The 144179-nt window shown below is 33.1% G+C and overlaps 9 protein-coding genes and 4 pseudogenes across 10 annotated transcripts; all 13 read right to left on the bottom strand.

Moving 5' to 3' along the window:
• Positions 1 to 4101: 4101 nt before the first annotated feature.
• LOC139707077 (olfactory receptor 10AG1-like) lies at positions 4102 to 5046 on the bottom strand. Its single transcript, XM_071617068.1, has one exon. It carries the CDS (start codon positions 5041 to 5043, stop codon positions 4102 to 4104), a length of 942 nt encoding a protein of 313 aa, XP_071473169.1. The 5' UTR covers positions 5044 to 5046.
• Positions 5047 to 12847: 7801 nt separating this feature from the next.
• Positions 12848 to 13792, bottom strand: LOC114079326 (olfactory receptor 10AG1-like). Its single transcript, XM_027920564.2, has one exon. It carries the CDS (start codon positions 13790 to 13792, stop codon positions 12848 to 12850), a length of 945 nt encoding a protein of 314 aa, XP_027776365.2.
• Positions 13793 to 28315: 14523 nt separating this feature from the next.
• Positions 28316 to 29275, bottom strand: LOC139707076 (olfactory receptor 10AG1-like; annotated as a pseudogene).
• A 7936-nt stretch (positions 29276 to 37211) lies between these two features.
• On the bottom strand, positions 37212 to 38162 carry LOC114083842 (olfactory receptor 10AG1-like; annotated as a pseudogene).
• Positions 38163 to 46588: 8426 nt separating this feature from the next.
• LOC139707075 (olfactory receptor 10AG1-like) lies at positions 46589 to 47548 on the bottom strand. Its single transcript, XM_071617067.1, has one exon. It carries the CDS (start codon positions 47528 to 47530, stop codon positions 46589 to 46591), a length of 942 nt encoding a protein of 313 aa, XP_071473168.1. The 5' UTR covers positions 47531 to 47548.
• An 8000-nt stretch (positions 47549 to 55548) lies between these two features.
• LOC114083841 (olfactory receptor 10AG1-like) lies at positions 55549 to 56404 on the bottom strand (annotated as a pseudogene).
• Positions 56405 to 62422: 6018 nt separating this feature from the next.
• On the bottom strand, positions 62423 to 63367 carry LOC139707074 (olfactory receptor 10AG1-like). The gene has a single exon (XM_071617066.1). The coding sequence runs from the start codon at positions 63362 to 63364 to the stop codon at positions 62423 to 62425; it is 942 nt and encodes a 313-aa protein (XP_071473167.1). The 5' UTR covers positions 63365 to 63367.
• A 7768-nt stretch (positions 63368 to 71135) lies between these two features.
• LOC114080999 (olfactory receptor 10AG1-like) lies at positions 71136 to 72044 on the bottom strand. Its single transcript, XM_027922561.2, has one exon. It carries the CDS (start codon positions 72042 to 72044, stop codon positions 71136 to 71138), a length of 909 nt encoding a protein of 302 aa, XP_027778362.2.
• A 7270-nt stretch (positions 72045 to 79314) lies between these two features.
• LOC114078938 (olfactory receptor 10AG1-like) lies at positions 79315 to 80288 on the bottom strand (annotated as a pseudogene).
• A 6469-nt stretch (positions 80289 to 86757) lies between these two features.
• Positions 86758 to 87717, bottom strand: LOC114078939 (olfactory receptor 10AG1-like). Its single transcript, XM_027919986.2, has one exon. It carries the CDS (start codon positions 87715 to 87717, stop codon positions 86758 to 86760), a length of 960 nt encoding a protein of 319 aa, XP_027775787.2.
• A 13853-nt stretch (positions 87718 to 101570) lies between these two features.
• Positions 101571 to 102533, bottom strand: LOC114078940 (olfactory receptor 10AG1-like). The gene has a single exon (XM_027919987.2). The coding sequence runs from the start codon at positions 102528 to 102530 to the stop codon at positions 101571 to 101573; it is 960 nt and encodes a 319-aa protein (XP_027775788.2). The 5' UTR covers positions 102531 to 102533.
• An 11890-nt stretch (positions 102534 to 114423) lies between these two features.
• On the bottom strand, positions 114424 to 121308 carry LOC114078937 (olfactory receptor 10AG1-like). Of its 2 annotated transcripts, XM_071617065.1 has the most exons (2): positions 121285 to 121308; positions 114424 to 115374 (listed from the first exon to the last, which is right to left on the bottom strand). In XM_071617065.1, the coding sequence occupies exons 1-2, from the start codon at positions 121306 to 121308 to the stop codon at positions 114424 to 114426; spliced, it is 975 nt and encodes a 324-aa protein (XP_071473166.1). The 2 variants fall into 2 exon arrangements, with proteins under 2 accessions (XP_071473166.1, XP_027775785.2); XM_027919984.2 differs by lacking the exon at positions 121285 to 121308 and having other exon boundaries at positions 114424 to 115401.
• Positions 121309 to 131644: 10336 nt separating this feature from the next.
• LOC114079505 (olfactory receptor 10AG1-like) lies at positions 131645 to 132601 on the bottom strand. Its single transcript, XM_027920730.2, has one exon. It carries the CDS (start codon positions 132599 to 132601, stop codon positions 131645 to 131647), a length of 957 nt encoding a protein of 318 aa, XP_027776531.2.
• Positions 132602 to 144179: the final 11578 nt, after the last annotated feature.

The raw sequence follows: 144179 nt of genomic DNA, 5'->3' as shown, positions 1-144179 counted from the left end.
TTAACAATGTTAACACAGAACAAAATATTTAATATTGGTAAAGTATGATTTATAAAGATTTTTCTTTCAGGTTTGTGGTTTGGCTAACATTTATTGATAAATGCCTATACATGGTCACACATATTTTTTTCATACATGTTCTTCCAATAACTATGTATTTTAAACATTCTATAGCTAAGTAAATAATAAGTCAAGAATTTCTTAAAACAAGAAATTTAGTTTTAGGGTTTTCTGCATAGAAGTCCATTTTTTTTAGTGAAAAGTCTTTTCATCCTCAAAAAACTATGTACAACTATGTTGCACTAATAAAATGTTTATGAAAATTAAGCCAAACTAAATAAGAATAGTAAAAATTCACTACTACGACTACTACTACTACTACTACTACTACTACTACTACTACTATTAATGATAATAATAATAATAACCAGATTTTATAATAATAATAACAACAACAACAACAATGTAAACTAATTCCACAAAATTAGTTCAGGCAAGAGAATAAACAAAAGGCAACAACACCCCCTCCTAAATGCTACTAGAATCTGAAGTTGCTGAAGAATATTAGATCAGTTGTTCAGTTTTCACCAGAGTTTATGAGATATGCAATGAAAGAAGAAAGTATGACCTATATACAGAATCATAGTCAATAACATTGAAAAAAATCACAGTTTGCTGCTAGGAGACCTGCACTATGAGAAATATTAAGTAAAGTCTTTGAGTTGAAAGGAAGTGATACCATATATCAAATCACAATTAAAAAAATAAAAAAACAAAGAGAGCCATTATGAAGCAAATTATACCAGTAATTATAAGGCAAAGTGTTTGCATAATTTTTTTTGTTTCCCCTTTAAATAATTTTAAATAATCATTTAAAATTGTGATATTGTATATATTACAACTGATTTTTAAAGATTAAAATCACTATTAAAGATAATATAAACATTTTATAGGAAAAAATTATCTTAAGACAAATAAACTTCTAAAATGACATCATAGCCCAAATTATGTGCATTAATATGAAATAAAATATCTACATAGACTTCTAATGAGTAATTAAATCGATAATTAATAAATCTATACACAAAAAGTCAATATGAGAGGGTTTCACTATTTTTCTTCTTTCAGTTTTTTGTGTCATAAATTTTAATGCTCTTATTACTGCATTATATTCATATGTAATAGTTGAGTTTATTTTGACATATTCATAGTAGTATGGATTTAAATCCCATCCGTTGCAGTTCCTAGTGCCTCTTCATTCCCTCCCCTCCCCCTTTCTGTATTAGGCTTCCTCTAATCTATTGTTCTTCATTCTATATATTTTTAATATACATAAATGTGGAAACTTAGAAAGATAATCAAAACAAAAAAATAATAAACTGTTTTTATGAAGCTCAATAACATATGCCTGTATTTTAAATGATTGATAAAAATAGAAAAATCATAAATAATAGATATGAGGATCAAAAGGAAATTTTACATTAAAACTCATAGACATTATTGAAGTACTAATAAAAATACTCCTAATGACTTTAAAACTATGAATATGGCAAGTAGATGAAAATCATTCCTAAAATCCATAAAATGCTATTCTTCCTCAAGATTAAATGGATAATGTGCATAGTCCACCTAACTAGCAGGGAAGTTGAATTTTTATTTAAAAGGCCTGAGTATCAAATGGAAATGATGTATATAGGAGTTCAACAGGTCCAGATGACACAAGTAATTTACATGAGAAAAAGGTCCAGATTCTTAGGGTCGTTTCTCTTGCTACATTATTTACTCTCCAATTCTACATTAATGACCTCATGAAAGCTGATTTGCAAAATAAATTATGGGTCTGGTTTACTTGGTTCTGTGTGGCATCCAGAAATCACGCTAAAGCTGACCTCAGCAACCGTGTAGCCACTTTCTGGAATATCTTTGAGGGTGATTGGTGAGAGGATGTATTCCCAGGGAGAAGAACTCTGAGCAGAACTTCTGATTGTTCATTTAGCTTGAAAGAAGAAATGGCCAGATGTGTAATTGTGTACCCATCCGTGGGCTTAAGGTAATAGTTTGAGAGAACAGTGAGGGATTTTTAAGTAGTAAAATTGAAAAATGATAATTAAGAGTTCTTTAGAAAAGATACATAAATAGACTTTTCTTAATGATCAAAAAAAGTGAAGATATTTGTGAACCATGTGAATGTTTATCAAAGGTTGACCTCAATTGAGGAAGTTTTGGATATTCAAATGGGTAGAAAAATCCCTTCTGTGGTTACCACCCAGGCTCTGTCCCCAGTTACTGTTAGCATTGTCCACTGGCTCTTGTGCCAAGAGATCATGCAGACGTAGGGTAAGGATATGAATGGACACAGACACATGAACTTCAAATCATTATCCTCAATCTGATTAGAGTCACTGAGGAATATCTAATTCTTGATACGACAACATTTCTTCCACTGACCCTCCAATTCTCTAATGGCAGGCTGATTACATTGGACCTATTCCATCACAAAAAGAGAAGCACTGTGTTCTTACTAAGAGCTTGCTTCTTCCAAAACTCACTTCTTTCAAACAATATTTTTTTTTTCTGTATTTCACAGGAGGGACACTGAGAATAAAAAGTCTCCTCAATTTCTACCTCATCTAATTCTAAATGCAATAGCTTCTGGTTTGTCCAATTTCTGTCTTGAAATTATTTTCCTGGAAAAATTCTTAGTATATTTTTCTTTCTTTTAGCATTCTTTTATTACCAATCATTTATGTTAGGTTTTAATAGCTTCTGATAGAGGCTTTATGTGAAATTATGGGTGATTTATTCATGCCTTTCTTTGATCTCAGCTTGGACATATCATTTGATTTATTAACACATATTCTGAATATCTTCTGCTAGTCAGAAAGTAGTACCACATTTTGTCTGCCCTTGGTGATACCTATCTCCATGTAAGTGTGATAAGAACAGGTATTACTTACTTAAAGACAAATTCCTTTAATAGCAGGTGCAAACCTTACAACATACTTGTTTAATCATAAATCTGTTAACAGGACAAATTTCTCAGAAATATGTTACTTTTGTGTATAGTAATAATAATAAGTTTACTTATGTGAATATGAATGAGAAAATAGCACATGAAACTTTTTACATGTTTCTTATCCTCAGTGTATACAATTTACAATTCACTTTTATTTATTACATAAATAACACCAATTAATGGCAAAAGCTCTAAATATCAGTGAAATAAAAGAGATATAAGACAAAAATTTATTCTGAGATAGCTACCATTAACTTTAATTAGGTTTTAATTCATCATTTTCAGTGACTATTGTGCAAAAGTATGTGTGAAGTATCTGTGATTTTATATTAAATACATGCTTTATAAAATATGAAATCCTCTTCCTTAATTCTACTGTATCTTTTATCTCCCCAAGAAAATTTTAACTTGAAAAACAATAACTTTTCAATATTCAATAAAATAATACTTGTCAGTTATTCACAATATTCTTCCTTTTCCCAGTTCTCCATATCATTTGTGTGATTTTAGTAAGATTTATTATAACATATCATGATTACTACATAGGAATATTAACTTTAAAAGTACATAAGCCAGGTATAATATTCACCAACATCATTTATGAAACTAATTTTTTTTTTTCTAGAACAAGTGGTTTCACGGAATGGTCATTGTTGGTCAAAACATATGTGGGTATGTGTGTTTGTCACTTTGTGTATTTTTCATTTAATGTCCACTTTGTACCTGTTTTAAATATAGTTGTCACAAATCTATGGATGTGAATGACATGATTTTCAAAAAGTGATAGGATGGAGTCTGTAATATTATTAGTACAATTATAATTAAAGCTATCAGTAGTACATTAGAAAACATGTTTCCCACACATACAAAAATTAAAAAATATCAATGAAATATGATTTGGAATTTTGTGACACATGTCACCTATATAGCTTCTCTCAACATCACAAATAATGTTTAATTTAAAAAGCGTTTCCATTGAAGAGATACTTAAGACACAGAGCTAAAGATGGATACCACTGAAGATTTTATTACAGATACAGACAAAAATAAGTCTTAAAAATATAACTTACATTGAATCAAGTAAACTATTTACCTAATAATCTTCTCAATGCCATTATAACATCCTTATTCCTTAGGCTGTATATCATGGGGTTGAACATGGGAGTCACAACAGTATAGAAAAGAGAAAGCACTTTGTCAGTTTCTGCTGAATGACTAGCCTCAGGTCTTAAATATGTAATAATGCCTGATCCAAAGAATAACACCACCACTGTAAGATGAGATGAGCAGGTGGAGAAGGCTTTGGCTCTGCTTGTGGCTGATGGTAGTTTAAGGACTGTGGAGATGATTTTGATATAGGAGATGAGTATTAACAGAAACAGGGCCGAGACAAACAACAGAGCAGCCACATAGACCATCAGCTCAATTGTGAAGGTTTCCCCACAGGCCAGCTTAAGTATTGGGGGGATGTCACAGAAGAAGTGGTTGATTACATTGGAAGCGCAATATGGCAGGGAGAAAATCTGGTAAGTCTGCCCTACCAGAAAAGGAATTCCACTGATCCAGGAGGCAGCCACCAGCAGGATACAGACCTTGTGGTTCATGACCAGAGGATACTGCAGAGGGTTACAAATGGCCACATAGCGGTCATAGGCCATCACTGCCAGAAAGAAACATTCTGCGGCCCCCAGTACAAGAATGAAGCACATTTGTGTAGCACAGGCAACCAAAGAGATGCTCCTTCTCTGGGTCCCGAGATTCACGAGCATTCTGGGGAGAGTAACTGAAACATAACAGATCTCCAAAAAGGAAAAATTGCCAAGGAAAAAATACATGGGAGTCTGGAGAGCAGGCTCTACTTTTGTTATTACCAAAATAGTTCCATTGCCCAGCAGGATGATCATGTAGATGACAAAGAACAGTCCAAACAGAAACCACTGGAGCTGGGGCCCCTCAGCAAACCCCAAAAGGACAAATTCCTTCCATGCAGTTAGGTTTCCTTCTGGGGGTTTTCCCTGGTGTTTCATCTGTGGAAAGCAAAAACGGAACGTGTGCTTGTCATAGACCTTCAGCAATAGGTGCCTGCTCTCTAAAAGAATCTGGTCATCCACATCAATGCTCAAGACCACTGTGATTGTTTGCACTGTAAGAATATGACTCCTTACACATTCCACCTTTTATTGCATTAGATACTATGCATGATCACAGCACACATTACCCTGAGATTGCTTGAGAATCACTGCAGATGTTTCCTGTTAAAGCCCAGCATAATCCATACTATGCACAGGCAGCTGTACAATTGGCAACATTAAAGATGAATCTATAGGTCTGCCCTGGTATCTTAGGTTTAATTAAGTAAATTTAATTAGGTTAAATTAATTACATTTTTAGAAATCCTCTTCTTGCATGTCTCCATGAATTTTCTCAATCATTGTCAACAGGACTGTATCATAGATTATCTTCTCCCACACTATTAAAAATAAATTTTATTTATTTTTTTAGTACTGCTAGGCTCAAGCCCATGTTAATTGTGCTACACTCCCAGCCCTCACTTTAAAAACATTTTTTAAAATTTGTTCTAATTAGTAATACTTGACAGTAATATGCATTTTGACACATCATACATAAATGGCATATGACTTCCCCTTCTCCCTGTTGTACATGATATATAATTACACCAGTAATGGAATAATACATGAACATAGGGTAATGATGTCTGACTCATTCTACTATACTTCCTACACTCATACCCCCTCCCCTTCCTTTCTCTCCCCTCTAAAACATATCAATGGAGTACCATGTATGTTTTCATACATGTGTACATTGTGTAATGTTTAAATCATGTTACATATTTATTTCCCAAAGCATTATTTCCTTATTGTAAAAAAATTTCATGATCATTCATTCATACTTTTTAAAATATAGAGTACATTTTTAGGTGGATATTTCACCTCTCCATCTCCTCCCATCACTTGATTTTAACATAAATGTCTTTAACAGAATTCATAATTACATGGATTTCAAAAAATAGAGAATATTTTATTGACAAAAGTAAAATGTATCCTGCAGTAGGATAGTAAATGGGAACACTTGGAGGATTTTATTTAGTATTGCAGCATAGATCTAGATAGAATCAATTAAGAATGTACTGAAGTAAACCAAGGTGGTCAGTGAGGTATGCAACAGGGTGTATATGTGTGGCACAAGTGAAAAAAAATATACTGTCCACTTATGTAAACTCCATTTTCAAGATGCCATGCCAGTCTTTGCTGTTCCATGAAGAAAAATAAAATAAAGCAAACACAAACCCCCAAAGAAACCAAAAAAACTCTACAAACTTTTCTATTTTCATGGGGTTTTTTTTTTAGAAATTAACATATTGAGGCTCAATAAGAATAGACATTTTTTTTCCTTTTCTCATTGAAAAATTTTTTTTATTGAAATTGGGTTTGAATCCTAACTTGACTATTTATTTTCTGTGATATAAGAAAAATCTATTTAACATCTCTAAGTTACCTTATTTGTGACAAGTAAATGATATACTATTGGCAAAATATCAATGATCCCTTTTGAAGAATTGTCATCTAGTAATGGTTCTATACATATAATTGTGTAGACTATAGTTATTGTTTATTAGGCTAATATGTCACTAGCCCCCCAGTTGATAACACATTGCTTAGAAATTTTTATTGCATAATGTTATCTGCTTACATTTTATGTACTTTATCCCATTCTTATTTATTTTTCTTTTGTGTCAGAATGATGGAAATTTGAAGTTGACTCTTTGATAAAATATTTAAGAAGGGCTCACTCATTCTCAGGGTGCATTTAGTTAGTGTACAATTCTGAAAGTGAAGCCTAGTTTAGATATTGCACCCAAGGTTTCTGGCTCTTTACTAATCCCAGCCTTGCTTATCATCCCTCCAAACCTGGTGCTTTGGACTTGGTCCCCCCCACACAGTAGGGACAGAATCCTACTAAGAAGAACTGGAATTGAATTACAGATCCTTTTCCTGCTTGCTGTGAGATTCTTACAAATCACTATATTCCCTGTGACACAGGATTAAAAAAAATACAAACAAACAAACAAAAGCCAAACAAACAACAAAAAAAGCAGGCTAAGAATTGTACCCAGATATATGTAAGACAGCTGTAAGAGGTTATGGCATTTATGCAAATCTATATAAATGCTACTTATTAATATTCTCTCAAGTTTATTAATTGTTTCAGGCAATGGGAAAATATTATATAAATCATTTTTTCTTTATATGATATGTTTATTGTAAGAATAGAGAGAGATCTTATAGCAATCTTATAAAGTTATGAAATTCCCAGAGTCTCAAGATGAAATATCCAGTAGTCCTCTGTCACATTTTGTTTATATTCTCATCTTTATTCTGTGGTTCTGGTATACAAAATACAAATCACTCCTCAGCCCAGTGTGTTGAAATTTGGCCTAATCTTTTAAAAATGTTGTCCACCTTGTATAGTGCTCAGTAATTTTTCAGAAATTATTCAAAGTAAGAGATACTATTAAAATTATCCCTCTGAAGAGAAAAAAGGACAATGATTTAAACTTTATGTATTTTTATGGTGAATGGCAATATTTAAAAAATAATTATACTATTAAAATAATTTTAGTGATAAATAAAATATAATTGAATGTAATACAAAATGAACATTTTTATGAAATAATTAGTACATAAATTAAATATTATTGTACTCAAAGGGAGCAAGGTAGAAAGAGAAGAAATGTCCTCAATATCTTCAAATAAGATTTTATTTCTTTTTTTGGCAAATATTTATGTTTTCCTTAACCAAAAGTAAAAAATCTTAATGTTTTAATTTTTCTATTTTAAATTCAGGTCCTTATTTTCTCAAAAAATCCAAAAGATTAAATTATTATGTAATAATGTTTAAGTTCACCCAACTATTACATGCTACCTAAGCTTTTCTCTCTGTGTGTATTTTTTGTACATTAACAACTTAAACCTTAAACTAAAATTAAAGAAAAATTTGATCCTATAAGATTTTATATCATAAATAATTATTTTAAAAATTACATATCTACAGTACTATATATTGTATTCCTCAATGATTCTAAGTTTTTTTCATAGATTCTTTTACTTTAAATCATCTATTAAAGTGTAACCTAGACTGAATACACATATATGAGCCTTATTTTTTACAAGGTGTTAGCTTGAAAGTAAATTTTCCAATGATTTTATCTATGCTTAAAAACACAACAATCAGCACAGTTTTCTTACTTCACATAAACTTTATATGAAGTAAGAAAACTTATAATTATTATTTCATTGCAAGTTAAATTTAATAGAATAAGAACTATATATTGATTGCTATCATAAAACATATATCTTCTCAGTATATTTTAAATATCAATTTTTAGTTTGTCTTATGAATTAAATTTTGCTATCAGGATAAAAGAGTTCATATTTACCTTTCTTGAATGGGTTGTTTTTTCCCTCACTGTAAAGCTTAACTCTTTTGATATTTAAATTGCTTAAAATGAGACCCCTTATGTCATTATAGATATTCCTTCTGCTTTTAAGATAATTGTTCTTTACAAAGTGCGGTTTAAATGTCAGCTGTTTTGTCTACTCCAAGGACTTCTTTCACCTACACATTTAAATTTCTAATTAAGAGCAGCTCTCAGGCTTCTGCTTATTTGCTTTATTTAATTTTGCCCAGATAACTCTCACTGTAGCCAGAATGCATTCTCTTTAGGCTCCCTATGGAATAGAGTGCACAGTACATTTCTTTCTTAATATGAATTGGGCACTGAGCAATACCATAGATTAACACATATCCATTTTTTAAAAATTATCTTCTGAAGAGGTATTTGCATGTGTGCATTTGTGTGTGTAGTGCTGGGAATTGAAACCAGACCTCACACATGCATATATGTTAGAGTCTGCAGCCCTGAACTTTATCACAGCCACTCAGGTTTATCTTCTATCATATAAACAGAAATAAACAGTGCATTAGTAACTTCTTGTTTGAGTTTTAAAAATTGCATGTGCCATATTGTGCTGACTTTAGCTTTTGATTACATAAGTAACATTATGATTCATTTTATATTGGAATGTTACGCAGAAATGAAAGGGAATTAATTACCTGCATATCAACTATATCAGCAAGTGTCACCAACATAGAGTGGAAGAAGAACAAAAAACAAAGAAATATGAAATAGTGTAAAAACTAATAACTACAATATACACCCAAAATACATAATTGACTGAGAGTTTGTGATGAATTGTCAAAGAATATATGATGCTAGTATTTTTTTTTATTTATTTACCTACTTCTGGGTAAAGAGAATATATAAGAAACTCCCAAATAGCAAAACCTACAAATAGCCCAATTAAAAATGGACAGTATACCTGAATAGATATTTATCAAAAGAAGAAAAGTGGTCAAAAAGTATATGACATAATACTCAACCTCACTAACCAGAAAGGCAAACTAAAACATCACCTCACCTCAGTAGAAATGACTGTGATCAACAAGACAAAAGATAGCAATTGGTGCAGATGTAGAGACAAGGGAACACTTGCACACTGTTGGTGAGATTCTAAATTAGGGAAGACTTATGAAAAAGTGTATGGAACTTCCTCAAAACATTAAAAATAGAACCTTTTGTCATTCTGTGCTATATCAATAGAGAGAAACTGGTTAAGAAAACTGTCTGAAAACAGATAAGATTGGTAGCCAAGCAGTTTTGATTTAAAAGGGATACTTTTTTTCTTTTGTCTTCACTGGTTTTGGCTCTGTAATTTCTAGTTTAAATATAAGCCTAGGAGAACTAGACATCCAGCAGAAATGAAGAAGTAAGTGCAATTGTAGTAACCATTTTTTTTTCTTCCCTTACAGTATGGTTTCATAGTTTATGTTTTCCTTGGGGAGCCCCACCTCTTATTTTCCCTCAAGTTTTAAGCATTACTTTAAGTAAGGTGCCAGTTGTCCATGTCTTTACATTTGCCATTCCCTCTGTAGGGAACCAAAGGCTAATTTTAGAAATAAAGTTCATAAATTGTAACAACTCTGCTCTTCTAATAGAACTACCTCTTCTTTTAAGCATACTTTTAAGGATAGACACATAAAGATCCCCTTATTTGGACCTTGTATTTCCTTTTTATTTTTTACACTGGATGTTAATGGTGCTACAAGAGCTGCCAAACTTGCAGTTTCAGTGAGGGGCAAAGGGGGAGAGGAAAAAACAAAGACTCACACATGTGAAAAATTTTGATGATAAAGCCGGGGTTTGGGGGAACACTTCTCTGATGGAGAAGGAGGTCTAAAGAGTTATGCCAGTAATCTTTTTTTTATATATGTCTCCTCATCAGGTTAAAGGTCATGTCATGCAAGGTTTATTCTTTGTACTCAGAATGTTATAGGGCTGGAAACATTTACATTTTTTGTTTATTTTAGGATTACAATAATTTTAATTAAAAAATCTTTCTTTTAAACTTAACTATAAATTAACATGAGTGGTTTTCATAACAATGGAATGTGAGAGGCAGAGTCTTAACTTAGGTGAGTTGGCCTCTTGACAAATCTTAGGTAAGGTGTATTATTTTCTCAGTTACAATCTATAGTTTGCAAGGAGCTTTATGTAGATCTCCAATAAAAAGTCCATTTTTTAATATTACTGTTAAGCAGGAACCTTCAGAAGTAAGAGTTGGTGAAAACATTGTGGTTGTCTAACAAGGAAGTTTCTCTACTCCCAAAACTATGTGTCTGAGATCAAAGTTGAAGCTCATAAGACTCTTCTGCAGAGACTCCTCTTGCAGGACATGGCCATAGCAGCTAGGCATCCTGCACCTTTGCAAAGGGATATACCAGGGCACTAGGTATGCCACATGCATGAGGTCATCAGAGACTCCAATGTGAGGCACTGCTGTCCCATTCTCTGTCACCAATCTCGACAGGAAATAAACCACAGTATTTAAAGGAATGTGCATTTATGTGTTTATTGCTGTACTATTCACAACGGCCAAGAAATACAAACCATCTAAGTGTTCATCAACTTATGGATTAGTAATCAAAATATGATCCATATACACAATGGACTATGAGTCAGCTACTAAAAGAGTAGAATGCTGTCATTTGTGACAGTGTGGTTATATTTGTAGATCATTATATTAAGTGAGATAAGCCAAGAGCATACCAAATACCACATGATCTCACTCACATGTCGAATCTTAAAAAAAGTTCATCTCACAAACATTAAGAGTACATTTCTGGTTAGCAGAACTCAGGGAGAGCAGGAAGTTGTGAGATAAAGGCAAAGTTTTATCAATGTGTTCTCAGTTACACTTACATTTGAGAAAGAATTCTGGTGTGTTGTTGCACATTGGGGTGACTAGAGACACCGATACTATACTCCATATTTAGAAAAAAGTGATTTTTAAATTATTCCCAGAAAGAAATCCTGAAAGCTTTTGAAAATAGATACATTCATCATAATGTAAAAGTACATAATTTATGTATGTATCAAAATCCTACATGGTACCCAATTAATATGTAAACTTTTGTGCTTACATATTATTTAAATTAACTAAAAGATGCATGGTTTTCAGGAGGCTTGGAGGCTATCCTGGGGAATCCATTCATGCTCAATTATGTTATTATGAATACTGTTCTTTGAGGTCACGAACTGTGGTCCCTGCTATCTCAATGAATGTCAGTTAAATGCCATTGGTGACTTCTCAAAGTCACTACTTGGGCATATAGTCTACTACTGGAAAGGCAGCAATTTTCCTTACTCTTTTGTCATTGCCTCTCTGACACATTCTTCTTTCTTCTCTCTGTTTTGTAGGGCTCATGTCATCAGTTGTGTTACCTGGATAATTTCCTAGTCTTACAGCTGGTAATCTGGTATACCTGTGCAAAGTTTTATTTGTCATAAAATCATTGAATTCACATATTCCATGAATTAGGACCAGGTGATATCTGGGGGACCATTAGTCTGTCACAATATTCCAGTGAAATTGAATGACTACTATAAATGTTTTATTTGATCAGATCTTTAAATGTTAAAATAATTAACTGATGCATCATAAAGCATGCATTCAGTCAGTCATAGGTTATAGAGGAATAAATTCTAAAGAGTTCATATTAATCAAAGGCTTTAGATGTTTAAGTGAGTAAATAACTCACCAGATAGTCATGTTGTATTTTATGTACTAGTATAGAAAGTGTTAATGAAGATAATTGAATGCTCATAAAATTTTATTTTGGTATTGCCTCTGAATGGATTGTATACTGACACACAGTGAGTTAAAGTGTTATCAGAGCTGAGCAATGCTGTAAAATCTCTAGAGTTTGCCAGGAGTTTGAGGTAGGGAACAGAAGTATGCAAGTACACTGTCACTCATTTGATCACTCACTCAATAAATATTTAATATTCAACCACAATTGTCAACTCCAGGTGTTAAGTATCAAACGGGAAAACTAACAACTACAGCTGTGAATACATAAGAATTTTTTCAGGCAAAAATTGGGCCAGTTTATTTCTGTCACAAGTCATAGTACTGGATTCTGATAATAGATTTTTCAAGGGATATATGATGTACATTGCAATTTCATTGATGAGAAAATACTTTTCCTTAGATATGTAATATTGAAAATAAATTGATTTGCCTAAGATACATCCAGGTTGAGTAAATTTCAGGCTAGTGTTCTGAAGTAAAACAAATAGATGCTAAGATGGAAGTGATTGGCATGTCAAAGGGGAAATGTAAGATCTGAAATATTTCTCTGATAACTTTTGGATCAGCAATGCAAACATTCATACACAAATATGTGATACTATGTTTTAAGCATGAATCTTTTCAGAGCAGCAATCACATCCCTATTCCTAAGGCTGTATATCATGGGATTAAACATAGGGGTCACTATGGTGTATAAAAGAGAGAGTACTTTGTCAGTTCCTGCAGAATGGTTGGATTTGGGTCTAAGGTAGGTAATGGAAGCTGATCCAAAAAATAAAACCACAACCAGCAGGTGGGAGGAGCAAGTGGAGAATGCCTTAGCCCTTCCTTGGGCTGTTGGCAACCTCAGAATTGTGAGTCCAATTTTGCTATACGAGGCAAGTATCAACATAAAAGGGACTACAACAAACAACATAGCTACTATGTATACAGACACCTCATGCACAGAAGTGTCCCCACAGGCTAGCTTGAGAATGGGGGGTATGTCACAGAAGAAGTGGTTGATTTGGTTGGAATGACAGAAATGCAGAGAGAATATCTGCCATGTTTGTCCTATCTGGACTGGCATTCCCCCAAACCAGGAGCCAGCTGCCAGTTGATGGCACTTCTTTGGGTTCATGACTAGAGGATAGTGCAGAGGGTTACAGATGGCCACATAACGGTCGTAAGACATCACAGCCAGGAGGAAACATTCTGTTGCTCCAAACATAAGGAAAAAATACATTTGTGTGGCACAGCTCAGTAGAGAGATGCTCCTATCCTGAGTCCAAAGGCTGACCAGAATCCTCGGGAGAGTGACTGAAACATAACAGATTTCCAGTGAAGAAAAATGTCCCAGGAAAAAGTACATGGGTTTGTGCAGTGCAGGGTCCAGCCTGGTTATTATGATTATGAGGAAGTTCCCAATGAGGACAACCATGTAAATGATGGAAAAAAACCCAGATAGGAAACCTTGGATGTTTGGAAATTCAGAAAATCCCAGCAAGACAAACCGTACCACTGTGGAGACATTCTCTTCTACTACTATCTCTTCATGCTTCATCTATGGGGAAGAGTCAATCAAAAGTAGAAAATTAACTACATTTTCCTTTTGTTTTCTTATGTGTACACTGAAGATGGCCTGATTTCAAATTTCCCAGTTACCTTTAAGATAAAGACCTATGTCTTCTATTTGGTCTGAAATTGTCATAAATATTTTTTTAAAAATTATTCCTAAGTATATCTACATGAAAGTTGTATTTTTTTTTTTTTCTGTTGAAGGTTATTACAGATTCTTTCTGTTTCTGTGATGAGGCGTGTCACTTTAATTTTCATCTGAATACTCAAAAAATCTGAGTCTAGGTTCAAGTGGAGCAAAAATTCTACTCTTCTAGTTTATATTTTTCTGCTCTCCCAACATTCTTTAGTGTACAATGATCAATTCAAAATTATCTTAAATTTATGAGAATATGTTCTTTAAGACATTTCTAATAAATTTAGGGAAGAGTGTATTTAATCTTTGAAATTGATTTTTGTATATTTCCTAAGATCATTTTAGCTTTGATATTCTGTAAAATCCATTAAAAAATAATGATTAATTGTCCATGAAATATAATGCAATACTATTTAATCTTTAAAATTGTATATTCATTTAACTGTAAGTTTATGAAATCAGAAATCATAGATTTTGTTCAGATTTTCTAGTACAATTGACATTCAGAAGGATACTGAGGATCTCAAGAAGGATGAGGGACACTTAACATGATTTTCCTATAGAAGGAAGCTCAATAGTCAAGAAGCAATTTCATTTACATCTGCAGTCAGGAAACAGGTCTTAGCTACATTAAGCACCTTTTTATTCTGAATGCAGATCTATGCATAAAAAAGACATCTAGCATATCTCTTCTCCTGGACATTTTCCTAGATCACTCACATCCTTAGGAATGACTGCTATTCTACTGAGTTCATTTGCTCCATTCAGTCTATTCCCTTGCTTTATGTGTGGTTTCATATATGAGTGTCTTTGTATGCTATTATTTATTTACATTATGAATGAATTCCTTTTATTTCTAGACCTATGAAATATATCATATTTGATATTATAAACACTATTTTATATGTGGTACAGTATAGTTTTCCAAACATTTTTCATTGGCTGAATTTTTGGATAAATTAAAATGAGTCAAATAATTGAAGTAATGCCTAAGACTTAAGTACATGTTCCTAAATTTCTGAGTTTCTATGCATGCCTTGTGTATATGTGTATGTGTGTGTGTGTGTGTTTGTATTTTTCGTGGTTATGTGTGAATTATTATATCTCATTAACTCTTTCAGAAGAAGTCTATCATCTCATTATTTGCTAAGTTATTTCAATATGAGTAATAAATAATTTAAATGCAAAGAGACTATATGCAATAATGATGAATACCTCTAATCTTATTATAAGATTTTTAAGTTTGCACAGTTGTCAGGATTTGAGCTTCTAACACAGTTGCAAATGGGGAAAGATCAACAGTTCATGCTGAACTTGGGCATCCTGTGGACTTCGTAATTGAACATGGCAAAGTTACATAAGAATTTCTTGCTACATCTACAATATTCTACAAAATATTGAAATCCTAAAGGTACTTCAAAATTCTTCAATAATTATAAAATTACTCTAAATGAAAATTTGATATTCCAATATAAAAATGTGTAACTGAGACTCAAAGTGGCTTTACTGCGATAATAAGGATGTGAAACTCTTACACAAAGTATTTTATTTTTCAACATAAAAAATTTTAAGCAGTTATTCTTGTATTTAATTAGCCTGAGAACTCAATAAATTGACACGTATAAAAACCATTGATTGAATCAACAAGTTATTGGGTACTATGATATATTTGAGCCCACATTTGATTATCTAACCTTAACTTTTAGAAATTGCCACCTTCTTCTATCTTTTTGCTATACTAGTTCTCGATTTTTTTATTCTTTTTGCACATTGTAATCTCCTTTTGCTCTCATTTCCCTCTGTTCAAGAAGGAGGGTACTTTTATAAAGCAAATTACAACCAAGTTTTCAAAATTTAATAAGGAAAAAAAAGCACTCTGAACACAACTTGTGCTCTATTTATACCTACTGAAATGTAAACTTTCTTTTCCATTTCTTTTCTTTTCTTTTTCCTAGGTGAGAGAGACTTAAATTTCCATTAATAAAATGAACCAACAATTTTATGAGTATTTAATGTAATTGTCTGTGTCTAACTATATATAAAGGAAAGAATATTATAATCCCTGCTACTCAGAGGGCTGAAGCAGGAGGAGGAAAATTTTGAGATCAGACTGGGAAAATTAGCAACACTTTTCTCAAAATAAAAAGGAGTAAAGCCCTGGGTATGAAGGTAAGTGGTTGGGTACCCCTGGATTCTGAAAATAAAAATATACAAAAATGTTAATATTTCTCTAGCAGTTTTAGATACATTTATCATGGATTTGACCCTTAAAACAGGAAACTTTTTTAGTAGTAGAATGCAGAGCCATTTTAATACTCTGTATTGAATATTTTGCTCACCTTTATATATAATTTGGTTTGAAACAGATAAGAAGTCCAGGTCTTGTTGATGTAAAATAGTTTAAAACGTGCTTATCACATAATTATTTAGCAAATATTAGCACAAAAGAATATGATGAAAATACTTTGAGGCTGCCTCTTTTTATTGCAAAGAATTTTTCATTTTGCTTTCAGTTCACCTAAAAATGGCAAAAATCACAACAATACAAATGTTATCTGAAAGAGCATCTTGGAATTGAAAAAGTAAGCAACAACAAATGGTTCCTTTAAAATTTTAAATATTTCTAATTGCTCATGTTCTTAAAAGTAGACATGAAAATACATGCTATATTTGTCAAAGTACTCCATGCTTATCTATTTTAGGATTGGGTTAGACATAATACTTACCTTTAATGATGGCAAAAGACCAAAATAATAAACAAGTGTGTCCTTTTTATATTTTAGAAATTTACCTGCATTTGTATCAAAGGGTAAGCAGTGTCTATATATATTCTATCCCAGGAAAAAAAAAAAAAAAAAAAAAAAAAAACAGTGCTCCTGAGGTAGGAAATAGTGCCTGCTTTGGGGATAAGTCTTTTCCCATGTAACTTCCTAATTGAGGAAAACATTTCATGATATTCAAGGAGTTTAATATAACACACTACAACATGCTTGGTTATACCACCCCTTATATTCTCAGTTACTCTTCCTTTTTGTGCTTATTAATAAATATAAACATTAAAAAATCTACAGTTAATAACTGCTAGTTATGATTCAAACAAAAATATTTTATCAAAACTGCAAATGGTCAGTGCCTTCAATTAGAAATAATTTTATGTGCCAGTAAATGTTTTCAAGAGGGCTGGGGCTATAGCTCTGTTGGTAGAGAGAGCGCTTGCCTCCCAAGCATAAAACTACCAGAAAAAAAAAAGTTTTTTAAGAGGTTCAAGATTCTTCAGACATTCCTGTCATCGTCAACACAAGTATGCCTCCTGTAAATCTGCATTGGACAGTTAGACCTCATCATCCCCCACACAAAGGAAAAAGGAGAAGGGGAATTAAGACTAGTATTCACTTTATCTTTTCAGGTGCGCTAACTGGAAAAGTCATGCAGACTTTCCAGAAGTAATTCCCAGTGTAAAATTTAGTGACAGGAGTACAACAACCTGGAAAAGAGGCTGTAAAATGTAACTTCTAGTGAGATTGCCAGGTAGCCAAGTATGATTTACTATTTTATCATTAGTTGCCCTCAATTGCCAAAATCTAGAATTTTAAGACGTTATTGCTGGATTATTGATTCAAGGAGCTCCTCAAATTGAGTGTTAATTAATAAGATAAGTATCTATAACTTGCCCAATCATCCACACAAGCACACTTAGACACACTCACAGGTTCAAGGGAGACAATATAAGATGAAGTCACAGGAACTTGGAATATATGCATATAAACATAAAGAATAATGAATACATAAATGGAAAATATACTTTAGAACATATGTCTTCCTCATTTCCAGATGTTGAAAGCTATAACTATTAAAGGGTTATATATGTACCTACCTATTTTTGAGTGATAATATTTGTGATTAATTTAAATTTAACATTAAAATTTACATGCAGATCCACCTCCACTAACGATCTGCTTGGGAGTCCGGGCCCAAGGTAGGTTCGAGTCTGCCACCCCCCTCCACCTGGGAGCCCAGGCCTAAAACACTTCCATCTTGGAACACTGCAGCCATTGCCATAGCCTTCCCCATGCAGTAGCCTCTACCTTGCCACAACAGACAGGGCCTAGAAGCAGCTATATCTTGGAGCAGACATACCAAAGCCAATGTAAGGCTCACCCTTTCAGCCCCATCTCAGAGAGAATGCATTCATCTTGAGGCAACTGCACTGCTATCTCGAGTTACCCGCACTATTACCACTATCACCTTTAGTTGTGGTAGCAGACATTGTGGGACACCAGCAGAGTCTGGAATCCCAATATCAAGATGAGATGCATATAATCTGTGTGGATACTACAACATTATAGGGTAGAAACTGTAATATCTCAGATCCATAATGCAAGAAAGACACATAGACAACATGAAAAAAACAAGGTAGGAAATTGCCCTTAACAAACCAAAATACTACAAGAACAGAAGCAATGGAGAATGCATTTGATGAAATGTCAGAAAAGGAGTCCAGAATGTTTACAAAATTATCAGTGAACTAAAGAATGACCTATATGATCAAATACAGGCAAAAACTGATCACTCCAACAAAGAGATAAAAGAGCAAATGCAGGTAACAAAAGATTACTTCAAGTAAAAGATAGAAATTCTTTAAAAAAAGTCAGAAATCCTTGAAGTAAAGAAAAAATAAACCAAATAAAAAACTAATTAGAAAGCATAACCAACAGACTAGATCACTTGGAAGAAAGAAGGTCAGATAATGAAGACAATGTATACAATCTGGAAGATATTGACCATACAGTGAAGAAAGTTAGAAACTATAAAAAGAATATTCAAGAATTATGGTCTAGCATCAAAAGACCAAATCTAAGAGTTATTGGGATAGAAGAAGGCACAGAGTTTCAAACCAAAGGAATATACAATCTTTTCAATGAGATAGTATCAGTAAATTTCCCAAACATGAAATGAATTGGAAAATCAAATAAAAAAGCTTATAGGACACCAAATGTACAAAATTACAATCGCTCTACACAAAGGCACATTATAATGAAAGGATGGAACTTAATGACTGCAAGAGAGATGAATCAGATTACATATAGGGGAAGACCAATTTTTATCTCAGCAGATATTTCAACCCAGACACTCAAAGCAAGGAGATCATGGAACAACATACACCAAGCTCTGAAAGAAAATGGATGCCAAACAAAAATTTTATATCCAGCCAAGTTAAGCATTATATTTGATGATGAAATAAAAACATTTCATGATAAACAAAAGTTAAAAAAAAAATTACAACTAGAAAGCCTGCACTACAAAACATCCTTGGTAAAATATTCCATGAAGAGGAAATTAAAAACAATGGTGAAAATCAGCAGAGAGAGGTATTACACTAAAGGAAAAACTAAACAGAGGAGAAACAAAGTCAATTGAAATACCAAAAATAAACAAAAATGGCTAGGGATACAAATCATGTCTCAATAATAACTCTGAATGTTAATGGCTTAAAATCACCAATCAAAAGACATAGACTAGCAGATTGAATTTAAAAAGGACTCAAAAATATGCTGCCTCCAAGAGATTCATCTCATAGGAAAAGACATCCACAGACTAAAGGTAAAAGGTTCAGAAAAATCAGACCACTCACATGGACTACAGAGACAATCAGGGGTTTCCATCTTCATTTCAAATAAAGTAGACATCAAGCTAAAGTTACTCAAAATGGATAAAGAAGAACACTTTAAATTTTTCAAGGCAACCATACACTAACAAGACATAAAAACTATAAATATATACGCTCCAAACAATGGAGCATCTACTTTCATCAAACAAACTCTTCTCAAGTTCAAGAGTCAAACAGACCACAACAAAATAATTCTGGGTGACTTTCACACACCTCTTTCACCACTGGATAGATATTCCAAACAAAAGCTGAACAAAGAAACTATAGAACTCAAAAATACAATCAATGACTTTGACTTAACTGACATATATAGAATATTTCAACCTTTAATGAATGAATATACTTTCTTATCAGCAGCACATGAATCCTTCTCTAAAATAGACTATATATTATGCCAGAAAGCAATTCTTAGCAAATATAAAAAAAGTAGAGATACTACCCTTCATTCTATCAAATCATAATGGAATGAAGTTAGAAATCAATGATAAAATAAGAAATAAAAGCTACTCTAACATCTGGAGACTAAGTAATATGCTACTGGTTGAACAATGTGTTGTAAAAGACATCAAGGAGGAGGTTTAAGAAATTTTAGAGGTAAATGAGAACACTGCTACAACATATCAAAATCTCTGGGACACTATGAAGGCATTGCATGAATTTCCTTCCTTAAAAGAAGAAAAAGTCAACAAATAAATGACTTAACATTACATCTCAAAGCCTTAAAAAAACAAAACAAATCAACACCAAAACAGCAGCAGAAAAAGAAAAATAACTGAAATCAGGGCTGAAATCAATGAAGTTATAACAAAAGAAAGAATTGAAAAAATGACAAAACAAAATATTGGTTCTTTAAAAAATAAATAAAACAAACCCTTAGTCATGTTAATGAAGAGAAAAAGAGAGAAAACTCAAATTACTAAAATATGTGATGAAAAATTTATTATCACATCAGACACTACAGAAATACAGAAGATAATTAGAAATTATTTTGAAAACCTGTACTCCAATAAAACAGAAAATATTGAAGGCATCGACAAATTTCTAGAGTCATATAATTTGTCCAAATTGAATCAGGATGATACAGACAATTTAAGTAGATCAATTCCAAGTGATGAAATAGAAGACACCATCAGAAGCCTATTAACAAAGAGATTCCCAGAATGGGATGGATACACAGCTGAATTCTACATGATCTATAAATAACTAATACCAATACTGCTCAAATTGTTTTGTGAAATAGAAAAAGAGGAAACACTTCCAAAGTAATTCTATGAGGCCTGTATTTCCCTGATTCCCAAACCAAGCAATGACACATCAAAGGAATTAAACTTGAGATCATTATCTCTAATGTACATATGTTCAAAAATTCTCAATAACATTCTGGTAAATGGAATACAGAAATATATAAAAAAGATAGTGCAGCAAGATCAAGTGGGGTTTATGCCAGAAATGAAAGGTTGGTTCAACTTATGGAAATCAATAAATGTAATTCATCACATCAATAGACTTAAAGATAAGAATCATCTCAAAAATAAAGAAAAAACTTTCAACAAAATACAGCACCTCTTCAAAAAACTAGAATAACTCAGGATAACAGGAACATATCCCAACACTGTGAAAGCTATCTATACTAAACTATAGGCCTACATCATTTTAAATGGAGAAAAATTAAAAACATTAACTCTAAAAATTGAAACAAGGCAGGGATGCCCTCTTTCACCACTTCTATTTAACATAGTTCTTGAAACACTAGCCAGAGCAACTAAAAGAAGACAGAAATTAAAGGGTTATGGATAAGAAAAGAAGAACTCAAATTCGCCCTATTGGCTGGTGATATCATTCTACATCCAGAAGACCCAAAATTTTCACCAGAAACCTTCTAGAACTAACAAATTAGTTCATCAAAGTATCCGGATATAAAATCAACACACATATATCAAAGGCATATCTGTATATCAGTGACAGATCCTCTGAAAGGTAAACAAGGAAAACTACCCCATTTATGATAGCTTAAAAAAATAAAATACTTGGAATCAACAATGAAAAAGGTGAAAGACCTCTGTAATATCAACTATAGAATGCTAAAGAAATAAAAGAAGTCCTTAGAAATGGAAAGTTCTCCCTTGTTCTTAGATAGGCAGAATTAATATTGTTAAAATGATCATACTACCAAAAGCACAAAACAGATTTAATGCAATTCCAATCAAAACCCCCATGACATTCCTCATAGAATTAGAAAAAGCAGTCATGAAATTCATCTGAAAAAAATAAGAGACCCAGAATTGTAAAGCAATCTTAAACAGGAAGAGTGAAGTAAGTGGCATCAGTATACCAGACTTTAAGCTACACTACAGAGCAATAGTAACAAAAAACAGCATGGTATTGGCACCAAAATATACTTGTAGATCAGTGGTATAGATTACAGGACACAGAGACAAACCTACATAGCTACAGTTACATTAGATAAAGTAGCCAAAAGCATACATCAGAGAAAAGATAACCTCTTCAACAAATGGTGCTGGGAAAACTGGAAATCCATATGCAACAAAATGAAATTAATCCCCTATCTCTCACCATGCAAAAACTCAATTCAAAGTGGATCAAGAACTTTCGAATTAAACCAGAGACACTATGACTCTTAGAAGAAAAAGTAGGCCAAATCTCCATCATGTGGAATTAGGCCCTGACTTCTTTAATAAGACTCCTATAGTGCAAGAGTTAAAATAAAGAATCAATAAATGGGATGGATTCAAACTAAAAAGCTTCTTCTCAGCAAAAGAAACAATCAGTGAGGTGCATTTAAAGCTGACATTTTGGGAGCAAATTTTTATTACACACACCAGATTGAACACTAATCTCTTGGATATAAAAAGAATTCAAACATCTTAACACTAAAATAAATAAAATAACCCAATTAATAAATGGGTCAAGGAACTGAACAGACACTTCTCAGAAGGTGGTATACAATCAATCAATAAATATATGAAAAAATGTTCAACATATCTAGCAATTAGATAAATGCAAATCAAAACTTCTCTAAGATTTTATCTCACTCCAGTCAGAATTAAGAATACAAACAACGAAAACTGTTGCCGAGTATGTGGGGAAAAAGGCACATTCATACACTGCTGGTGGGATTGCAAAAGTGTTGCAGTCAATATGGAAAACAGTATGGAGATTCCTTGGAAAACTGGGAATGAAGCCACCATTTGACCCAGCTATCCCACTCCTTGGTCTATACCCAAAGGACTTAAAAACAGCATACTACAGGGACACAGCCACATCAATGTTTATAGCAGCCCAATTCACAATAGCTAAACTGTGGAAGCATCCAAGATGCCCTTCAGTAGATAAATGGATAAAGAAAATGTGGTATATATACAAAATGGAATATTATTCAGCATTAAGATAGAAAAAAAAATCATGGCACTTGTAGATAAATGGATGGAATTGGAGAATATAATGCTAAGTGAATTTAGCCAGTCCCACAAAAGCAAATGCCAAATGTTTTCTCTGATATAAGGATGTTGATTCATAATGAGTTAGGGGTGGGAGCATGTAAGGATTAGTGGAAGTCTAGATAGAGCAAAGGAGAGGGAGGTGAAGGGAAGGAGCATGGGGGGTAGAAAAGACAGTAGAATGAGATGGACATCATTACTCTAAGTACATGTATGAAGACACAAATGGTGTGACTCTCTTTGTGTACAACCAGACATATGCAAAATTGCACTCTATATGTATGATATAAATTGTAATGAATTCTGCTGTCATATATAACAAATCAGAATTTTTAAAATGCATTATTAATTTTTGTCTTAAATTTCACTTGACTCTTGTACATTGTTTAATTAGGCCATGTCTTTCTCACACTGTTCAGTTACACAGATATTCATGTATTTTATGTATATTTCCTTTGAGAGATGTGTGCTTTGCCAATATTTTCCTGAGTCTGTAGCCTATATTTTTATTTTCGTGACAATGTTGACACTGAACAAAATATTTAATATCAATGAAGTATGATTTATAAAGGTTTTCCTTTAAGGTTTGTGCTTTTGGAAACATTGATATATGCCTATACAGGGTCATGCATACTTTCTGAAACATTTTCTTCCAACCACTATGAATTTTTAACATTCTATATAGCTAAGTAAATAATAAGGAGTCAATAATTTCTTAAGACAAGAATTTTAGTTTTAGGGTTTTCTGCATAGAAGTTCAATTTTTTTTCAAGAAAATTCTTTGCATCCTTCTCAAACAACTAAGTTTCAATAATAAAATGCTTATGAAAATTAAACCAAACTAAATAAGAATAGTAAAAATTCACTGTGTTTTGTATGAGACAGTTTCCATTGCCACTTTCAATTACATGGAACGGAAGATCTACCTGGACACTGTATGCCAGACAGGTTAGTAGCTCTCAAATCTTTTCAGAGGGAGGTTCCTGTGATTTCAAGCAGCATATTGGAAAGAAATTTCCAGAATTATTACAAATGCTATCAACTTAAGTAGCAAGTCATTGTCGGGGTTGGGCCAAAATTATAGCTCTGCTGGGGTGTGCATAGACTTCAGTACAGATTAGCCAACAATTTAACAGGAGTTTCTGGAGAATGAGAAAATAAAATGGGTACTATTGAAATCCTAATTATCGTAGTGATTTGAATGACTGGGTGCAAGTGCAAGGCCACATATACACTCATGGCTGTCCCAAGAGGGACCCCAGTGAATGTGACCATGTAAATGCAGGGAGTATAATCCATCAAAAACTTGCAAAGTTTCTGAAATTTTAATACATTTTCCAAGTTTCCAAGCCAGCCACAAGTTCATTTATAAATAAATGTTGTTGGAAGTCTTCTTGGCAGGGCTATTAAAATATACAATAAATATCATTGGCTGGTCACTAAGCTATACTGACCAATGAGAAATACTTAGGAATTAAGGCACTGGAATAATAACAACAACAACAATAACAACCAGATTTTATCAATAGTTTCACAACATAAGTTGCTTTCACAAAATTAGCCCAGGCAAGAGACTAAACAAACAAACAAATAACAACAACACCCCTTTCTAAATGGTACTAAAGTCTGGAGTTGCTGAAATATGTTAAATCAATTTTTCAGTGTTAGCCAGACTTTATAAGATATGTAATGAAACAAGAAAGTATGACTTGTACAAAGAAACAAAATCAATAACATTGAAAATAGAAGGTTGCTGCTAGGAGTCCTGTGCTATGAGGAATATGAAATAAAGTTTTTGAGTTGACAGGAAGTGATATCATAGATCAAGTCAAAATTATAAAAAAAAAAAGTGAGAGCCTTTGTGAAGCTAATTATACCAGTGATTATAAAGCATGACATTTGCATATTTTTATTTCCCCTTAAAATACTTTAAGTAGTTTTTAAAACAACAATCTAAACCTATGATTTTTTATATATTAGAACTGATTTTAAAAGTATTAAAATTACTGTAAAAGATAATATGAACAATTTTATAGAAAACAATTAGCCAGACAAATCAACTTCTAGAATGACATCACATCCAAAATGATGGGCAATAATATGAAATCAAATATTTACATAAACTTCTAATGGGCAATTGAATTAAAAATCAATAAATCTCTACACAAAAAAGACAAATACAAGAGGGCTTCACTAATGATTGTATTTTTCTTCTCACATTCACTTTTGTATTTCACCAATTTTAATGCTTTTATTACTGAATTATAGTAATACATAATATTTGGTTTATTTTGATATACTCATACCAGCATCAATTTAATTCCATCCATTTGAGTTCCTAGTGCCTCCTCTTTCCCTCACCTCCTCCTCTATGTATTAGGCTTCCTTTAATCTATTGTTCTTTATTCTACATATTTTTTAACATACATACATGTGGAAACTTAGAAAAAGAAAGATAATCAAAACAAAAAAAATATATAAGTATGGTTTTTATGACGTACAGTAATATATATGAATGTATATTATGATTGATAAAGTTAAAACGAGACAAATCACAAATGTAGATATGAGGATCAGAAGGAAATTTTACATCGAAACTCATAGACATTATTGAAGTACTAATAAAAATATTCCTAATAACTTTCAAACTAAAAATATGCCAATTAGATAAAAATAATTCCTTAAAATCCACAAAATGTCATCCTTTCTCAAGATGAAATAGATAATTTGTATAGTATACCTAACTAGCAGAAAAATTGAACATTATTTTTTTAATCTAAAAGGCTGGTCAGTAAGTATCATATGGAAGTGGTGTATAATGACTTCAACAGGTCCAGTTGACACAAGTAATTACTTGAGAAAAAAGTCCAAATTCTCAGGGTCCTTTCTCCTTCTACATTTTTTTCTCCCTAATTCTATATTAATGACCTCATGAAAGCTGACTTAACAAAATAAAAAACAGGCCTAGTTTACCTGTTTCTGTGTGACATTCTGAAGCCATCCCAAAACTGACCTATGCAACAGTGTAGCCACTTCCTGGGACATCTCTGAAGGATACTGGTGCAGAGATATGTCCCCAGGGGTAAGAACTCTGAGCAGAATTTCTGGTTGTTCATTTAGTTCTGAAGGAAAATGGCCAGATGTCTTATTGGGTACCTATCCATTGGTTAAAGTTAATGGTTTGAGGGATCAATGAGGAATTTGGAAGAAGTAAAATTTAAAAATTTTATCATTAAGAGGTCTTCAGAAAAGATACATAAATAGACTTCTCCAAATGACCCAAAAAAGTAAAGATATTTGTGATCAATGTGAATGTTTATCAAAGGTTGACCTCAGCTGAGGAAGTTTTGCGTAATCAAATGGGTAAGGAAACCTATTCTGTGGTTTCTTCTCAGCCTCTTTCCCCAGTTATCACTAGCGTTATCTAATGGGCTGCTGTGCCAAGAAACCACTCAGACATAGGCAGAGGCTATGCATGGACACAGCAGCCTGCACTTCCAGTTAACATCATCAATCTGATTAGAGTCACTGATGAATATCTAATCTGTCAGGAGAAGTGATTAATTTGAAATTCCTGGTATGCCATCATTTTCTGGGATGCCCTCCAACTCTCTAGGGGCAGACTAATTACACTGGACCTGTTCCATCACAAAAAGAGAAGCACTGTGTTCTTACTAAGATAAAGAGTGTTTCTTCCAAAACTATCTTCTATCAAACAATATTTTTTTTTCTATATTTCACAGGAGGGAGAGTGAGGGAAAAAAAAGGACTCCATTTCTATCTCAAATCATTTTAAATGCAATAGCTTGTGATTTTCCAATTTCTGCCTGTAAATTATTTTCCTGGAATTAGACTTACTATATTTTTCTTTCTTTTGCCATTTTTTCTATTACCCATATTTATGTTTGATTTAATAACTTCTGATTGAGGCTTTATGTAAAATTATTGGTGATTTATTCATGCTTTTCTTTGATCTCAGCTAGGGTAGATTTTTGGGGCATGTCATTTGACTTGTTAACACATATTCTGATATCTTCTACTAGTCAGCAAGTAGTACCACATTTTGTCTCTACTTTGTATTAGGTATCTCCATGTAAATGTGATAAAGACAGACATTATTCACTAAAGACAAGTGTTCTTCAGAGAAGTTACAAACATTACAAAATTCTTATTTAATCATAAATCTGGTGACAGATCAGATTTCTCAGAAATGTTATCTTTGTATATAATAATAATAATGTTTAACTATATCAATAGAAATGAGATAATAGCACAAGAAACTGTTTAGATTTTTCTTATTCACAATGCATATAATTTACCACTTGCTTTTATTTTTTTTACATAAATAACCAAGGCAATAAACTCAATGTAATGCATTCCATTGTCATTTATTTTAAAAAATCAAGTAAAAAATAAAAAAATTATTCTGAGATAGCTACATTGAATATCAATTACATTTTAATTCATCATTTTCAGTGATTACAGTGTAAAACTATGTATGATATATTTGTGAGTGAATTCAAATACATGATTTTAGAAAATATATCCTCTTCCCTAATTCTACTATACCTTTTATCTCCCCAAGAAAATTTTTACTTTGAAAAATAACTTGTTGATATTCAATAAAAGACTTGTCAGTTATTCACAAAATTTTTTTTTCCAGTTCTCCATTTTACTTGTGTACATTTTAATAATATTTATTATACTATGATAAAATAACCATATAAGAATATTAACTTTTAAGGGTAAATAAGCCAGGCATAATATTCCCCAACAACATTTATGAAACTACACATTTTTTTTCTCTAAAGTTTTCTCTGAATAGTCATTATTTAGGTCAAAATACATGTGTATGTGTGTGTGTCAGTGCTTGTGTTCTTCAGTTAATGTCCATTTTCTACTTTTTTTTTTAAATGGCCTGTCACAAATCTATGGATGTCAATGGCATAATAAGTGATACAACAGAGACTATAATATTACAAATTCAATTAAAATCATTGCTGTCAATAGTGTGCAGCTAGTAAGTGTTGCACACACACAAATATAAATATCAATAAAATGATTTGGAATTTTGTGGCACATATATCACGTATAGAACTTAAAACAGAAGCAACTGTCAACATCAGAAATAAAATTTAATTTGAAAATAGTTATTCAAGAGAAACATAAGTCGCAGAGCTAAAGAAACATACCACTGGATACAGGAAAACAAAATAAATCATACAAATACAAATTGCATTGATTCAATTATTTTCCTAATAGTTTTCTCAATGCCATTATAACATCCTTGTTCCTTAGGCTATATATCATGGGGTTGAACATGGGAGTCACAACAGTATAGAAAAGAGAAAGCACTTTGTCAGTTTTTGCTGAATGACTAGCCTCAGGTCTTAAATATGTAATAATAGCTGATCCAAAGAATAACACCACCACTGTAAGATGAGATGAGCAGGTGGAGAAGGCTTTGGCTCTGCTTGTGGCTGATGGCAATTTAAGGACTGTGGAGATGATTTTGATATAGGAGATGAGTATTAACAGAAACGGGGCCGAGACAAACAGCAGAGCAGCCACATAGACCATCAGCTCATTTGTGAAGGTTTCCCCACAGGCCAGCTTAAGTATTGGGGGGATGTCACAGAAGAAGTGGTTGATTACATTGGAAGCGCAAAATGATAGAGAGAAAACCTGGAAGGTCTGACCTACCTGCACAGGAATTCCACTGATCCAGGAGGCAACCACCAGCTGGATACAGACCTTGTGGTTCATGACCAGAGGATACTGCAGAGGGTTACAAATGGCCACATAGCGGTCATAGGCCATCACTGCCAGAAGGAAGCATTCTGTGGCCCCCAGTACAAGAATGAAGCACATTTGTGTAGCACAGGCAACCAAAGAGATGGTCCTTTTCTGGGTCCCGAGATTCACGAGCATTCTGGGGAGAGTAACTGAAACATAGCAGATCTCCAAAAAGGAAAAATTGCCAAGGAAAAAATACATGGGGGTCTGGAGAGCAGGTTCCACTTTTGTTATTACCAAAATAGTTCCATTGCCCAGCAGGATGATCATGTAGATGACCAAGAACAGTCCAAACAGAAACCACTGGAGCTGGGGCACCTAAGCAAACCCCAAAAGGACAAATTCCATCCATGCAGTTAGGTTTCCTTCTGGGGGTTTTCCCTGGTGTTTCATCTGTGGAAAGCAAAATCTGATTATGTGCTTCTCAGAGACCTTCAGGGACGGGTATGGGCTATCTAAGTGAATCTGGTCATCCACATCAATGCTCAAGACCACTGCAATTGTTTGCACAGTAAGAATATGACATTCCTTACACATTCCACCTTTGTATACATTAGATCCTATGCATGGTCACTCACACATTGCCCTAAGATTCTTCAGAATAATGCCATAGTATCTCCTGTCAAAGTCCAGCATAATCCAAATTATTCACAGGCACCTGTACATTGGCCAACTCCTGAAGATAAATCCACAGCTCTGCCATGGAATGTCAGGTTTAATTAATTACATTTAATGAGGTTTAATTAATTTAACTATTTGAAAATCCTATTCTTGGGGATCTCTGAACTTTCTGAAGCATTTTGAATAACACTATTTCATAGTTTATCTTCTCCCACACTTTTGAAAATTTCATTTATTTATTTTTTTAGTGGTGTTTGGGCTCAATCCCAGGTTAATTGTGCTAAGCCACCAACCCTCATTTTAGAAACATTTTTATTCCTTCTAATTACTTATACATGACAGTAGTATGCATTTTGACATCATCCATAAATGGCATAACCCATTTTTCTGGTTGTACATGATGTAGAGTTACACTGGTTGTGTAATCAGTCATATATGCACATGGGATAATAACATGTGATTCATTCTACTTTCTTCCTACCCTTATAGCCCGTCCCATCCCTGTCACTCCCCTCAAAAGCATTAAAATGGTACATATCAATGGGACACCACATTATGTTTTGACACTTGAATACATTGCATAATATTTAAATCATGGTACATATTTATTTCCCCAAACATTATTTCCTGCTGGTGAAATTTTCATTATCTTTTCTTCTAGCTTTTTGAAATAGAGAGTACATTTTTTGTGGCTATTTCAACTCTTCATATCTTCCCATCACTTAATTTTAACATAAATGCCTTTATTACATAATTCATAATTATAGAAAGTTGGAAAATGGAGAATATTTTGTTGACAAATGGAAAAATGTATCCATCCATAGGATATGAAGTGGGACATATTAGAGGATTTTCCTTAGTATGGGAACATGGATCCAGACAGAATTAATTAAGAATGTACTGAGGGAAACGAAGGTGGCCTGTGAGGTATGTGACAGTGTGTATGTATGTGGTGGAAGTGAAAAAAAATATTCTGCCACTAGGTTAAACTCCATGTGCAGTGTGCCCCACCACAGTCTTTGCTGTTCCATAAACAAAGACAAAACAAACAATAAGCCCTAAAGAATTGAAAAACTCTACAAACTTTTCTATTTTATATGTTTTTAGAAACTAACATTGAGATAAATAACAATAGACAATTTCTTCATTTTCCCATAAGTTTGATTGTTGAATTATTGTTTTTTATTGAACTTGGGTTTGAATCCTAACTCTACTATTTATTGTCTCTGATATAAGAAAAAGACATTTAACATTTCTAAGGTACCTTATTTGTCAGAATTTACTGAGACAATACTGGCAAAATATCAGTGATCCATTTTAAAGTGATTGTCATCTAGTTATGTTTCTATACATATAATTATGTCGATTATAGAAATTGGGCTTTAGGCTAACAGGTCATTAGCCCCCAGGTTAATAATACATTGCTCAAAAAATTTTATTTCATAGAGTTATCTGCTTACTTTTTAGGCAGTTTATTCCATTCTTACTCTTCATTTGGGTCACAATGATGGAAAGTTGAACTTGACTCTTTGAAAAAATATTTAAGAGGTACTCATTCATTCTCAGGGGACATTTAGTACATGTACAATTTTAAAGGTGAATGCAATTTTAGATATTATATCCAAAGTATCTTCTGGTTCTTGCTCTTCATTAATCTCAGCCTTGCCTATCATTTCTCCAAACCTGTGGCTTTGGACCTTGCCCCCCAAACACAGAATAAGGGTAGTCATGGAAGTGAGATAGAGTCCTACAAAGATGGTAAGAATTGAACTACAGCTCCTCTTCTTGCTGGCTGAGATTCACACAAATTGCTCTATTCCTGCTGCCATAGGATTAAAAAAAAAAAAAAAAAAAAACGTAACACAGGCCAATAATTTTACCCAGTTTTAGGATTACTGATCTCTATTTATGTAAAACTGCTTTAAGAGTGCATGGCATCTATGCAAGTCTATATAAATGGTACTTATTTATATTGTTTTAAATTTATTTAATGTTTCAGTAACATAAAAATATACTCTAAATAGTTTATTCTTTGTATGATCTTTTTAATGTGAGACTAGAGAAAGATCTTAATGTAATCTTATAATGTTATTAAATTCCCAAAATCTTAAGATAAATATCCAGAGTTCTCTGTCATATTTTTGTTTATATTCTCATATATATCTGTGGTTCTACTATCCAAAATACAAATAATTCCTCAGCCCAGTGTGTTGAAATTTGACCTGATCTCACTGTATGACTTTTATTTTATTATCAATAAATGATCTGGGAGGTAAAGACTCGACTATTTACTACTGCAGATCAGTACAGATCATAAAATAATGGTTGTTCACCATGTATATGGCTTAATATTTTATTCAAAAATGATTCAAAGTAAGACACACTATTAAAAGTATCCCTCATAAGAAGAAAAAAAAAGAACAAGATTCCAAACTTTATGTATTTTTATGGTGAATGGCAATATTTAAAAACTAATTTTACTATTCCAATAACTTTCAGTGATAAATAAAATATAATTTTATGTTATACAAATTCAATATTTTTGTGAAATAATTAGTATATAAAAGAGATAAATACTATTTTATTCAGAGGTAGCAAGGTACAAAGCACAAATTTCCTCAATATGCTCAAATAAGATTTGATTACCTTTCTTTTATGCAGTTGTTTATGTTTTTATTAACCAAAGTTAAAAAAATGCTCTTATTTTTCTATTTTAAATTCAAGATCCTGTTTCCTCCAAAACAACCAAAAGATTAAAGTAATATGTAATAATATTCAAGTTCATCCAACTATTACAAGCTACCTAAGCTTCTCCCTGGGTATATACTTCCTGTAAATTAACAATTTAAAACTTAAAGAAAAAAATTGATCCTATAAGTGTTTTATTTCTCACAATTTTATTTAAAAAATATTATCTTACATTTCTATAGTACCATTCCATGTATTCTTTGATGATTATAAGTTTATTTCATGGATTGTTTTACTTTCAGTCATCTATTAAAATATAATCTAGGGCTGGGTTTGTGGATAAGTGGTAGACTGCTTGGCTAGCATTTGTGAGGCAGTGGATTTACCACATATAAATAAATAAAATAAAGGTCTATCGATAATTAAAAGAAAAAATTTAAAACATATATTTTAAATATTTGCCATTTTTAAATCTAGCCTGAATAGGTACATATGAAAATAATTTGTAACAATGTGTTAGCTTAAAAGGAAATTTTCCTATAATACTTTCTTTTCTTAAAATACAACAGTTTGTACAGTTTTCTGCCTTCTCATAACTTCATATCATTATTTTATAATTATCATTTCATTGCAACTTATATTTAATAGAATAAGAGTTATATATGAGCTGCTTTAATGAAACGTCCAGTTTCCCACTATGTTCTGACTATCAATTTTGGGTTTGTATTATTAATTAAATTTCACCAGGATAAAAAGTTCATATTTACCTTTCTTGATTGGGTTGATTTTTTTTCCTTACTGTAAGGCTTAAAGATTTTGATATTTCAATTGCTTAATGTGAGACCACTTATATCATCATAGATGTTCCATCTGTTTTTAAGATATTTGTTCTTTGAAAAGTGCTTTTTAAATATCAACAGTTCTGTCTACCCCAGGAACTTCTTCCACCTACACATTTAAATTTCTAATTAAGAGCAGCTCTTAGGCATTTGCTTATTTGCTTTATTGCATTTTGCCCAGATAACTTTCACTGTAGCCAGAAGACAGTCTTTTCAGGCTCCCTATGGAAAAGAGTGCACAGTACATTTTCTTTCTTAATATGAATTGGGTACTGAGCAATAACATCTGTAACCATCATAGATTGACACATATCCACATATTATTTTTGTAACGAAGAGCTATTTGCATGTGTGCATATGTTTCCCTGTGTGTGTAGAGCTGGGAATTGAAATCAGACCTCACACATGCATTCATCTTAGGGTTCGGAATCCTGGACTTTATCACAGCCACTCAGGTTACCCTTCAATCATATAAACAAAAAAATAGGTATTACATTAATCGATTTTTACTTTCAGTTTCAAAAATTGCATGTGCCATATTGTGCTGCCTTTAGTTTTAAATTAAATAAATGACATTAAGATATGTTTTATATCAGAATGTTACATAGAAATGAGAGTGAATGAATTACCTGCATATCAGTCACATCAGGAAATGTCATCAATATAATGTACAGTAGCAGAACAAAAACAAGCAAAGAAACATGAAACAGTATCAAAACTACATGATACAATATATATAAAAAATACAAAATTGATTGACAATATATGATGAATTGGCATAGACCAGAGTCTAGTAATTTTTCTCTATTTACCTACTTCTCTATAAAAAGAATATGTAAGAAACTTCCGAAACTCAATAGCAAAAACTACGAATGTCCCAATTAAAAATGGACAATAGAAATGAATAGATGTTTTGCAAAAGAAGACAAATGATCAACAAGTATGTGAGAAAATACACAACCTTATCAATCATGGCAAAAATGCAAAGTAAAATATCACCTCACCTCAGAAGAAGTGACAAAAGATAGCAATTGTCAGTGAGGATGGGAAGAGAAGGGAGCACTTGCACACTATTGGTGAGATTGGAAATTAGTGCAGACATTATAAAAAAGTGTATGGAACTTCCTCAATAATTTAGAAATAGAACTACTATGGGATCTAACAGTTCCTTTACTGAATATATATATTCAGAGGAAATGAAACCAGAATATTGAAGGGAATGCACATTTATCTATTTTAGTCCTATTCACAACAGCCAAGAAATACAAACCATCTAAGTGTCCATCAACTGACAGTCAAGTAACCAAAATATATTACATACATACAATGGACTCTGATTCAGGCACTAAAAAAAAAATGGAATCCTGCCATTTGTCACATTGTAGACTGATTTGGAGATAATTATGTTAAGTAAAATAATCCAAGAAGAGAACAGGTACCACATGGTCTCAATCACAAGTTAAATCTTTAAAAGGATGATCTCACAAGCATTTTTAGTACATTGCTGGTTAGGAGAAGTGGGGAATTTTAGGGGATCCTGGATGAAGGAGAAAATTTTATTAATGAATACTGAGTTAGATTTACATGTGAGAAAGAATTCTCACATATCATAATGAAGAGAGATACCAATACTATACTCCACATTTCAATAAAAAAGGGATTTTGAAATTATTCCCAGAGAGAAATAATAAAAACTTTTGGAGATAGATAGATTTATGATGATGTAAAAATTGGACGAACAGTGTGACTCTGCATCCAAAAAAGGAGAAATGAGAAGTTGTACTTAATTTGTGTACAGTGAGTTGAAGTGCCTTCTGCTGTCATGTATAACTAATTAGAACAATTTTTTAAAGAGAAAGAGAGAGAGAGCAATTTTTTAAAATATTTATTTTTCAGTTTTCAGTGGACACAACACCTTTATTTTATTTTATTTTTATGTGGTGTGGAGGATCGAATACATTGCCCTGTGCATGCCAGGCGAGCACGTTACTGCTTGAGCCACATCCCCAGCCCAAATTATAACAATTTTTAAAATTACCTAATTTATTTATGTCTCAAAGCATTAAATGGTACTCCATCAATAGATAAAATTTTGTGTATTTACATATCATTTAAAATTACTTAAAAATATAATATATTCATAAAGCTATATTGTTTTTGGTGACTATACTCAAAATTAAATACAGCCAGTCTCTTCAACTTGTACCTCCTCTCAGTTATTCTGCCTGCCCTGATCAGCATCTCTGCACTCCCTCCACTCTACTCTCACAACCTCCATTCTACTCTCTGCTTCTGAGTTCATATTTGTAGATGAGATATAGCAGTGAGATTGTGATGGGTTTTTCGTTCCAACTCTGGCTTATGTTACTTACTCTTATGTCCTCCAAGTTCTTCCATATTACCATAAATGCCGGGATTTCCTTCAATTATTATGTACTAACAATACTGCATTGTGTTTATGCCAGATTCCATGCATATATTCAGTTGCTGATGTATAGTTAGGCTTATTCCATGTCCTCACTTGGAGTACATGGTGGAATGAGTATGGCAGTACAGATATCTTGTCAACCTACAGATTTCTCTCTGTTGCACACATACCCAGTAGCGTGATTGCTGCATCATATGGTAGTCCTATTTTTATTACTCTGAGAAACCTCTATGATCTTTTCCACAAAGGATGAATTAATTTATATTCCCATAGTAAGTGTTCATATTTTCATTTTCTCCACATCCTGACCACTGCTTTTGTCTTTCATTTTCTTTATACCATCATTCTGCATGAGTGAAGTGATATCACTTTGTGCCTTTAATTTATACTTCTCTGATGATTAGTAATGTTGAATACTTGCCTTACTGTGGCCACTTTTATGCCTTAAGTAAGGAATACTCATTTTTCTCCCATTTTTTTTAATTTAGATTCTTGGTTTTCATTGTATTGAGCTATTTCGGTTCTTTGTATGCTTTGGATAGTAACCCCTTCTGATTTGAAAATATCTTTCCCAGTCTGAAAGCTGTTTATTCACTCTGTTCATATAGTTCTGAGCTGAAATTAAGCTATTCTGTAGCTCCAGTGGTCTTACTGCCTGTTTTCAGGAGGATACCCTGGGGAATCCATTTACTTGATAAATTATATTATTGGAAGAACTCTGTTCTTTGTATATATTGAAATGTAATACCTGTTTTATTAATGAATATCAGCCTAATGTCCTTAGTGGCTTCTCACAGTCACCACTTTGGCATATGGCCCATTCATGGAAAGGCAAAAAAAGCAAACTGAGTCCTTCTTATGCTTCCTTTTCCCTTCGTTTTTTGTCATTACATATAAATGACATACTCTTCCTCTTCTGCATTTTTAGGGTTCATGTCATCTATTGGGTTACCTGGATAATATCCTAATCTAAAAGTTTGTAATCTGGCACACACGTGCAAAATTCCATTTATTATATAATTAGTGTATTCACAAAACCCATGAATTCAAGTTTTCAAATAATAATGTTCCAGTAAAATGGGATGACCTGTTTATATGATCTTTATTTGATCAGATCTCTGATAAAATTATTAACTGACACAACATATGATACTGCATTCCAGGCAAAGTTGGTTAGGTTACCTAGGACTAAATACTAATGTATTCATATTAATCAATAACTTTAGATGTTAAACAGAATGAATAACTTAGCAGATAAGAGTGTTATATTTTATCATATTCTCAGAGAGTGTTGAGAAAGAGATTAAATGTTCATTACTTTTTTTTTTCCTTTTGGTATTGTCTGTGGAGTAATTCCACACTGACACACAGTGAGTTAAATAAATGAGCTATCCGTGCTTAGTGATGATGTAAAATCTCCATAGTTTGCCCAGAGTCTGAGGTAGGAAATGGCAGTATCTTTTATTCATTACTCATTTAATCACAAACTTAACAACATTTAATATTCATCTACAATTGGCAAGTCTATAAATTAAGAATCAAAGGAGAAAACCAACAACAATAGCTATGAATACATAAGAAACTATTTAGGTAAATGACCTGCCAGTTTATATCAGTTGCAAGTCATAACATTGGATTCTGCTCTTTAATTTTAGAAGAGATTTCTGATGTACATTGCAACTTTATTGAAGAGAAAATAATTTTCTTTAGATATGAAGTATGTAAAACATAAATGTATTTTCGCCAACTGTGTGACCAGCAATTCAAACATTTATACATAAATCTGTGATACTATCATTTTAATCATGAATATTTTCAGTGCAGCAATTACATCCTTATTCTTTAGACTATATATCATGGGATTAAACGTTGGAATCATTGTAATGTAGAAAAGAGAGTGTAATTGGTCAATTCCTGCAGAATAGATGGATTTGGGTCTGAAGTAGGTAATGGAAGCTGATCCAAAAAATAAAACCACAACCAACAAATGGGAGGAGCAAGTGGCAGAATGCCTTAGCCCGTCCTTGGGCTGTTGGCAACCTCAGAATGGTGAAAACAGTTCTGCTGTAAGTGTCAAGTATCAACATAAAAGAGACTACAACAAATAGCATAGCCACTACATAGACAGACACCTCATGCACACAGGTGTCCCTACAGGCTAGCCTGATAATGGTGAATATGTCCCAGTAGAAGTGGTTGCTTTGGTTAGAATGACAAAAATGCAGAGAAAATATCTGGCACATTTGTCCTATCTGGACTGGCATTTCCCTGAGCCAGGAGCCAGCAGCCAGTTGATGACACTTCTTTGGGTTCATTACTACTGGATAGTGCAGAGGGTTGCAGATGGCCACATAGTGGTTATACAACATCACAGCATTCTGCTGCTCTGAACATGAGGAAGAAACACTTTTGCTTAGCACAGCCCAGTAGGAAAATTCTGCTCTGACCAGAATCCTTGGGAGAGTGACTGAAACGAAATATGGAAGGGAAAAAAACAAAACAAAAAAAACCATGGGTTTGTGCAACGCAGGGTCCAGACTGGTTATTATGTCTATGAGGCTGTTCCCAATGAGATAACCACAAAAAGGATGGAGAACACCCCAGATAGAAATCCTTGGAGATTTGGAAGTTCAGAAAATCCCAGCAGGACAAACTGCACCACTGTGGAGACATTGTCTTCTTCTTCTATCTCTTCATGCTTCGTCTGTGGGAAAGATTCCATCAGAAGTAGAAAGTTAACTTCATTTTCCTTCTGTTTCCTTATGTGTACACTAGATATGGCATGATTTCAAATTTACCAGTCACCTTTAAGATAAAAGCATACAACTTCCATATGGTCTGAAATTGTGGTAAAGATATATACTTTTTAAAAGACTCCTAAGAATATCTATAAGAAATTTGTAGTCTTTATTTTTGCTGAGAGTAGTTACACGTCTCTCCTCTTTCTGTGATGAGACATATTTACTTTAATTTTCTTTAAACACTCAAAAAATCTAAATCTGAATCAAGGTTTAAGTGAAGCAATAATTGTAGTCTTTTAGTTGACATTTTTCTGCTCTTCCAACATTGTGTTATGTGTAAGTATCAATTGAAAATTCACTTAAATTTATGAGAAATTATTATTTAAGACATTGCTAATAATATTAAAGAATATATTTAATCTTAAAAATTGATTTTTCACATTTTAGGTTTGATATTCTGTAGAGTCCATTATAAAAATTAATTTTTATCACTCTACCGAATATAATGCAATACTCTATAATTTTTAAAGGTCTATATTCATTTAAATATAAGTTTATGAAATCAGAAGTCAAGCACTTATTCAGATTTTTTTGTCCAATTAATGTTGAGAATGTTACTGAAGCTCTCAAGATGTAGAAGGGACATTTAAGATGGTTTTCCTATCCAGAGAAGCTCAATAGTCAAGAGGCAGACTCATTAACATCTTTGTCTACCAGTTCTTTCTAGAATATGCATCTCTTTATTCTTAATGCAGATCTACTGCATACATAGGACAATAAGCACAAAGCTGCTCTTTGGGATTTCCTAGATCTTTCATGTCCTGAGGAATGGCTTCTATTCTACTGTATTCATTTGTTCCAACTATTCCTTTGCTTTATTCATTTTATAAATAAATTATTTTTTATTTATTGACCTATAATATAATATTGGTTATTTTTATATTATGTATACTATTTTACATGAAGTCTAGTATATTTTTTTTCTTTCTGTGATGAGACTTATTTACTTTAATTTTTTTAACATTTAAAAAATCTAAATCTGAATCAAGGTTTAAGATTTTCTGATTTTTTTTTTTTTGATAAATTACAAGCATGTCTAAAAAAAGAAAAAAGAAAAAGAAGTAATGCTGAAGACTAATGGACAGATTATTCCTGAATTTCTGGGTTTCTGTGCATTTCTGTGTGTACATAAATGTGTTTGTGTCTTTGGTGGTTTGTGTGTAGGAATTATTATATCTCCATTCAGTCTTGAAGAAGAAGTGCACTATCTCATTATTTGCTGAACACTTAACATATTAGTAATAAACTATTTAAATACAAAGAAACTAAAGGGAAAAGGATGTGTACCTCTAACCTTATTAAAAAACTGTTAAATGTGCATAGCGGTCAAGATTTCAGCTTCAAAACCAGATGCAAAAGGAGAAAGAAAAACAGTCTATGTTGGACTTGGTCACCCTGTGGTCTTTCTATAATGGAACATGGGTAAGTTAAACAAGAATTTCTTGTTAAATATACAATATTCTTCCTAATATTGACGTCCTAATGGTAATTCACACTTCTATAATCACAAAATTACTCTAAATGAAAATTTGATATTACAATTAAAAAAGGTTAATTAAGATTCTAAGAGAAACACAAACTACCAGATAAGAAGTGGCTTTATTATGATTATAAGGATATGGAATTCTACCACAAAGTATGTTTTCCTGCTGTACCAGTATAAAATGTTTTTAACATTTATTCTTTTATTAAATTAAGAATAGATCTTAATACATGGACAATTATGAAAAACATTGATTGTATCATCACTTCACTGTGGACTGCCATGTTTTGTATGATCACATTTGATTATCTGACCCTAACTTTTAGGAATTGCAATCCTATTCTTTCTCTTTACTACATCAACTCACTCTTTTTTCATGCTTTTCGCATTTTATTTTTTACTCTCCTTAGCTCTTATTTCTCTCTGTTCAAGTAAGAGTGTACATTTATAAAACCAATTACAACCCAAGCTTCCAAAATATAGTGAACAAGAAAAGGCAGTATGAACAGAACTGGTGCTTCGTCTACACATACTGAATTTTTACCTTCCCTTCTTTTCTTTTTCGTAGGTGGGAAAGTATTACATTTTCATTTGTAAATGGACCAATAATTTTATGAGTACTTAATGTACTTCTACATGAATAACTATATGTAAAAAAAATAAAATATTATCATTCTTGCTACTAACCCAGCTTAGGCTGGAGGTTGAAAAATTTGAGACCAGCTTGAGCAACTTATCAAGACCTAATCTCAAAATTAAAAGGAATAAAGATGAGCAGATGAAGGTCAGTGGTACAGTGCCTCTGGATTCAATTTATAATTCAATTCCTATTGTCTTATACTCTAAATACAATTTTGTATAAGAAGCTTCCTCAAATAACATTCTTGATGATTTCTTCAACTTTTGGAAACTTTAGAAACTTCTATTTATACTTCTAAGAGAGAAAGTTATTAATAATTCAGCTTGATGTCGCTGTTTGTTTTGCTCAGATAGTTCATGTTTATTTAATGGTTATTCCCTTTGAAACAATGATCTTCTGTGGTGTAAATAGTGTGGAGTTGAATTAAAGCTTCTATTGTACATAATACTTATATCAAGAGCAAGTGGTTGGGATCAAATTATAAATAAGACATAAAAGTAGATACCAGTGTAAACAATCAGAAGGATGGGTTTCTGCCAGAAATCTCTAATGATTAAAAAAAAAAATCATGCTAACATATCTCTGTCATTTTATTTTGTTTATTTTCTTAATTTCTTTTTAGTTGTAGATGGACACAATACCTTTATTTTGTTTATTTATTTATTTTTAGATGATGCTGAGGATCAAAGTCAGTGCCTCACATGTGTGAGGCAAGCGCTCTACCGCTGAGCCACAACCCGAGCCCCTCTCTGTCTTCTTAGATATATTTATCATGGATTGTGACTATTACCAAGCAGGAACCTTTCTAACATTAGTAGAATGCAAAGTCATTTTAATACTGTGTATTCAACATTTTGCTCACTTAGTATATATACTTGGGTTGGCACAAGATAAGATGTCTGGATATGGTTGATGTAAAATAGTTAAATACATGCTTATCACACAATTATTTAGCAAATATTAACACATAAGAAGATGATGATGATGACAATAATCTTTCATGCTGCTTCCTTTTATTGAAAAGGATTTTCCATTTTTCTCTCCGTTTACCTAATAATAGCAAAAGTCACAAGAGTACAAATGTAATTGAAATAGTAACCAACAACAAAGGGTTCCTTTTAAATTTTAAATATTTCTTATTGTTAATTTTAATAAAGATAAAAAGTAGATATAAAAATAAATTCTATACTTGTCAAAAGTAGTCCATGCTTACCTATTTTAAAATTAGGTTAATTATTATGCTTACCTTTATTGTTTGGTAATAGAAAACAATAAAGAAGTCTGTCATTTTTATAGTTTGGGAATTTACCTTTATTTGTAACAGAGTTGGTAAGCCTCTTCTAATATATATTCAACTTTCAGAAACAAATAAAACAAAACAAAACAAGCAAACTAACAACAACAACAAAATTAAGAAAGATAAAAAACAGTAAAAAAAACAAAAAACAAAAAAAAAAAAACAGTACTCCTGAAGTAATAAATAGTGTCTGCCTTAGGGATAAATCCTTTCTCAGGTAACTTTCCAATTGAGGAAAGCATTTTCCTTCTTGAAGGAGTCTAATATAACAAACTATGACCTTCATGGCTATTCTATTTATATCCTCAGTCTCTCCTTGTTCTTTTCCTAACCAATAAATATAAACTCTGAAAACATTTTATTTTGTCCTTTGTGATTTCAGTAACACGTATGATATATGCCTAAACATGATCATACATATTTTCTCATATATTTTCTTCCAACAACTCTAATTTTTTAAAAGTTCTACAACTAAATCCATAATGCATTTTGAATTTGATTTCTTGAAATAAGAGTTTTATGTTTTAGGGTTTTTGTGTGCATAAAATGTTTAAGAAAAGTAAGGCAACCTAAATAAGAAGAGTGAAAATTTGCTTTGTTTGTACCAGGCATTTCTTATTAACCACCTTCAATTACATGGAACAGAAGATCTACTAGTACTCTACATGCCAGATAATTTAGCTGCTTTCTGATTTATACAGTGGAAGGTTCGTGTAACATCAATCAGCCTGTTTGAATAATTTCCACAGTTCTTATTAAATCATCAATTGGAGGGGGCAAGATTATAGCTACACCATGGTGACCATAGACTTTGGGACAGAATAGCCAACAATTTAACAGAAGTTTCTGGAAATGAGAAAATGAAAGTGGGTACTGTTGCAATCTGAACTATTGTAGAGATTTGAATGACTGGGTGTGAATGCAAGGCCAAACGCCTGCCAGACTGTCCCAATAGGCATCCAGATGAATGTGACTGTGTAAAAGCAGAGAGTAAAATCCAGTAAACCCTTTCAAAATTCTGAAATTTTAATACATTTTCCAAGCCAGCCACAAATCCATCAATCAATAAATATTGGAAGTCCTCTTGGCTAGCATATTTAAGGACACTCTCATTGGCTGATCACTAAGCTATACTGACCAATGAGGGATAGACACTTTTGAATTCAGACATTGGAACATAACTAATCATAATAATAATCATAATAAGAACAATCAGGTTTTATCAATAGTTTCACAACATAAATAAAACACATCCCACAAAATTAGTACAGGCAAGACACTAAACAAACACACAAAAGACAACAACCCTTCCTACATGTACCAGAATCTGGAGTTGCTATAGTATGTCAGACAAATTGTCCAGTTTTAAACAGAATTTATGAGATGTAGAAAACAAGAAAATATGAGCTATACACAGAAACAAAATTAATATGAACAACAGCAAGTTGCTGTTTATGAGCCCTGAACTATGAGGAATATTAAATAAAGTCTTTTAGTCGAAGGGAGTGAGACCATATGTCAAGTCAAAATTACAAAAAACAAAGAAAGCTTTGTGGCAGTAATTACACCAGTAAGACATAGTGTTTAAATACTTTTTCTATTTTCCCTTTTAAATATTTTAAAGTAGTAATTTTAAAACAATAATTATAAAATGTGATTTTGTATATATTACAACAGATTCTGAAAAAAATTAAAATTACTATAAAAATAATCTGAACAATTTTATAGGAAACAATTAAATTAGACAAATCAACTACTAGAAAGACATGCTATAATACAAAGTAAAATATCTATGGAGACTTTTAATAAGTAAATGAATTAATAATAAACAAATCACTACACAAAAAGCCAAGTACTAGAGGGTTTCACTAATATTGTATTTATCTTCTTACTTCCAGGTTTTTGTATCATCAATTTTAATGGTTTCATAACTGCATTACAGTTATAAGTAATAGTTGGGTTCATTCTGACATTATCCTACTTGCATGGATTCATTTTGGTCCATTTTAGTCCCCAGTGCCTCCTCTTTCCCTCCCCTCCTCCTTTCTGTATTTGGCTTCCTCTATTATACTGTTCTTCCTTCAATATATTTTTTATATATATATATATATATATATATATATATATATATATATATATATATATATATAATATTGGAAACTTAGAAAAAAGAAAGATAATCAAAACTACATATTGTGTTTATAAAGTTTAATAATATATGTGTATATATAGTAGATGATTAAGAAGATAAAACGAGATAAATTACAAATAGTAAAAAAGAGAAACAAAAGAAATTTCACATTAGGACTCATAGATATTATTGAAGTGCTAATTACAACACTCGTAATAACTTTATAAATATGCCAATTAGATAAAAATAATTCCTTAAAATCCACAAAATGGCATCCTTTCTCAGGATGAAATAGATAATTTGTAGAGTCCACCTAAATAGCAGGATAATTAAACTTTTATTTAAAAGGCCCAAGTATCATACGGAAGTGGTGTATATAGGACTTCAACATGACCTAATGGCACAAGCAATTCACATGAAAAAAAAGTCCAAATTATCAAGGTCTTTTCTCCTCTTACATCATTTTCTCTCTAATTCCATATTAATGACCTCATAGAAGTTCGCTTAGCAAAAGAAAGTATGGATCTATGTTACCTGGGTTCTATGTGACATTCAGGTATCACCCTAAAGCTAACCTCTGTAACCTTGTAGCTACTTTCTGGGACATGCATCAAGGAGATTGGTGAGGTGGAAGAACTCTGAGCAGTACTTCTGGTTGTTTATTTAGCATGGAAGGAATAATGACCAGATGTGTGCTTGTGTACCCACCCATTGGTTAAAGGTAATGGTTTGAGAGAACAGTGAGGGATTTGAAAGAAACAAAATTGAGAAATAATCATTACGAGATTTTTAGAAAAATACATATAGACTTCTCCAAATGAGCCCCAAAAAGTGAAGATATTTGTGAACAACGTGAATATTTATCAAAGGTTGTCTTCAGCTGAGGAGGTTTAGGATAATTACATGGGTAGGGAAACCCATTCTGTGGTTACCACCCAACCTCTGTCCCTAGTTACCATTAGCATTGTCCAGTGGGTTGCTGAGCCAAGTGACCACACAGACACAGGGAGAGACTATGCATGGACTCAGCAGCATGAACTTCCAATCATTATCTTCAGTTTGATTAGAGCTGCTGATGAATATACAATTTGTCAGGAGCAGAGATTAACCCTATATTCCAGGTATGACATCATATCCTAGACTGGTCTTCTAACTCTCTAGTGGCAGGATGATATACACTGGACACATTCCATCATGGAACGAGCACTACTCTGTTATTACTAGGATAGACATTACTTCTTCCAAAACTCTCTTCTCTGAAACAACATTTTTACTCTATATTTCCCTGGAAGTCCAGTGCGGAAAAAAAGACTCCTCAATTTCTGTTGGACCCCATTCTAAATGCAATAGCTTGTGGTTTGTCCAATTTCTGCCTGAAAATTATTTTTCTGAAATTATTTTTAGTATATTTTTTTTTCTTTCATCATTCATCTATTACAAATCATTTATTGTAGGTGTTATTAACTTCTGATAGAGGCTTTATCTGAGGTTATTAGTGATTTATTTACACTTTTCTTTGATTTCAGCTGGGGTATAAGTCTTATTGGGGTATGGCATTTGGGTTGTTAACACATATTCTAGATATCTGCTGGTAGACAGAGAGTAGTACCACATTTTCTCTCCACTTTGTGTTAGGTATCTCCTTGTAAATGTGATAAGAACTCATATTATTTACCTGAGGACAAGTGCTTTTAAGAACAAGTGCAAACATTACAATGTTCTTGTTTAGACATACATTCTTTTAACAGGTCACAGTTTTTCAGAAATATGTTACCTTTGTATACAGTATCAATAATAAGTTTACTTGCATCAATATGTATGAGACAAAAAATTAAATTTTCCTTATCCCCAATGAGAAAAGATTTACCATTTGCTTTAAGCATTAAATAAATAACACAAATTACTTAACAAACTCCAAACTATCAGTGAAATAAAAGAAACATAAGAGAAAATTTTTTTGAGTTAGCTACAATATAACATTAGTCACATATTAATTCATCATTTTCAGTGTGTAGAGTGAAAAGTATTTGTGATGTATTGGTGCTTTGATAGCAGATATGTGATTTTATAAAATATCCTCTTTCTGACTTCTGCTATATATTCTACCACCCCAAGAAAATTTCTATTTTGAAAAAACAACTTGTCCATATTCAATAGAAAAATACTAGTTATTCAAAGAAGTCTTCCTTCTTCTATTTTTCCATATTACATGTGTATATTTTATTATATTACTTATCATACAAAATGATTACCATAAAGGAATGATAACTCTTAAAGTAATTAAACTTGCACAATATTCACTAACATTATTCATGAAGCTACATGCTTTTTTTCTAGGAAGTAATTTCTCTAAAAATCAGGCTAGGTCCAAATATCTGTGTGTCTGTGTGTGTGTTTTTGTGTTCTTCATTTAATGTCCACTTTCTTCCTGTTTTGAAAAATGATTGCCACAAAAATATGGATATGAATGACATGATTTTCAATATTTGTTACAACAGAGACTGTGATGTTATCAATAAAATTACCATGAGCTCTGTCACTGGTATTTTGACACTGCACACACATAAAAAAAAAATAATTATCAAGGACATGATTTGCTATTTGGTGACACATGTTTTACTCATATTAACTGAGACAGAATAATTCCTCAACATCACACTAAAATTTAAATTGGAAATAGTTATTATTGAAGAGATAGAAAAGACACAAATCTAAATACACATACCACTTGAAATTTTATTACAGATGCAGAAAATAACACGTCCTGCAAATATAGCTTACATTTATAAAAGTAGATTATTTCCCTAATAATTTTCTCAATGCCATTATAACATCCTTGTTCCTCAGGCTATATATCATGGGGTTGAACATGGGAGTCACAATAGTATAAAAAAGAGAAAGCACTTTGTCAGTTTCTGCTGAATGACTAGCTTCAGGTCTTAAATATGTAATAATAGCTGATCCAAAGAATAACACCACCACTGTAAGATGAGATGAGCAGGTGGAGAAGGCTTTGGCTCTGCTTGTGGCTGATGGCAATTTGAGAACCATTGAGATGATTTTGATATAGGAGATGAGTATTAACAGAAACGGGGCCGAAACAAACAGCAGAGCAGCCACATAGACCATGAGCTCATTTGTGAAGGTTTCCCCACAGGCCAGCTTAAGTATTGGGGAGATGTCACAGAAGAAGTGGTTGATTACATTGGAAGCACAATATGGCAGGGAGAAAACCTGGAAGGTCTGACCTACCTGAAAAGGAATTCCACTGATCCAGGAGGCAGCCACCAGCAGGATACAGACCTTGTGGTTCATGACCAGAGGATACTGCAGAGGGTTACAAATGGCCACATAGCGGTCATAGGCCATCACTGCCAGAAGGAAGCATTCTGTGGCCCCCAGTACAAGAATGAAGCACATTTGTGTAGCACAGGCAACCAAAGAGATGGTCCTTTTCTGGGTCCCGAGATTCACGAGCATTCTGGGGAGAGTAACTGAAACATAGCAGATCTCCAAAAAGGAAAAATTGCCAATGAAAAAATACATGGGGGTCTGGAGAGCAGGTTCTACTTTTGTTATTACCAAAATACTTCCATTGCCCAGCAGGATGATCATGTAGATGACCAAGAACAGTCCAAACAGAAACCACTGGATCTGGGGCACCTCAGCAAACCCCAAAAGGACAAATTCCTTCCATGCAGTTAGGTTTCCTTCTGGGGGTTTTCCCTGGTGTTTCATCTGTGGAAAGCAAAATCTGATTATGTGCTTCTCAGAGACCTTCAGGGACGGGTATGGGCTATCTAAGTGAATCTGGTCATCCACATCAATGCTCAAGACCACTGCAATTGTTTGCACAGTAAGAATATGACATTCCTTACACATTCCACGTTTGTATACATTAGATCCTATGCATGGTCACTCACACATTGCCCTAAGATTCTTCAGAATAATGCCATAGTATCTCCTGTCAAAGTCCAGCATAATCCAAATTATTCACAGGCACCTGTACATTGGCCAACTCCTGAAGATAAATCCACAGCTCTGCCAGGGCATGTCAAGTTTAATTAATTACATTTAATCAGGTTTAATTAATTTAACTTTTTGAAAATCCTATTCTTGGACATCTCTGAACTTTCTGAAGCATTTTGAATAACACTATTTCATAGCTTATCTTCTCCCACACTTTTGAAAATTTCATTAATGTATTTTTTTAGTGGTGCTTGGGCTCAAGCCCAGGTTAATTGTGCTAAGACCCCAGCCCTCATTTTAGAAACATTTTTATTTCTTCTAATTACTTATACATGACAGTAGTATGCATTTTGACATCATACTGAAATGGCATATTCTCATTTTTCTGGTTGTACATGATGTAGATTTACACTGGTTGTGTAATCAGTCATATATGCATATGGGATAATAACATCTGATTCATTCTACTTTTTTCATACACTTGTAGCCCCTCCTCTCCCTGTCACTCCCATCAAAAGCATTAAAATGGTACACATCAATTAGACACCACATTATGTTTTGACACGTGAATACATTACATAATATTTAAATCATGGTACATATTTATTTCCCAAAAACATTATTTCCTGCTGGTGAAATTTTCATGATCCTCCCTTCTAGCTTTTAGAAATAGTACATTTTTGTGACTATTTCAACTCTCCATATCTTCCCATCACTTAATTGTAACATAAATGCCTTTATTACATAATTCATAATTATAGAAAGTTGGAAAATGGAGAATATTTTGTTGACAAATGGAAAAATGTATCCATCCATAGGATATGAAGTGGGACATATTAGAGGATTTTCCTTAATATGGGAACATGGATCCAGATAGAATTAATTAAGAATGTACTAAGGGAAACGAAGGTGGCCTGTGAGGTATGTGACAGTGTATATGTGTGTGGTGGAAGTGAAAAAATAAATTCTGCCACTAGGTTAAACTCCATGTGCAGTGTGCCCCACCACAGTCTTTGCTGTTTCATAAACAAAGACAAAACAAACAATAAGTCCTAAAGAACCAAAAACAAAAAACAAAAAAACTCTACAAACTTTTCTATTTTTTATGTTTTTAGAAACTAACACATTGAGATAAATAACAATAGACAATTTCTTCATTTTCCCATAAGTTCATAAGTTTGATGGTTGAGATTATTATGCTTTTTATTGAACTTGGGTTTGAATCCTAACTGTACTATTTATTGTCTGTGATATAAAAAAAGATATTTAACATTTCTAAGGTACCTTATTTGTCAGAATCAAATGAGACAATACTGGCAAAATATCAGTGATCCATTTTAAAGTGATTGTCATCTAGTTATGTCTCTATACATATAATTATGTTGATCATAGAAATTGGGCTTTAGGCTAATAGGTCATTAGCCCCCAGGTTAATAATACATTGCTCAAAAAGTGTTATTTCATAGAGTTACCTGCTTATTTTTAGGCAGTTTATTCCATTCTTACTCTTCATTTGGGTCACAATGATGGAAAGTTGAACTTGATTCTTTGAAAAAATATCTAAGAGGTACTCATTCATTCTCAGGGGACATTTAGTATATGTTCAATTCTAAAAGTGAATGCAATTTTAGATATTATATCCAAAGTATCTTCTGGTTCTTGCTCTTCATTAATCTCAACCTTGCCTATCATTTCTCCAAACCTGTGGCTTTGGACCTTGCCCCCCAAACACAGAATAAGGGTAGTCTTGGAAGTGAGATAGAGTCCTACAAAAATGGCTAGAATTGAACTACAGTTCCTCTTCTTGCTGGCTGAGATTCACAGATATTGCTCTATTCCTGCTGCCATAGGATTATAAAAAAAGTAACACAGGCTAAGAATTTTACCCAGTTTTAGGATTACTGATCTCTCTCTATATAAAACTGCTTTAAGAGTGCATGGTATCTATGCAAGTCTATATAAATGGTACTTATTCTTATTAATATTGTTTTAAGTTTATTTAATGCTTCAGATAACATAAAAATATACTCTACATAGTTTTTTCTTTGTATGATCTTTTTAATGTGAGACTAGAGAAAGATCTTAATGTAATCTTATAATGTTATTAAATTCCCAAAATCTTAAGATAAATATCCAGAATTCTCTCTCATATCTTTTGTTTATATTCTCATATCTATCTGCAGTTCTACTATCCAAAATACAATTCATTCCTTAGCCCAGTGTGTTGAAATTTGGCCTGATCTCTCTGTATGACTTTTCTTTTTTATCAATAAATGATCTGAGAGGTAAAGACTGGACTATTTACTACTGCAGATCAGTACAGATCATAAAATAATGGTTGTTCACCATGTATATGGCTTAATATTTTATTCAAAAATGATTCAAAGTAAGACACACTATTAAAAGTATCCCTCATAAGAAGAAAAAAAAAAAGAACAAGATTCCAAACTTTATGTATTTTTATGCTGAATGGAAATATATAAATACTAATTTTACTATTCCAATAACATTCAGTGATAAATAAAATATAATTTTATGTTATACAAACCCAATGTTTTGTTGTGAAATAAGTAGTATATAAAAGAGATAAATACTATTTTACTCAGAGATAGCAAGGCACAAAGCACAAATTTCCTCAATATGCTCAAATAAGATTTTATTACCTTTCTTTTTTGCAGTTGTTTATGTTTTTATTAACCAAAGTTAAAAACAAACAAACAAAAAAAAACTTAATGCTCTTATTTTTCTATTTTAAATTCAAGACCCTGTTTCCTCCAAAAACCCAAAAGATTAAACTAATATGTAATAATATTCAACTTCAGCCAACTATTACAAGCTACCTAAACTTCTCCCTGGGTGTATACTTCCTGTAAATTAACAATGTAATACTTAAAAAAAAAAATTGACCCTATAAGTATTTTATTTCTCAAAAAATTTATTTAAAAAATTATTATCTTACATTTTTATAGTACTATTTTATGTATTCCTTGATGATTATAAGTTTGTTTCATGGATTGTTTTACTTTCAGTCATCTATTAAAATATAATCTAGGGCTGAGTTTGTGGCTAAGTGGTAGACTGCTTGGCTAGCATTTGTGAGGTACTGGATTTACCACATATAAATAAATAAAAAACAAGGTCTATTGACAATTAAAAGAAAAAATTTAAAACATATATTTTAAATATTTGCCATTTTTATATCTAGCCTGAATAGGTACATATGAAAATAATTTGTAAAAATGTGTTAGCTTAAAAGGAAGTTTTCCTATAATATTTTATCTATTCTTAAAATACAACAGTTTGTACAGTTTTCTGACTTCACATACCTTCATATCATTGTTTTATAATTATTATTTCATTGCAAGTTATATTTAATGGAATAAGATTTATATATGAGCTGCTTTAATGAAACATCCATTTTCCCACTGTGTTCTATCAATTTTGAGTTTATATTGTTAATTAAATTTCACCTGGATAAAAAGTTCATATTTACCTTTCTTGATTGGGTTGATTTTTTTTTTCCTTACTGTAAGGCTTAAAGATTTTGATATTTCAATTGCTTAAGGTGAGACCACTTATATCATCATAGATGTTCCATTTGTTTTTAAGATATTTGTTCTTTAAAAAGTGCTCTTTAAATATCAACAGTTCTGTCTACCCTAGGGACTTCTTCCACCTACACATTTAAATTTCTAATTAAGAGCAGCTCTTAGGCATTTGCTTATTTGCTTTATTGCATTTTGCCCAGATAACTCTCATTGTAGCCAGAATACAGTCTTTTCAGGCTCCCTATGGAATAGAGTGCACAGTACATTTTCTTTCTTAATATGAATTGGGTACTGAGCAATAACATCTGTAACCATCATAGATTGACACATATCCACATATTAATTTTGTAATGAAGAGCTATTTGCATGTGTGCATATGTTTCCCTGTGTGTGTAGAGCTGGGAATGGAAACCAGACCTCACACATGTATTCATCTTAGGGTTCGGAATCCTGGACATTATCACAGCCACTCAAGTTACCCTTCAATCATATAACAAAAAAAAATAGGTATTACATTAATCGATTTTTACTTTCAGCTTCAAAAATTGCATGTGCCATATTGTGCTGCCTTTAGTTTTAAATTAAATAAATGACATTAAGATATGTTTTATATCAGAATGTTACATAGAAATGAGAGTGAATGAATTACCTGCATATCAGTCACATCAGGAAATGTCATCAATATAATGTACAGTAGCAGAACAAAAACAAGCAAAGAAACAAAACAAGCAAAGAAACATTAAATAGTATGAAAAATACATGATACAATATATATAAAAATACAAAATTGATTGACAATATGTGATGAATCGGTGTAATCAGAGTCTAGTGATTTTTCTGTATTTATCTACTTCTCAGTAAAAAGAATATGTAAGAAACTTCCAAAACTCAATAGCAAAAACTACAAATGTCCCAATTAAAAATGGACAATTGAAATGAATAGATTTTTTGCAAAAGAAGACAAATGATCAACAAGTATGTGAGAAAATACACAACCTTATCAATCATGGCAAAAATGCAAAGTAAAACATCACCTCACCTCAGGAGAAGTGACAAAAAATAGCAATTGTCAGTGAGGATGGGAAGACAAGGGAACACTTGCACACTATTGGTGAGATTGTAAATTAGTGCAGACATTATAAAAAAGTGTATGGAACTTCCCCGATAAATTAGAAATAAAAGTACTATGGGATCTAACAGTTCCTTTACTGAATATATATATTCAGAGGAAATTAGACCAGAATATATAAGGGAATGCACATTTATCTATTGCAGTCCTATTCACAACAACCAAGAAATACAAACCATCTAAGTGTCCATCAACTGACAGTCAAGTAACCAAAATATATTACATACATACAATGGACTCTGATTCAGCCACTAAAAAAAAAAAAAAAAAAAAAAAATGGAATCCTGCCATTTGTTACATTGTAGAGTGATTTGGAGATAATTATGTTAAGTAAAATAATCCAGGAAGAGAACAGGTACCACATGGTCTCAATCACAAGTTAAATCTTTAAAAGGATGATCTCACAAACATTTTTAGTACATTGCTGGTTAGGAGAAGTGGGGAATTTTAGGTGATCCAGGATGAAAAAGAAAATTTTATTGATGAATACTGAGTTAGATATACATGTGAGAAAGAATTCTCACATATCATAATGAAGAGAGATACCAATACTATACTCCACATTTAAATTAAAAAAGGGGGGGTTGAAATTATTCCCAGAGAGAAATGATAAAAACTTTTGGAGATAGACAGATTTATCATGATGTAAAAATTGAACGAAGAGTATGACTCTGCATCCTGTAAAAAGAGAAATGAGAAGTTGTACTTCATTTGTGTACAATGAGTTGAAGTGCCTTCTACTGTCATGTATAATTAATTAGAACAATTTTTTAAAGAGAGAGAGAGAGAAAGAGAGAGAGAGCATATTTTAAATATTTATTTTTTCAGTTTTCAGTGGACACAACACCTTTATTTTATTTTATTTTTATGTGGTGCGGCGGATCGAACCCATTGCCCCGCGCATGCCAGGTGAGCACGTTTCGGCTTGAGGCACATCCCCACCTCAAATTATAACAATTTTTAAAATTACCTAATTTATTTATGTCTTAAAGCATTACATGGTATCCCATCAATAGATAAACTTGTGTGTATTTGCAAATCATTTAAAATTGCTTAAAAATAAAATATAGTCATAAAGCTATATTGTTTTTGGTGCCTATACTCAAAATTAAATACAGCCAGTCTCTTCAACTTGTACCTCCTCTCAGTTGTTCTGCCTGCTCTGGTCAGCATCTCTGCACTCCCTCCACTCTACTCTCACAACCTCCATTCTACTCTCTGCTTCTGAGTTTATATTTGTAGATGAGATATAGCAGTGAGATTGTGATGGGTTTTTCCTTCCACCTCTGGCTTATGTCACTTACTCTTATGTCCTCCACGTTCTTCCATATTACCATAAATGCCAGGATTTCCTTCAATTGTTATGTACTAACAATACTGCATTGTGTTTATGCCAGATTCCATGCATATATTCAGTTGCTAATGTATAGTTAGGCTTATTCCATGTCCTCACTTGGAGTACATGGTGGAATGAGTATGGCAGTACAGATATCTTGTCAACCTACAGATTTCTTTCTTTTGCACACATACCCAGTAGTGTGATTGCTGCATCAATGGTAGTTCTATTTTTATTACTCTGAGAAACCTCTATGATCTTTTCCACAAAGGATGAATTAATTTATATTCCCATAGTAAGTGTTCATATTTTCATTTTCTCCACATCCTGACCACTGCTTTTGTCTTTCATTTTCTTTATACCATCATTCTGCATGAGTGAAGTGATATCACTTTTTGCCTTTAATTTATACTTCTCTTGATGATTAGTAATGTTGAATACTTGCCTTACTGGGGCCACTTTTATGCCTTAAGTAAGGAATACTCATTTTTCTCCCATTTTTTTTAATTTAGATTCTTGGTTTTCATTGTATTGAGCTATTTCGGTTCTTTGTATGCTTTGGATAGTAACCCCTTCTGATTTGAAAATATCTTTCCCAGTCTGAAGGCTGTTTATTCACTCTGTTCATATACTTCTGAGCTGAAATTAAGCTATTCTACAGCTCCAGCTGTCTCACTGCCTATTTTCAGGAGGATACCCTGGGGAATCCATTTACTTGGTAAATTATATTATTGGAAGAATTCTGTTCTTTGTATATATTGAAATGTAATACCTGTTTTATTAATGAATATCAGCTAAATGTCCTTAGTGGCTTCTCACAGTCACCACTTTGGCATATGGCCCATTCATGGAAAGGCAGAAAAAGCAAACTGAGTCCTTCTTATGTGTCCTTTTCCCTTCCTCTTTTGTCATTGCATATATATGGCCTACTCTTCCTCTTCTGCTGCATTTTTAGGGTTCATGTCATCTATTGGGTTACCTGGATAATATCCTAATCTCATAGTTTGTAATCTGGCACACATGTGCAAAATTTCATTTATTATATAATTATTGTATTCACAAACCCATGAATTAAGTTTTTAGTCTATCATAATGTTCTAGTAAAATGGGATGACTGGTTTACGTGATCTTTATTTGATCAGATCTCTATTAAAATTATAATCTGACACAACATATGATACTGTATTCCAGGCAAAGTTGGTTAGATTACCTAGGAATAAATACTAATGTATTCATATTGATCAATAACTTTAGATGTTAAACTAAATGAATAACGAACCAGATAGGAGTGTTATATTTTATCATGTTCTCAGATAGAGAGTGTTGAGAAAGAGATTAAATGCTCATAAGCTTTTTCTTTCCCCTTTTGGCATTGTCTGTGGAGTATTTCCACACTGACACACAGTGAGTTAAATAAATGAGCTATCCGTGCTTAGTGATGCTGTAAAATCTCTAGAGTTTGCCAAGAGTCTGAGGTAGGAAATGGCAGTATCTTTTTTCATTACTCATTTAATCACTCAATTAACAACATTTAATATTCATCTACAATTGGCAAGTCTATAAATTATTTAGGTAAATAACCTGCCAGTTTATATTAGTTGCAAGTTATAAAATTAGATTCTGCTCTTTAATTTTAGAAGATTTTCTGATGTCCTTTGCAATTTCATTGAAGAGAAAATAATTTTCTTTAGATATGAAGTATGAAAAACATAAATGTATTTTCCCCAACTGTGTGACCAGCAATTCAAACATTTTACATAAATCTGTGGTACTATCATTTAAGCATGAATATTTTTAGTGCAGTGATTACATCCTTATTCTTTAGGCTATATGTTGTAGGACTAAACACTGGAATCACTGTAGTGTAGAAAAGAGAGAGTAATTTGTCAATTCCTGAAGATGGATTTGGGTCTGAAGTAGGTAATGGAAGCTGATCCAAAAAATACAACCACAACCAGCAAATGGGAGGAGCAAGTGCCAGAATGCCTTACTCGTCCTTGGGCTGTTGGCAACCTCAGAATGGTGAAAACAATTTTGCTATAAGTGGCAAGTATCAACATAAAAGGGACTACAACAAATAATATAGCTACTATGTAGACAGACACCTCATGCACACAGGTGTCCTTACAGGCTATCCTGATAATGGGGAATATGTAAGTAGAAGTGGTTGATTTGGTTAGAATGACAGAAATGCAGAGAGAATATCTGGCACATTTGCCGTATCTGGACTGGCACTCCCCTGAGCCAGGATCCAGCAGCCAGTTGATGACACTTCTTTGGGTTCATGACTAGTGGATAGTGCAGAGGGTTGCAGATGGCCACATAGTGGTTATACAACATCACAGCCAGGAGGAATCATTCTGCTGCTCTGAACATAAGGAAAAAACACTTTTGCTTAGCACAGTCCCATAGGAAAATTCTCCTACTCTGACCAGAATCCTTGGGAGAGTGACTGAAACATAACAGATTTCCAGTATAGAAAAATGTGCCAGGTAAAAAAACAACAACAACAACAAAACAAAACAAAACAAAACCATGGATTTGTGTAGCCCACAGTTCAGTGGTACAGTGCCTCTGGATGTCTTATACTCTAAATACAATTTTGTATAAGAAGCTTCCTCAAATAACATTCTTGATGATTTCTTCAACTTTTGGAAACTTTAGAAACTTCTATTTATACTTCTAAGAGAGAAAATTACTAATAATTCAGCCTGATATCACTATGTTTGTTTTGCTCAGATAATTCATGTTTATTTATTTAATGGTTATTCCCTTTGAAATAATGATCTTCTATGGGGTAAATAGTGTGGAGTTGAATTAGAGCCTCTATCATACATAATACTTATATCAAGTGCAAGTGGTTGGAATCAAATTATAAATAAGAAATAAAAGTAGATACCAGTGTAACCAATCAGAAGGATGAATTTCTGCAAGAAATCTCTAATGATTAAAAAAAATCATGCTAACATCTCTCTGTCATCTTATTTTATTTATTTTCTTAATTTTTTTTTAGTTGTAGATGGACACAATACCTTTATTTTGTTTATTTATTTATTTGTAGGTGATGCTGAGGATCAAAGTCAGTGCCTCACATGTGTGAGGCAAGCGCTCTACTGCTGAGCCACAATCTCAGCCCCTCTCTGTCTTCTTAGATATATTTATCATGGTTTGTGACTATTACCAAGAAGGAACCTTTCTAATATTAGTAGAATGCAAAACCATTTTAATACTGTGTATTCAATATTTTGCTCACTTAGTATATATATTTGGGTTGGCACAAGATAAGATGTCTGGACCTTGTTGATGTAAAATAGTTAAATACATGCTTATCACACAATTATTTAGCAAATATTAACACATAAGAAGATGATGATGACAATAATCTTTCATGCTGCTTCCTTTTATTGAAAAGGATTTTCCATTTTTCTCTCAGTTTACCTAATAATAGCAAAAGTCACAAGAGTACAAATGTAATTGAAATAGTAACCAACAACAAAGGGTTCCTTTTAAATTTTAAATATTTCTTATTGTTAATTTTAATAAAGATAAAAAGTAGATATAAAAATAAATGCTATACTTGTCAAAAGTAGTCCATGCTTACCTATTTTAAAATTAGGTTAGTTATAATGCTTACCTTTATTGATTGCTAACAGACAGAAAACAATAAAGAAGTCTGTCGTTTTTATAGTTTGGGAATTTACCTTTATTTGTAATAGAGGATAAGCCTCTTCTAATGTATATTCAACTTTCAGAAAAAAATGAAACAAAACAAAAAAAGCAAACTAACAACAACAACAACAACAAAATAATAATAATAATAATAATAATAATAATAATAATAATAATAAACCCCGAGTGCTCCTGCAGTAATAAATAGTGTCTGCCTTGGGGATAAATCCTTTCCCAGGTAACTTTCCAATTGAGGAAAGCATTTTTCTTCTATTGAAGGAGTCTAGTATAACAAACTATGACCTTCATGGCTATTCTACTTATATCCTCAGTCTCTCCTAGTTCTTTTACTTACCAATAAATATAAACATTGAAAACATTTTCTTTTGTCATTTGTGATTTCAGTAACATTTATGATATATGCCTAAACATGATCATACATATTTTGTCATATATTTTCTTCCAACAATTCTAATTTTTAAAAAATTCTACAACTAAATCCATATTGCATTTTGAGTTTGATTTCTTGAAATAAGAATTTTACGTTTTAGGGTTTTTGTGTGCATAAAATGTTTAAGAAAAGGAAGGCAACCTAAATAAGAAGAGTGAAAATTTGCTTTGTTTGGCACAGGCATTTCTTACTACCACTTTCAATTACATGAAACAGAAGATCCACTAGGACTCTATATGCCTGATAATTTAGCTGCTTTCTAATTTATACAGTGGAAGTTTGTGTAACTTCAATCAGCATATATAAATAATTTCCACAGTTCTTATTAAAAAATTATATCAACTTCTGTAACAAATCATCAATTTGTGGTGGGGTGGGGGGAGGCAAGATTATAGCTACTCCATGGTGTCCATAGACTTTGGGATAGAATAGCCAACAATTTAACATAAATTTCTGGAAATGAGAAATGAAAGTGGATACTGTTGAAATCCTAATTATTGTAGAGATCTGAATGACTGGGTGTGAGTGCAAGGCCAAACACCTTCTAGACTGTCCCAAGATTGATGCAGGTGAATGTGACTATGTAAAAGCAGAGAGTAAAATCCAGTAAACCCTTTCAAAGTTCCTGAAATTTTAATACATTTTCCAAGCCAGCCACAAATCCATCAATAAATAAATATTGGAAGTCCTTCTGGCTAGCGTATTTAAGAACACTCTCATTGGCTGATCACTAAGCTATACTGACCAATGGGGGATAGATACTTGTGAATTTAGACAATAGAATATAACTAATCATAATCATAATAAGAACAACCAGGTTTTATCAGTAGTTTCACAACCAAAATAAAACAGATCCCACAAAATTAGTCCAGGCAAAACACGAAACAAACAAAGGACAACAACCACCATTCCTACATGTACCAGAATCTGGAGTTGCTATAGTATGTCAGAAAATTGTCCAGTTTTAAACAGAATTTATGAGATGTAGAAAAACAAGAAAATATGACCTGAAATACACAGAAACAAAATTAATATCAACAATAGCAAGTTGTTGCTTACGAGCCCTGCACTATGAGGAATATTAAATAAAGTCTTTGAGTTGAAAGGGATTGACACCATATGTGAAGTCAAAATTACACAAAACAGAAAGCTTTTGTGGTGGTAATTATACCAGTAAGAAATAGTGTTTAAATACTTGTACTATTTTCCCTTTTAAATAATTTAAAGTAGTAATTTAAAAATAACAATTATAAATGTGATTTTGTATATAATACAACAGATTCTGAAAAAAAATAAAATTACTATAAAAATAATCCGAACAATTTTAGAGGAAGCAATTAACTTAGACAAATAAACTACTAGAATGACATTAAATCCCAAATGACATGCTATAATATGAAATAAAAATATCTACGGAGACTTTTAATAAGTAAATGAATTAATAAAAAACAAATCATTACACAAAAAGCCAAGTACTAGAAGGTTTCACTAATATTGTATTTATCTTCTTACTTCCAGGTTTTTGTATCATCAATTTCAATGGTTTCATAACTGCATTACAGTTATAGGTAATAGTTGGGTTCATTCTGACATTATCCTACTTGCATGGATTCATTTTGGTCCATTTCAGTCCCCAGTGTCTCCTCCTTCCCTCCCCTCCTCCTTTCTGTATTTGGCTTCCTCTATTCTACTGTTCTTCTTCTCTATATTTTTAATATATATAAAATTGGAAACTTATAAAAAGAAAGATAACCAAAACTACATATTGTTTTTATAAAGTTTAATAATATATATGTTAATATATAGTAGATGATTAAGAAGATAAAACGAGATAAATTACAAATAGTAAAAAAGAGAAACAAAGAAATTTCAAGTTAGAACTCAAAGATATTATTGAAGTGCTAATTAAAACACTCCTAATAAATTTATAAATATGCCAATTAGATTTTAAAAAATCCTTAAAATCTATAAAATATCATTATTTCTCAGGATGAAAGAGATAATTTGTAGAGTCCACCTAAATAGCAGGAAAATTAATCTTTTATTTAAAAGTCCCAAGTATCATATGGAAGTGGTGTATATAGTACTTCAACATGACCTAATGGCACAAGCAATTCACATGAAAAAAAAGTTCAAATTATCAAGGTCTTTTCTCTTCTTACATCATTTTCTGTCTAATTCAATGTTAATGACCTCATAGAAGTTCACTTAGCTAAGAAAGTATGGATCTATATACCTGGGTTCTATGTGACATTCAGGTATTACCCCAAAGCTAATCTCTGTAACTCTGTAGCTACTTTCTGGGACATGCATCAAGGAGATTGGTGAGGGGGAAGAACTCTGAGCAGTACTTCTGGTTGTTCATTTAGGTTGGAAGGAAAAATGACCAGATGTGTGATTGTGTACCCATCCATTGGTTAAAGGTAATGGTTTGAGAGAACAGTGAGGGATTTGAAAGAAACAAAATTGAGAAATAATCATTAAGAGATTTTTAGAAAAATACATAAATAGACTTCTTCAAATGATCCCCAAAAAGTGAAGATATTTGTGAACAACGTGAATATTTATCAAAGGTTGTCTTCAGCTGAGGAGGTTTTGGAAAATTACATGGGTAGGGAAACCCATTCTGTGGTTACCACCCAGCCTCTTTCCCTAGTTACCATTAGCATTGTCCAGTGGGTTGCTGTGCCAAGTGACCACACAGACACAGGGAGAGACTATGCATGGACACAGCAGCATGAACTTCCAATCATTATCTTCAGTTTGATTAGAGCTGCTGATGAATATACAATAGGTCAGGAGCAGAGATTAACCCTATATTCCAGGTATGACATCATTTCCTAGACAGAACTTCTAACTCTCTAGTGGAAGGATAATATACACTGGACCCAATTCATCATGGAAAGAGCACCAATCTGTTATTACTAGTATAGACATTGTTTCTTCCAAAACTCTCTTCTCTCGATCAATATTTTTACTCTATATTTCACAGGAAGTCCAGTGAGGAAAAAAGACTCCTCAATTTCTGTTGGACCCCATTCTAAATGCAATAGCTTGTGGTTTGTCCAATTTCTGCCTGAAAATTATTTTTCCGAAATTATTCTTAGTATATTTTTCTTTCTTTCATCATTCTTCTATTACCAATCATTTATTTTAGATGTTAGTAACTTCTGATAGAGGCTTTATCTGAAGTTATTAGTGATTTATTCATGCTTTTCTTTGATTTCAGCTGGGGTATAAGTCTTATTTGGGTATGTCATTTGGGTTGTTAACACGTATTCTGGATATCTTCTGGTAGACAGAGAGTAGTACCACATTTTCTCTCCACTTTGCGTTAGATATCTACTTTTAAATGTGATAAGAACTCATATTATTAACTTGAAGACAAATGCTTTTAAGAACAAGTGCAAACATTACAATGTTCTTGTTTAAACATAAATTCTTTTAACAGGTAACAGTTTTTCAGAAATATGTTACATTTGTATACAGTAGTAATAATAAGTTTAATTACATCAATATGTATGAGACAATAGCTCACACAAAAAAATAGATTTTCCTTATCCACAATTAGGAAAGATTTGTCATTTGCTTTTAGCATTACATAAATAACACAAATTACTTAACAAACTCCAAACTATCAGTTAAATAAAAGAAACATAAGAGAAAATTTTATTGAGATAGCTACAATGAACATTAGTTATATATTAATTCATAATTTTCAGTGTATAAAGTGAAAAGTATCTGTGATATATTGGTGATTTGATAGCAGATATGTGCTTTTATAAAATATCTTCTTTCTGAATTCTGCTATATAGTCTATCTCCCCAAGAAAATTTCTATTTTGAAAAAACAACTTGTCCATATTCAATAAAAAATACTTGTTATTCACAGAAATCTTCCTTCTTCTAGTTTTCCATATTAGTTGTGTATATTTTATTATATTATTTAAGTACAAAATTATTACCATAAAGGAATACTAACTTTTAAAGGGACATAAACCATGCACAATATTCACTAACATTATTCATGAAACTACATGCTCTTTTTTTCTAAGAACTGATTTCTCTAAAAAATCAGGCTAGATTCAAAAATCTGTGTGTATGTGTGTGTGTGTGTGTGTGTCAGTTTTTATGTTCTTCATTTGATGTCCATTTTCTACCTGTTTTGAAAAATGATTGTCATATAACTATGGATAAGAATGACATGATTTTCAATATTTTTGCAACAGAGACTGTAATATTATCAAGACGATTACAACCAGCTCTGTCAATAGTAATTTGACACTGCACACACATACAAAAATAAAGAATTTTCAATGAAATGATTTGCTATTTGGTGACACATGTATTACTCATATAACTTGAGACAGAATAATCCCTCAACATAACAAATAAGATTTAATTTGGAACTAGTAACTACTGAAGAGATAGATAAGACACAAATCTAAATATACATACCACTTGAAATTTTATTACAGATGCAGAAAATAACAAGTCCTGCAAATATAGCTTACATTTATTCAAGTAGATTATTTCCCTAATAATTTTCTCAATGCCATTTTAACATCCTTATTCCTCAGGCTATATATCATGGGGTTGAACATGGGAGTCACAACAGTATAGAAAAGAGAAAGCACTTTGTCAGTTTCTGCTGAATGACTAGCCTCAGGTCTTAAATATGTAATAATAGCTGATCCAAAGAATAACACCACCACTGTAAGATGAGATGAGCAGGTGGAGAAGGCTTTGGCTCTACTTGTGGCTGATGGCAATTTAAGGACTGTGGAGATGATTTTGATATAGGAGATGAGTATTAACAGAAATGGTGCCGAAACAAACAGCAGAGCAGCCACATAGACCATCAGCTCATTTGTGAAGGTTTCCCCACAGGCCAGCTTAAGTATTGGGGAGATGTCACAGAAGAAGTGGTTGATTACATTGGAAGCACAATATGGCAGGGAGAAAACCTGGAAGGTCTGACCTACCTGAAAAGGAATTGCACTGATCCAGGAGGCAGCCACCAGCAGGATACAGACCTGGTGGTTCATGACCAGAGGATACTGCAGAGGGTTACAAATGGCCACATAGCGGTCATAGGCCATCACTGCCAGAAGGAAGCATTCTGTAGCTGCCAGTACAAGAAAGCTGAACATTTGTGTAGCACAGGCAACCAAAGAGATGATCCTTCTCTGGGTCCCGAGATTCACGAGCATTCTGGGGAGAGTAACTGAAACATAGCAGATCTCCAAAAAGGAAAAATTGCCAATGAAAAAATACATGGGGGTCTGGAGAGCAGGCTCTACTTTTGTTATTACCAAAATAGTTCCATTGCCCAGCAGGATGATCATGTAGATGACAAAGAACAGTCCAAACAGAAACCACTGGAGCTGGGGCACATCAGCAAACCCCAAAAGGAAAAATTCCTTCCATGCAGTTAGGTTTCCTTCTGGGGATTTCCCCTGGTGTTCCATCTGTGGAAAGCAAAACTGAACATGAGCTTCTCATATGGATGAACTGTTTAATAAGACATACATCTTCCCACTATGTTATAAACTTCATTTTTGAGTTTGTATACAAATTAAAGCTTGTCATCAGGATAAAAGAATCCATATTAACCTTTCTTGAATGGGTTGGTTTTTCTTTCTTACTGAAGAAGGCTTAACTATTTTGATATTTAAATTTTTCAAAGCGAGACCACTTATTATATTCCCTCTGCTTTTAAAATATTTGTTCTTATAAAGTGTTCTTTAAATAAATATCACCAGCTATGTCTACCCCCAAGGACTTCTTTCACCTACATATTTAAATTTCTAATTAAGAGCAGTTCTTAGGCATCTGCTTATTTGCTTTCTTTAATTTTGCCCAGGTAACTCCCACTGTTGCCAGAATACACTCTCTTCAGGCCCTCTATGGAATAGAGAGCACAGTACATTTTAGTTCTTAATATAAATTGGGCACTGAGCAATACCATCTTTACACATCCTAGATTGACAGATATCTGTTTATTAAATCTCCAATGAAGGGCTATTTCTCTCTCTCTCTCTCTCTCTCTCTCTCTCTCTCTCTCTCTCTCTCTCTCTCTCTTCAGTGTGTGTATGAGTGTAGGGGTATATGTGTGTGTGTGTGTGGTGCCTGTAGTCCTGGGGATTGAAGCCAGAGTCTCAAGCATGCTAGGCGAGCCCTCCAAAACTGGGCTAGATCTCCAGCTATAAGTGGTATTTTAAATACCAAGGGAAAGCCTAACATAGAAATAACAAAATGAACTGAACAAACTAAATTCACAGAAAGGTTGGGAAACTCATTCTTTTTCACAAAGGGACAGATATCTGACCTCATTCATAAAAGAAGAATTTCAAGGATGTAGTTGAAAAAACAATCTTAGAAATTCTACTATATATTCTATCCATGGATAGAAATTTGGCATAATTGACAGATACAAGTGCCTTTACTTTCTGAATAAATCAATAAATGGTACATGTGTATGAATTTATGCAGTAATAGGATATTGCAACATTGATCATAGTTGCAGAGAGCAAACTAGTGTGAGTCATCATTTTGGATGTTTCTCTGACTTAGCCTTAATTTTTATATTGTAATTTATTATTTTCTCTTCCACAGCAAATGGATGCCTCTAATTATGAGTGTGATAAATTATTCAGAATTTTTTTTTGTACTGAGAATTTAACTCAGGGTACTTAAGCAGTGAACCACATCCCCAGACCTTTTATTTAAGTTTTCTCTAAGTTGCTTAGGGTCTGCTGAGTTGATGGGGCTTGCTTTGAACTTGTGATTCTCCTGCTTTCGCCTTCTGAGTTGCTGGGATTACAGATGTGTCCCACCATGCCCAGCTATATTCAGAGATTTTACAGCTTTCTGCAGGAATTCTGGGTTATTGTGACCCTGTATCTTTCAATTAAAAGTAGAAGCTAATTATTAAATGATGAAACATTTAAATGTTTTAATTACTTCCTTTTCAGAAAGGAGGAAGAAAATGTTGAGCAAGATCACCTGTCTTGGAACATATTTTTGGGGAAGCAAAAGATAACTCATATTTTGAATTTGTTTCTAGCAAAAACATATTGTTTTTCTTTTCATCATCATCATAATAATTTGTTCATTAAACAAAATCTAAAATAGTATGAAAAGTAGAAATATATGTATATGTAGAAATATGTAGATATGCATATATTCTTATATATATGCCTATATTCATATATATGATAGACATTTCTACATATTCTTTTAAACTCACTTAAAATAGTACATTCTTAGTATAGGATTTTTTTTTTCTCAGAAAGCTTCATTCATTTTTGTTCCTAGGTTTGTCAGTTTTCATCACCTCTCATTTTTCCATTTGTGAAATTATCACAATTGCTTCAAATTCTGATTTGATAAATATTTACAGCTATGAATCATATTAAGATGAACATTCTTGGGGGTAACTCTTGGTTTGCAGGTATGCATGCATCTGCTGGATAAACACAGGTAGATAGAATCTCTAGGCAAAGGCAGTCTATTTGCTGAATAGGATTAACATTTCATATGCCAGAGATGGGGGTGGGGAGTTGCCATTGCTCCAATTCTTTTATGCACTCGTGCATGTAGTGTGCTGTGCTTCCTGTTACAAACTAGATGCACTGATAGTTGTGTCATACTGGAGTTTGATTTCTTTTTGCTTATTACTGCCAGATTTCTGTTCTCACGACTAAAAGGCTCAGGGGTTACTCCAGTTGAACTGAGCTAACTGGGCTGTGCAAAATAACCCACAAGAGACACTTTGGGGTCCTGTGACGGCTTCTCTGACCTTAAGGATCCACAGGAAGAGAGAGAGTGCTCATGCGCTGAACCCTTTTATTGAGGAGAAGCTATTCAAATGAGGCAAGGGGTCAGGTTTCAGGGGGCTGAGTCTATCTTCATGATGTCCGCTGTCAGCAGGTTGACTGATACCTGGGTAGGCCACACCCAAGGACACAGTAAGAGAAGGTAACACACACACACAAGGCACTTCCATGGAAGATTCTATACTAAACAGGGCAAGAGGTTATATTACAAAGGAACAGGTGAGCATAGCTTCACCCATGGGGCTTTAGCAAGACACACCCATGCACAGACATCGACCCTTGGACCCAAGAAGGGTGGGGAAAGTTCTGCCACATTTCTGTGACTGAGGGCCTCAGCACCCAGCCTGGGAATGTGACTCAGTCAAGTGAAAGGTGGGTCTCCCACATATTACTAATGGATTATTACTATTTTTCCCCCTGGGCATTTGTGAAGTGCTCCTTTGTCCTTTCTCCTTGAAATTTCTTCTCAAACTCTCTCTCTCTCTCTCTCTCTCTCTCTCTCTCTCTCTCTCTCTCTATATATATATATATATATATATATATATGTATGTATTTCCTTTTAACTTCTTTGGAGGAAGAGCACATTTTATTTTTTGTTTTTTGCCTACATACTCATTATGCAGACTAATGGGTCTTATTCTGGCTTATTTATTTATTTATTTATTTTGGTAGTGGGGATTGAACTCAGGGACACTCAACCACTGAGCCACATCCCCAGCCCTATTTTATATTTTATTTAGAGACAGGGTCTCACTGAATTGCTTAGTGCCTTGCTAAGTTGCTGAGTCTGGCTTTAAACTCAGGATCCTCCTATCTCAGCCTCCTGTGCTACTGGGATAACAGGCGTGTGCCACCGCGCCAGGCCTGGTATATTTTTTTATATGCATTTAACTCAGTCAATTATACCCCACAACAACAATTTTTAATTACTGCAGTTTAATTTATCAATTTTTTCCACAATGGTTAATGGCTTTGTTAATAGACTTTTTTCAAACTAAAACCATGAAGATAATATAAATTGCTTTTGAAATTACTTCATGTTTTATTACATATTTAGGATATAAAGTATTTGAAACCATTTTATTTTGTAAACATTATGGAGTAAATATTAAGGATTTTCTTTTTTTATATATTAAAATTCAATTAAATAGCAAGACTTATTAAAGTCTGTCATTATTCAAGTCTGTCCGTGTATTGAGATCTCTATGTGTAATTGTCCACTTAGATTGTATACTTTGTCAGTTTCTGCAGCATTAAAATAGGTCCTGATTTTGGCTACACTGATCCCCCTCACTTTACTCTTATTCAACATTAACTGGGTGATTATTGATCATCTTCTTCTCCAAAACAATTTTCAAGTCAGTCTGATATGTTAGACAACACCCAATACATACACACACACATATGATTTTATTCTATTTCATTGAATTTGTGGCTCACACTGGGAGAAAATATCTTTTTTGATACTGAATTTTCTGTTACAACAATGTATCACCAACATAATCTTTACTTCCTCTAATTTTCTTAAATGATTTTATAGTTCACTGGATTAAATTGCTGAAATATTTTATGTGAATTTTCACAACTACTTGCTGTTTTTTATTTTGTTTTACATATTATAGTAGTCCCTCAGTATCTGTGATAGACTGCTTCCAAGACACCATTGGGCACTAAAATCAGTAGATGTTCAAGTTCCTTTGGTAAAATGACATTGGATGTACAAAAACACTGTAATATCACCTCTAGATTATTTATAATATCAAAGTAATATATTATAAATGTACTTCTATAGTTGTTATACAATATTTTTAGGGAATAATGTTAAGAAATATATCTGTATACATTCAGTACAGATGGCATTTTTTGTCTTTCAAAATTTTTAAACCTCAGTTTTATAGAGATATAAAATTCATAGATATGAAGGGCTAATTGCATTTAATATCATATTGCCTTCTTTTACATGGAAATAAATTGATTTTGCTATTAATTTTATTGAAATGACTCTATGTTTCTTAATGGAATTTGCTGTATACTGCCATAAATCTTTCTACAGTGACTTCCTCTCAAATTCAGTAATGTTCTGATACTAGTCAAAAAAAAAAAAGAACTGTTACTAAAAGATTTTGAAGATAAATCACTTTGTGAATGGAATAAATTACTAAGGAATGGTAATTTACATGTTAGAAAATTATTTTAGGTCTACTACTATTAATATGAAAATCAGTTCCAGGAAATCATACATTTGAGAAAAAAAATAGAAGTATAGTCACTTTGTGACTAAACAAATGCTTTAATTCCTGAGGTCATATTTTATCATCTCTGATTTCCTAGTATTGACAGTTCTGGTTTTGTAGCCTCTCAACACAACTTGTCACAGTTTACTTAGCTCTATGGCTCAAAGCAAGTCTCCATCAAATTTCACTGATTCCATTTAAAAATATCTACTTACTGTTTTATTTTGTATATTTTTATCATTTTCTCCTGATTTTTGTATTTGTGAACATTATAACTCTACAAAGTTCTGTTCTAAGATGGTTTGTCCTTCCTCCTATACATTCAATTTTATTTGTTCAATCAATCATCTATGCCATAATGTAAAATTATTTTTCTCTTAGAATTAAGGTGTAATATCAGTTGACTTTAGGAGATTACTCATGTGGACCTGAATGAATCACATAATTCCTTTCAATCTATGTGGAGTAAACAGAACTAAAGAAAAAGTCAGAATTTCAAGGTGAGAGATGCAAGAGGGCAGAATTATGAAATGTGGCAGGTTTCTAGGAGCTAAGACCTGGACCCCATTGATATCCAGCCAGAAAACTGGGCCTGTGGTCTTCTATCCACCAGAAAATGGATTATGGAAACAATATAACCAAGCTGAGGTTGCAATCAAATATCTTCCCCTCATCTTTCTGATAATAGCTTGGCCCAGCAGACACTTGGATTTCAGCTTGAGACCCTAGGTAGAGAAATCATTGACCCTACACCAGATTTAGGACCTACAGAAATAAAGAAGATAGGTGTGTGTTGCCTTAACATGCTAACTGTGTGGTAATTTGTTTAGAAAACACTAAAAACCACTGCAATGACTTAAAAAGCTATGGATTTTGTTATTATCACCATGCAGATGTGGTTGATTTATACCTGATTGACAAAAAGTTCTGTCTTTATGTCTGTCATGACTAGGTTGCCTGTAGTTTTGCTCTTACTTAAGATAAGAGCATGGACTTCATTATATTCTGTGTGAGCTCTAACAGCACACTGGTGACACCAATCACTGTCTTGGTGTTTGGCAACAGCCCTAATGTGTTTGACAGCCTGACTTAGTAACATGACCAAGAGAGATGAGACCCCACCTAAACTTCCCCCTTACTCAGCCTTCCAGAAACCACATTCCTTGAACAGTCCACTTGATATCATGCAATAGATATAGCCTGGTATGTGGGACAGTAAGAATGCAAGGAGTTTCCTGCTGCCCAGTAGGTCTCCATTGCTTGCCTGCATCTTTTCTCCACATCACTGAGCTATGTGTTTGTCACTGTGAGTACACTGCAGTCTGGTGAGTCCTTTCAAATAAACAAACTACAGAAAACAATGCAGCTACATTCATTTTCCTATAGGTTTAATAATGACACCCATATAGAGAGGAAAATCTGTTTGATTGACAATATGGTCACTTTCAGAGAGATGTATTTTCTTACTCAGATTAGTGATGAGCTCTCCATTCTGTTCTGAAAATGGGAATTTCTATCACTGAGGAGCTCTAAAGCATGGCCTTGAGGGGCAAGCAGTACTAGAGAGCATAGATGTACTCTAGGTCTTAATCTAGGTGCACAGAGCTTCCACTTTGACTCCAATTTGGTGTTACATTGTTAAGAAAAAGAAAACCAAAAGTCTTTAAAAAATCTTTCAGAGCCAGACGCAGTGGCACATTCCTGTAATCCCAGCTACTGGGAAGCTCAAGCAGGAGGATCACAACTTCAAGGCCAACCTCTGCAACATCCGAAGACCCTATCTCAAAATAAAAAAAAATAATAATAAAATAAAAATAAGTAGGGCAGTAGCTCAGGGCTGGAGTGTTTTTGGACTCAATTTCAAGTACCACCGCATTTTATATATATATATATATATATATATATATATATATATATATATATATATATATATAAAATCTGTTACAATTCTTAGGCAGATAGAGTTTCCATATGATAACGTTTCATAGATCTAGTTTGTAAAATAAAAGATAAGTAATATTTTGAAAAAAAAAAAAAATCAAAGCATTTTCCCAAATGGGTGGAAGAATACAAATGGGGATTTTACCAGTGTGAACAGGCAAGATACACAATTCATGTAAGATAATTAAAATAAAAGAACTTTAATGATAGAATCATTTACATGCTGTATTATTTTCCTACGTCTGCCTTAACAAATTACTCTAAATGGATGATTTACAGCAACACAAAACTACTCTCTCACAGTTCTCCTCACCAGTCTCCCGAATAACCTTGTGGTTGGGGACTTGCTTGCTCTGGTCTTTAGTGAAGAGTCACGCCCAGCCTTTGGAGTCCCTTGTCTTCCTTGGTGCATGGCGGTATCACTCCAGTCTGTGCCTCCAACTTCACATGATGTTCTTCTCTGATTTCCTCTGTTTTCTAAACTTCTTCTGCCTTCTGATCTTATGAAGGCTCTGGTCATTGGATTTTCTTCCTAACATGATGATCTCATTTCAAAATCCTTATTGAAGTACATCTGCAAAGATCCTTTTTACAAATGGTCACATTTGAAGTTTCTAAGTAGAGTTATATTTTGAGAGAATGCCATCCAACCCTCTCAAAATAGGTATTGATAGTGAAAATTCTACAAACTTCTCATACTAAATAGATAACACGAAAGGCAGACTAGAAGCTACAACATAAGGGACTGAGGTTAACAGAGAACAATGAAATCTGAGTGGTACAGGAGGGAACATACTCAGGATTAAAGAGACACAGACTGTTATTATATCTTTGCATGGAATTTCACTGGTAAATCCAAACACACTATTGGAGAATAGCAGATTTATCTGGAAGAATGAGAAGATTAAAGAAAATTATCCCAGAACATGACCCTAAACACAGGTTAATGACACAGTTAACAATCTTTCATGTGCTACTCAGGAAGATTCTTGACTCCACAGTTAGCCATGAGAGGAAAGATTAATATTCAAAATATATCTTTCAATTGAGTTAATTTGTTCTCTAGTTGTACTAAAATCCTCACCTAAACTCTATAAAACAAAGATTCCTGGATATAATGTGGATCTTTACTAAATATTAATTACCATTATTTGAGAATATAGTAATAAAATTCATTAGTTTGGAGCAACATTAGCAAATTATTTCTGAGTTTTCAAGTCTTTGCCTCATTTTAACACCTTAGCTAGTAGTTTTCTCAGTGACACCATAATGTCTTTGTTCCTCAGAGTGTATATGATGGGATTCAAAGCTGGAATCAAAACGGTGTAGAAGAGAGAAATCAGTTTGCCAATTCTTTCAGATTGATTTGGTTTGGGTTGCAAGTACGTGATCCCAGCTGTTCCATAGAACAAGACCACAACCATCAGGTGGGAAGAGCAGGTGGAGAAGGCTTTAGCCCTTCCTCTGGCTGATGACAATTTCAGAATATTGGAGATGATTTTGCCATAGGAGGCGATGGTCAACAGAAATGGAATCATGACAAACACCACTGCAACTACATAGACTGCCATCTCATTCACAAAAGTGTCACCACAAGCAAGCTTGAGGACTGGAGGGATATCGCAGAAGAAGTGGTTAATTCTGTGAGATCCACAAAAGGGCAAAGAGAAAATCTGGTATGTTTGTCCAATCACAGCTGGAAGTGCACTGATCCAAGAGGCGGCCACCAGCTGCATGCAGACCTTGTGGCTCATGACTACAGGGTACTGCAGAGGGTTACAAATGGCCTCATAGCGGTCATAGCCCATTGCTGTCAGGAGGAGGCACTCTGTGCCTCCAAGCAAGAGGACAAAACACATTTGAGTAGCACAGGCATACAAGGAAATATTTCCTTTCTGTGTACATAGGTCCATGAGCATTCTTGGGATGGTGACGGTTACATAACAGATTTCCACAAAGGAAAAATTGCTAAGGAAGAAATACATGGGGGTTTGAAGAGCAGGGTCAGTTTGTGTTATTACTATTATAATGCTATTGCACATCAGAATAGCCAAGTAGATGAGTAAAAATATCCCAAACAGCATCCACCGGAGATGGGGAATATCAGAAAACCCCAAGAGAACAAATTCCAGCATTGTTGTATTTGATTTTTCTGTTTTAATTTGATCCCCATCTGCAGATATTGCAAATTCAAGATGGTTATTTCATTTATCTTTGTAACTACATTGATATCCTATGTTATGTAGCTTAGATGCATGAATATACTTTATAATCCCTTAAATTATTTTTATCATTTGTATGCTCTATTTTTATGAAATAAACTTTGAAGCATCAGGCATTAACTTATAAGCAGGTAAAATGAAGCGTTAAGATTGAATTCATTTATTATACTTGACTTGTAATGATAACAATGTTATTGAGAAGTATTTATTATTGTTTAGAACATATTGTGGATAAATAATATTTTATTATTTTTTCCTTAAGGTTGGAATCATGTTACATACATTTTCTCATTTCTTTTTTTTTTTTTTTGAGTTTGTTATTTTTCGCGGTATTGGTAGTGATATTTCACCTTCTTTTGCTTCAAACCTTTACTCTTGAAGCTTTTATTGCTTTTATTTTATTTTTGTCAAATGTCTACTAAATATCTTTATATGTCAATGCTTTCTACTTGTTTTCAATTTTAGTTTAAATAAATAATTTACCTTATAAATGTCATTATCATTATTTACATATATCTAATACTGTCCAACTTTAAAATTAATAAATTTAAGATATGCATGCATTATATAAATATTTTACTCAGATATGGATCTCAGAATTTGATGATTTTCTGTTTTATTAATTTACAATTATCTTTGAATAAAATACTCAAAGTGCTCAATTACACCTTACCTTTATAGATTTGCATGAAGCAGTCTATGGAGTGTTAAGTGACTTATCCTGTAAAATTTTCAGTTCTTTTCTTGGAAATTTACTCTAATTCTATATCAGCTTTGCTTTATGGAAACATGCATTGCTCTTAAATAGCAAGAGTTCTGCCAGCCCTGGGGAACATCTTCTCTCATGTACCAATTTAATTTCTAGGGAACTTCTGTTGGCAAGCATTCAGGTTCATTTTTCTAGGTTGTAGCTTTTGGATATAGATCTATCCTTCTCCCAGGCCATCCTTGGCATAGAGCCTCCCTCAGGAGGAAGCAGTTTACTGGCAGTGAAATATCACTTATTTGTCTATCATGTCAGGCCACAGAAGTTAAAAACAAACAAACAAGCCAAGTTCTATCATATACATGGCCTTTAGTTAGTAATGTGGATTTTCTTTCTTTACTTTTTTTTTTTTTTTTTCAGATTCAGGCCATCCAGGCCTCTAGGAAATGGGACACATATTTTTGTCACATCCATGTTCTCTACCTTGACTCTTCATATTTGGGGTGTCCCTTTTTAGAACTGAATCATCTGTACCCTAAATTAACATTTGTAGAAACTAAAGCACACCATCCGTGACGACAAATACCTAGAAATTTTAAAATTTGTATAATGTTGTCTTATCAGGAAAAGTATCTAGCTGTTTGAAAACTAGAGACTATGACCAAAATAAATATTTTAAACTAGATTATAGCAGAAAGACAAGAGGAAAGTTTCATCTCCAACACCCTATCCTGTTTGAACTGTTTACAGGTATGTGTGGAGAAGAGTCTCAAACAACAAACCATGGGCCTAGAATCTTATGTATGTGGAATCAATTTTGTGATTTCCTGCTTGGATTTCCATGAGCAGGGACACTGTGTTTCTAAAAGCACATTCTTTGCATGTTTTGAATCTGCTTCTCTTTACTACAGCATGTTTCTACATTGCTTCTCTGTACTTTTTTATTATCATTTTTTCACTTATATCAAAAAATGAGAACTGTACTCATGAATTACCACAACTTTGACTTTACTATATATAGTAAGTGACACATTGAATGTCCATCCACCATTAAAGCAGATTTATCTAATCATCTTCCTATCATTAGAAATTATATTTATCACTCTATAAAACATCTGAAAATATCCAAGAAAATGAAAAAAAAATCAGATATACCAATTACTTAGCAAAATAAGAAAAGTTTCCTACACAGTACAATTTTGCAGGTAGCATTTAGGAAAGTCTGTTACTTCCATCTGCACCACACTATATGGCCTAGTTCCCTCAGCCATCTTTGTAGTTCCTCATGGACAACTAGCACTCAAATAACTTAAAATTGAACAGAGATCATACAGAAAAAAACATGCTTTAAAAAGCACCAACACATAATATACCTAATTTTAACCCAGATGATATTGGGGAATCTAGTCAGAGTCCACACATAAGACAAAACACACTGATTAAAAATGATCTATAACTAAAGAAATCTGATTAGTCTTTCCAACTAAATAGGATGGTGCTGGAGAAGTTGCTTTATGTCAAACATATGGAAATATGTTTGGAGAGCATGAAACCACTGCCCGAGTTTTGGCCCTGGATAGTGTGTTTCATTATTTGTTCCAAACACATCAGATCCTTCTTTGATCTCATAGAGTTCAGTTTCTTAAAATCTTAAACTTTTTGTAACAAATTTCTCTATGGCCTAAGTCATCCTCTTCAGGTTCTGATATCAATGAACAACAAATTCTTACCAGCCTGCATTGGTATGCCATGGGGTGACTGGAAGGGACCCTGTCATGTACTTTCCCTGTTTCTTGGGATAGACAGCTGTCTCTGGGTTGATTTGAAGAACACTTACTCCAGGTACCAAGAAATTCCATGTAGTTTTCCTTGTGGCACCCAGTTCCACAGTGAACCTTGTTCACCCTCTGTCTGGATTTCATCTAAAGGATATCTCAGCACTCAGAGCCTCCTGCACCCTGTCCTGCATTTATACCCAAGCAAGTCTGGGATTTAGAACTTGCTTCCAGATCAAAGAGTCAAAGTCTTTCAAACCTTGCTCTCTGAGTTCTTTGCTTACAGCATTTTTTCAGAATTTTTTAAAATTTAATTTAACCCTGTTGAATTTTTTTTTTTTTTACAAAATATAGTTATTATTTTTGCTTCTTTTTTTCAACTTAAATGTGGCCAACTAGTAACAATGTTAAGCTGCTTGTACTAGCACAGTATATTTATTTTCCGATATCGAATATTTCTGGGAATAAAAAGTGAAGTTAAAAGTAACTTTTATTACATTTCGCAACCAATATTTAAGAACAGTTTCAAAAGCAAAATGGAATAGTGTAATACATAGCCATTAATACTTAAGTTTATCATTAACACTTTCAACAACAGAACAACTATCCTAGCACATGACCATGTATTTTGCTTGGTTATTTTGACAGCTATACTTGCACCATATACAATGTTAGTATTATTTTTCATTATCAGCTTGCTATTTAGATACTGATATTATGAGGTAAATTTTTCAAACCACACTACAAACTTTAAAATATTTTCAATGAGATGCAAAATTCAATGATATCAAATATGCACACTTCTGAATCCATCACCACAATCAAGGTTTAGAATATTCTTATTTTCCACAAATACGTCCTCAGGCAAGTTTAGGATACCTCTTCCCTCCACCCTTTATCCTAAGAAAGCACTGATTGAATTTCTTAATTTACAAATCATTCATAATAATTCAGAACATACTCTTACATGTGGAGTCTTTCCCTCAATGTGAGAATGTAAAAGTCATCAAAGTTTCTGTGTATATCATAGTTCATTAATTGTGGTTTTTGAATAGAAATCCATTGACTAAATAAGCCACCATTTTTTTTATTCACTCAGCTGTTTTTTTTTTATTATTTCTAGCTTTGAGTAATTATAAATATAGATGTTGCATATTACCATGAATAAATTTTATATTTGCATGTTTTCATTTCATTTACTTAGAATAAGTGTTATTTGGCTATATATTGGAGTGGAAAGTTTGGGTGAAATTGCAGATGTCTTGCTCAAAATTTTAGGCCACTGTCAAAAGTTTTTTGAAGTGTTTTTATCATTTCACATTCCTGACCGTAGGTATAGGTGTAGCAATAGCTCTCACAATTTTTTTTTTTTTTGCATTGTTTGGATTTCCAGTGTTTGCTATTATAATGCCTGAATTGAGATACCTTAGCTATGTATGGTGGTAGCCACCTGTAATCCTAGCAAATCAGGAGGCTGGGGCAGGAAGATCTCAGGATCAAAGCCAGCCTCAGCAACTTAGCAAGGCCCTAAGCAATATAACTAAGTTGTTGTCTCTAAACAAACTATTTTTTTTTTTCAAAAGGAGGAGCATGGTTTTTGGGGATGTGTCTTAGTGTTTAAGTGCCCCTGGGTTCAATTCCTGGTACCAAAGTTAATTAAATTAACTAATTAATTTGCATGTAACTCTTAGTATTGAATACAATTTTCTTGAATTGAACATAATTAATAGACAAAATAATAATGAAAAACTTGGAATGGTGATGATTCAGATTGTGTTTTTTCATTAGAATTAAGTATATACTTACATATTGATGTTTTTATATATAGATATGAATTTTGATTAATATTTTCTTACAAAACTATATATTACTTTTTATGACTTGTAGTTTCATCTAAATAAAAATAAACACATTGTTGCTTCATACATTTTATATCATATATTTTATTGTTTTTATTCCTTTATATCTTTAATGAATATAATTTTAAGATGATCTCAAACTTTATGGTTCTTCCTGTGCATGCACCTCCTCCTACTTATTCAAAGAATATATGTTGTTATAAAATCAGTTTGCACTTATCATTAAGGACTAATTTCATTTGCTTTTAACTAGGTTTGTCAGCCTTGTAGCCTGACTGAATCATATAAATCTCTTAAAATTTAGGTATGGTAGTCAGAATCAGCAATGTAAGAATTCAGTGGGAGACAAATAAAATAGAGCAGGAGGATGCAATGTGGTTGACTTCTAGGAGTTAACACTTGGTCCCCAGTTGGCATCCTTCAAGGAAAATGCACCTGAATTTTACCAGCACAAGAAATTTGATTCCACAAACATCCTAGCTGAGCTAAAATCAAATCCTCTTCCCACAGCCTCCACACCTTAAATTTAGCCATGGAGACCCAAATCACAGAAACCAGCCACCCTGCACCAGACTTATGACCCACAGATGCTATGAGATGATAAATTTGTATTTACTTCAAATGCTGAGCTTTGGATCACTTGTTAAGCAATATTTGAAAATTCAGGAGTAACTTAAAAGACATTGAACTTAGTCTTTACCCTTTTAGAGTGGTTTTGCCCTTGATCTGGAGAAGGTATCTTTGACTCTATGTATGCCTAGTTAAGGGTCCTTTACTTAAGATAAGACAGTGTACTTTAGGATGTTCTGTGTAAGTTCCAAAACAAAACTGGTGGTCTCACTCACTTCTTTATTGCTGGTTGTCAAAATTCCTAATGTGTTTGATTGACAGCATGGCCTTCATTACATGACATGAACAGGAGAAATAAGATCCCACCCCAATTCCCCATACCCTGTCAGCCTAAAGTCCAGATTTCCTGCACAGGCCATCTGATGCCAAGCAAACAAGCAGCCTGGTTTATGGGGAAAAGGGAAAAGTTAGGAATTTCCTGATACTGAGTGTCTCTCAGAACCAGAAAATTGACTACATTTTTCTTTATACCATGAACAATATTTTTTGTCATTAGACAAAGTCTTTGTGAATGTACTCTGTTTAGTATGGTGAATCTTCAAATAATCAAAACAACAGAAAACAAAGCAAACATATTTATTTTTTTAGGTCTAATATTTATACAAATTGATAGAAACATTTTTTGATCACTGATTTGGCAATTTTCACAGGTATTTTCTTAACTGGAATGACATGCAGAGATTTACATTTTTCTCTACTTGTTAGGGAGGTGAGGTTTCCTCAGTGGAGCTGCCCTGAAGGACTGTCCTGAGCAGCTGAGTACAGTTAAGGTATGCATTCACTCCAGTGCATTAACAGAGTCTAAGTCACCTGTCTTACCTTCCATTCGTCTCTGATTGTGACAAACATAAACATACACTTTCATAAACACATTGGAATAAATGTGTGGAATATTTTTGGGATATATATTAGTCTTAGAAGATGATATATCATGGATTTTGTTTATTAAATCAAAGGATAATTATTTTTATTTTACATAAAAGAAAAAGAAATGTGGGCCAAAATGGGTGGAACTAGAGAAGTAAGAATGCATGATATATGAGCTGTAATTTTTCTGGGTACAGAATTCATGCTTGATGATTTAAATAAAATACTTTAATCAGAGCATCATTTACATGATATAATTCATTCCTAGACCCAAGTGACCACATCAACACAAATTGGTGGTTGAAAACAACATGATATCAGTCTCTCATATTCTCAAGGTCACTGTCCCAACTGAATAGTTTGAGGCTTGACCTCCTCCAAATGCTTTAAGAGAGCGTCATTCCTCTGATCTTCCAGTATTGGGTGGCTCTTGTCTTCCTTGGTTTGTGGGTGAATCATTCCAGTCTCTACCTCCATCTTCACACAATGTTCTCTGTTTCTGTGTGTCCATTTTCTAAACTTCTGTCTTCTGTGTCTTATGAGAACACTTCCTTCACGTTGGTGCCTGTCTTACATCTTATTTCAAAATCCTTAATTAACTATATTTAAAAGACTTGTTTGTTCCCAACAGAATCACAGTTTTAGGGTCCAGATAGAGATACATTTAGAAAGACCAGCACTCAGTCCAAGACATAAAATGTACAAATCTACAAACTTATAATACTATAATTATAAACAAACAAATCCTTAAGTTAACATAGGAGAGAGTGAAGCTACCAGAAATCATTATCTATTCCAGAAATAGAGACATGAACAGGATTTACAGACTTAAAATGACTTGGAATACAAGAAGAAATAAAGATATGAAAATAAGAAAAAAAATAAGAAAATTAAAAAACACAAAATGCTCCTTTTACCAAAATCATAATTACTTCGGGATTTTTCTTTGGCTAAACCCATCCTTATAACATCAGAGAAGGGTAGCAAATACATGCTAGAATGAAAGAGTAGAAGAAATTACAGAACAAGACCCTTTTCCCTGGTTGCACTATACACTTGCTAAATTCATGGGTTTTTTTCTGATGTCTCTAAACTCAATAGATAATTATGAGAGGAAAGATTGATGTTCAAAATGATGTCCTTGTTATTGGGTTAATGTTTACCCTGCTTTCAGGGAAGCCCTTATCTAAGTATATGAAGCAAGCTTTCTTTAAAATGAGATGGTTTGCTAATAATAATTCAAATTGTAAGTATTTAAAATTTTGGAATATACTTGAAATATATTCCTGCTGTAATTAAAAGAGAAGACTATGAGTAAATTCTTATTGAGTGTTCAAGTCTTTTCCTCATGTTAATAACTTAGTTAGTAGTCTTTTCAATGCCATGGTGATATCCTTGTTCCGCAGAGTATAGATGATGGGATTCAAAGCTGGGATCAAAATGGTATAGAAAAGAGACAGCAGTTTTCCTGTTCCATCAGACTGATTTGACTTGGGTTGTAGGTAAGTGATACTAGCTGTTCCATAGAACAAGACCACAACTGTCAGGTGAGAAGAGCAGGTGGAGAAGGCTTTAGCCCTCCCTCTGGCTGATGACATTTTTAGAATGTTGGAGATGATTTTGCCATAGGAGGCAGAGATCAAGATAAATGGAACCATGACAAATAGTACTGCAACCACATATACTGCCATCTCATTCACAAAAGTGTCACCACAAGCAAGATTGAGCAGTGGAGGGATGTCACAGAAGAAGTGGTTAATTTTGTTAGACCCACAAAAGGGCAAAGAGAAAATCTGGTATGTTTGCCCAACTTCAACAGGGATTCCACTGACCCAAGATGCAGCCACTAGCTGTATGCAAAACTTGTCGCTCATGACTACAGGGTATTGCAAAGGGTTACAAATGGCCACATAGCGGTCATAAGCCATCACTGTCAAGAGGAGGCACTCTGTGCCTCCAAGCAAGAGGACAAAACACATTTGCGTAGCACAGGCATAAAAAGAAATAGTTCCTTTCTGTGTACCAAGGTCCATGAGCATTCTTGGCATAGTGGCTGTTACATAACAGATTTCCAACACTGAAAAGTTGCTAAGAAAAAAATACATAGGAGTTTGAAGAGCAGAGTCAGTTCTGGTTATCAGTATAATAATGCTATTGCACATCAAGATAGTGAAATATAAGAATAAGAATATTCCAAAAATCATCCACTGAAGGTGGGGAATATCAGAAAATCCCAAAAGAACAAATTCCATCAATGTAGTGGTATTTGATTTTCCTGCTCTAACTGGCTCTTCACCTGCAGATATGGTAAATTTAACATGGTTAATTTATTCCTATCTTGAACCTCATTGATCTCTTATGATGCCCGGAGTTTAGTCCATAAATACACTTTTATAATCTCATCAATCATTTCTACCATTATCTGTTTTTGTATCTACTACTTAAAATTTCAAATTTCAGAGATCAAGTGATATGCATTTAAAATCTATTCAGGAAATAAAATAAAATGTATATTTTTGAGAAATAAATTTTCATCATTTGACTCTGAAAAGGAAAATAATGTTACAGTGTTTTGTATTGATATTCCTGGGTTTATTTTATTATCTCTTCATTGGTATTCTAATATCATTTTTTAGTCCTAAATATTTCCTTAAAACTCTTTCTTTAATTATTATTCAAAATGAACTGTAAGTCTTTGTTTAAACTCTAAAAAATGAACTTTTTAAACTAATTCATTATTATTGAGTAAATAAATAAGCATTATTGTTGCTCTGATTTATGTATTAGTCCATTGCTTATGCTAAATATGGGAACCTAAATTCCAGCATGTTGTTCATTTACTTTCCCTAATAACAACTATGGTACTGTGAATCGAAAACATCAATTCAGAAGGGGATGAATCTCAGTGATGGGTGATGCTCTGGGTTTGGTACCTAGCATCACAGAAGAAAATAGTAAATATAATTATCCTTTTAGTTAATAAATACACATGACCTATTACACACACTATTTTTTGTATTTCTTTCTTGTGTGAGATTCTCCATTGTCAATTAATTGTCTTGTAAACAAATATAGCACCTTTTCTTTATTTTCCTTTCGTAATGTTATCTTACAAGTTCTGCTGTGTTTGACACTAAATTTTATTCACTCAAGTGATTCAAGGAAATAAAAAATAAAAATGTCCTTGTTAATTTCATCCCTATGATGCAGTCAGCACTACAAGACAATTCCCATCACATTTTCCTAATTCTTGTTTTCCAACTTCCCAAATGAGTTTTCTACATTACTTATATTCTTAAATCTATTATACCTATGCACAATTGAACCCCATCAATCTATGATTTTGAATTAATATATTGATAGATAGAAGTGATCAGATGCTGCTCCCTCAAGTTACATATTTCTGTTAGTAGTTGTTTTCAAGATTATCTTAAATAATTTTGGTGATTGTAAATGTAATTGTCATTATTAGACATGCATCTTATTTTATTTAAGTATATAATTAACAAAGTTAAAATATATGAGTTACTTGAATTAATCATTTCATAGACACAATTTTATTGTTTTCTGCTCTATTACATTATTCTTGATCCTCAAATTTAAAATATTCTTAAATAAAATGTATTAGTAGCAGAACTACACCATACCTTTATTAATGTGCATGAAGCAGTCTGTGTCAGTCAGTTTTAATCTAGAAACTTTTTAAGCTCTTCTTTCTCTGAGGAAGTAACTGTAATTCAACAATATTTTTGCTTGATGCAAACATGGATTGCTCTTAAATAGCAATAGTCATGTTCCTGGGGGAACATCTTCTCTCATGCATCAATTTAATTTCTAGAGGACTGCTTCTCTTTGGCAGTCATTCAGGCTCATTTTGCAAGGCTGTGTTTCCTAGATGGACTCTACTTTTCCTCAGCCTCTCATTGGCATAGAGCTTCCCCCATGAGGAAGGAAATTCCTGGCAGTGAAATACCACTTATTTGTCCACTATTACTTTCCAGAAAGTTAGTCTCTCAAACCGCTTCTTTTAAATGCATTAGTGGGGGATGTAGATTTGCCTTCTGTACTCTGCTGATTCCCCACCTTTCATCCAGATCCAGTTCATCCAGTCCCATAGCAAAATATGCCACTTTTTTTTTCTCCCATATACACACTTTGCTTGGAATGTCTCCAAGATCGGGGGTGGGGGTCAAAGCCTTTTCTAGAAATAGAATTATTTTACACTAAATTAACTTTTTGTGAAAATTAAAGTGTCCCTTTAATGCTTTGTTCATTTATTACTAGGTATCTATTTATTGGATGGCAAGTGTTCTTGATACACTCTGAATGCAAATACTTCAATTGAAATATGTGTGAGCAATAATTGATTAATGGTATCTTTTGAAAAAAATATATTTTAGGTAGTTCCATATCTGTATGTTTGTAAGGTGTGTGTTTGAGCTGTCTTTCTTTATATACCTTTATTCCATTCATTTATTTTTATGTGGTCTTAGGATTGAACCCAGGGCCCAACACATGCTAGGCGAGCACACTACCGCTGAGCCACAATCCCAGCCCCTTGAGCTGTCTTTACAAATATTTCACCACAGTACCTCACAGGTTTTGTCTTCTGAATTCTTCTAGATCATTTTATCATGTACATTTCACCTTTATGTCTATGATCCATTTTGTATTGATATAAGACATGAGGAAAAGTTTGAGGCTTACTTTTCCTTGTGCAGATATTTGATTACTCCTGCAATATTCAGTGAAAATGTTTTCCATTGCCCATATTTATCCCAGCATCTTTATTAAAATACAAACATATGTATCTCTTTCTGGATTTTCCACTGGTGAATATATTTACTATTTCACAATTGTCACTATTTTCCTCACAGTAAGTTTTTGTGAGTCTTAAAATCACATCTTATTCTTTTTAAAATGTGTTATTTCTTCATAAAATTGATTTTTCTCTTTTCATCCTTTACATTTTTACAATTCAATCATTTCACCTCTGAATATTCCTACATGAACTGCCCCTTTAGGGGGACACCTTCTGACAAAATCATATCAGATTATCTTTGAAAAATGTGTTATGTTTAATATTCAAATTTACAAACTACAAGAATTGTTTTATGAGTAATTAGGTGAAGTATGAATCAAGTTCTCTATTGTACATTTGTATCCACTTTAGAATATTTTAATAGAATAATTTAATAAAAATCAGTTTTTCTGCACTATTCTGCAGAGCTAATATTTTTGATAATCAAGTGTTTCCACATGTTAGGTGTGTCCACCTGTGGAGCTCTTTATTATTGTCATTTATTCCTTTATTAGTTGTAAAATTATATCACATGGTTTGAATTTCTGTAACATTGTAGCACATTGTTATATCTGCTTAAAAAGTTCTCTCTCTCTTGAATACACACAAACAAAAAAATTACTCTATTTTTTAAATCTGTGATTGATTTGAGAAAGTTTATATACTTTAATTATGATATTCTCATCATCTGCACATGCTATTGGTATGAATTTATTTCTTTCCTCCTAAATTTCCTTCAAATTATTATATTATTTATTGTGTAATTTTCTGTAATTTACTTAATTTTCAATAGTTGCTCATTTCCATTCTAGTGATATTATTTACCATTTCATGTTTGGTTTGCTTTTTATATATTTTAATATGTGAAATTAATATTTTCTGGAATTCCATGTATTTATTTTTGTTATTTGTAGTTTCAGTAATGTGTGTAGGTGTGTATATATGTATATAGTATGTATGTTTATATATAAATATATATGTATATATACAAACAAAATAATCTGTTATGTTTTAAACACACATAATTCTTAGCTTCTGAGATTATATTTTCTGTTGTTTGCTAGTTATAACCATAGTTTCTTTATAATCTTTCAATAAAACTTGGCACAGTTTACTTAACTATTTCAAATATAATAAGTTTTTCAGAGAACTTCTCTGACAAATATTTAGTAATTTCATTTTTAAATTATTTTATTTTTGCTTTACTATGTTTTATCATTTTTTGTTTTTAATTCTTTTGTGTTACAGCACTATTAAATATGATTTGTAGATTGCCAAATAGCTATGCTTCCTCTTATACATAAATCTACTATTTGTACAAAAAAGTACTAATATAAACTCATTTTGCATGAATAATTTAGCTCTAATATCAGTTGAGATTAATAATTGGAGACTATTCATGTGGATCTCTTTAAATCACATAAACCCTTTTTAGGTAGGTATGGTAGTCAAAGTCAGAAAGATCAGAGATTCACGGTAAGAGAAATAGGATCCAGCAGAAGACATATAGTGAAGTGTGTTTCTGGGAACCAAGACACAGCCCCCAGTTGAAATCCAGCCAGGAAATTGTACCTCAGTCTAAATGCCCAAAGAAATGGATTCTGCTAAAAACCTGACTGAGCTGGAAACAAAGTTTTCCCCTTATCCTCTAGATAAGAGCTTGACTCAGCTATGTTGATTTCACCCTTTGAGATCCAAGGCAGCCCCAGAAACCATCCACCCAGCACCATAAACTGCAGAATACATGAAAACATATCTGTCTTATATTGCTAAATTTGAGGTTGTGTGTAATGCAACGTTACAAAAATTATTGCAGTAACATAAACAGTGTTGAACATGGTCATTGCCATTGTGTATATAGATTTGATCTTCACTCTGTAGGGGAAAAGCTCTATCTTTATATCTGTTTATGCCTACATAACTAGAATTTACTCATTTAATACTAGTGGCATTTGAGCTATTCTATGTAAGATCGAAAATAACTAGTGATCTCAGTCACTGTCTTTATTGTTAGTTACCAACTGTCCTAGTGAATTTGACCACTTGGATTAGTTACATAATCAAGAGAGATTAGCCTCACCTCAACTCCTCTTTCTCAACATTATAGAAGTCCAGATGCTCTGTGCAGTCCACTTGTCTTCATGCAAGAGTACAGCCTGGTATGTGGGACCAAAGGAATCCTGGGAATATCCTGGAGCTGATAGTCTTTCAGATTTCAGACACTAACTTGCCTTGTTCCTTTATTTTATTGAACTTTCCTCTAAATAAATTCTTTATGAGTGTACTCTGTGCATAGACAAGTGTCAGAAAACAGTAGAAGAGTGTGTTTCTCTCTGGTTTAATATTGACACTGACATAGAAAAAAATTTTGACAAATGATCTGGCAATATTACAAGATAAACCTTTTCTTAGTTGGATGGATATGGTGGGATATACAATTTTCTTCTTTCCTATTAGGGCAGTGGTGATTTCTTCAATGCAGCCACTCTAGAGCATTGTCATGAGTGGCTGAGCAGTATCACAGGGGTAGACATACCCCACTTTGTCAACATGCTATAATTCACAATGCCTATCTTTCACTACCCATTGTGATTTTCATTATTTAAAAAGAAATCTGAACCTTTCTTTTAAGTTTCTGGAGCAAATGCATAATTGTAATAATTATTGGACATATTATGTCTGCAAGATGAGATTCTACTGATTCTACTTAATGTAAAAATAAGTGTTTTCATCAAAAGAAAAAAAAAGTGTCAAATTATTGCCCCAAATGGAAGCAAAAATTTGAGCCAGGGTTAAGAGATGACAAATCAACTGTGTCCTGGAAGTGCAGAAAATTAACTCCACAGGAGTCAAATAAAAGAAATTTAAAGAATGCAATGTTTACATGCCAGACTAATTTCTTGGATTTTCATCAATAAATTCTCCCAAACTGGTTGTAAAAAAGAAAATACATCACTCACAGTTGTTATAGCCAGAGTCAAAAATCACACTTCTTCAAGGCCTCACTTATCCTGAAAGCTAGGATAGAGTCTTTCTTCTTCTGGATTCTGATGGCATTTCTCTGCCTTTTTTGTGGACTGAATCACACCAATCTCTCCCTCTGCCTTCATGTCATGTTCTTCTGTTTCTTCATGAATGTTTTTAAAATATTTTCTGCCTTCCTTCTCACATCAGAATACTGATGATTGGATTTGATGCCCATCCTAAACCTTAGTGATCTCATTTTAATAGGCTTACTTAACACTATCTAGCATTCACTTATTTTCAGATTCAGTCCTATTTGTACATTCCAGATGTAGTTATATTTTGAGGCACTAAGAACCAGCCCACTATACTTACACAATTGTATTAATGAAGAAAAATCTCTTAGGAAAGAGATATTACCAAAACAAGACCAGAGCTACAATGGGAGGGAGGGAGGTGACTAGGGCACAATAATATCTGGACAGTGGAGGAGCAAACATCCTAAGAAGTTTTAGTTTTAAAACAATATGGACAGAGAAAGATAAAAATGGGATAATGCAAAAATACATAAATTTTTAAAAATCATGACTCCCTTCTTCCACCCTCTTAAAATATTTCTGCCATTTTTAATTGGCTAAATCCAACAGTGAGGTTATAGAATGGAACCATATTCATGCAGAAGAAAGTGAATATTGAAAACACAGTCTTAGAATGTGTGTATACTTCCTGGTTATATGACACACACAATCATTTTCCATTGTGATTCTCATAAAATCTCTTAACTCAGTATTTAACCATGGAAGGAAATAAGGAAATATTGATCTTCAAATTACATACTTGCAATAGGATTATTTATATTCTTATTACATAGATACCTTACCTAAACTTTATAATCAAAGGCCCTAGGCATAATGTAGTAGTTATCACAATATTAATCATCATTTAAAAGCATTAGAGCAAAGCTTTATTTTTTTGTAGTTACATAAGAAAGTAATAGAAAATCATTAGTTTTCAAGTCTTTGCCTTATGTTAATAACTTAGTTAGTAGTTTCCTCAGTGCCATGGTGATATCCTTGTTCCTCAGAGTGTATATGATGGGATTCAAAGTTGGGATCAAAATGGTGTAGAAAAGAGACAATATTTTTCCTGTTCCCTCGGACTGATTCGACTTGGGTTGCAAGTAAGTGATACTAGCTGTTCCATAGAACAAGACCACAACTGTCAGGTGAGAAGAGCAGGTGGAGAAGGCTTTAGTCCTCCCTCTGGCTGATGACATTTTTAGAATGTTGGAGATGATTTTGCCATAGGAAGCAGAGATCAACAGAAACGGAACCAGAAAAAACACCATGGACGACATGTAGACGGCTATGTTATTCATGGAGGTGTCACCACAAGCAAGCTGGAGGACTGGACGGATATCACAGAAGAAGTGGTTAATTCTGTTAGATCCACAAAAGGGCAAAGAGAAAATTAGGCATGTCAGTCCAATTGCAGCTTGAATTGCAGTGACCCAGGAGGCAGCCACCAGCTGCATGCAGACCTTGTGGCTCATGACCAGAAGGTAGTGCAGAGGGTTACAAATGGCCACATAGCGGTCATAGGCCATCGCTGTCAGGAGGAGGCACTCTGTGCCTCCAAGCAAGAGGACAAAACACATTTGTGTAGAGCAGGCATACAAGGAAATATTTCCTTTTTGTGTACAAAAGTCCATGAGCATTCTTGGGATGGTGACAGTTACATAACAGATTTCCACAAAGGAAAAATTGCTAAGGAAGAAATACATAGGAGTTTGAAGAGAAGAGTCAGTTTTTGTTATCAGTATAATAATGCTATTGCAAGTCAGAATAGTCAAATATAGCAATAAAAATATCCCAAAAAGCATCCACTGGAGATGGGGAGTATCAGAAAACCCCCAAAGAATGAATTCCATCACCATAGTTGTATTTGATTTTTCTGCTTTAATCTGCTCTCCATCTGTAGGCATGGTAAATTGTGTGATTAATTTATTCACATTGTGAAATGCATTGATATTTTATGTTACCTGACTTAGATACATAAAGAAAAATAGCACTTATCTCTTAAAGAATTTCCACCATGACCTTGTTTCCCCTGGCCCCATGGGATGACATTTGTAATTTCAGAATTACTTGATATGCAGTTAAAATCAATTCAAGAAAAAAAATCTAATGTATTTAATTAGACTTTATTAACAGACACTAAGAGTACTGAGAAGTGTGAGAAGTGTGCATCCTTATGCAGAGGTACATGGAGAAATATTATTTATTATTTCATCCTTAAGGGCAGGATTATGTTACAGTCATTTTATATATAGTTTTTTTTTGGGGGGTGGTATACAGTTTTTCCCCCTTTATCAGTAGTAATATTCTATCTTCTTTCAATTCAGAGCTTTGCTCTTGAAGCTTTCCATTGAACCTTATTCATAATGAATTTTAACTCCTCTCTTTTTATTAAGGAGAATAAATTTTCCTAAATCAACTTTTTAAATGAGGAATTAAAGAGCGCTATTATCGTTTTGTACCAATATCTCCAATCACTTATGCTGATATGAAAACATTAACCCAGCTTGATGTTCATTTGATTTCCCCATTAACAATTACTGTAATGTGTCAAATAAATTAACTAACCCTTAACTTAATAAACATGAGCAATATGTCACACTATTTCTTCACATTTTCTCCTTATCTATGTAAGTTTCTCCTCCTTCGTGTGATGCTCTTGTAATCAAATGAAACTTTATTTCCCTATTTTTTCCTTCACCCCATTTTTAAAAGTACAACTTTAAATAAACCCATCTATGATTTAGTCAGGTTATGTCAATGATCAGAGCACATTAATGGGGATAAAAAACAAGAGAAAATGAAAACAAACTCTCCATATTAATACCTCATCTGTGAAGAAGCCAGCACTGCTTAACAGTTCTTAATAAATACTTAGTTCTTGATCTCCAGCTTCCCAAAATTAATAATTACATATTTCCTTAACTTCATAAAACAGTGAATACTGCACTCCATTTAACCCCTTCACTTCATGCTTTGGAAATGATATACAGATAGAAAAAGTGTTAAACTCTCTTCTCAAGTTCCATAATTCTACTAGCATTAGTCTTCAAGATTATCTGAGATAAATTACCTTATTTATTATCATTAATGCTTTCTGATATATATTTAATTTAATTTCGGATAGGAAAAAGTTAAAAAAGATATGAGACTTACATTAGAGATTTATTTCATAAAGATCTCAGAATTTCGTGGTTTTCTACTTTATCACTTGAATCTTGGTCATCAAATTTAGAGCTATCCTTAAGTAAAGAAGTCTAATAGCACAATTGCAGCTCACCTTTATAGATTTGCATGAAGTAATCTGTGAGATGACAAGTGACTTTTAATCAATCCCTCTTTGAGGGCTTCTCTTTCTAACAGTGTAAGAAATTCTACATACTTTTGCTCTTAAATAGAAATATCCATGCTCACACTGGGGAACAACTTCTCCTGTATCAGTTATATTTCTCGTATTCTGCTTCTCTTGCTAATGAGTTTCTCATGAGAATCCTGAGTTAATCAAATTTGTGTACCCATGTCATTTGTTCCTTGTGTGTCATTGTCTCTGGATAATTTTGAGTTTTTCATCACTGGTTTCACACTTTGCTTATAATGTATATTTTTGTTACTTTTGTATTTTTTTATTTATTTTCAGTTTGTTGAACATATTTTTATCATAATAGGGTCTTGAAGATTATGTGCATTAACTTTGAAATTGCATACATTTTTAAAAAAAAAATTGTATTTAAGTATATAAAGTACCTGGAAAACCTTGTATAGATTTTATGGTCAATTTATATTTTTAAAAGTATTTTTAAAAAACCCAATGTTTTCTACACTATTGACCATTTTTTGTTTCATGTTTAATTACATTTTCTTGATTCCCCAGTAGTGAAAGATGTATTTCAAATTTTGTTCTTAATTGTAGTATTTTCCAGCCCATGAAATAAAACACAATCCCTTCCTTATTTTCATCAATACGTGTGCTACGTACCTGGATTAGTGAATGTAGAACACTCCCTCTCCTGTTTATTTTTCACTCTTCTCAAACTGTACTTCATCTTCTTTTATTCTTTTTCATTAACATGAGAGAGTTTATTTCTATCTTGGACTCCTAATAGTGAGATAAAGATTATATTTCAGTGCCATCATGATAGGTACATGTTCTTTAACCTTCTATCACCCAAACTCAGATATTACATCAAACTCAACCCCATTGCTTTATATGATTTATTCCAAAATTTAACATGAAATAATTTTGTTAATTTACTTATGTAATTGCTTAAACTTTCTCCCTATCAGTATGTAAATTACAACAATGAAAATTTTATGTTCCTAATGCACAGTGTAATTCCATAATATAAATTTAAAATCATTCTGAACATTCCACATCAGACAAGGAACCATCTGAATCCTCACAAGTGAATACATTCAATGTCATATGGAAAGGAAAATCACCCAGTCCTGCAGAAGGCAGTTATGCAGAGAAAATCCTGACATTTAATTTTTTAAAAATTATATTTATGTATATTCAATACCAGGACACACCCTGACATTATCACAAAAGCATGCAACACAACCTGGTCCAATTCTGTCTCCATCACTTCCTCCCTTTTCCCACTCTCTGCCCTCCACTCCACAAATCACTTTTCAATTCATTTACACTTTACTCTTTTATTTTTTAATTAGTGCCCTGTGGACACACACAATGCCAGGACATACAATGCCATATGTATGCATGCACATATGGAAGTTCAGCCAAATTCCTTCCATTGCTTTTCCCTTTCCCTGCCCCTTGTCCTCCTCCTCATTACCTTTGTCTATTCTACTGATCTTTTTTTTTTAATTTTTGATAAAGTTCCTTCTTTCATTTTTTTTATTTCTTTCTCTCTCTCTTTTTTTTTTACCCCCCACCCCTTGTTTTGGATTAAATTCTACATATCAGAGAAAACATTCAACCTATGACTTTTGGGGACTGGCTTGCTTCACTTAGCATGATGGTCTTCAGTTCCATCCATTTACCAGTAGATGCCATAATGTCATTCTTTTAAGAATGACATTAAACTGAGTAAACTCCATTGTGTTTATATACCACATTTTCTTTATCCATTCATCTGTTGAAGGACACCTAGTTGGCTCCATTACTCCACTACTGTGCATTGTGCTGTTTTAAATATTGATGTGGCTGCATCACTCTAGTGTGCTGAGTTTAAATTTTTCAAATATATGTTGAATAATGGGATAGCTGGGTCATATGGTGGTTTCATTCCTAGTTTCTGGAGGAATCACCACACTTGTTTCCAAAGTGGTGGCACTAACTACTAGTCCCAACAAAAACATACAAGTGTATCTTTTTTTCCACATTCTCACCAACATTTGCTATTATTTGTATTCTTGATGATTGCCTTTTTAAAGAGTGAGATGAAATCTCAATTTAGTTTTGATTTTCATTCCCTGATTGTTAAAGATTTTAAACATTTTTCATATATTTGTTGAATTGTGGATGATTCTTTTGAGAAATGTCTGTTCAATTAGTTTGCCCCTTCATTGATTAGGTGATTTTTTGTTTGTTTGTTTGTTTCTTTATTTGTTTTGGTTTTTAATTTGGGGGGTTCTTTCCATATTCTGTATGCTAATGTCCTGAGGAATAGGTAAAAAAAAAAAATTCTTCCATTCTGTAGGCTCTCTCTTCATGCTTTCAATTGTTTTCTTTGCCATACAGAAGTTTTAAATGTGATGCCATCTCACTTATTGATATTTGATTGCTTGTGCTTCAGGAATCTTGTTAGGAAAGTTTGTTCCTATGCCAACATGTTGGAGAGGTGGGCCTACATTTTCTTCTAGCAGATTCAGGGTCACCACTCTAATATCTCCATTTTTGTTCCACCTTGGGTTGAATTTTGTACTGGTTGAGAGATAGGCATTAAACTTTTCTGCTATATATTGATTTCCAGATTTTCATTTTTTCCAGTATGATTTATTAAAAAGACCACCTTTTTTTCCAATGTTTTTGGCACCTTTTGAACAAAAATGTATAAGATAATTGTATTTACATGGATTTGTCTCTGTCTTCTATTCTATTCCATTGTCCTTTTTCACTGTTTTGGTGCCAATACCATGGTGTTCTTGATGCTATAGCTATGCAGTATAACTTGAAGTCTGGTATTGAGATCCCTCCTGTTTCACTTTTCTTGCTAAGATCTCCTTGGGTGTGTCTCCTTATGTGTCTCTTATTTTGTCAAATGAATTTCAGGATATTTTTAAGAGACATTTTTGAAACACAACAAAGTGATGTTGTTTTAAACTACACCTCTGAATTTGATTTGCTGTGTAGCAATAAAAAATTTGAAAAGAGCACTTCAAAATTATTAAAAAGCCAAATATTGTACCTTTCTTCCATTATTCCACCACATGTGCACTATGTTGTAGCCATAATTCCCATCTGTCAGTGTTCTGAATATTCTCTCCTCTCAAACTATTGCCTTATTAAATTTTTGACTTTTAGAATATTTTGACAGTGATATGATGCCTATGTGGACAACAACAGAAGTAGCTGAAACATACATTCCATATGACTATGTAGAAAAGAATATGAACACGTAATATAACATAATGGAGAAATAAACTTAAAAACAAAACAAATAAAAAATCCTAGCAAACAAACAAACAAACAAAAACCCTCAGGTTGTATATTTTTTTTTCATTTTTTTAAATTAATAAATCATCCAATGACATGTCCATTATTTAGTAGAAATTCAAGTCTCTGGTTCCTTAATTTTAACTTTTATTCAGTCACACAGTATAAGGATTTAAGTAAAATCTCCTAAGTATCTTCTAAAGCAGTAAAATGCAGAAAATAATTCAATTACACTAATATCCCCACGATTTCAATTTTAATTTTCCTTAACATTCTTAACCAAAACATAAAAAAAGAAATCATTGAGAGGGGATGGATGAATCCAGTCTAAATAAGATGGAATAATCCTACATATATTGTATTTGTAAGTAGGAAATATGTATATAGAATTGTTTTGCATTAAAAAGAACAAGGTAAAAAATCTTTGGATGTTACTAATTATGACTCTGCCAAATAGGAAAAGTATCCTACAAAGAGAGGATCATACTCTTAGGTCAAGAGAAGCAGAATGGAAAAATTATAGACAGAATCTTGAACTTGTCCAGTAACCTGTTGCATTTTTTTTCTAAAATCTGTCTCCATTCCTGCTAAGTTTAGAATTTTAGGGAATGAAGACATGTGAAAGACTCATCATCAATCCCCTCATACTGTATAGTATTGTTATTGAGTTCATTGTTTTAATCTTTCCTTGAGGATTCCTAAATCATTAAGAAGCAAATTCACTGTGTTATAGGGTAAGTTATCTAAAAACATAAGTCCATAGTCAATATTTTCCAATGACTCCCCACTCCCATTTCTTTTCACAAGCTAATGACATCATGTGAAATAATCATTTTAAAACAAGGAAAATGGGGGAAAAAACACTATGGATTTTGCAGGAAGACTTGTGTTATAATGGGATCAAATATGTATTGAATGCATTAAATATTAAGTCATCAATTTTCTCAAGGCCATTATGACATCTTTGTTCCTCAGAGTATATGACACAGTTATCACTGTTGGGGTTATTATAGAGTAGATAAAAGAGAGAAATTTGTCATTCTGGAAGAATTTTGAAGTTTGGTCACAAATGTGTTATGTTTCCAGATCTAAAGACCTTTGACATGAAATGAGCAGGTAGAGAAGGATCTGACTCTTATTGCTAATGACAACTTTCTTCAGGAGATAAGTATCAAGAGAAAAGGTATTGTGAGAGGTGGTTTCACTGAATGACTGACATTCTCCTTCCCATGATTGAAAGAGGCTCTGTCGGTCACCTTACTAGTGACCTGGATATTGATTGCCAGATACTCAAAGTAGCACCATGTGCCTTCAGATGTAGGCATGCCTTCCTGCAGCCCCATGGGTCCAGTTACTCTCACCTGTTCCTTTGTGATATTACCCCTTTGCCCTGTTTGGGATAGAAGGTTCCATGGAAATACACTTTGTGTGTCCTCTTCTCTTGCTCTGCCTTTAGATGTGGCCTTCCTAGATGTCAGTCAACTGCTGACAGCAGACATCATGAAGCTAGACTCAACCCCCTGAAACCTGACCCCTTGCCTCATTTGAATGGCTTTACCTCAATAAAAGTGTCAGCACATGCTGGCTGTCTCTCTTTCTGCGGACCCTTAAGGTCGGAGGAGCCATCACAGAACCCCCAAAGAAAAGGGTATCTCTGTCTCTTCTGTGGTTATTTCGGGCTGCCCAGTTCCTCTGGAGTGACCCTGAGTGTTTTTTTCATGAGGAAGGTTGACAAGGTATCATGGCCAACTTTATTAAAGCAATTGTAAAGACCAAATCTCACTCAGAAACATTTCTGCAAGGCCAGCTTGAGTACTGGTGGGCTGTCATAGAAGCTGTTATTGATTTGGTAGAATTCACAACGGCAGAGAAAATATCTGGCAGGTCCGCCCCATAGGAACCTGGGTTTCACTGATCCAGGAGCTAGCCTTCATCTGGAAAAGATCTTGTGGTTCATAATTAGAGATATTTTCCCAGTAGTAAACCCACAATCAGTATTTTAGGTGCATTTTTGGTGCTGCCTTGAATCTCTTTCTTTTTTCCTTTTGGTACATTTTAGTTATACATAATAGTTGGGTTAATTATAACCTAATCATACATGCATGAAATTTAATTTACTTTATTTCAGCCCCCAATGCCAGACCTTTTCCCTTTTTCTTCCTTCTATTTTACTTCTTCTACTGGCCTCCCTTCCACACATTTTTGTATTTTGGGCTGGTCTTTAAAGATGGGATTCAAGTTGATATATTTATATATGCACAAATCATAATTTCACAAAATTAATTATTCATTTCCTTCCTTTCCCACCTTCTTCCCCCTAAATCTCCTAGTCCACTGATCTTCCTTCTATCTTTATGATATCCAACTCCTAATGCCACCATTTTTCTTTATTTTGCTCTAGCTTCCAATATTGCATTTCTGTTGATGGGCACTATCAAAAGGTGAATGAATAAAGAAAATTGTCATATATACACAAGGGAGTATTACTTAGCCATAAATAATAACATCATGTTATTTTCTTATGAATGGATGGAATTGAAAAACATTATGTTAAAAACAAACAGACTCTCAAAGTCAAGGGTCTCTAATATTTTCTCTAATATGTTGATCCTAGGAGGAAAAAAATGATCTAATGAATATAGACTGGAAAACACTGGAGAGGAATGGAATTGAGGGGAAGAGAAGAAGCTGGTAAACACAATGTTCTAGAGAATGAAATCAAACAAATTATGCTGCTGCTGCTGCTGCTGCTGCGTGTGTGTGTGTGTGTATTGTCACAATGAATTCCACTTCTATATAAAATTATAATGGATCTATTAAAAAATAGAAAGGAGATCAGTAGATCAAAAACAATGAGAATGTGGAAAGATTTGCATTGATGATTTGTTTACTATAAGTCTGCTCAATAAAATTTCATCAAGTGCCTCACTCTCTGCATTGTTTTCGTTTAACAATCACATCTTAATTAATGTGCCAGAGAAGTAAAAGCTGCAAGCCAAAAAAGAAAAGTGTGACCATTTTAAAACACAAAGATTAGACAATTTTCAGTTTCCTGGTACTTCTTGAGAAAAAATTCCAAAACCTTGGCTTAAAGTTTTGTTTTTACTCTCTTAAAAATCTTAAATGATATTTTTTTTGTATTTAACATATTTGGATATATAATAAGATCATGCAATGAAAGACAAGCAGTTGGACTAGGGAGCAACACCTATAAACCTAGCTATTTGGGAGACTAGTCAAGACCAGCCTCGGCTGTTTGATGGGACACACTCTGAAATTCAAAATCATAAAACAAGAGGGCTACAGATGTAATTCATGTAGCTCAGTCCTAGACAAACCCGGGATCTATTACTAGTACTGACAAACAACAATAGGGAGGGAGGGAGGGAGAGGGGAGAGAGAGAGAGAGAGAGTCACACAGGCAGAGGGAGAAAGAAAAAAGAAGGAAGGAGGAAAAATGAAGAGAAATAAACACTTTCACAAGTAGATTTCTTTAGGACAAAATCTTATATATGAAACAGCATTATGATTTTAAAAGAAAATAACTATATATAATTTCGAACAGTTAAAAAGAAGAGTTTGATCGTGTTTTATTCAAAGGCATAGACAGAGATGTATTTAGGAAAATGGGTACATTTTCAAGGGGACAATTTCAAGAGAGGATGCCACTGAGGTAAAGAAAAGGAATATGAATTCAAGGAAGAATGCAGGCCATCTCCAGAAGGAGAGACAGCCAATCATGTATTTTTAAATGCACAATTGTGGTCTACAAGCTGTAATTGTATGAATATTTCACAGAATGCATATAAAAAACAAGGTATAATGTTTTTTTTAAAAAGGAATAATTGCAGTATTCTGGAGTTAATAATAATGTAACTTTAATCCAAAGATAAAATAAGCAGATTGTTATGGCTTCAAATTATTTTCTCTATGGCAAGTACTTATTTTTTTTTTATGTTTCTTTCTTTTGAATTAATTAACCATTCTGTGAGACAAACACACAAGAAGATATGTAGTAAATGAGACTCTCTATGCTTGAAATTATAATTATTATTAACTTTATGTTTCTTAAAATGAAAATATACCCTATAAAAGTATATATTTGAAAAAATAATCACAGATTTAGCATTCCTAACCATAGATTATATGATTTTCTGTCCTGAGTCACAGAAGCTAACATAAATAAATACAGAATAGTATTTTGATCATTGAAAGGATTTAATGCAAATGGAAATTATGGTTAATTACATGATGGATTCTTAACACCAAAAATGTTGTGCTTATGTAGGCTTGTAAGATTCATACTTATTCTCCTGTGTTTGAATATATTTCCTTTTCTTCCACCCAACCAGAAAAGTTTAAGTACATGGGTACATAACACTACATATTTCTCTTCAAAATTTCAAATACATATGAATATTTCACCTTTTCAGTGTTTTTATGACTTTCACATGTGTCATCTTACCATGTAAATTGATACTTCTAAGCAAAAAACATCCTCATTTGTTCTTCCAGAGGCTTTGGCCAAAGGTATCTTTCCCAACAGTCACTCTATGGAATTGAGGTCCCCTGGGCACTTGAGCACAACCACTAGCTCTCTCCCTACTGTTCACTGTAGAGTATTCAAATTCCAAGTTGTGCACTGGAGGGCCTAGGCCTTTCTGGATATTCCTCCCATGTATCTACTTCCAGGACCTTGAAGTATAACAAATGCTAGGTTTTGGTCATCACTAAATATGCATTTTTTGTTTAGTGTGATACATTTATTATTTGCTAACTTTATCCTAGGTTGATAATTGATATTTTAAATCAACAACATAAGTGCTATTTCAATTTATATCACTGGTCTGAGCTAAATATAAACACTTTAAAATTGAATCTATGAAGAACAATAACAACTCTGCAGAGACTGCTGATTTCCAACAGATTTCCTTCATTTTAACAAAATAGTTTATCAATATGAATGAGATTTCTTTACACTTGCCTATGTTACATTCTCTATTAAAATGAATGACTGTTGGATTCTGGTTATCTCTCTCCCTTTCCCTCTTTCTCTCTCTGATTTTATCTGGTTCTACCTCAAACTTCTTATGCTTGCCCCAGTTTCTATGATTTTGAATGAATGTAAAACATATTTTTACAATTACATTTAACATTTTTCAAAAATTTTGCCTTTGATTTTGAATTACTATTGTGATAAATCGTATTATTTTGCTTAAATGACTTTGGGCTCAATATGAGTACTGAGTGGTATTTTCTTAAATCTATGAGTATATTTCAAAATTTGAAGAATATAAGTAAGCATTGGTCAGGGATATTCTTGTTGAAGCCTTCCTAATAATCAAGAGTACTTGTATGAGTGTATTTATGTAGTTATAGAGTTTATATTTTCTTAGAATACTATGCATTTTTCCATTGTTTATAGTTTTAACAGTATTATGAAAAATACTAAAATGTAAACGAATCACTTCAGTCTCTGAAATCATATTTTCCTCTCTTCTTTCTACTAGTTATACACATTTTGTCCTCTTTCAATAATACCTGCCACAGGTTACTCAGTTCTGTTTTCATAAGATTGTTCCATAAAATTTTATTGATTCTGTTAATGTGTTACTCAGTTTTTGCTTTCATTTTTTTTAATATTTTCTCCTGAGTTTGCATTTAATTTTGTCACCATAGTAAAGAGAATTATGAAATGTCCCCAGGGTATATGCTTCCTGGTATACATATACTTTCTTCCAGTTATTCAGTCAAACTCCAATCTAGGAGTTGCTCTGGAAGCATTTTATAAATTTAATTAAGTTACCTAATCAATCCACTCTGAATTCTTATATTTTCCACCAATCACATGAGCCCTCCCAATTTCTCTCTAGCAGTCAGATAGGAGATTAGAGGTTCAACTTGTCTTCATTTAACGGGTACCTAGCATAGATTTTGTGATTTCTGACTTTAAGGTTCTAAACAATGAAAGCAGTCATGTTGTATTGGACTACATATTTTTAAGGATTTTTATTGCAATAATAATAAATGGATAAAATGAATATATTTTCTTTGTTATATTATTTTTATACTTTTTAAGCAAATATGTATTTTTACTAGGAAAATGATTATTATATTATTATTGTAGTAAATGCAAACTTTGCATAAAAACATAAATGATAAATCAGAAATGCCTTGACATTTATCGATTCAAGAAAGTCAATATCTCCTTCCAATCTATATCCTCCCAGAGACTGATAATATGCACACTCTCCCACTATATTATACCTCTGTAGACTGATAATATGCACACTCTCCCACTGTTATACCTCTGTAAAATGTTTCATGAATTTATAGATTATTGCCTTTCTTTATTTTAAAAAAATAATTTCAAATTTTATGCATACATTTGTATTTTTCTTTATGTGTCAGAAAGTGTTTGGAATTTCTTTAGAGTAACTATCTTAAGATATTGACTTGTGCACTCCCTCTTTTTGTTATGACAATTTCAGCATGTTAGAATTTTCCTTATTAGTCCCACATTGTGCATGAGATAAATGTATTCCAGTGACTTAATAAATTTAAACTGAGAGCACAGTTTGCTTCTCATTTTAATTTTGTACTATAAAATATAATAGACATTCTTGAACAAATAAATTTGAAACAACTATTCCTATACAAACATTTAAATTTGTATAAGTTGTGGTGTTCTTGCTAGTACTGGTAAAGTAAAAGTATTTTTATTTTTCTTTGAAAGGAATGACAACAGAAAATTCCAGACTACTGCTCCAATAGGATATAATACCAGATATGGGAAAGAGTATGCAGACTGGGGACTAGAAAAGAACTTATCCCAGGTGAGTCAATCTCCAATAAAATCATTTTCTTAAGAGGGCTAGTTATTGGATATTATTTCTTGAGCTACAGTAACACATGACCAGAAATTGCATGGGTTAGTGCAAGAGTAATTCTGGAGGCTATATTCCCAAACCATCACCTCTGACTGGGGTTGGGGAGAATAATTTCAGGCCTCTTTTAGCTTTTGGTGGCTGCTGGTGTTCCATGGCTTGTGCTTCCACATCTTCCAATCTCAGCTCCCATTTAGGATGACTTTGTCTCTGTGTCTTCAAATCTGTTGTCTAAACTTCCCTGCATATCTCTATCATAAGGACACTCATCAATGGATAATAACACTCATCAACCATAATTCAAGAAAACTTCTTATCAAAGTCCTTATTTTAATTGCATTTGCGAACATTATTTTTATTCAGTCACATCTATAAGGGTATCCATTGCGTGGAAACCATTAAACCCACAGTACATTGCTATGGATAGGGTAAGGTGAAACACCACATATTTGACAAAACTGTAGTAAGACCTGAGGTTATAAGGGCAGAATAAAAAGTGTTATCAAGTAATAGTGAGATCCTGGATTACATTTAAATTCATGAGATTTTGTAGAATCAAAGGGACATGGATTAGAGACAAGAGAGAGAAGCCCAGGAAAACCCAAAGAAATCCTCAAGGTTTCCCTACTTCTACCACCTTAACATAGTTTTCCATTGGCTAATTTCAACCCGTGTCTGAGAAGGGCAGACAATGCACCTGAAAGATTGGGAAGAATGAACTGATTACAGAGCACAACCCAAATACTTGTTCCCACAATAACTCCTGTGATCTTTCATTTTGAAGATTGATCTTCAGCTGTAGATCATTTCAAGTCATGAGTTTCAATATTGACTATAGAGAATCTTAGCTTAACTGCAAGGAACAAGAGTCTCTTGAAATAATGTGTGGTTATTATCCATGTAATTACCATTATTTAGGAACTTAAGAAAAAACTTGATTTTCCTGTCATATCTTCCAGCTTCTGGCGGCCCTTCTCTCCCATGGTGGTGAGCTGTCTTACTCCATATTTTGTATACACCATCACACAGAGTTCTTCTCTGTTACTGCATGTCTGTTTTCTAAACTCTTTCTGCCTTCTATGTCATATGAGGACATAGATCCCTGGATCTGGCGCCCATCCTAAACCAAAAAGATCTCATTTCAAAATCCTTGCTGAATTATTTTTTTTTTCAAATAAGGTCCCAGTTACAGGTCACAGATTGAGAGATATCAATCCACTATACTTGGGCATGGATAATTTTGGTGAAAATTCTAGAAACTTCTATACTATATAGATATTACCAAGGCAAAAACAGAGTTATATGGGACAGACTGAGGTTATAAGAATCCAGTAAGATTTGGACAATACAGGATCAAAGACGCCAAGGATTTTCAGTTTTACAAGAACATGGACAAAGGCATAGATAAATATGGGGAAATTCAAAAAAGTAAGATATTTTTAAAAATGAAGACATCTCTATTTCCATCATCTTATCTATGTCTGCTATTTTTCTTTGGATAAATACAACCATAGGGTTAGAGAACAGCACCAGATTCATGAGGAGTAATGAGAATATGAAAGTAAATGACTTCCAGAACATGACTCTAACCCCTAGTCAAATAAAAACACTCATTCGTTTCCAGTATGCTGCTCATGAAGACTCTCAACTCAAGAGTTACCCAGGAGGAAAGACTGGTCTTCCAAATAAATCCTTGCAATTGAGTTAATGTATACTCTTATCACACAGAGGACCTTAGGTAAATATATGCAAAGATTCTTGAAGCAATGTGTGTATTATCACAATATTAATTATCATTATTTATGGCCATACATTATTTATGGTTGTCTCTAGGAGACAAGATCCCTTGTGAAGTTTGTTTTCTTTCCCTCCCTCCCTCCCTTCCTTCCTTCCTTCCTTCTTCTTTCCTTCCTTCCTTCCTCCCTCCCTTCTTTCCTTCCTTCCTTCTTCTTTCTTTCCTTCCTTCCTTCCTTCCTTCCTTCCTTCCTTCCTTCCTTCCTTCCTTCCTTCCTTCCTTTCTTCCTTCCATCAAATCTCCATGGTTTGCATGCATTATTTCTCTTTGGAACCACATTAATTTCTTTCAAATAAATGCCTTATGAATGAAATGTCTGATAAATAATCTAAAATAATAAATCAAGATAAAGCAATACAACTGTATTTATTTAAGGCCATATCCATAAACCTGAATGATTTTTGTTGTAGCTCTATGAAAAAAATGTTAGAAAGAACCTTTCTGAGTTTTCAAGTCTGCCTATGTTAATAACTTAGTTAGTAGTTTCCTCAGTGCCATGGTGATATCCTTGTTCCTCAGAGTGTATATGATGGGATTTAAAGTTGGGATCAAAATGGTGTAGAAAAGAGACAACAGTTTTCCCCTTTCCTCAGATTGATTTGACCTGGGTTGTAGGTAAGTGATAGAAGCTGTTCCATAGAACAAGACAACAACTGTCAGGTGAGAAGAGCAGGTGGAGAAGGCTTTAGCCCTTCCTCTGGCTGAAGACAACTTCAGAATGTTGGAGATGATTTTGCCATAGGAGGCAGAGATCAGCAGAAATGGAACCATGGAAAACACCGTGGACAAAACGTAGATTGCAATGTTTTTCATAGATGTGTCACCATAAGTAAGCTGGAGCAGTGGGGGTATGTCACAGAAGAAGTGGTTAATTCTGTTAGACCCACAAAAGGGCAGAGAGAAAATTAGATACGTTAGTCCAGTGGCAGCTTGAACTGCAGCGACCCAGGAGATGGCCAACAGCTGCATGCAGACCTTGTTGCTCATGACTACAGGGTACTGCAGAGGGTTACAAATGGCCACATAGCGGTCATAGGCCATGACTGTCAGGAGGAGGCTTTCTGTGCCTCCAAACAAGAGGACAAAACACATTTGCATAGCACAGGCACAAAAAGAAATATTTCCATTCTGGGTACATAGGTCCACGAGCATTCTTGGAATAGTGACAGTGACGTAACAGATTTCCACAAAGGAAAAATTGCTAAGGAAGAAATACATAGGAGTTTGAAGAGAAGAGTCAGTTTGTGTTATCAGTATAATAATGCTATTGCACATCACAATAGTCAAATATAGGAATAAGAATATTCCAAAAAGCATCCACTGAAGATGGGGAATATCAGAAAACCCCAAGAGAATGAATTCCATAATCATAGTTGTGTTTGATTTTTGTGTTATAATTTGTTCTTCATCTGTAGACATAATAAATTCAGTGTGATTAATTTGTTCACATTTTGAACTACATTAATATTTTGTGTTACCTTACTTAGATTCTTAAAGAGACATAGTATTAATCTCTTAAAATATTTCCACCACTACCTTGCTTTTTACCTGAGATGAGATTTTCAACTTCAGAATGAATTGATGTGTAATTAAAATCAATACAAAAAATAAAATCTAATGTATTTGATTAAACTTTATTGCAATGACACCAAGGGTACTGAAAAATGTATATTATTATGTAGAAGTACATGGGGAACAAGCATCTTATTAGTTCATTATTAAGACAAAATTTATGTTACAGGACATTTCTATAATTTCAAACACATACATTTTTTCCTCTTTATCAGTAGTAATATTCTTTCTTCTTTCAAGTCAAAGCTTTTCTCTTGAAGCTTTCCATTGAATATCATTCCTGTCTTTTTATTGAGGAAAATCAATTTTACAAATCAACTATTTTTTGATGAGAAAATACAGAGATAAATTAACATTCTCTACTAACATCTCCCATCACTTATGCTAATTTGAAAACATTAACCCACCTTGACGTTCATTGACTTGCCGCATTAACACTTACTATGCAGTGTGTCAAATAAATGAATTAAACTTTAACTTAATAAACATGAACAATACTTCATACTATGTCTTTCCTTATCTATGTAAGTTTCTCCTTCTTCATGGAATGCCCTTGTAATCAAATGAAGCTCTTTTCTCCTATTTTTCCTTCACCATGTTGTAAAAGTACAACTTGAATGAACACAACTATGATTTAGACAGGTCATACAAGTGGTCAGAAACTATGAATTGGAATAGAAATGAGAATAAGTGAAAATAAACTCTGCATATTAATACCTTTACTATGAAGAAGTCAGCATTGCTTGCCAATTCTCAGTGAATTTTTAGTTCATGTTCTTCAGCTTCCCCAAAACAAATATTTACATGTTTCTAACTTCAAGGAGTGAACACTATACTCCATTTAATCCCATCAGTTCATGCTTTAGAAATAGTATATAGATGATAAAAGTTCTCAGACTCTCTAATCAAGTTTCATAATTCTGTTACTATCTGTTTTAAATTTTGTCTGAAATACATTAGTTTATTACATCATTAATGTTTTTAAATATTTATTATTTTATTTAATTTAGAATTAGAAAAAGTTAAAAGACATGAGGCTTATGTTAGGGATGAATTTCATTTTCAAATAAATATCTCAGATTTTCATGGTTTTCTACTTTATCAATTGAATCTTGATCATCAAATTTGAAGCTATCCTTAAATAAAGTATTCCAATAGCACAATTGCAGCTCACCTTTACAGATTTGCATGAAGTAATCTGTCTGATGATGAGTGACTTTTAATCTATCACTCTTTGAGTTCTTCTCTTTCTAACAGTTTCCTAATCCTGCAATATTTGTATTTGTTTCAAGTGCCATCTGGTCTTAAATAGAGATAGCCGTGCTCACACTGGGGATCAACTTCTCTCGTGTATCAATTTGGTTGCTAGTATTCTACTACTTTTCCTAATGAGTTTCTCATGAGAACCCTGAGTTAATCAAATTTGTGTGCCTATGCCTTTTGGCCATTATGTATTATTGTCTCCTCTGATTTTGTGTTGTTAATCACTGTTTTTAAATTTTGTTTATAATCTGTATTATTGGTACTTTTAAATTTTAATTTATTTACAGTTTGTTGAACATATTAAATTTTGCAGTATATTCTTTTCTTATTTTTAAAATATGAACTTTATAATATTGAATACTTATCTGCCTCATACATTTTCTCCTGAGACATGAATATATTGGGGAAATCTTATAGCTAGTTCCATTATGTTTTTCAAGTTTGCTCATCTTATCAAACCTATTTCTGTCTCCCTCAAATATGTATTTATTCTGAATTGACACTATTTCTCCATCTATTCGTATAATTGTGTATTTTTTTCTTTTGTAGTTAGTTTATATGATGAATTACATTAGTTGATTCTCAAATTTTAATACATCAGGGATAAATCCTACTTAGCCATGGTGGGAAATTCTATGCATACATAATTGTAATGAATTTGATCATATCTACATCTAATATTATCTATATGTTGGTGAGAAGGTTCTGTAGTAATATAATTTATTTCTATATCATCATCAAGTATAATAAAATTTCCCATGCAGAATCAAGCTTTCTCCTAATCTCACATAGTTAAAATTTTAACTTTCTATATTATATTCTTAACTGCAAAAGCTTGCTTTTGCAGTATGCCACCCTAGTCCAAGACTATTGTCATCTGGACAATCCCTGCCAGAGTCCACTTTGGAAGAGTGAAGAAGAGAGAATCTAATATTCTCAGAAGTTCGAAATAGCAATCAAGAACTCGTTCAGGAACAATTGAGCTTACAGCTGCTGCTGCTTCCTAGTTCTTCCAACTCTTAATTCATCCAAGCCATCATCCTGTAGAATAGTGCTGCCTCTTAATTCTGGGTATCTCTAGATATCCAACCAAATTACATTGTTGTAGATGTAATGTAGATTGTTGTTGTAGATGTTGTTTTTCTCTTAATACATTTTTCTGCTCATTAAGCCTGGGTTTTACTTTAGACATTTGCTTATAGTTACAAAGGTAAGTATGCCTTTGAATTCATTATCCCATTCATTTATGGTCCTGATTCCATTGATGAAATTTGTCCCCACTTATATGTTACATTGTCTTGTTTTGTAATATGTCTAATAATTTTGATAGGTTTCTAATTATTATTATGGTTATTCTGTTCTGCATCACATTTTAGATTAGTTTAAAAGATTTTTTTTTTATTCTTAGTGACAGAAAAGATAGTTATATTTGGAACTTACAAATAATTCCATTATGGTTCTTTTGCTTTTTCAAGGGTTAAATGGGTTTGTTGCATGTCTTTGATTGTGTGTGGGGTATGGGTGTTACATGTGTATGGGCATACTATTGTACAGAATTATACTGTGGGTTCTCAATGTAAAGCAATTCATATTGACATGAGTGTATTTGTATTTTCAATATAAAAATTTAGTACCTCTTAATTTAGATTAAATTAGATTTGATAATTTTCTCCATTTTATTGCATAAATTAATTTAAACTAAACAGAAAAGCAAAATTTCTTGAATTCCTACCACTTCGTTATAATGAAATTCTCCTACAGGGATTTTTGATATTAAATTACAGGAGTCACCATCTCATCTGGCTACCTTTCTCTTCTTTACTCCTCAAACAGAACTGCATAAATACACATTCACAAAATCATAAACATTAATACAATTTTCAAATATTATTAAAGTATTTCATATTATAATCATACTTGATTTATAAATCTATTTTTGTTTTTGTTTTGTTTTTTGTTTTTGTTTTGCAGGGGAGGGGAGTAACAGGAATTGAACAATCAGGACCTTTATCACTGAGCCACATCCTCAGCCCAATTTTTAAATTTTTTGATCTTGATACAGGGTCTCACTAGGTTTCTTAGGGCCTTTCTAAGTTGTTGAAGCTGGTTTTGAACTTGCAATCCTCTTGCCTCAGTCTCCTAAACTGCTCAGATTACAGGCATTTGCCACCAAACCTGGTTGTCAATTCGTTTTTTAACATTTCTTAGAACTAATTTTATGTTTATCAGCAGTTATATATGCACACCACCCTTTTTGAGTTAGTAGGGTTTGTGAAATTATTATCCATGTGTGTATTAGTCAGGATACTCTAGAGGAACAGAAGCCACAGGAAGTAAAATTATAAAATGGGCACTTATTAGGTTGGCTTTCACAACCAGAAGCTGAATAGTCTAAAATGGCTATCTGCAGGCTGGAGAGCTGGAAGAACCAGTAGCTGTGCAGTCCAAGAGGCTAAAGCCCCAGAACAAGAGGGATCAATGGTGCCACCCTAGTCCAAGACTGTTGTCATCTGGACAATCACTGCCAGAGTCCACTTTGGAAGAGTGAAGAAGAGAGAATCTAATATTCTCAGAAGTTCGAAATAGCAATCAAGAACTCGTTCAGGAACAATTGAGCTTACATCTGCTGCTGTTTCCTAGTTCTTCCAACTCTTAATTCATCCAAGCCATCATCCTGTAGGATGGTGCTGCCACTTAATTCTGGGTATCTCATTATCCAAACAAATTACAATGTGTCACACATTTGGTAAATTTATTTTTTACATACTAGTGTCTTAAAGATAATATGTATTTTCTTTGAAAACGCATAGTTGTTGCATTTTGCATTTAGGTAAATAAACTCCCTGGAAAGCCTTGTGTAGTTTATGGAGTAAATTTCTCCTTTAAAAAAATTTAGATACAATGTTTTCTACACTAACTACAAATACTTTTCCCCCCATATCTAAATACATTTTCTTGATTCCCATTACAGAAATATATATTTCAAAGTTTTGTTCTTAATTGTAGTATTTACCAGCCCATGAAATAAAAGGAAATCAATTTTTTATTTCCATCAATATGTGTGGTACCTACATGGATTAGTGAATGTAGAATTGTTCCTCTCCTAAGTACCTATCTCTCTTCTCAGACTGCACTTTATTTTTTTTTTTATTTCTGTTTCATTTAATAATATGTAAGAGTCTTTCTAACTTAGACTCCTCCTGGTGAGACAAAGATTGCATTTTAGTGCCATCATGATGGGTACATGTTGTTTATCCTTCTATTACACAAACTCAGATATTACATGAAGCTCAACCCTGTTACTTTATTTGATTAACTCAAAACTTTTTCATGAAAAAATTGTTTTAATGTATTTATGTAATTGTTTAAACTTTATCCCTATCAGTATATAAATTACAACAATGGAATTTTAGTTTCTCTACTGCATAGTGTAATTGCATAACATAAATTTAAAATCATTTTAGACTTTCCAGATCAGACAAGGAACCATCTGAATACTCACAAAAGAATATATTCAATGTCACATGGAACACAATAATCGCCCAGTTGAGCCATGCAGAAGGGAGTGATGGAGAGAAAATCCTGACATTTAAATTTAATTTTTTGTATTTATTTATATTCAACACCAGGGTACACTCTGACATTATCACAAAAAGCATGCAACACAATCTGGTCCAATTCAGTCTCCAACACTCTTTTAAACTCACTGCCCTTCATTCCACAAATCAGTTCTCAATCCATTTACACCTTACTGTTCTTATTTTATTTTTTAATTAGTGCCATGTGAACATCACATGCCTGGACACACCATGATATATGTATTCATACACATATGGAAGTTCAATCAAATTCATTCCATTGTTCTTCACTTTTACTGTCCCTTCTTTCTTCTCCTCAATACCTTTGTCTACTGATCTTTTCTCTATTTTGATAAAGTTCCTATTCCCTATTTTTTTTTTATTTTTCTCTCATTTTTTGTTTTTTTTACACCCCCTCCAACTTATTTTGGTTTAAATTCCACATATCAGAGAAAATATTCAACCTACGACTGTCGAGAACTGATTTATTTCACTTATCATGATAGTCTTCAGTTCCATCTATTTACCAGCAAATGCCATAATGTCATTCTTTAAAAATGGCATTAAACTGAGTAAACTCCATTGTGTTTATCTGCCACATTTTCTTTATCTATTCATCTATTTAAGGTTGGTTCCACTGCTATTGTAAATCGTGCTGCTTTGAACATTGATGTGGTTGCATCATTGTAGTATGCTGAGTTTAAATCTTTTAGAGATGTATTTCAAGGAATGGGATATCTGAGTTATGGTGTTCCCAATATAATTTTTTAAGGAATTTCCCATTTCTTTCCAGAAGTGGAAACTAATTAGCATTCCCAACAAAAATGTATCAATGTACGTTTTGCTCATATTCTCACCAATATTTAATATTATTGTATTCTTGATGATTACCATTCTGAGTGGAGTGAGTTGAAGTCTCAGTGTAGTTTTGATTTGCATTTGCCTAATTGTTAAGGATGTTGAATATTTTTCATATTTTGTTAGCCATTGTATTTCTTCTTTTGAGAAGTCCCTGCTTAGTTCTTTTGCTATTCATTGGTTAGGTGAATTGTTCTTTTTTTGGTGTTCAATTTTGTGGTGTTTTTTTTTTTCCATATTCTGGATATCAATGCCCAATATGGGGAACAAGTGAGAAATATCATTTCCCATTCTGTAGGCTCTCTCTTCATGCTTTTGATTGTTTCTTTGTTGTGCAGAAGTTTTTAACTTGATGCCATCCCACTCATTGATACATAATTTTATGTGTTGTGCTTTAGGAGTCTCATTAAGGAAGTTCATTCCTATGCTGACATGTTGGAGAGTTGGGCTGACTTTTTCTTCTGGCAGATGCAGGGTCTCCACTCTAACATCTAGCTAGGTCTTTGTTCCATCTTGAGTTGAATTTTGTGCAAGGTGAGAGATAGGCATTAAGTTTATTCTTCTATGTGTGGATTTCCAGATTTCCATTTTTTCCAGCATTTCTTCTTAAATAGGCTATTTTTTCTCCATTTTGGCATATTTTGGGGCAAAAAAAAAAGGTATCAGATAATTTTATTTATGTGGATTTGTCTCTGTGTCTTCTATTCTATTCCATTGGCCTTCTTGACTGTTTTGGTGCCAATACTGTGCTATTCTTATTACTATAGCTCTATAGCATATAGAAGTTTGATATTGAGAGTCCTCCTGATTCTCTTTTTTGGAAAGGATCACTTTGTATATTCCATGTCTCTTATTTGTCCAAATAAATTTCAGAGCTAGTTTTTGTAGCATTTATTGAAATTCTGACATTTTTGAGACATAACAGAGTGATGTTATTTTAAACTACACCTGTGCATTTGATTTGCTACGTAGCAATAAAAAATGGGAAGAAGCACTTGAAAATTCTTAAAAAGCCAAATGTCGAACCTTTCTTCTATTTTTCCACTGCATGTCCACTATGTTATAACCACAATTGCCATCTGTCAGTGTTCTAAATATTCTCTCCTCTGAAATTATCGCCTAAATTTGTGACTTTTTAGAGAATTTTGACAATGAGATGATGCTTATGTACGGAATAAGAGAAGCACCTGAAGGATGCATTCCATATGACTATGTAGCAAAGAGTATGAATAGGTAATATAACATAAAGGAGAAATAAATTTAAAAACAAAAGAAATTTAAAAAATCCTAGCAAACAAAAAAGTCACTCAGGTTACATATTCTTCATTTCTTTTTAATTGATGAATCATCCAAATGTTCAGATTTCAGCAGAAATTCGAGTCTTTTTGTTCCTGAATTTTAGCTTTTGTTCATTCACACAGTGTAAATATTTATGTAGACTTTGCTAAGCAACTTTTTAAGCAGGAAAATGTAGAAGATAATCCAATTGTGCTTTTATTCCCACAATTTCCATTTCCATTACCATTCTAAATGAAAAATTAAATCATCTTGCGAGAATGGATAAGGCCATTCTTGAGCAAGATAGATTTGGACATATGTGCTAGTGAGCCTGAACAAAATGATTTCACTCTTTATGCCTAATTTTATCATCTTAAATTTGTCTATCTCTTTATTACTATTGTTGCCTTTCACTTCATTTTTTTTTTTTAAGAAATGATGAAAGAAAAAAAAAAAAAAACAATATAACCAGATGCAGTATCACAGAGCTGTAATCCCAGTGACGCTGGATGCTAAAGCAAGAGCATTGTAAATTCCAGAACAGCCTGGTAAATATAGGGGGATCCTCATCAACTTAGCAAGACCCAGTCTCAGAATAAAAGATAAAAAGGACTGGGGATATAGCTCAGCGGTAAAGTACCTTTAGGTTAAATTTCAGTGCAAAGAAAGAAAAGATGAGATAGAGGAAGAGAAAGAAATAGAGAAATTACTGTTAGTTTATATATTTTTTTCATGTCATAAATAATAACTGTTTTATGACTTAAAGATGGTTTGGCTAATATTGCTATTTATCTGCTAGATAATAAATACTATTTTAAAGGCATTTTAGTTGTAATTATAATGAATGAACAAAAGCATTTTGTTTTATTATTTTATTCTTTTTAAACAAACATGAATTATTTTGAGGGTATGCGTATTATATGACCATTATAGTAAATGTTAACTATGCATAAAAATATAAAGACTAAATCAGAAAAGACCTAAATTATTTTCATTCAGGAAAGTCAATATGTCCTTTTATTCCACATTCTCTCAGAGACTGCTAATATGCATGCACTTCCAGTAATTACAGCATGTATAAAATATTACCTGAAAGTATACATTTTTATCTTACTTTGTTTTTTTAATTATATTTTATTCCTACATTTTTTTTTTTACATTTCAACACAAGCTTAGAATTTCTTTAAAATGTTGACTAGAACAGCCAAGTATGCATGGGGCAAAGTACTCAAGTGAGTTAATCTGTTAGAACTAAGAGCACTCTTTGCTTTTATTTTTCTGTACTATACAAATGTATAATAGACATCCTTCCACAAACAATATTTGAAATTGTACAAACATTTGTATTTCTATAAGATGAAGTATCCTAGGCACTGTTTGTAAACTGTTTTGATTTTTCTTTAAAATAAATTAAAAAGCTTAGTTACTTTCCCAAAAGATATACACCAGAGATGGGGAATAGCATATATACTGGGAACTGGAAGAAAGTAGAAGTCATCCTTGATGATTCAAGTTCCAACAAAATCACTTTAATGAAATGACTAATTCATGTATATGAGATTTTAGGGCTATGGTGACACATTACCACATTGTACCACCTAACACAAAACACTATTTGGGAAGAATAATTTCAGGCCTCCTTTTGCTCTTGGTGGCCACTGGTGTTCTTTGACTTGTGTCTCTGTAGCTTCAATCTCTGTTACCATTTGCCATAATTTTGTCTTTTGTCTGCAGGTTTTATATCTAAACTTCTCTTCTAAGGACTCCTGTCAAAGGATTTAGGTCCAACCATAATTCATGATAACCTCTTTTAAAAATTCATACTTTAAATACATCTGCACACACTTTTCAAAGTAAACCATATATATATATATATATATATATATATATATATATATATATATATATATATATATATCCTGGTTGGACATATCTACTGAGTGGAAACCATCAAATTGACAGTACATTGACATGAAGAGAGTAGGTAAAACACCAGATATTTGAAATTGTATGTAGAAATTACTACAGTAATACCAGAGGCTATAAGGAGGGAAAATAGTGTTATCAGATAATGGTGAGATCTGGGAAAATAGAGAATTTCATGAATATATTTAGTCTTAATTTAGTCTTAGAGGGACATGGATTAGCAACAAGAGAGAAAAGCGTCCCACTCCCCCCCCCAACAAAAAAACTCAAAGAAATCCTCAAGATTTCTCTACATCTACTGCCTCAGCTACTGTCAGTTTTTCAACTGTCTAAATCCTACCACATTGTCTGAAAATACCAGAAAACACTTCTGAATGACTAAAAAGAATGATAACGAGAGAGTGTGACCTTAATAAATGGTTCTACAACTCCCTCATTTGTCTTTCATTTTTCTCCATGAAAGATTGATCTTCAAAATTAGATTACTTTAATTGAGCTAAGCTGAACTTTGATTATAGAGAAGCCACTATCTTAACAAGTGTCTCTTGAAATAATATGTGGTTATCATACACATAATTATCATTATTTAGGAATTTAGGAACAAAACTATTTGGAACTGTTATGTCTATATGACAATCAATATAGCCAGTTATTTATGTTTTCAACATTTTTACTCATGTAAATAACTTAGCATTTTCCTCAATGTTATCATGAAATCTTTGATCCATAGACTATAATGTGATGAGATATTTCTATAAAAGTGGTAAAGAAATTAGAAATCATCCATCCCTTCTCATTGATTTAGTTTGTGTTAACCATTTTACACCACCTGTCATTTCTATTTGCTTATTATCTTATTTTAATCAGGAGGTCAGAAATAGTTGCCACAAATTTCTGTTATCTTATTATTAACTAGTCTTCTTTTCTACATCTTGTAAATAAGATTTATTTTGTGTGTATTCATAATTCACTGGGATGAAGTTTCTCATGGAAGGTTATCCCAAAGGAATCATACCTAGCTATTCTGTAACAACAATTCCTTACTACAAAATGCTCTCTGAAACACTTACACGAATGATATGAACCACTTCTAACTTCTTGGTAATATTGTTTTTGTGCAGGTGGGTTAGGTTCAGAGTAGAGTTTGTTTACAGTGTTGCTTGCTTCTGGGATAAGATCTCTAGGGCTTGCACAAATCCAGACTCCATGAAGCACATCTATCACTTCTCCCAAGCCTTCTTAATATGTTGTTCCTTCTCATCTCTATGCCTACATTCTGAGTTAAATCTAATCTAACTCCTTATTTAAATCAATCCTTTCATTTCCAAGATTATTCTAGTAACTTTGTCTCACTGTAAGTAATTCTATACATAGAACTCAGGGAGAATCTTTAAAGATGTAAATCTCATCATTTTAATTGTACTGTTTATTGTAGAGGATATAGATGCACCATTGAATTGTGCACCCCTATATTCCCAGCTGTTTAGGAGGTTGAGACAGGAGAATCACAAGTTCAAAACCAGCCTCAGCAACAGCAAGGTGCTAAGCAACTCAGTGAGACCCTGTCTCTAAATAAAATACAAAATAGGGTTGGAGATGTAGCTCAGTGATTGAGTACCCTTGAGTTCAATCCCTGGTACAAAAAAAAAAAAAAAGTTCTTCCTCAATAATTTTTGTTTTTTATTTGATAACTACCTGTTTAATGCCTATCTTCTTTTTTTAATGTTTATTTTTTAATTGTAGATGGACACAATACCTTTATTTATTTATTTTCATGTGGTGCTGAGTATAGAACCTAAGGCCGCTGAGCCACAACTCCAGCCCCCAAATGCAACCTCTTTTATGTGATTTCTTATTGTCTTGCAGTCTTGTCTGGGCTTCTTTTTTTTTTTTTTTTCTTTTGGTTCAAGGGTTTGAACTCAGGGGCACTGGCCCACGAAGCCACATCCCTAGCCCTGTTTTGTATTTTACTTAGAGACAGGGTCTCATTGAGTTGCTTAGTGCCTCCTTTTGCTGAGGCTGGCTTTGAACTCGCAGTCCTTCTTCCTTTGCCTCTGGAGCTACTGGGATTACAGGCCTGCACCACCATCCCAACTTGCCTGGGCTTCTTGACATAGAAGTGAAAAGATTTCCATTGTTTAAGAAAATAATCCCTAATGACCAAATGCTATTCATGTTTGCTAGTCACTTTGGCCAAGGCTTAATCACACACTCTAACCAACAGTCACTGTGTGAAAGAAAAAGAAAAAAGACACGGGTACAAGAGTAACAATTTTTGAGGCCATTACTATATGTGTGTAATATGATCACTTATTTGCACAATTACATAAATGTATTACATATATGTATCATGTTTATTAAAATATTTCTCAATATAAACCTCCATTTTTTGACATTTTTAAGTAAATAGTACTGCAATAAACATTATATTATAAACTTATAAGTGCTAGTCATTCTTGTTTGTATCTTTATACACACATCTATTCCTATGAGATAATTGTTTAGTAATATCTGCAGATCTATCATATTTTGTTTTAGTGGTGGATGCTACTGTAGAGTGTGGAAGCCTTCAACTTAGAAAATACTATATGTCATATCATCTTATTTAGTCACACTCTTCTATTTACTAGTTTACAGTGAGGAGAAAAATCTTATTTTAAAAGTATAGCATTGGTAATTAATTAATACAAATGTCATAACTCTGAGAAAATAAGGTTCATTAAAGAGGAATTACATTATTAGTTTTTTTATAAATTAGGGCAAGATTTAATTAGTTTCAAATTAAGTATGTATAAAATTAGTCATATAAGGCATTAATATTTGTTACATTAATTTTCTCACAATGTTAACGATTTGAGAAGAAATTTTCTTAATGCCTCTGTAACGTCTTTATTGCGCAGACTGTATATCACTGGATTGAACATCGGGGTCAAAATAGTGTAGAAAAGAAAGAGCAGCTTGTCTGTTCCTTCATACGGACTGGATTTGCTGTTTAAATAGGTAATACTGGCTGATCCATAGAATAAAAGTACAACTATAAGGTGGGACGAGCAAGTGGAAAAGGCTTTGGCCCTCCCAGTGTTTGATGGCAACTGAAGGATGGTTGAGATCATTCTGCTGTAGGACCCAAGGATCAACATAAAAGGAACAGTGACAAATAGTAGAGCAAATACATAAACCATCATCTCATTCACAAAGATGTCCCCACAGGCCAGCTTGAGCATTGGAGGAATGTCACAGAAGAAGTGGTGAATTTGGTTCGAATCACAGAAGGGCAGAGAGAAAATCTGGCAGGTCTGCCCTACATGAAATGGAATTGCAATGACCCAGCAACCAACTACCAGCCGGACACAGATCTTATGGCTCATGACTAGAGGGTAGTGCAGAGGGTTACAAATGGCCACATAGCGGTCATAGGCCATCACCGCCAGAAGGAAACATTCTGTGGCTCCCAGTATGAGGAAAAAGCACATTTGTGTAGCACAGGCAAAAAAAGAAATATTTCCCTTCTGGGTCCAAAGATCTATAAGCATTCTGGGAAGTGTGACGGACACATAAGAGATTTCCAGGAAAGAAAAATTACTGATAAAAAAGTACATGGGAGTCTTCAGAGTGGGCTCTACCCTCGTTATTAGAATGATGATGCCATTCCCCAGCAGGATAATCAGGTAGATGACTAAGAATGTTCCAAAGAGAAACCAGTGCAATGTGGGAATATCAGAAAAGCCCAAGAGAACAAAGCCCTCCACTGAAGTAAGGTTGGTTTCTGTGATTTTCACTTTTTCTTTCTGTGGATTTACAGTTCTTGAGTGCATTTTCTTCATTTCAAATTGAATTAGTATGTGAGTTTGGATCCTTATGATTTCTTAGTTTCTTTCTGAAGCCTACATGCTGTGATTCCAGGAGATCTGATGTGAAATGCAGAGTGAAAAATATATCAAATAAAAATAAAAGTTAATGTGGTGAATAAAATGTTTTTAAATATGAACTGATAATGTTAGACTGACTTTCTAATTATAGCATAAATAAGATCCATAGAGATGTATGCTGTTATTCCATTTATAATACCAGTAATGATAATTCTCATGGGTTTTTTCCAGTCAAATTGTAAAATTCTTCTTCTGTTTCCTTTTCTTATCTTTTCATTTTTAACCCAAGTTTTTGTCCAATTTTTATATTTAGAAAAATTTATTTCTCTCTTTAAATACTGTTTATCCCCTTAGTCTCAAATTTATCTAGGGAATTTTTGTTTTTTTGTTTGCTTGTTTTGTTATTTTTGCATTCACACACATAATCTCAATATCTCAAACTATTATATTCAAATAAAACTTCATTTTCCCATTATTTGTCATAGATGGAGTAAGTTCTGTATTTCTCCCCACACTTTTGAGACTGTACCCACTCCTTGACTGAATATATAGCAAGGTCATGAGATCGGGTAATCTTTTGCAGGACGTTTCTAATCACCATCTCTCATATATTAATAACTATGTCTCATTGCTATTAATCAACAATTTCAAGACATTCATTTAACTCAACATATTTTTATGTTACCCAAATACATTCATAATTATTACTTTACCAGGTTAGATAGAATTCAATTTTCAACATTCAAATGTCTCTTTACAACCACTTCTAGATTTGTAATTCATTCCAACCATTTTCCCCTCACATTTCCTCAATCACGAAAGCTGATCCCTAATTAAAAAAAAAAAAAAAAGCAAAACCACATTTTCCTTCTTCTGACCATGGGCTGGGCCATCTGAGATAAACTTACTTACTCAAGAGAAAGGTATATCTCTTTGTTCTCACAGCTAATTTTGGGTGACTCTAAAGAGAAAAAATATTAGTATTATATATTATTTTTGCAACTGGGGTAAGTAGTATTTTCTGTCCTAAGATCTACCTCACTCAAAGCCCACTATCTGTCATCCCTATTAACTGCTTCTTCTAACTTATTTTCTTGAATATGAAGGTAAGATGAAATTGATAAAAATTCAGATTATTCTATTAAACAATCCTCCTTCCTGCATTTAATTAAATAAGCTTTCTGATTTTTATTGTCTTTCAGATTCATTGAGATGAAATTCTCTATTGGAGTTTCCTCTGAAAGATCCTCATCTGATCATTAACCACAGACCAGCCTTTCCTAGAGGAACATTGAGAGGGATCTATTCCTTTCATACCTACATGAATTCTGTCAGTCTGTCATTGCTTCTACTGTACTAGCACCAAAGTTTTGAGGAGTGGAGACATAGTGGCTTTAATTTGTAGCAGGTGACTGCTTTTGGGACTGTGTTTTAAGCTCTTCAGTGCTGGATAAACATGAGCTACCTAGCACATACCCATCAGTGCTTGACAATTTTCAAATATGTTGCTTCTCCTTAACTCCATTCCTGGTTCTTACATAAATCTACTTTGTCTCTTCTGGAATAACCCTAGCAGCCTGACCCCACAGCAATTCATTCTGCACAGAACAGCAGGTGAATATTTAAAAGATGTAAATCCATCATTAGACATCTCTGTTAGAAGTAGATTCTCCTTGTACATGAAATAAGATTTAAACTCCTTTCCATTGATTAAAAACTGTTGTATAATTCGGTACTTGGAAATCTTTTTAATTTCATCAGCTAAATTTCTCTCCTCATTTGCATTTCAATATTGAGTTCTATCTCCTAAGAATGGAAATTTAAGTGTTGTCTCCTTTTATTTCTTATGATCATAAGGTTCATTGTGTGAATATTACTTCTAAGTATTTAGGATTTATCTCAAATGTCACTTCATAAAAGACCACCCCAATTATATTGTCAAGATTATATTATTACTGCTGAATTGGATTAATACCAGTAAGTGAATTGTTAATCATATACTATTGTCTTCTAATTTAAAACAACTTATTTATACCCCTACTTTTCATTATACCTGAGGAAAATTTGATTTTTAAAGTTCACATAATTTTTCCAGGTTTTCACATATTTTGGATTCCAAATCTATTTTTTTCTTCTATATACCCTTGGTTTGATATTTCAAAACATAACACCTGTATAGAAATCATTCTTATTTTTTTAACTAGGTGATTTTTTTAATGTACTTTACTGGTTCTTCAGAAGAAACAGACATGATAATTCTTCAAGATCTCTATTACCACTTGTATTAGTCAGGTTTGTGTCGCTGTTATCAAAATTCCCAACATAACAACTTATAGGAGGAAAAGTTAATTTTGGCTCCTGGTTCTAGAGGTTTAGTCCAGGGTGGGCACAGTTTATTGCTTTGGGCTTAAGGTGAGGCAAAACTTTATGGTGGGAGGTCTTGGGTGAAGAAAACTGCTCCATTCATGGCACCCAGCAAGCAGAGAGAGGGAGGGGAAAGAGTCCCAGGGAAGTTGGACCCTTCCAAGGCATGACCCTGTGACCCATCTCCTCCAGCCATGCCCCACCTACCTAGAGTTACCACTCACTCAGTCAATTCAAACTGGCATGGATGGATCATGTTATAGCTCTGACAATCCAATCATTTCACCTCCTAACATCCCTGCATTAACACAAGAGCTTGTGGGGATACCACAGCCCAAATCATAACACCACTCATCAAGCTATTGTATGCCACACACAAAACCACTGAGCTACAGCTCAAGTCCTTTCCATTTTTTTAAATTTTGAAACAGCCTCCCTAAGTTGGTGAGACTGACATTGAACTTGTGATCTTCTTACTTGGCCTCCCACATGTATCAGTGCATCTGACTCTGTTATAGTTTGTATTGATTATTTTCTTATACTCCTGAAAATAAAAAATTGTCTTAATCGGGAATCTTATTGTTTTGAAATAACATTGACTTTAGGACATTTTCCATGTTTTTGCCAGCTTGAAACATTTTCTTCTTCCTGTTTTAGTTTCATATTGTTTCCTAAAAAAAAAAGTCTTAATTATCTCTTATATTCATCAAAGGCTTTGGATCAATAATGTAAAAATTAATATCTGCCATTTTGCTCACCTAAGACAATCCGAATTACCTGTATGTATCATAACTCCTCCCTTTTCTTTACCTCAGGGAGAAAAATAATTACTGCATAGGTACATGGGAATGTTTATGAAGCAGAAATATACTCTACATACACACTAGTGTGAGGACAAAAACATCAAGTGTATCTAGAGCCAACTGCAATTCCCAACTCAATTAACTATTAAGCTAATTAGCTTTCTTAAAACTTCTTCCAATCAGTCTAGCCCATACCGCAGTCTGTCCTATGACATCTGACAATACATTCATGTATTGGCCCTTGGAGTTCTCATCCACAAATTCACAAATATTTTCTGCCCTTGATATTACCTTGTGTGATCCAATTTTTTCTTTTTTTTGGAAAAATATAGGCAAGACTCTGCTCTACTATGTTACCCTATATATGATTTTTAATTAAGTTAAAAGTAGAAATTACCATGAGAATCAGTTATTTTCCATGAGAATCAGTTGTTTTCCATAAAATAAGAGAGGTAATTAAAAATACAGTGAGACTATAAAAGCATAAACTTGAATTTTCAATGAGAAAAATTGCATTCTTCTTTGCCAGGTACATACAGATGTTTTTTCCTAAAAACCACAAACCTTTTGGAATTTTACTCATTTTTAATCCTATAATATTTTACTGTCTTTATTTCTCTTAAGCCCAAATTAAATATTCCCATGGACCACATCAAACAATATATAGAAAGTTTAGCAAATGCACTGATATACTGTGTCCAACTCTTGCCATATTTATGGTCTTATTTGATTGGAATCACAAAAACAATGATAGGATATGGGTCAAATCCATTAAATTGTTGCTTATGAGTTGCATGAATTTACATTTTAAAAGAAATATTTGTTTTATATTTCCCATAACAGACAGAAATTTCCAAAGAAATAGGAATGATTTTATTTTTAATAGCAACAAATTTTTATTATCAACCTTAAATAACATACTTAATCATTATATTCAATGCAGCATTCTTTAATTTTAGTTTTCATATTTTTAAAATAAAAATTAATATTATAATTATCAAGAACAAATAAATTATGGATTAACATATTTCATATTCTTGGAAAATAGTAATTTAACTCTTTACCTCATAAAATAAAATAACTACAGGGACAAACAAATAGTGGATTCATTTTAATACCAAGATATTATTTATAATCTAAATGCTTGATATTATTTATTGAATTGTTATCTTCAAATTAATAGTCCTAAAAGACAGAATATCAACATATAAGCAGTTTACCTTTTCAGTTTTGCCAAAGTAGCCTCCTTTTCATTGAATTTCTTATATTTTGTAAATATTTAAATAGATTGAGAGCTATATCATTTTTAAAGAAGAGCTCCACGTGCCTTTGAAATGGTTAGTGCTCTTTATATTAGAAATAGTCACTTCTTTCCAATGGGGATATCTCATCTCCCTTGCTACATATAAATTGTTAGCTGACTGCCCACGTTTATAATTAATTTGGTGTGATTTCAAAACATTTGCTCCATAGCAGATTAGACTTTTCTGATGGCTCTCCATAGAATAAAATTTCACACACTATTGTTTTTTCTCAAATGTAGTCAGCACACATGTCCTAGAAGAGATTATCCTAATTGTCTATTATGACCTAATATTTGTGGGTAGAAATTTTTAGCAAATGATGGCTCTTGATGACATCATCTGAACATGCTCAGCCTATTTTCTCATCTTTGAGGGATACTCATATTTTTGTAGAAATTTATGGTTGTGGACTAATTGTAGACAAAAGCAATTGTATCTCTTTTTTTGTTTGTTTGTTTTAGTTATAGATGAACACAATAACTTTATTTTGTTTATTTATTTTTTTTATGTGCTGCTGAGGACTGAACCCAGTGCCTCAGATTTGCTAGGTAAATGCTCTGCCACTGAGTTACAGCCCCAGCTCTGCAATTCTTAATTAAACTAAAATACTGTATTCAAATTATGATATTCTCTCAGACACCATGGGAGACCCTAAAAGAAAAAAAAAAAAAACCTAGTTAATTAATGAACCTTATAAAAATAACTAAAACCAAATATTATCTATAAAATTTTAAAATGCTTCTCTCTTGTTTCAAACTTCAATCTTTTAGGAATTTTTAATTTCACTCTTCTCCATTTTTCTTTGTGAAGAAAACCATTCCAAACATGAAGTTAGAATTTCTAACCTCTGTTGACTTCTTTACTCTCTATTAAGTTTCGTTTCCATGTCAGTAGGTTACTGTTTCTGTGATGGGTTATTTTATGAAGGTTATGCCCCTTCCTGTTACCTATGCTATGTCAGGAGAAGGCTTCTCCAAGTTTCATCCTCACTTCCTTTGCTTAGCTATAGAATACTGCTCCCTTTCAGCTCTTTCAACTACACTGGAATTTGGAAATGGTAGGTGCTTTTAAAATCCTAATAGCATAGACAAAGCATCCCCAATCTCCATACCAAGGGAGCTAGAACTGGACATCAGTTGACAAAAGATGATTAGTGTTTTCTAACTCTAGATAACTTCCCCTGTCTTCCCCACTGATTTCAAGGATAATACTTAGCAAGACAGCAGGTACCAATGGGAACTTTGTGACTGAATTTTGGCCTCTATCATTGTGATAAAGCTGCATGATGTTCATAGGAAAATTACATCAAAATGCACAACATACATATAGTGAGAAACAGGATATTTCTGACATCAGACTTCTAGCGAGGAAAAAAAAAACATACCATCCATATTTTCTTTTCCACACATACGATAACATTCCTTCAGTTGGAGAGATTCCACAAAAAGAATGAAAAGGAAGAAGCAGAAGGAAAGCATCCCTTGTCAAGGATGTATACTAAGGAGGTCTAATTTTAATGCTACTCAAACTTTGAAAACTTAAGTTTTCATATTGATAATTTTTCAGCTCCAACGTAATCACTGAATTATAAATAATGTGCTATATATAAAAAGCTGGAAAACATTATTATGACCAAATGAAAATATGTTTATTTCTGGAGAGAATAACGAAACAAGGTATACTGTCAATATTACATGATACCACTGGAGAATTTTTTTAGGTGCTATATTTGCATTAATTCTTGCTTCCAGCAGTTTCCTTTGATAATTGTGACATTGATTTTATTTTTGATGATTATCTGCTTCATATTCTCAATCTACTGAATATATACATTTCATATTTCTTCTTTTTTTCTAGTTTTTGGTTTGTTTTCCCCATAATAGAGTGATAAATTTAATATTTCCATGCAGTAGTTACTGGAAGCTTTGATGTTGTTGATGGCAAAGTGAAAAATGTCAAAAATCTTCTTAATCTTGGTGGCTATCTTTAAGCTCACTTTTCTTGGGGTCTCATGGCCAAGTGCTGTAAATGCCCCCCAGTCCTGAATTCACTAGTAATCAGTAACCACAGATGTTTCACCAAAAATATCTGGCATGTAAATCTGTTTCTGGAGTAGGTGTTCAGAAATGTACTCACTGGGACAATTTTCCCAGAATACTCAACCAAACACACTAAAATCAACCAGACACACTGTGATTGTTATGGTGTCTCAAAACCAGTGATATAAAGTATTGAGCACTCCTGTGGTAAAGAAAGTGGGAAAAAATATCAGTAGGAGAAACAGAGGGACTTTATTTGCTGTACTAAATATATAGGTAATTTTGTTAATGTTGTGACCGTCTATTATTTTTCCAATATCACACAACTAAAAAAATATTTTAAACATATTTGAAAAATATGTAGCATTTTTATTCCTCTTAGTGGCATATATTTTATGTCCATATTATCTATTAAAGTTTAGTTCAATGTCACCACATATAGTGTAATTATAATACTTTTCTGTTTTAGAGTCTACCTTTTAACTTGAATGCTTAATCTATGAGAATTAAGGTCATTATGATATACTACCATTTTCTATTTATTTCCTCTTTTTTTCTTCTCTTTTCTGTCAATTTTTAAGCTAATTCATTGATCTATTTTATTTTTCTCTGTCTTTTTATATATAGCACTTTTATTCATAATTCAGTGATTATGTCAGATCTGAAAAATTATCTATATATATATATATATATATATATATATATATGTCCTTAAGTTTTCGAAGTTTGAGTAGCATTAAAATTAGACGTATTTAGTCTACATCCTTAACAAGCGATGCTTTCCTTCTGCTTTTCCTTTTTATCCTCAATATCTTACATCTCACACTTCAAAAAGTAATGATCTTATAACGGTATATTCCCCTGTGCTCATATTTTATCCTTTAGTTGGTGGCATCATATCATAGCTATTATTTAAGTAGTCATTTTTTTTCATATTGATGTGTACAGATGAAGTTTTCTTTATGTTCATTCTAATGAAGTTTAGAGGAATATGTACATTGATATTTTCCACTGTTAAAGAAAAACTGTAGTCAAAGTAAATTTTACAGAGTTTGAGAAGAGTGATTCATGAATCAAACAACTCAAAACCAAAAGCAGTTCTCAGAGCTCCGCTCTAGTACCATGACAATGGGACTTCAAAGCTTAACAGAGAAGCAACTTAAACAAATTACTTAATTGACTCTAGCTACTAATTTGCCTTACTTGGGTATGATGGTTCAATGGAAGGTTATTAACAGTATAAATAGTTGGCTGTTTGGCTGGCTGTGAAAATCTTCTTAGGTAGAAGTTAGCTTGATCAGAAGATTAGCTTTCTGAGTATTCCTTCTCAGGAAGGTGGGCAGACTCCTAAGTTGGGCCCTGTGATTCTTGCATCCTGGTACTCAAGTTTTGTTCACTCAAATTCATTTGAAAATTAGAGGTAATATAACTTGAATCTATTCCAACCATATGATAATGGAAATAGCATTTGTGTGATTATGTTTAAAGATTCCATTAAATAACACTGCAAAAACCATCTTGGTAGAAGACTCCATTGTCCATGTTGGCTTGAAGAAGCAAACTCTAGAAGAGGTTGCCTTCACTGAGAAACCCATGTTAAAAGGATCAGAATGCAGCCCCTAGAAACTGAGAAGTGCTTCCAGTCAACAGCTAGGAAGAAGATGAAAATTTGAGGCATGCAACTGAAAGAAGTTGAATTCTCTCCACCTAATTGAATCTTCCCCTAGAAGAACTGGGATGAGTATGCAGCCCTGGCCAACACCTTGACTGTGTAGTCTGGGGGCCTGAAACAGAGGACTTAGCTAAACAATGTTTAGACTATGGTCTATCAGAAATTGACATGTTAGATATATTGTGGGGAGGAGCACATTTTTGGCTAATAAGATTGTGGTAATTTGTAATGTAACAATAGAAAAAAAAATCTCTCAGAATCACAATATTTTATACCTCACATCCAGTGCTTGAAATAGTTTTCTCACGTAATTTGTCCTTTTTTATCTTTGTTCATTGTGGAAATCTTATTCTGGTGCTAGTATTTCTCCATGAATAAAAGAAGATACCCTTCTCCCATGTTTCTACTTTCATATATTCCTTTTAAAGAGTGAGTTTATATTATTAACTTTTCAGGAAAACATTTAATCAAGTACAATGATTGCTTATTACATTACATGTTGTTTGGATATGTGGGTGTCTCATAAATGCTTATGTGCAAGATGATATAAGAACATTCAGGGGTGAGATAATTGGATTATGCAAGTTGTAACCCAGAAACAATAGGTTAGATGGCTTGAGAGCATTTCAGGCATTAGAAAGACCATATTCATCACAGGCTCAAGGATATAAAAGTAAAAATTCCTTTAAAAAGAGATCATGGGGACTCTCTGCATGCACAAGGGACCAACAATGTTATTCCACTGTGTTCAGCTAACCTTGCAACTATGGTCCCAGAAGATTTGGATATTGCTCAAAATGGGTGCAGACCTTGTGCATTTACCATGTGGGACTGGATCTATAGGAATGCAAGATACATTAAGTGGTCCTAGAAGCTTCCATTGCGATATGAAAAAAAAAAAAAAAAAAAAAGGCTTCGAGGTCAGGCAAAGTGTAGCAGGGTCATAGATCCAGAGGGTTTCCCCTGAAAGGGTGATATGTGAAGATGTGAAAAGGAAGCTGCAGCTGCAGCAGAGAACCTGAGAGTAAGAGACACGAGCAGCTTGGGATGTCTGCTGAGGACAGCTGCAGGAATTGAGCAGAAACAAGTGAAAAGAGGCCACAAGATCTGCAACCACCAAAACCACAGGGTGGAGCTACATAGTCCTTTGGAGAGAACATTATGATGCCTTGAGCCACAAATGTTGGACGAGGAACCACAAGACAGTTTTGCCCAGGTGTATTTTCAATTTTGCTTTGTTCCCATACCTTCTATCTTCTTTCTTTACCCCTAGTTCTTCCTTGTGGAATAGAAGCATTTACTGTGCGCCATTATATTTTGAATACCTGTAATTGCTTTTGATCTTTATTTTCACTTCTGAAAGTTTGCTTTGAGGCTCAGATTAAATTATGATTAGAACTTTTGGGAAACACTTGAAGTGTTAAGACTATAAAGACTCCTGAAAATGGACTAAATGTATTTTGTATTTTAAGATGGGCATAAAATTTTGGGAAGCCAGGGACACGATGTTATGATTAGGATATTTGGTCTCCCCAAAACATGTTTGTAAGACATATTTGTAAGAACGTTTAGAGATAAAAAGATTTGATTATGAGAGTTGTGATCGAATCAGTGGACTGATTTCCTGGTATGGATTAACTGGGTGGTATCTGTAGACAGGTTGTGGCTGGAGGAGGTAGGTCACTGGGACCATGCCTGTAGGTTATTTTGTTTATTGTCTCTGGTAAGCTTAGATCTCACTCTACTTCCTGACTTATGTTTTGAAATGTTTTCTTCCACCATGATATTCTGCCTCTTATTAGGCCCAAAGCTATGGAGTCAGCAGATCTTGCTCTTAAACTTTGAAACTATGAGTCAAAATAAACTTTTCTCCCTCTACATTATTCATGTCAGAACTTTTTGTAACTGCAATGAAAAAGCTAAAACATTGTATTTCAAAGCGTACTATAGTTATTTTAGTACAATAAATTATCTCTCTTGTTGTTGCTATTTAGTGGAATATCTGCTTTTCCTTTCTTTTGTGTTTTCTTTGTTTGTTTGTTTGTTGTTTGTTTGTTTTGGCTAAGCCTTGGTCAGATAATATTGCCTTTTCCATTTTGAAATGGTTATATCCTAACTAGAAATATAAGTACTTACATAATATTGGGGGAAAAAGGCAAATGTATTTACTACTTGTGTAATTTAAGAAAAGTTTTGTGAACTGTTTGCTCGATGAAGTCTGTGTCAAGTATTTTGGCAATCTAAACAATTTCTTGTCAGTTTGTTGATACTTGTCATCTAAACATTGTTTATCACCAAGGATTATGTGTGTGCATGCAGCATCAGGCATATATGTGAGTATGCATAATTTAGTCCACAGACATTGGTTGGTCTTTGTCCTTGACCACCATAATTCCCCACATAAATTAAGTGCTAATAAGATGCTGAATTAATGCTAATGGAATTAATTTAAGGAAGAAAATATCCTCAAAAATGCAAAGACAAATGAAACTCTAATTTAAGCAAAATACAACCCAATTTTGTTTTTCAGTGTTGGGAATTGAACTAAAGGCCTCATCTCTGCTGAGCACATGCTCCAGAATTGAACAACATAGTTCCCTGTTTGAAGAAAAAAAATGAGTTCACAGTTAGATATCTAGAAGAAAACTGTCATTGATATACAAATGGCAAGCAGCAATACAAATTTTTCTTTCAGATTTCAAGTTACAGTTTTTGTGGAAATGATGTAGTTGCTCATGACTTTCCTTATCAATATTATTTTTGGACAATAATTTTGAGACAGTCAAAGAGAATGGAAGACAGGTATGTCAAGGCTTACTGTGAAGATACATTATCTCAATGGTTTGTGGTATTAGTGATGAGATCCACAGATTCATTGATGGGATAGAATTTAATACCCTGGAATAGAACCACCAAAATATAGTTGAAAATGTAGTGTGATCTTTGAAAAGACAGTAAAATGGAGCAAAGACTATCTTCTCACAGAATCTCACTACAAGAACTGGCCATTCCCAGTTTCAAAACAAAACAAAATGAAAAAGAATGTATACACTTTTCATATCCTTCACAAACATTAGCTCAAATGCATGTTGTAACAAAATCTAAAGCAAAACTATCAAAGCCTTAGAAGCGCATAGAATAAATCAGGATGAAATAGAGTTTTTCAGTTAGTTTTTAGGTACAGAAAAGCTAAATGGAAGATCCATGAAAGAAAAGGGTAAACTGGGAGGGGGCACAGAGGTAGGAAAGACGGTGACATGCAATGGTCTTCATTACCCTAAATAAATGTATAAAGACATGAAGGATGTGACTCTACTTTATGTACAACGAGAGATAAGAAAAAGGTGCTTTATGTGAGTAATATGAATTGTAATGCATCCTGTTGTCATATATAACAAATTATTTTTTTAAAAAACGCTGTACTTTATCAATAATAATTTTGGCTCTGAATAAGATATATCAAGAACCTGAAAACCCATGTCACTTATGGAGGATATTTTCAAAGATACACTTGGTAAATTGTTTTTCAAAATGCATAAGGTACCCTTTACACTCAACAATAAGAAATAAAACTGATTAAAAACTGGCAAAAACTATAGCAAGCCCCTTAAAAGAGAAGTCATAAAGATGTTAGGTAAACATTTGAAAGATGCTCCATATCAAAAGGTCATTAGTGAAATCTAAGTTAGAACAACAAAGAGATACCATTATATACCTATAATAATGGTCAAAATACAGAACACTGGTAGCACCAAGTGCTGACGAGAATGTAAACCAATAGCCTGCTCATGCACTGTCTGTGGGTATGCAAAATACCTTAACATGCACTTACCATAGAGTCCATCAATCATTTTCCTTGTTATTTACCCACAGTAACTGAAAACGTTTGTCCATAAAGAATCCTACGCATGGAGGTTTACAGCATATCTAGCATATTTATTCACAATTTTTAAAATGTGAACTTGAAAAAATAAAAATAAAAAAGAGAGAGAAATGAGTTACAGTAGATGGGGTAGAGAGAGATGATTGGAGGGGAGGGGAGGGGGGATAGAAAGGGGATAGGAAGGGCAGCAGAATACAACAGACACTAGTATGGCAGTATGTATAAACGTGACTGTACAACCAATGTGATCCTGCAATTTTTACATGTGGAAAAAATAAGAATTCATACCCCATTTGAATCAAATGTATGATATATGATATGTCAAGATCATTGTCATGTTTTGAGCAACTAATAAAAAAATGTGAACTTGATCAAGAGATTCTTTTGCAAACAACGGAATAAATAAATTGTGTTACATAGAGAAAGTGTAATATTGTTACAGTAATAAGAAGAAATCAGCGATCAAGTTATAAAAAGACATGGGGGGAAATGTTATCATTGAGTGAAATAAAGCAATGTGGTAAAACTACATGTTGTATGATTCCAAATATATGACATCCTATAAAAAAGCAAATGATAGAGACACTAAAGTGATTAATGGTTTCCACTGTACAAGGGGAAGAAGGGATGAACAGGCAGAGTACAGAGGATTCTGATGGTGGTGAAAGTACTTCAGATGATGATATAAAGGTGAATACAGGTCACTATACATCTTTTAAACCCTGCCCCTCCCATAAAAATACATAACACCAAGAATGAATGACACTGTGAATGATATACTGTTGGTGTTAATTATATGTCCATTGAAGCTCACAATTGTTAAGAAATATACTGCTCTGGTAATGCTGTTGATACTGGGGCATGCTGTATTGTGTAGAAGGAGGTACTGTATAGGAAATCTCTGCTCCTTTTCCTCAATTTTACCAAATTTACTGTTGGCCTAAACTATTCTACAACATAAAGTCTTTTTTTTAAAAAAAATATTTTCATTAATATCACTAGTAAAGAAAATGCATTTGTTGTGTGTAAGAATTTATATGCATGTGTTAGTTGCATCACATTTTCTGATAAGTAAAATTAGAAACTTATACATGGATATTCAAAAGAGAAAGTGCTTTTTAAACATGTGACCTAGTTTTTATGATTTTTATTATTTTTTAATCTAATAATGCAAACTGCCTCTCTCAAATATCTCTCCAGCTGGGCTCAGTAGCACATGCTTGTAATCAGGAGGCTGAGGCAAGAGGATCTTGAATTCAAAGCCAGTCCCATAAAAAATGAGGGACTAAGCAACTCAGTAAGACTCTGTCTCTAAATAAAATACAAAATAGGGCTGGGATGTGGCTCAGTGATCAAGTGTCCCCAAAGTCAGTCCCCAGTACTGCCCTCTTAAAAAAAATCCCTCCACAAAAAATAGTAGAAAATATATGTCCTATTTAAGATGAAAAGAACATAGTTCTTCTCTCTAGGAATAGATGTATACTTTGTTCACTTTTTCTTGTGTTCAATAAATATCTTTTAGCCTTTACTATGTCACAGGCATATTGTAAGTGGGAATGCAGAGTGCTGAAAATATCAGCAAAGGCTCCTTTCCTCATGGTGTTTATTTAAATTCTAGTGAAGACAACTGATAATAAGCAATATAAGAAATATATAACATGCTATATTTAGTTATAACATTTAAGATGTCATGTGAACCACTGGACTTTGGGAAAGATCTCACTGATTAAATGACATTTGAATGAAACATAGAAAGGTGAGTTGTACAATGTTTGACTGTCTGTGGGAAGAAAGGGGAAGGCAGAGGAGGAAGTAGAGGGAGCTTAAGAGGCTCCAGCCTCAGGAGCCAGGATGGCAGCAAAAGATAGGACTAAGGATATTTAAGTGAAAAACAATGAAATGTTAGATTATTTTCATTTCTTGAAGGAAAAAAAAAATCCCTTCCCCTAAAACATAGTTTATTTTTCAAAACAAATGTTTCAAAATTTAAATACTCATTGTCACAGTCTATTCAAGCTGCTACAATGAAATATCTTAGATCTGGTCACTTATAAATGACAGTAATCTATTTTTCACAGCTTAGAGATGAGGAAGCCAATGTTTTTTTTTTTTTTTTTTCCTCTCTCTCTCTCTCTCTTTCTCCCTCCAACTCTTTCTTTCTCTCTTTCTTTAATTCCATTTTCATCAATATATGAAACTGTTCACTTCTGAGGATATTGTGTGTATATATGAATGCACCCACATTAGTTGCTCTGCTTTGTCCCTGGACTTTCATGTGACTGAAATTGATCTCAAAGCAATCACCTCAGAGCTAGGAAGCAGTCTATAGGTTGGTCTGTCATGAACTTTTTTTTCAAAATTGAGGTGCCCTAGTGATTGGTGGACACTATTATGTTCTCTCTTGGGTCTTTAACCTCTGAATACAATGCCGAAAAGGCAATGCAAACAGACAGTAAGAGGGAAAATTCCAGAATTAGAAGTAGGATGTAAAGAAAAAGGCCAACAAACATGTGAGCTGTAGATGACTACCAAAGTAGAGCACCATTAAAGATGGTAGCTACTGAATAAGAAATTTAAAAAAAAAATGAATTTAAATGGGGTAAAAAAGGACCTATCCCCAAATTATCAGGGCTGTGGTTGCATTTTGAATATTAATAAACAAGGATTTGATTTTCCTGGAGGTCTGCCAAAATCGTTTTCTCTATGTTGTTTCACACTGTGTGTGTTGCCCACCTGTAAAGGACTTAGTAAGTCAAGCAGGAATCAAGATGAAGGGACACATTTACATCAGGGGTCTGGTGGAGGAAGTGCTGGATCTATTTCAACTAGCCTTCCTGGTATCTTCTAAGGCTTTTGTGTCCCTGACACTTTCCATTGAGAAAACAGATGTGTTCACTTGTTCTGGGACAGTTTTCCAGCTTTAGTGAAAGGAGGCAGGGCACTATTAGAAGTAGCCTGACTCCTTCTGTGACTCAAGAGAATGCACTTACATGGTGCAGACTTGGTCTTGACATAATTTAGACAAACTCATACTTTACCACAGAAGCAGCCTTCCCCAAGTCCTGTAATAATTATTGGCTCCTGTGCTTACACAGTGGTGAATCTTTTTCCTTAATAAATGAGGAGATATTATTCTTCTCGTTCAGACCCTTCCTTCTCATTAGGGCCACCTGTAAATTTGTTTTTTTTTTTTAGTTTGTGTCTTCTATGTGTTTAAGAAGCCTGCTTCTGTGAGGAAAGTTCATAATTGTCCAGAAACCACCACTAGCTGATTGGTAAGTGTTTCTCCTCAGGAGTGAAACACATTAAACCCACCTAGCTACATATTAAACATCATCTTTCCCTATTTTGGCAAATATTCTTCATAAATCACTAAGAAAAGCAGGTCAAATATCAATTTTCTTTAAAATTGAATTGGGTCATTGAAATTCTAGTACACATGGGGTTCATCTACTTGATCTTCTCTTTGCTTTTCTGTGGCCCTAACTAGTTGAATTGCTTTTTCTGTGACATACCTCCAGTGCTTACAATGGCCTGTGGGGACACTTTTATGACTGAGATTTTTATTTTTCTTTACCAATTTTCTTTTACAGACATACTCCCATTGGATCCTGATGGTTCTTTCTTTATATAAACCTCCTTCACTAATTATAAAGCAATATATTGACCATGAGTATATAAAGCATTAATAGTTAAAAACTTTGTTATTATATTAGTAACCTTTCAATCTAACAATTTAATTAAATAATATTATATTCCAGACAATACACTGGACTCTAGATATAAAAGATGAATAATCTTTTTTTGTGAAAAATAAAATGGAGATATTATTCTGGACTCTTACAAATAACAATAGCAGTAATAGGAATAATCTTTGATGAATCCAATATGTTATTACAGATACTTAATTATATTGGATCAAGTTTTGTAGGTGGCTGCTTGTTACTCATAAGAAAATATTAGTTTTGGGATTAATCTACTATTTGAAAACAGAAGCAGAGTTGAGTTCACATAGGATAAAAGTACAATAATACTAATTCAAAATAAATCAAAGTTCTAAGCCAAATTAACTTATAGAGACTGTGATGAATAAGAACACATTTTATGGATTTATGTTTTATGAGTCATAACACAATCCATTTAAGATGCAATTTTTTCAGTGCCGCCATAAAATCTTTGTTTCTCAAACAATATATCATTGGATTAAACATTGGTGTCACAATAGTATAGAAAAGAGAAAGGAATTTGTCCGTTCCTGCTGAATGACTAGACTTTGGTCTCAAATACGTAATGATGCCTGATCCGAAGAATAAAGCCACAACCATGAGGTGGGAGGAACAGGTGGAGAAGGCCTTTAGTCGTCCAGTTGCTGATGGTAGCTTCAGAATGGTGGAGATTATTCTTACATAAGATCCAAGTATCAATATAAAAGGAATAGTGACAACTAGAAGAGCAATCACATAAATCAACATCTCAATCACAAGAGTGTCCCCACAGGCCAGTGTAAGCACAGGAGGTATGTCACAGAAAAAGTGATTCAGCTGGTTAGGGCCACAGAAAGGTAGGGAGAAGATCAAGTAGGTGAACCCCATGTGTACTGGGATCCCACTGACCCAACAGCCTGCGGCCAGTTGGATACACAGCCTATGGTTCATGATGATGGAATAGAGCAGGGGGCTACAAATGGCTACATACCTGTCATAAGCCATTGCAGTCAGGATAAAGCACTCAGTAGCTCCAAAGACCAGAAAGAAGTACATTTGAGTAGCACAGGCTACAAAGGAAATATTTCTGGTTTGTCTACAGAGGTCTGTTAATAATCTTGGGACAGTGACTGACACATAACATATTTCCAAAAAGGAAAAATTCCCAAGAAAAAAATACATGGGGTTCTGGAGAGAAGGCTCAACATGGGTTATTATGATAATGAGGCTATTTCCCATCAGAATAATTATATAGATTATCAGAAACAACCAAAAAAGAAACTCTTGTATATTAGGAATATCAGAAAAACCAAGGAAGAGAAATTCCACCAGTGTAGTGTGATTCCTTTGTGGAGGATTTTGTCCTGTAAACTCCATTTATGAACACAATGATTTCAAGATGTAGAAGTCACTTCAATCCACCAGGCTCGGTGGCCATAGTAATAATGGCCAGTCTACTGACATGGAAGAGACATCCAATTGTGTTTAAGTGCCTTGTATATTCAGAGATATATTTCAAACTCAATATCCTAAATTTCCACAAGGTAAAAAGAATAATTTTAAATTCTGTTTCTGCCTGTAATAAAGGTTATGATCATGTGACTAACAAAGTAAGACAAGAAAACAATAAAATAAGAGAAAAAGATATCAGTAGTTTATGTTAGGATCTGAGCTGTTCCCATCAGTATTTAACATTATCTAATGAGAAAAGTTTTTCCTTCCCAATCAATGTAGTCTCTATTTGCCTTTCTTTTGTATTTTTTTCTTCCCAACAACTTCTAATTTGCATTTTATTTATATGCTTCTTTCACATTTGATTTGATGGTTTTCTCTGTGAGCTGAATCCCAGATTGTCAAATGGCAAGGCAGTCAGCCCATAAGATTCCACTGCCCTGCTCAGTTCAATCAGTCCTGAATCTGAATGTCCAGACCACTGACTAGCTTGGAAAATGACTTAGACATTGATCTGAAAAAAATTAGAAATGTCACTTTGTCTCTATCACACATCAAAAAATTTTATTTAATTAATCATGCAAATATATATTAGAAATAACGCACTGTAGTAAATCATATGTGCACTGGAAGTTCAAAATGTGAAATGAACTAAATAAACTTTTGGTGTCATATGCTTTAAACCCCTGATAATCTTAATAATTCCATTTATATTGTAAATTATAGGCCACAAAGAGGCATCATTGGGGAAGTTTAGGACTTTAAACAGCTAATTATATGCCCAAAGGGAATATTAAATGTGCAAAAGAATTTGAAGTATGGATCACATCTTTCACCAGTCAATACGTAACAACTTCTACTTCATACTTCTAACATTAAATATGAGTTTCTGATTTGTGATGTACATGGCACAGTGCTAAATGCAGTGCAGACTGAGCCTCATCATCTCCTTCAAGAATTAAGCATTTTTGACCAGAGATGTTCAAGCTTTCCTCTCCTCCACTGGATCCTATAACATTTGTTTTTGTTTTTTCAGTTGCCATCCAGCCTGTGACCTCCAATTATGCTAAACTCTGACCTTTTCCACAGAAGGTCACATTCTCCACACTTTATGGTGTTATGAGTTTTGCACTCCCATTTCCTAGGTCCCAAACTGTTTTCACTTCCTACAAAATACAGCATCCCTTTCTTCTACTAAAACCCAAAATTCCTCTCTGTTTCATAAATGCTAAACAACCAAAGAATTGACAATTTCTACTTTCACTTATTTTTACTTCTCTTCTCAATGAATGTTCTCTTCTCTTTCTTTCCCACAACATATTTAAAGTACCCTCCCACCTCTACTTCCAATTTAGAATCATCAAGAAGAACAATCAGCAAATTGGGAAATTTTGGATTAAAATAATATGTTCTATAAACTGAGACTGTGTAAGGTCTAAAATACTTTTTTTTACCATTTCTATTTTTCCCCAATTCTTTTTCTTTTCATAGTTTAGTAATTATTTTTCCATTTTAGCTCTTTCCTAAATTTTCAAAAATTTGCATCATCTTCCAGGTATGTAAGTCATACCTTGAGGGAAAAAAAAAACTAAAACAAAAAGAATATTGAAACTTCAGTGTTCTAGATATGTTTCACGTAATATATAAATCATTAAATGTATACATATCTTCTTTTTATTATTGTTTAAATTTTTTAGTTGTAAATGAACACACAGCATCTTTATTTATTTTTATGTGGTGCTAGGGAGCGAATCTAGTGCCTCACACTTTCGAGGCAAGTGCATTACCACTGAGCTATATAGCCCCAGCCCAAATCTATATGTACCTTGTAGTTTATTATGAATCGTTTAATGTGTTAAGTAATAAAGATAATAATCATGAAATAATATGCATTTGCTGTTTTCACAGAGCTTGTGGACTAGTAGAGAAGTCAGACAGGTTTTGCATCTTACCTTAGATATGCCAAAGTTTATAGAGAGAAATTAAAAGTTGTTATTGGAGTTTCAGACAATTGCTTAGGGAAAGGGCAGCTAATGTAAGACTTTTACAGATTTTGGTACATAGCAAAATAATCTTTGTTAATTTTTTTTAAAAAAAGAGATTAAAATATTTTCTGGGAGAAAAATACTTCATATCCTCTTTCAATACTATATTTCAGCAAACTGTTTAGATGCCAACACAGAAGAGTGATTTATAAATTCTTCCTGATTAATATATAGGAATGAAAATTTCCCACCAATCTCAGCAGTTATGCTCAATTTCACTAGATATGAGTGTTCAGGAACCAATGGACTAGATATTAAGTGAGTTAAAAGTGGAAAATAGATACATTAAGGTAATATGCCCTTATTGAGATTATGGGACCCTAATTTCTCTTGTTTTAAAACATTTGTAGTAATAAAAATAGGTTACTAAGGAAGATGTTTTGAGCAATGAGTGGCATAAGCTATGAGAGTGGATAGATTTAAATTAGGCAATTGTACTCTGTGTAAGTGTTGCTGTTATAATAATTATTATCCTTATTGTATTTATAATTTTCATTTTAGAATATGCTATTTTTCTATCCTCTTAAAGTCTGCTCACCATTTGTTCTGCCCTGTAACGGAGTTTGCTCAATCTAGGACAAGAGAGGATGTAAAGGGCAGTGTTTTATCAAGAATGCTGAGCTGAAATTAATAGAGTAATTCTGTGCTGATGGAGAAAAACAGCAACAGTACCTGGAAAAAAACTTACTGGTCTCTTTTTAAAAATTATAAATTTTAAAGACATTTACAACTATATAGTTGTATTTTGAACTCAAGAGAACTCACAAGAAGTGTACTATTGGCAAAGTGAAATTTAAAAATCTAAATCAAAGTCTATTTAATACATAAAAAACATTCTCAGAAATAACCTTCTTTGATCGTGTATCTTTTCTCAACTGGGTTTATATTCTCCATTGGCAATTAGTAATATTTTGGAAGTTCTAATGTGGAAACTTTAGTAGCTGCACCACATTTATTGAAAACATTTCTTCTTTATTATCCTTTACTAATCTTATTTTCTATTTTATTAGGAAACTAGCATAGCTAAAGGAGGGATATAGAGAGCCCTCATTAGTTGCCCTATTTTTTTGTTGATGCTGACAATATTTAACATTCATTATGTGCTAAACACCATTTTCATGAGTTTACTTGCATTATCTAATTTATCATACTGAGTGAAGTAGGTGTTGTTATTATATTTGTGTTATTGCAAGAAAATCCAGAGGCACAGAGAGGTTAAGTAGCTTGCCCAGTGTGGTAAAGTTAGCATACATCCTAACTGAATTCAAACTGTGTTTTTTTTATATATATATATATATATATATAATGTGTGTGTGTATATATATACACATATATATATAAAACCAAAGGGATCTATATATATGTATGTGTGTATATAAAATAATTATAAATACTTATATATTTAAATATATATATATATATATATATATATATATATATATATATATATAAATCAAAGAGATTCACAGAAAATTCTGGTAGTCTCAATAATATTAATAAAGCTTAGAGAAATAGTAACCCATTCAGAACTGCAGAGTAATTTTGTAGATCTCAATTACTATTACAAAATGAGAGACTAATTTACTTCATTGATAGTTTATATAGTTTCATAGGATGACACCCAGAGTAAATCCAAAAGATGAGAAAGAGTTTGGTGACCAGTTGTCATAACCAGTATATACTACTACAAACAATTTGCCTCATTGAATACTATAGCCTAACACCTTTTATAGTTGGATATTTATTGAATGTTCATAGATGCATGAAATGCATGAATACTTTTCAAATTAACTGACAAAAGATTCACAGTAACCCTAAAAATTCGCTCTACTTTCTCTTTTCAAAAAGTACTAATACGTCACAATGTCATTTTCCCATACTCACCTGTATAAAATTGAGACTCAAGGCATTTTCATCTGTCTTCTAAAATATTTTTCCTCTTTCATAAGTACCTGTAAATAAAGATAAATTCCTTCCATCTCATGATCAGAGAAGGTTTCAACACATAAACAACCCAGATTGTATATGAACTCATAACTTCCAAGTTGCATTCTTTGAGGTTGAGAAATGACCAAACGGATGCAAAAGTTAGAGAGATGTTTAAAAAGCGATGCAGAACTTCAGATCAAGAGATCCATTGTATGGCATGGCAACTAAAGTTAAAAACAAGGAACTGTATTCTTGGTAATTGCTTACAGAGTGGATTTTATGTGTTCTGATCATGATTGATGATAAGCATATGACATTCATAAAGAAATCTGGTTGAAAGTATTTTCTTTGATGAGTTTTGATCCATAAGATTAAAAATAATACTCTAAAATAAAATCAATAATGCTTACCCATTACCTATATAGTGAAGAAATTATTATATGGTGCCTCTCTTAATAAGAATATAATTTTATGTAAGGTAAGTTTTTTTCATTGACATTATTAGAGTAACAAATCAAACTTTTTATTTCCTCCTGAAATGGTATTCCTTAATTTTAAGTAAGCTATAGTACATTTTAGATGGGAAATAGTTCCTTATTCATTGTGAGGTCATTTTGTCTCTAAGACAGGATGCATTTTTAAACCTCAGTAATTTATCAAGTGAGAAGCAGTAAACAATCCACTACCTTTGATTGGATTAGTCCTTCATCATCATCTCTGTCTCTCTGGAATATGGTCTGAGGGGACCAGCTTCCTGACCATTCCTCTTGCCTTTCTCCCCATACCCTCTGCCTTTGGAGACTACAGCCATTCCCTTATTGGCCAAGATTTTATAAGACATTCACAGTTTTCACATAGGCCTACATCTACACATAAAATATGAAAATATTAAATTAAAAATAAACAAATTTTAAAAATATTTTTAACAAAATTCATACATATGTCCTGTGCATAATAATTGAAATATGTGCACACTGTGAAACAGTTAAAATGATCTAATTAACTTATGCATACCTTCACATACTTCTCAATATTTGTGATGAGAATACTTAAAATATGCTCTACTATCCATTAAAATAATAAAATTCCGTGCTGTCAACTATGGTCACCATGTTGTATGATAGATTTATTACTCTAATCTGTCTAAAATTTTGTATCATTTGTCATATGTCTCCCTAACTTACACCTCTCTCAGTCTCTGTAATCATCATTCTAGAACATCATTTCTCAACTTCAAAGAATGCAACTTGGAAATCATGAGTTTATCATAACCTAGCCTGTTTATTTATTTTTTTAATATTTATTTCTTAGCTTTAGGTGGACCCAATATCTTTATTTTATTTTTATGTGGGTGCTGAGGATCAAACCCAGTGCCTTACGCATGCCAGGCAAGCTCGCTTCCACTTTAGCCATATCCCCAGCCCAACCTATCCTGTTTATAAGCTAAAGACCCCTTCCTTCATGCTATGGAGAGAATTCATCTTTATTTACCGGTATCTACATAAGAGGAAGAAATACTTTTAAAAAGAGGACATAGTACATTGAGTCTACATTTTCTATGGATGAGTGCAGAGAAATGACATGATATATTAAAACTAATGTAAGAGAGAAAGTGGAATGAGTTTTTCTTGTTATGAATATTTGGTCAGTTTATATAAAAAGGAATTATGCAATCAGTGAGTCTAGTATTCTCCATTTATTTATTTGAACAGCCAATACATGTCTAACTATATAAGGTATTATGCTATAGAATTCAGAAGAGACAGAATACCTGTGTGGGTAGTTGGTTATAACACTTGCCAATTAAGCTTTTTCTCATTTTGATTTACTTGATGTGTCATCTTATGACAATAAGTATTCATAAGGAATTAGTCTTTCATTTTCATAATAGTGTTTAAGATCTAGAATGTCATAAAATTACCTTGCAATTGTGAGTGGTTTGTTATCTAAAAGTTTCATTGATAATAGTGAGAATATCAAATCTTTTATTAGACTCACTTTCTATTTCAACTTATGAAAAGTGATATTATTCCTGAAGACAATTTTAAATATTCTGATACAAGCTCACATCTCCCTTCAATATAACTTCTATTTGACCTTAAGTATACTATTTTAATTTTTATTTCATACTTTAACTTCTTTCTTTATTTCATGAGCTCCTGGAGTCCTACCCATTTGTCTTCCTTTCTGATGCACATCTTGCTCCAAGCACCAAGCCACGTCCACAGAACACTGCTTTCCCTGCAAACACAAAAGATCCTATTTGTCTCAGATAATTCTCTTCTCTCTCTCTCTCTCTCTCTCTTTCTCTCTCTCTCTATCTCTCTCGTCAGCAGCTTTCAAGAGTGAGAGTTCAATGTATATTACAACTCAGGCAATCACATAATGAGGTCTTGTGTTTTATTCTCAGCAATTGTAACACTCTTTTACTCTTTTGTCATCACTTTGTCCAGTGACATTACATTCCTTAGCTTCATAATCCTTAATTTTCCAAAAATGTTCAAAAGTATATGTAGGGTCATCAAGTCCTTTGCTGCCTATAAGTGACTATCCAATGCAGATATGTTGTGTAACTCAAAACCAGTTCATGCCATACACTCTCCGTATGTAGCAGTTCTTAGCAGTTTTATGTCTAATCAGATGATAGAGATAATTCCAGGAACTTAAAAATCAATTAAGAAAAATCATCATTTAAATTTGTTTCCTCTAGAGCCACTATTGGTACCCAAATCAACATTAGTCAGGGTATTCCAGAGTGACAGAACCAATAGGATATACAGCTAGAGAGAGTGATGAGAGGAGATTTATTAAAGTGAGTGTATCACATGATTATGGAGCCTGAAAAATCCCATGCTGGTGCTCTGAAAACTTCAAAACCAGGGAAGCTGACAGTGTGGCTCAGTCCAAGTCTGAAGTTCACAGAACCAGAGATACCAATGGTTTAGTTTTCAGTAGAAGGTCAAAGGTGTGAGGAACAGGAGCAGGAGAAGAAGGGTAGGAAGGAAACAGCATTAGAGAAGAGCCAGTGTCCAAAGGCCAGAGAACCCAGAGTGCTGATGTCCAAGGGCAAAATAAGGGGAGAGGAAGGATTGACTTCTCTGTGCCTTTTTGTTTTATCTTAGTCTCCAGTGGATTAAATGATGGCCACGTTGAAGTTAAATATTTCTCATCAGTCCATTGACTCATTTCCAATTAATTCCAGATATATCCTCACAGAAACACTCAGAAATTATGCTTTAGCAGTCAGATTGGCATAGACAATTAACCTTCACAGCCACATAGTGTGAGTTCATGTTAGTTGGTTCCATTAGTATAAGGAGATAAAACCATGCCATTGAAATTAGCCATAGATCTATCCTTATTATTTCTTCTTTAAATGTGTTGTTTGTTCCTTTTTACTAGTACTCTTCATATCTAAAATGTTAGATGATTTTGACACAGTCCTCTTCTGTAATATATGAGTTAGCCATAGTGGTTTGTGAAATGAAATACAAATCCTTATTTCATATTTTTATGTTGCTTATACCTTTTTTGCTTCACAACTAAATAAATCTATTCCCATGCCCTCTTTGAGTCTACATCTATTTTTTTATTATTTTATCTTCTCTTAGCAGTATATTAATAAATTTGATATACCTTAAACACAATTTAACTAGTAAATTGCATTTTTAAAATTTGTAAGTGAAATTTTTCATAATGACTTTTTGGTTAATATGGACATCATGTATATGATGATAAAACTGTAAGACTAAAATGGAAGCAAAAAATTACTGTGTCTTAGTGAGTACACAGCTGAAGAAGGGGCAAGAGAAAAGGAAACTGCAGAAAAAAAAAAAATTACAGAGAAGCCCACAGTGAAAGGTTGAGAAGTTTTGCTGACCTCCAGAAGCTCCTTAAAAAGTTGGAAGGCATGTGCCCCAACACCAAGTGATTTTTATTGACAGGAATTTTTGTATGCATTATTTGCTTATAAGTAAATGATGCAAAAAAATGAGTGAACTTGAGAAAAACCACATGGACATATTTATGAAGAATGGTACTTCCTCAAGAAGAGGGTCAGATAGGTCCTCAGGAAGGATTCATAAGAGGGCATTATTATCATGAGTGCTGATCTTCTCACGTGTGCTCACCCCTGACGATCTTCCACTGAGGTGGGAATTGGAGGTAGAAGACAGTGTAGGTCTGTGTGTATATGTGTTTGTGACTTCATTTTTAACAAAAAATATAAAATAAAAAAATAAAATATTTTAAATATAAAAATGATTATAGAATAAAAATGAAAAAAAATATATTTTGTTCATTCTGCAATGTATTGGTGTTTTAAGTTGTGTTATTACAGAATCAAAAATCTTTAAAAATACAGTAACAAAGTTACATAAATGTAAGGTTAGTTTAATATTAAATTAAAAACTTCTATGCATTGAGAAGCCAAAGGTACAGTGTTTATTTATAAAGCATACAATATTAGATGATGGCACCCACGTCGTTCACATTTATTCAACAATCACTGACTTGCCCAGAAAAACATTGTGCTGAAAATTAAATTTTTGGAAAGAGCATTATTCATATAGGCAATAGTTTACTGTATTTGTATACTGTATTTATATATACATCTTTCGTACTGTATGTTTACTATACCTTGTGTATACTTTGGTATTTTTACATGCACACAATTCATTGTGTAACAATCAATGATGTCAGTACAGGAGCACAACACTGCACAGGGTCAATAGGCTATATGGTGTAGCATAAGTGTACAGTAGGCTACACCATCTAGATTTGTATAAATGCACACTGTGATGTTTGCACAATCACAAAATAATGCATTTCTTAAAATGTGTCTTGGTCATTAAGTGAGCTACGACTGTTTTATCAAGTATAGTTAAAATGATTTTACAGTTTCCAGGGGTTTATAATTTGGAACCCGATCCAGAAACTCATTTTTTAAAATTTTTTATTAGAGAATTATAATTATACATAGTATTTGGGTTCATTTTGACAGAATTGTACAAGGAATTTGATTCAATCCCTATCTTCCCCCTTTTCCTTACTTTCTCCTCACCCTCTTTTGTGTGTGTTATGTGTGTGTACAGTGTGTCTTATTTGTTTATTTTTATGTGGTTCTATGGATTGAACCCAATGCCTCACACATGCTAGGCAAGTGATCTACCACTGAGCTACAGTCCCAGTCCCCTCTCTCCACTCCTGTACTCTGCTGATCTCTCTTTCACTCCTTTACGTATTTATTTTTGATTGGTTTTATATATATATATAAAGGAGAAATTATTCACATGGTATTTTTACATGATTTTATGAAATCATGCTATACTATAGATTATCAGATTGACTTTCTTTTGAAAAGTCTTGGAATTCCTTAATTAATACTCATCTCCCCATACTTTAGTAACAAATATGGATGTAATCATTTTGTTAAGTAGTTGAAATAGCCCAAGGACACTTATGAAGTTTGGAGATGGTGCATGGATTTGAACAGTGTATTCTAAACATCATTTAAAAAAATAACAAGAATCTTAATAATAGCACATGCCAATTTTCCAGCCAAAGAAGTAAATTTTTCTCTGTTTTAAAACTGTATTGCTGTTTTCTGACTTCACACATTAGCTTTCAAAAAGCAATTATGTTTATTTTGTCTTACCCTTTGACAGATTATATACATTTGCATAAACTCAATTACCTTTTACCTGTTGTTTTTCCTCCCATACATTTGACCATTTGTGAATTATCTTCTTGATATAATATGTTTTAATCCTATGTCAATCATGTTGACAATGCATTAACATGCTATGTTCAATTTTATTTGTCCATTGTGAAGTTAAATGGGATGATTGCTTTACCTAATCTGGACACTAGCATTTATTACTGCTAAAAAAAATGTTTGATTTCATTTGTTTTATATACCAATGAATATGATGTATATGTTACCATATATTTAACATACTAAATTCAAAATCATTTATATATTGTTATCACATATTTTCTATGCATTTTCTGTTTATTGTAGAAATCTAGATACTAATATTATCTTTTTGTCTTTTCAAAACTTATTTTGACTAATATGATTCTAACATTTTAATTCTTCCATTATTTCCAAATTCTTTGCTTTCTTTTCCAATTTTCATGGACATTTACATGTTTGGTAAATGTTTCTGCTTGGCTTTACCTAATGATCGCTGGTGAAGATATAGGCCAAAATATTGTCTCATAATCATATAAATTTCAAATCCTCTCATTCATTTTAATAAATAAGTTACTCAAAAACCATTAAGTGAACATGGATTGAAACTTTGAAAGTTTATAGTATATAACTATAATATAGTATAGAAAAAAGAGAAAATTATAGATCCATAATAAGGGATTCAGTGAATATTATCAACTTCTAAGACAAATTCAAGAAATTTTTAGTTAAATTTTAAATTAAAGAAAATAAAAATACTTAGAATATTTTTCACATAAATGTTCTGAATAACAAGCAAGACAAAAGGAAGCAGAATGACCTCTTTGTGACAGTATGTAATGGATCTTCTATACATATGACAGAAAACACAAACATCACTGATTTTATGTGGTGTAACTTCAGCAGGAAGGGCAGGGGTTGTGGGAAATTTCTCTTCAAAAACTGGAACTGTGGCTGTTTCTGCTGCACCTCACTTTCCTTCAGAGTTCTACTAAAACCATTCCTACCTACCTGAATACTAGTAATGCTTAGCTTTCATATTAAACTTGATCATAACTGATATTTATTGCTAATCAAAACAGCACTTCTGTGAAATACACTAACCTACTTTTAAAAATGTCAGATGTGTTCATGGAACATTTTCTTACCTCCTTTGAGAATGAAAACTGAACTCCTTATATCAACTGAATGTGTGTGCATATGACTGTATATATGTCAATTTGGAAAAGAGGGTGTGAATCAATCCCTTCAGCCCTCTATAACATAATAAGTTTGACTGATTAATTTATAAATAATTGAAATTTTCATGATTACAGTTTTGGAGCTTTGAAAATCCAGAATGAAGACACCAACAGATTCATTTTGTGTGAGGTCTTGTTCTCTGTTTCAAAGATGGTGGCTTCTTTCTGTGTGCCCACATGGTGGCTCCCCCATATCTCTTTAATAAGGTCACTCATTCTGTCTCCACATGAGTTAACCACCTGCTAAATGTCTCAACTCTTAATAGTATCACATTGGCTACTAAATTTAGCATATAAATTTTAGAGAAAGGTTCTGATTGTTTTAGTCGAATTTTTTCACTGCTATGAACAAAAGAAATGGTGAACAATTTCAGAACAAAAGTTTATTTAGGGGCACATCATTTCATTTCAGAGGTCTCAGTCCAGAGACAGCCAGCTCCATTCCTTTGTGCTTGAGGTAAGGCAGAACATCATGGTGAAAGGTTTGGACAAAAGCAGCTGGGGACATGGCATCAGAAAGTTGAGAAAGAGACTCCCCTTGCCAGATAGAAAACATGTGCCACATGGGTACACCCCTAGGGACCCACCTCCTC

Source organism: Marmota flaviventris, chromosome 9 (genome assembly GCF_047511675.1).
Source record: "Marmota flaviventris isolate mMarFla1 chromosome 9, mMarFla1.hap1, whole genome shotgun sequence".
Classification (NCBI taxonomy): Eukaryota; Metazoa; Chordata; class Mammalia; order Rodentia; family Sciuridae; genus Marmota; species Marmota flaviventris.
The sequence above is the reverse complement of the archived record's forward strand: the minus strand, read 5'-3'. Positions and strand labels throughout refer to the sequence as shown.

Coding starts and splice junctions, on each gene's coding strand:
- LOC114080999 (XM_027922561.2), bottom strand. CDS start 72,044: ATGCTGGAATTTGTTCTCTTGGGGTTTTCTGATATTCCCCATCTCCGG.
- LOC114078939 (XM_027919986.2), bottom strand. CDS start 87,717: ATGCCTACAGATGGAGAGCAGATTAAAGCAGAAAAATCAAATACAACT.
- LOC114078940 (XM_027919987.2), bottom strand. CDS start 102,530: ATGTCTACAGATGAAGAACAAATTATAACACAAAAATCAAACACAACT.
- LOC114079505 (XM_027920730.2), bottom strand. CDS start 132,601: ATGGAGTTTACAGGACAAAATCCTCCACAAAGGAATCACACTACACTG.
- LOC139707074 (XM_071617066.1), bottom strand. CDS start 63,364: ATGGAACACCAGGGGAAATCCCCAGAAGGAAACCTAACTGCATGGAAG.
- LOC139707077 (XM_071617068.1), bottom strand. CDS start 5,043: ATGAAACACCAGGGAAAACCCCCAGAAGGAAACCTAACTGCATGGAAG.
- LOC139707075 (XM_071617067.1), bottom strand. CDS start 47,530: ATGAAACACCAGGGAAAACCCCCAGAAGGAAACCTAACTGCATGGAAG.
- LOC114079326 (XM_027920564.2), bottom strand. CDS start 13,792: ATGAAGCATGAAGAGATAGTAGTAGAAGAGAATGTCTCCACAGTGGTA.
- LOC114078937 (XM_027919984.2), bottom strand. CDS start 115,401: ATGCACTCAAGAACTGTAAATCCACAGAAAGAAAAAGTGAAAATCACA.